Raw genomic sequence first — 144179 nt, 5'->3', positions numbered from 1 at the left:
TGGCCGTCCCCAACCCTAGGTCGAGTCTTAGACTATAAACACAGCCACCGCCGCTGCTACACAATTGGGTTTTGTTTAGAGTTTAGTTTTTCATTGAGAAACTGAATCGTTCATTGTAACTGTGGTGACAAATCCTTTTACAGTGATCCAGGGCCCCCGTTCTTGATCTCCACTGTGTCGATTAGTCCTTTGGAACCGAGTTCTTGAATCCTCTATTGATATTCGCGTCATTCATATTTGCAATTTCAGATTGCGTGTTTTACCTTCTTGCTTGTGCTCTTCGATTCGCTTGCAGGAAAAGCCTTCTTGGCGAGGTCAATCAAGTTGTGCTTGGTTGATAACCAACGGAGCAGTGGTGTAACGGTTGCAGGGTTCGAATCGCGTCTGATTTGAAGCCGGATCGCCAACGTCGAGATCTCCACAAAATCAAACTTACCGGCTACCTCTCGGAAGATCGGGCCTATACTCATCAATTGGTATCAGATATTTCAGGTTTACCGCGAGGTATAATCTCGTTTGCCTTAGATTCATATTTGTTCATTACCTAGAGTCCACAAAAAGCCCAAAAATATTTCAATTTCCGCTATCCTATCGCCCTTTGTGCCTTTGCAATTTCGTTTCAGATTCGTGTTGTTGAGTTTGTGTCCGTGGTCGAGTCTTGTTGCTGGTTTAGGATTGTGTTCGTGGTCGTAGTTCAATCGCCCGTTGCTGTGATTTTTGTTTTCCGCCGCTATCCCATCCACCGTTCCCAAATAACAAGTCGAAGCCACCACATTACTCGACTTGCTCCGCTAGCCGCCTTGTGTAACTTCTCGCCGCCGCGCAAACCCTAGATAGGTTGCCAGCCGCTCTTATTTTGCCTGCATCGCAGCCCTCCTTACATCATCAGGCGAATACCTACTGCTGTTAGTCACAGTGACGATCCCGTGATCGGTGTTAGAGTTTAGGGACGCTTTGCCCTAACTGCCGCCGCCGTGTTGTGCCTTCCGGAAAACATATCTTAAGATACCTTCGGTAAAACAGGCATAACTTTTCGCTCGTTTATCAAAAAAATTTGAATTTTTTTCAGCAGCTTCTTGACACCATTTGGAGCCGACCCAAACTCGGCTACGCCCTGTTTGGTTTCATCAGAATTGCCAAAAAAATTCGGGAAAATATAAAAAAAAATTGTCAAAGTTGTTGCACGCTTTTCAGAGAACGTGCTGAATTTCTGTAGGCCACATCCCACCTCAGTTGTAGGTGCCAATTTTTGTGGTTGCATCTTTTGTGATCCTTGTTAAGAGAAAAGTATATAAAAATAAGTTTGTTTCCTACTAGTGCCTTTTGGAAGAATTCGGGAAAAAAAATTCAGGAAAAACGGAGAAGTCTGGGCTATTTGCTTGTTCTGTGAGTCCTTTCGATCGTCCTTTGTTTTCACCTTGTTGCGCTACGTCTCGACACGTCTTAGCCAGCACCTGTGATTTGTACTTTGGATCCGGATTGAACAATCGTTACTCTGCACTCGTTAATTGCTAATCCTTGCTGTCATATTGTGTGCCTACCTATAGCTCCACATATTCTTCTATCAGCATAGGTTCATCTTGCAACTGTTACCCACGCTCAACAACAGATTGCTTCGCCACTTTGGTTTTGCTCCTGTTTGGCGTTGGTAAGAATACAGGCAAGATGGTGGTAAGCCGCTTGTGATTTTGCATTCCACTTTCACCACCATCACCACCACCACCACTTCTTTCCTTTTAGTTGATAGGGATAATACTTTGGTGTTGTCTTTTTCTATCTTCTAACCATGGCAGGAACTCCGACGGACTTCAATGAGTGCGTGTCCAAGGGCGAGCTTACAACGTTCATGACTGAACAACGCAATCTTATGACCGAGCTGACGCACAACATGAACAATCTGGTCACTCGCATTGAACAGCTTGAGCAACGCCCTCCACCTTATCATGCTGATGATGAAGATATGGATGCTTTTGGTGATGAAGATGCGTATGCTGATGGTGGTGCCCGTCGCCGCCTCAACTTCAATCGTCGTGGTATGGAAGGTAATAATCATGGTAATAATGATCCTTTTGCTAAAATTAAATTTAGTCTACCTCCTTTTGCTGGTAATGTTGATCCAGAGGCATATTTAGATTGGGAGCTTGCTGTTCAACAAAAATTTGATTCTCATAATGTTCCTACTGATCATAGAGTTAGACTTGCTACTAGTGAGTTTACTAATTTTGCTTTGTTCTGGTGGAGTGATCTTTGCAATGCCAATAATGCTGCTGCTGTGCCTTAAACTTAGAATGTTTTAAAGCAACGTATGAAATCTCGTTTTGTTCCTCCTTATTACCAACGTGATTTACGTTTGAAACTACAAACTTTAAAACAAGGTGATAAAGGAGTAGAAGCATACTATCAAGAATTGCTTATTGGTTTAGCACGTTGTGGTATAAATGAAGATGATCATGATGCTAGTGCTAGATTTTTTGGTGGTTTAAACCATGATATACAGAACATACTTGATTACAAAGAATGGCACAATTTTTCCCAATTGTATCATCTTGCTATTAAGGCAGAACGAGAAGTACAGGGACACAAACAACACCAGCCTTTCAGGTCTAACAATGGGAGGAATTTTCAGCAGCGTTCCGAGCCAGAGACGCCCAAGCTTCCTGTTGCACCACAGCCATCTACACCTCCATTTTCTTCCGGGGTAAGTAAATTGTCTAATGTGCAGTTTCCATAGCTGAAGAAAGGTGGCACTCTGGGTGCTTCTACTAGCTCCTCCTCGTCTAGCTCTAAAATCATTTGCCACCAATGCAAAGGCATGGGACATGTCATGAAGGAATGCCCCAGTCGTCGCGCTTTCATTGCTATCGAGGATGGATATGTAAGTGCTAGTGATGTTGAAGATGATTTAGCCCTTGCTGCTAACATTGATGCAGATCCCACCGAGGGCAATCAAGACAAGGAGGCCATCACCATTGACTCCGTGGCTGCTACCGCGGACTACCCTAGCCTTCTTGTGCAGCGTGTGTTGAGTACACATGTGGGACATGAAGAAGAGATGAAGATCCAACGCCACAATTTGTTCCACATGTATCTCATTGTGCAGGGTTGTCGTGTTCTCACTATCATTGATAGCGGGAGTTGCAACAACTTGGTGAGTTCAGATTTGGTTGACAAGCTTGGCTTGACCACACGACAACATTCGTATCCATATAAACTTCAATGGTTCAATAATATTGGTAAGACTAAGGTAACTAAATCAGCATGCATTAGCTTTTTCACAGGCTCTTATCATGATACTGCTGATTTTGATGTTGTCCCTATGCAAGCTTGCTCCATTTTGTTAGGTCGCCCATGGGAATTTGATAATGATGCTTTACACCATGGTAGATCTAATACATACACTATCATACATAAGGACAAGAAAATTATATTACTACCTTTGTCTCCTATGGATATTATTAAACATGCTAATGAGATAAAAAATAAACCTCCAACAGACATTGCTAAAAAATGGGATTAAGTTAAAAGGAGGTGCTTTTCTTGCTACAACTTCTGCTACTGCTGAGTTATGTGATAATCCTGATGCACCATGTTATACTGTGTTTTGTCAACCTTTTATGTCTGGTGCATTGCCTGCTGTCACTAACCTTTTGTAGGAGTTCGCTGATGATGGGATGGAGTCGAGGACGACTCCAAATCTAGAAGGAGGGGATGATGAGGACATCGCCAAGATGGAGTCGAGGACGACTCCAATTAGAGAAGGGGAGGATGATGAGGACATCGCCACGCTAGACACACCGACGCCATGGTCTTCCCCAAGTTGCAATTCGTTCCCAACTCAGCTGCCACGTCGCCCTCGGATTCAGCAGACACGTCATCACTGTTTCGGTCATAACTTTCTCATACGACATCGAAACGGGCTGTTCTTGGATGCGTTGGAAAGGGGACGACGACGCCGTCGTTTTGGATCTGGTCCCAGTTCCAGAAGGTCCGTGGATCATTCTGTGTGACCATGGCAATGTGCTGCATCACCTATTTGGGCCAACTTGGCCATGTATCGTGTCGAGCCTTAAGCCCAAGTTGTGGGCGCCCAACCCCTGGCCGTCCCCAACCCTAGGTCGAGTCTTAGACTATAAACACAGCCGCCGCCGCTGCTACACAATTGGGTTTTGTTTAGAGTTTAGTTTTCCATCGAGAAACTAAATCGTTCATTGTAACTGTGGTGACAAATCCTTTTACAGTGATCCAGGGCCCCCGTTCTTGATCTCCTCCACTGTGTCGATTAGTCCTTTGGAACCGAGTTCTTGAATCCTCTATTGATATTCGCGTCATTCATATTTGCAATTTCAGATTGCGTGTTTTACCTTCTTGCTTGTGCTCTTCGATTCGCTTGCAGGAAAAGCCTTCTTGGCGAGGTCAATCAAGTTGTGCTTGGTTGATAACCAATAGAGCAGTGGTGTAACGGTTGCAGGGTTCAAATCGCGTCTGATTTGAAGCTGGATCGCCAATGTCGAGATCTCCACAAAATCGAACTTACCGGCTACCTCTCGGAAGATCGGGCCTGTACTCATCAGACAGTGCTTCCATTCGCTCTCCACAACACTGCGATGACCGTTCACTATAGGAAACCGGGACTTTGCCCAGCGCTCAAATCTTTGCCGAGTGCCAAATATCGGGTACTCGGCAAAGGCCACCTTTGCTGAGTGCCGCACTCGGCGAAACTTGGCATTCGACAAATAGGGTTTTGCCGAGTGTCTGGCACTCGGCAAAATAAGGCACTCGGCAAATCCAAACTTTGCCCAGTGCCAGACACTCGGCAAAGTTGGGCACTCGGCAAAGAGGCGCCCGGGGATAACGGTATCCAACGCCGTCCTCTTTGCCGAGTGCCTTCTGTTTGGCACTCGGCAAAATATTGGCTTTGCCGAGTGCCTAGGACTAGCACTCGGCAAAATATTCACTTTGCCGAGTGCCAAACCTTGGCACTCGGCAAAATAATTTTTTTTTTGTTTTTTGCCACCAACTTTTTTTCTTAGATTTGTATTTGTACCATGAACAACATGTTCAAATTTGGCACAATTTCATTGCTGTATATGATATCACATGTGATGATGTCCTGGTTTGTGAACACCATACGTGATGACGTCATCCAAACGTTTTCAAATTTTTACCACCGCATATGCATGTGATATCACGACATCTCGCCAAGTTTCATGATTTTCGGGATTCGTTTGAATTTTATAGAATTAAATAACCACTCGCACGCAAGTTCACGACGTTGCCCCATGAGCACGTTGATCGAAATTTGGAGACAGTTCCTAGATTTAGCATAAAGTGACACTAACAAACAAGAATAACATTTTTGGAATGGATCAAAACTATTATTCGATGCACCTGCAGTTCAAACCTATATTTTTCGGAAAATTGCAAGAAAACGAAATAAAGTGAAGAAATATAGCAAACAGCAATGAAATTGTGCCAAATTTGAACATGTTGTTCATGGTACAAATACAAATCTAAGAAAAAAAGTTGGTGGCAAAAAACAAAAAAAAATTATTTTGCCGAGTGCCAAGGTTTGGCACTCGGCAAAGTGAATATTTTACCGAGTGCTAGCCCTAGGCACTCGGCAAAGCCAGGACAGGATTTTTTTTTTAATTTTTTATTTCACCGAGTGCCAGATCGGGGGCACTCGGCAAAATACTTTCTTTGCCGAGTGCCCCGGATCTGGCACTCGGCAAAGAGGTTTGAAATATAAAAAAAACCGGACACACGCACACACACCACGCACACACCAGACACGCACACACACACGCGCCGTAGCTGCCCCACCACCGCACCGTAGCCGCCCCGCCGCCGCGCCGTAGCCGCTGCGCCGCCGTCGGCTCCCCGTGCGCCCGCCCCGCCGGCTCCCTGGCCCGCGCGCCCGCGCCCGCCGTGCCCGCGCGCCCGCTGTTGGAAGGAGGAGGAGGTAGGAGGAAGAGGAGGAAGGAAAGGAGGAAGGAGAAGAAGGGGAGGAGGAAGAAGAAGAAAGAGAAGGGAGGAGAGAAGGAGAAGGGGAGAAGAGGAGAAGAGGAGAAGAAAGGTGCCGCCTCGGTTCGTCGACCCTCACACCGTAGCGGTCGTCCCCGTTGTCGTCGCCGGCCCTTGGTCTTCGCATTCTCGCTGGCAAGGTATGCCCTAATGTTAGTATTAGTTAGTAAGTAGTAGTGTTAGTAGTAGTAGTTAATTAGTAGTGTTAGTATTAGTTAGTAAGTCGTAGTGATAGTAGTAGTTGTAGTTGTTGTTCATAGTTTTAGTGTTAGTAGTAGTTATTGTTGTATGTATGTGGTTGTGTGCCTTCGTGCCTATGTTTGGTATACATGTGGTTGTTGGCCTTCGTGCCAATGTTTTCTGTAGGTTTTGGGAACCTCTCCGTGCAGGGGAGGTGCTGCCGAAATTTTCAATGGAGTCTAACCATTTGCCTTTTCTTTGCAGGACGAGGACCGTTGGGAGGCACTCGGTGACCCCGATCGTCTTCGTTGGCATTGCGGTTCTGCCTGCACCGCGTTGCCTCACCACCGCCCCACTAGCCTGACCTCACCGACACCCTAGGTATAACCCATCTTGCATACTTGTATCTCGTGTAACCCCAGTTAGGCGTCTCCCGTCCGAAAGAGATACAGTCGTTGGTATGCAGATCTTTGCATACCAAATTCCGTACCTGTTTCGGATTGTCCACGTTTTTTGGATAGCCCGCAGATGCGTAGATGGGTTGGTTTCCGTGGCCCGCTCCTGTTCGAGATAGAGTTTCGGCACCACCTCCTCGTTGTTCTCCTGATACACAATCTCCCTGCCAGGACGTGTACCGGGAGAACAGCGGGGAGGTGCTGCCGAAATTCTATCTTGGATAGGAGCGGACCATGGAAGCCAACCTCATCTACGCATCCTCGGGTGGGATTAGGACCTATCCTTCACCTATTAGATGTATAGTAGGAATGCCTTATGGATTTACCTGCAATTTTTATTACTCGCTTACATATGCATGTGCCAGAGGATGGATAACCATGAGTGGATGTACACGGGCCACGCAAGTATGACCCCAGAATGGATGACCAAGACCAATGCTTTCCTGGAGCATGCATTTGGTGAGGCTGCTAAAGGGTCAGCCCGGATGCCGTGTCCGTGCAGCAGATGTGGCAACAAGAAAAGAAAAATTAAGAGGCTCGTGGGGGAAGATCTTATCAAGTATGGATTCACGACAAACTATACCCGCTGGATCCACCATGGTGAAGCCGATCGTATTAGAGAGGAGGTGGTGAGATAGCGTCTCGAGGATTATGATGGAGATGGCGGGGTAGTAGACTAGATGGATGACATTCAGCAGGCACGGTTTGGTGAAGGATTGGAGGAGAAGCCAGAGGAAAGCGCAAAGACGTTCTATGATATGCTGTCTTCAGCGTAGAAGCCCTTGCACGAAAAGACAACGGTATCACAGCTGGATGCAATTGGACGCATCATGAGGTTGAAGTCGTAGTTTAGCATGAGTCGGGACAACTTCGATGGTATGTTGGTAGTTTTTGGATCCCTGCTTCCGGAGGATCACATCCTGCCAAAGAACTTGTATGAGTCACAGAAACTTCTTCGTGCACTTAAGATGCCGTATGAGTAGATCCATGCTTGTCCGAATGGATGCGTCCTTTTTAGGAAAGATCACGAGGGAGCAACGCACTGTCCAAAGTGCAAATCCTCTAGGTACCTAGAGGTCAACACTAGTGATGGCAAGAAGGAACAGCTGAGTATCCCTACGAAGGTCCTACGGTACCTTCCTTTCATACCGAGGATCCAATGACTGTACATGACAGAGGAGTCCATGAAACAGATGATATGGCACAAAAATGGCAAAAGGTACAATCCGGACAAGATGGTACACCCATCGGATGGCGATGCCTGGACCCATTTCGATGGCATACATCGTGTTAAAGCTGAGGAGGCTCGCAATGTACGTGTAGCGTTGGCAACAGATGGGTTCAACCCATATGGATTGTCCGCGGCCCCATACACTTGTTGGCCCATGTTCATGATACCCCTGAATCTCCCCCCCCCCGGTGTCATCTTTCAACCCAAGAACATATTTTTGTCGCTGATAATTCCTGGACATCCAAGGAACAATATGGGTGTGTTCATGGAGCCTGTGTTCGATGATTTGATCGATGCTTGGGAAAAGGGGGTACTGACATACGACCGAGCTACAAAGAGAAACTTCACAATGCATGTGTGGTACCACTACTCCCTGCATGACTTCCTGGCGTATGGCCTATTCTGCGGGTGGTGTGTTCACGGGAAGTTCCCATGCCCAATATGCAAGGCAGGTGTGAGGTTCACTTGGCTGAAGAGTGGTGGCAAGTTTTCTTCGTTCGACCAACATCGTCAGTTCCTCCCCCTTGACCATCCATTCAGACGAGACATCAAGAACTTCACGAAAGGTGTTGAAGTCACCGATCCTGCACCTCAGATGATGACCGCTGCCGAGATCCGTGCTGAGATAGAGGCTCTCAAAGTTGATAAAGAGAAAGATCATTTTGATGGATATGGTCAGTACCACAAGTGGACTCATAAATCAGGCTTGACTAGGCTTCCCTATTTCAACGATCTTCTTCTTCCACACAACATTGATTTAATGCACACAGAGAAGAATATCGCCGAGGCACTTTGGGGAACACTCATGGACACAGAAAAGTCAAAGGACAATGTTAAGGCAAGAGTGGACCTAGCAGCACTGTGCGATAGACCAAAGCAAGTGATGAAGACTCCCGTGCCTGGCAAGAAATGGAAAAGGACTTCGGTCGATTTTATTTTGAAGGACCAAAGGAGGGAAGTATGTTAGTGGGTTCAGTCATTAATGTTCCCTGATGGGTATGCGGCGAATCTGAGGAGGGGAGTGAACGTGTCCACTTGCCGAGTGTTAGGGATGAAGAGTCATGACTTCCACATATGGATTGAGCGGCTCCTTCCAGCGATGACCAGAGGTTTCGTCCCCGAGCATGTGTGGCACGTCCTGGCAGAGTTGAGCTATTTCTTCCGCCAGCTTTGTGCCAAGGAACTATCTCGGGCCATGATTGATGACTTAGAGAAAGTGGCACCTGTGTTGCTCTGTAAGATGGAGAAGATCTTCCCACCCGGCTTCTTCCTCTCAATGCGGCATCTGATTTTGCACCTGCCTCACGAGGCACGAATGGGGGGGCCCATGCAAGCCCATTGGTGCTATCCAATCGAGAGATGTCTAAAGGTTCTTCGGAAAAAGTGTAGAAATAAAGCTAGAATTGAGGCATCCATGGCAGAGGCATTCATTCTTGAGGAGGTGTCAAACTTCACAACATCATACTATAAGGATAGCCTTCCCAGCGTGCACAATCCAATCCCTCGTTACAACACCGACGAGAGGTCATCAAATCTCAGCCTTTTCAAAGGTCAACTTGGCAGGGCAAGCGCTTCGAGCACCAAGACCTTGCGGAATGATGAGTGGCGCACTATCATGTTGTATGTGTTGTTGAACCTTGACGAAGTGAACCCTTATGTCCAGTAAGTTCTCAATGAGCTTGTTACATACGCCGTCACTATCGTCTATCTATCCAACCCCCTTGTCTCTTGCTTTTTCAGGGAATTTCTGAATACATACTGGACAAGAAATAGGGATCCTTCCCCTCAAGAACAAGATAGTCTTCTCAAAGGTGGTGTGCCCGATTTCATTTCATGGTTCGAAAAGAAGGTACCATCCAATTTACATCGTTCCATCTGTGACATCCCACTTTGCTCCTACGAGCGAGTAATGATCTATCCACCCTCACCTTACAGGCATGCACGGATGTGGAAATGGATGAAGAGTTGAAACAGGTTGTCAAAGGCTTCCCCTATAGGGTCAAGTCATTCACCGTATATGATGTGAATGGCTATCGCTTCCACACAAGAAGCCACGAGCTCAGTCGGCCCAATCGAAAAACCATGAATACTGGAGTTCGTACGCCTGGCACTGATGACCGCGACTACTACGGCATAGTCAAAGAAATATACGAGCTCAACTTTGAGCTTCGTGGAGGTCATAAGCCAGTCGTATTCAAATGCCATTGGTTCGATCCCAATGTCACGAGAAGAGCCCCTGAGATTGGACAGGTTGAAATTCGACAAGATTCCCTCTATCAAGGAGACGATGTCTATATTGTGGCTCAATAGGCCACGCAAGTTTATTATCTTCCATGGGCGTGCCAAAAAGATCCCACTCTTGAGGGTTGGTACCTTGCGCAGTTGGTATCACCGCATGGCAAAGTGCCTGTCCCAAACGATGAGGATTACAACTTTGACCCAAACACATATACAAGGGAGTTCTATCAACCCGAGGGGCTAGATGGCATGTTTCACATAGACATGTTTTCGCTGATGGGCATGGAAGTAGACAATGACATTGATGAGGACGATGGAGATGAGGACGATGGAGAAGAGGTGCAAAATGCCAAAGACTTAGCACTGCTTGAGCGATTACGATTTGGCGTTGCCATTGATGACAACGATGGAGATGAGGCGGAAATGTTAGACAATATTGCTAGTGATGACAACACTTATGATCCGGCCGCTGCCGATCCTGAAGATTATTTCTAATTCATGTAATACTATATTATTATTATTTTCTAGTTATGTTTCGTTCATTTTGCATCTCTATATTTGTCTAATTATGCTAACTGGTTTACTCTTTGTATTTGTAGGCACTCGACAAAATGCCGGGCAGAAGGTGGACCTGGACCTGCAACTCGCTCTACGCGAGGACGACTCAGGAGGCGAAGGCGGAGGCGGAGGCAGAGGCAGAGGCGGAGGCGTCGGCGAGGAGCCGTCCGGCCCGCCGCCCCCGCGGCCGTCCGAGGAGGGCGGTGCAGTCGTCTGTCGTCCCCCCACCTGAGGAGGACCGGATGACGACCACTGACGACGAGGACCAGCAGCTGGCCCCCCAGACAGGAGGGGGTGACACTTCCTCTAGGGGGGTGGCGGGGGGTGACACTTCGAGCACCTCATCGGCACCGTACTTGCGCGGGTCCTCACAGCTCCCGACATGGCCGATCCCATTTCAGAGGAGGCCAGTGATTCATCCCAAGGGCGACAAGTAAGTATCCGCTCATTTTGCATCTCTTCTTGTTCATATGCTGAAAACCAAACTATGGACTAACAATTCTTCTTACTGACTCCTGTAGGAACTAGGAACTTGTGTCCAGGGGCGATCATCGGCAGTGCAATGGGATCCTCGGTGGCCTGATCTGCCTGCACTACCCTGGTTTGGTCACCCACGCCCAGGTTGAGTCGCCTCCCTAGACGTGGGACCACTTCAACTCCGCCGTGGACGCCGTGTACGGCACTGTATAGGAGCGGATCAGGCGTGAGTTCTGGGTGAGTCTACATCACACTACATTGCTCAATACTATGAAATCATTAGACGTTCTTGAAATAATGAAAGGACACATGATGTCTGTATGCAGGACTTCTTCACGTTGGAGGAGGGGCATGACCCCGCCTGGGTGATGAAGGTGCAGGACAGGGCATGCAGGGGCCGAGTCACGGACCTGTACTATGAGGCGAGGCTGCAGTGCCACATCAACCACTCGTGCGACGTCCTTGGTCGGTACCTGGGGAAGAGCGCGGCTAGGACCATGACACTCACCAGGGAGCAGTACCTCGCAGTAAGTTATAAAACATTGTTACTGACTCATTCCATGAAGAATAGGTAGCCTTCATTTTATATTCTAACATTTCTAATACAATACTTGATGGCATGTAGATGTGTCCTTCTTGGTGCGCCAGGCACAGAGACTGTTGGGCAGCCATCGTGGACAAGTGGGTCTCCGATGAGTGGAGGGAGAGGCACGCCCTCCGTCAGGAGTGCCGCCTACAGATGGGTGGGCCAGCGCACCACCAAGGCAACCGCCCCCTCAGTTCGTACGCCTAGGCCTGGGTACACTCTACGCACTTATTTATTTATTTGTTCTAACACTCAATTCTCATTACTTCTAATCGTCTTTGTGTTTTCCTCGCAGTCCCAGTCGCATGATGGCCAGGAATGCAACGAGTTCATGGCGTACGCCATGGCACACAAGGGCAAGGCGACATCCCCGTACACCGTCTACAACCCGGAGGACGGGCCCGAGGCATACAGCAACACGAGCGTCCACAGCAAGCTCACCGACTACGCCTCGTTGGCCCACGAGCGGCATGGGGAGGACTTCGACCCCACGACCCAGCCCCTTGATACCGACCTCGTGATGAGGCTCGGAGGAGGGAAGCAGCACGGCCAGTACTGGATGGCCTCCAACATGGTTGACTCGACCTCTGTGCCCAACCTCGTCCAGATCCGAGCACAGAGCATGAGCTCCTCCGTCCCCATTCGACCTCGGCAGGCGAGCACACTGCAGCAAATGGCGGCACTCCAGGTTAGTTCTATTTCATTCGCCGTTCATTACTTTTACACATGTACCTTGCATTTGCATTGTTTAAACGTTGGTGATTGAATATTGCAGGCCACTGTGGAGAGGATGGAGGCCAAGAGGGAGGCCGAGAGGGTCGAGAGGGAGAGGGAGAGGGCCCAGAGGGAGGCCGAGAGGGCCGAGTGGGAGGTCCTGAGGGCCTAGAGGGCGGCCGAGGTGCAGAGGATGCAGGACATGTTCTCATTCATGTTGAGCCTCGGCACCACTCTCTCGGGTGTGGTGGTGCCCCAGTCGCTGCTCGCTCTAGTTGTGCCTCCTACTCCTCTGGCTCTAGGCACTCCGGTGAGTATATATATATGGTTGATCAAGTCCTTTAGCTTGTGTAGATACTAATGAATTCAATTCTCCTTTGTGCAACAGTCGTCGGGTTCGAACCCGACTCCTTCACCTCAGCACACACACCCCGGCTGGACAGGTCCACCACCGCACGGAGGTGCCCCTTCAGGCTCCCATTGGGATCAGTGGTAGTAGGTGGTGCCCCTTCATGTTTCATTGACTTTTCTTGATCTAGGACTTGTGTTGGATGAAGACTTCTTAGATGTTGTCATGGATTTGCACATTGGATGTGCGTGTGATGGATTATGCAGGAGGATGTGCTTGTGATGGATGTTGGATGTGCTTGTGATGTATTATGGATGTATGTGATGGATTATGTATGCGTTTTGTGTGATGCTAAATGCATGTGTGATGTCTCATGTATTATATATGAGTTTTGCATGTTTGCTTTTGAAGGAAAGCAACAAACAAAAAAAATTGCAAATTTCCCAGCTTTGCCGAGTGCCAACACTCGGCAAAGAAGTCTTTGCCGAGTGCCAGGGGTGTGGCACTCGGCAAAGCTGGAAAAAAATGCTGCAAAAATAGCCACTTCCCCAGTTTTGCCGAGTGCCACAGCCTGACACTCGGCAAAGAGGTCAATTTTGCCGAGTGCCAGATGGTACCACTCGGCAAAGACTATTTTTAAAAAGATTTTTTTAAAAAAAAATTGTTTCTTTGCCGAGTGCTGAGCCCTGGCTCTCGGCAAAAATTCAAATTTTGCCGAGTGCTAGTCCCTAGGCACTCGGCAAAGACGGCGTCAAATGTTGACGGCAGTTATTTTTTTGCCGAGTGCGGGCTTGGCACTCGGCAAAGACTTTGCCGAGTGTCGATTTTTGGCACTCGGCAAAGAAATTTTTGCCGACAAAATCTTTGCCGAGAGACCGTTGCCGAGTGCGGCACTCGGCAAAGCCTTTGCCGAGTGCTTGGCTGGCTTTGCCAAGTGCCCCCAGCACTCGGCAAAGAGGGCGTCTGCAGTTGTGGTTAGCCACCCGTGGCACAACGCATGATTCCACCTCCCACAAACAACGAATTCATGGGGGTAATCGAACATGTCATGGAATCTTTCTATGACCTCCTAGCAGAGGAGCCAGAGTCACCCTCTGGCTCTGACTCCAGTAGGGGAAGCCATCACCCCTCTCGTGAATGCTTCATGATGGGTACCCTCAAGGGGCATGTCAAGAGCATCCACGAGAGGGAGGCTACCCCAACAAATGACCTCAACAACGAGGCCAAGAGGGAGACAGTGGCCTCACCATGCAGGTCAGTGTAGCAGCTGAAAGCCTGACACTGAGAGATCGAGGAAGCGTGACTCTAGCTCGAGTAGGAATACACGGAGCTCGATCAGGAGATAGAGTGTCGTGGAGACGGTGGGCGCGCACGCACCATGGCCCATGATGTGAACCAGAGGATCATCGCAGACGATGAAGCCCTCCATCGCTTCGCCCGGGCAAGCCAGAACACCACCGCCGCAGTGGCCATACTCATGGCCTTCTAGAGGCCATGACGCCCAAGGATCATCAGGCTCACCATGAGATTCTCACGTTGCTTGAGCATACGGTGACGCAGCAGGCCATGAGCTCATTGTCTCAACAACATGAGCTCGACGCCAGCCAGCGCACGCTGTCCGAGCATCCCAGCAGGGACGTGTTGGTCCACTAGGCGCCACAAAGCGATGGGCAGTGCGTCGTGGTCCTGGTGCAACAGCGTCTCAGCCACAACCATGACGCACGCAACACCCTTGACGCTCGTAGGTGTACTCACAATGACCTAGGAGAGGGAGTTAGCTACGGCTATCACCCTCACCATGGCAGACACTACGACAGTAGTGAGGACAGAAGCCCGAGCCCCGGCCTACTGGGGCCTCAAGCCTTCAGCCGACACATCCTCAACACTGCCTTCCCGCCAAGGTAGCGGCCACCAACCAACATCCCAAAGTACTCTGGGTAGATGAACCCCGGACTATGGCTCAAGGATTATCGGCTTGCCTGCTAAGCCGGTGGTGCGGATAATGACGATTTCATTATCCATAACCTTCCACTGTTCTTAGCTGACTCAACATAAACATGGTTGGAACACCAGCCATCCAATAGAATCCGGAGTTAGGCGAACCTAAAGGAGATCTTCGTGGGTAACTTCCAGGGCATATACAAGCACCCTGGGAACCCATGGGACCTAAGAAACTACCGATAGAAGGCCAGTGAGACCCTCCATGGGTACATCCGATGTTTCTCCTGGCAGTGCAATGAGCTACCTAACATCGCCGACGCCGACGTTATAGGGGCTTTCCTATCTGGGACCACCTGCGAATCTCTGGTTCATAAGCTAGGATGCAAGGGTCCATGAACCACCAAGGAACTCCTTGACAGCGCCACCAGCCACGCCTCGAGCGAAGAAGCGGTTGGAGCAATCTTCGATCGCTCTCTCGTGGCCGCCGCTGACCGTAGGGGTGGTTAGAAGCCCGTGGAGGGCACACCGAACCACTTTGAAAAACTACTCTAGGGGCCATGCCTGTCGCAGAACCGACCAATTTATAAGAGTGCAAGTACAATGGTAGCCTGCAAGCGGTCGCACTGTTATACTTGAACCCATATAAACCCGGTAGTCCGTCGAGTACCACGACGGGTCTCGATAAACGATTTACAACAACCAAGATTGTACATGATTCAACATACATGCCACATATTACATAAAGTTCACAGATACATTTCATCATCAGAGTACGAATAAAAGTTATTACAAACTGAGTTTGATAGATAAAGCGGAAGCAAATAAGTTCGAAATTAAAGTTTCCAACATAGTTTGATACAGTGCCAAGTAGGATCACGGTCCACAAAAGCAAAGATAGGGATTAATAAAGAAGCCTGCCCAAGGCTTACTCTTCATCCACGGTGGGATAGAAGCAACTCTTGCAATAACCATGATACACAGTGCCATCTGCAACAATGGGAAATAAAACCCTGAGTACGAGAAGGTACTCAGCTAGACTTACCCGTCATGAACCAGAAATAAAATGACTCCAAGGATTATTCAAGGCTGTATAAGTGGACGTAACTCGACAACATTTTGCATAAAGGCAATTGACGCATTGTATAATTACGATTCCTTTATTAAGTTAATTATAACTATCCATTTCTAGATTACCAACTATCCTGTGCCAAACATGTGGTATATCAATTTAAAAGCATACAATAGTAACCATAGCAGGTATTGTAATTCCATATTCATCCGAACCATCATGTTCCATCATACAGTTACTATGATGTTGGGACTAGCCAAGTTTCTCACTATCCGGGAGAGACAGCGATTCGAATCAATTTCAACCAGCTGGGAATTTATTCCTAACACAAACCTAGGTCTACCAGCCATGATAGCCTTAGGTCACCTTTGGTACAACTCAGGTCTACATTTCGTGGGTCAGTACCACGCCGCACAATCTAGAACACCAGATGCTAGGACGTTCAGGCCTAGCCTACCCTTGGGCTCAGTCTAATCGTTCCCCGGAAGGAGCGCACAACAGAACGGGTCCCGGCCTGAGTTGAATTACTCGGCTTCGTGGTCGGAACGAGTTATCCGGCCAGCTAAGTGAGAGGCATGCGTTCAATCTTGTCAGAAGCGCCAACAACGGTACGGTCCTTAACCGACACAGACGGGGATAGATCCACACCCAAGACCTCCATGTCTTGTTGCTTCTCTATCGTCATCCTGCCCGGTCTCGATTTTCTTTTACCCCATGGTTCTGATCCACGATAGCAAATATAGCCAACCGTGCTCTGGTATCCACCTATATCTCGTAGGTGATAGGATATCACCCGACTTCTACCAGTCTAAGCATGGCTAAGCATATATTCGATCCTGGACCTATACCGGTTAAAGGTGTAATATCTGGACAAGGAATTTATATGCATCAAGTGGTTCCATTAAACTCTTATAACCTAATGCATCAATCATAAGTACTTAAGTAATCATTTATAAAATACTAGGAGACTTAGAATGCTCTGGAGCTTGCCTTTCAGAAAAGAAGTAGAGCGGTGGTCAGGACACTCCGGAAGCTCTTCAGGATTCCGCTCCACGCCTTCGGGAGCTGCGGCTTGCGGATTCTCCTGCTGGTCCTCTTCCTCTGCTTCTTCGAAGTCCAGCAACGTTATTTCTTCCTCCGATCCTAGATGCATGAATATGGCATAAGTATTACGAATGCATATATGTTAACAAGTGCATCATGTTTATTGAGTAGGTGCATATCTCTTCTCGATTATTTAATTAACTACTTCCACAATGCATCTACTATATCACAAAACAGCAGCTACTTGTTTCACTCATAACTGGAGTTTTACTAATCCGAATGCAGTGATCCTGGACTTTCTGGAAAGCTTATCAAATTATCTACAACTTTGTTATTAACCATTTTTATAGCAAACATCATCCCTATCATGCAACTTATCAAACTACAGAATCTGTCTGGAATCCTTTTTAAATTTGCATTTTAAAGCAACGATACTTCTACTTCATGTAATCACTCAAAATTTGACAACATAAAGCCTACCAACAGTTTAAGCATACCAAATACATTCAAGACAATATAATGGTGAAGCCCAAACTATTTATTTAAATGCCTTTATTATTTTATTTAGATATCTAGGTTAAATAATAAATATATACCAGATGTACTTTATAAATTCTCAAAAAGTTATAGTGCCTTACTAATGCTACCCAAGGACTACTGTAAAAGTTTCATGCCATTTTATTCAATAAAACACTCTATACAAAAATGACAAGACAGAAAGGCTTACAATAGCAAAAATAGAAAACCCTAGTGAAAAGTGTCAAGCAATAGATTTCCTATTTTTCTTAGCATCCTTATGGTACTAGGATTACCTCCAACAAATTTCATGAATTTTGGATTCATAAATAATTTATAAAAATTCATACAAGGATTAACTATTTATAAAATAAAAATCTATAACTATAAATCTACACATGCACTGATCCTCAAATTTTTACCAGAGTTCATACATGACAAGAATAGCTTACCACAAAAATTTCATAATTTTTGGAGCACAGGAACTCTAGATATAAAATAAACAAATTTGCATGCATTCAAAAACACATTTCAAATCTCTATTTAAATCTCCAAAAATTTCTACTATAAATGTCAAGAATATATTTTTCCTAAATACTACCCTTCCTCGGGAACATAACCAAATTTATTTCCCAATTTTTGAAGCTACCAAACTGAAGATATAAAAATCACAAAAGAATTCAAAAACTAGAATCAAATGAGCTAGCTTTCAAATACGGAGTCACTGACCGGTGGGACCCTTCGGTCAGAGGACCCCACATGTCATCGAGACAAAAACAGAGCCGGCGGCGCTACTCTACTGGCGCGGCCAAAGCTCGCCAACGGCGAACTTTGCCGGCGGTGACATCATCACCAGATGTTCTACTCGACTTCGCGCACACAATGCTCTACTTGGTGGGACTTCTCATCGGTGCAAGCGACGACGGCGGCGGCCATGGCGGGGCGGAGGTACGGGATAATGGTGAGACGCCGGTGGAAGCTACGGTGGCTCAATCAAACGCTACGCCGAGCATCACAGAGCTACGGTGGACCTAGCTAGCGCTCTATCGTGGCCTAGGGTAGACAGTGGCGACGTGGCCACAATGACGGGGCTGGCGGCGGAGCTCTGGTGAGCATTTGCATGGTGCTACGGCTTACCGGGCTTGAACAATGGGCACTGGCTGGCGCAGGGAGTCGCGGGGAAGGCGGTGAGGCAGTTGCGGTGATGGAGAAGCGGCTAGGCGTGGCTTGTGCTGGCTATGGCGACGGCGGAGGCGGCACGAGCTCGGCTGTCGCTGCGGCGAGGAAGAAGGAGACGAAATGGGGAAATGAGGGCGCGGCTAAGTGTGGACGGGTGCTGGAGGGGTGAAGGCGCGCTTTGGCCTGGCTCTACCGCGTGGGGCAGGGCGCCGGCGACGCACGGCCAGCCGCAATGTCCACGCGGCACGCGGACTCTGCTTCGGTCGGCCACCGAACGGCGTCGATCAGTCGATTCAGTTATGCGATCACAGCCTGACAGCGAGTTTTTCCGGCCATTTCACCGCTAATCCATGGCTCCAAAGCATAAACCATCTAAACAAAAATCTTAGCCCTATGCACCAGCTTCAACTTTGGTTAAGGGAGTATGCTCTAATTCGCAACCAATAACGAGTAATGGCATCACCAAGATGGGTTTGTCAGGCTGTCAGTCAAACAAGGACTTAGAAATTTCATAAGTGTTGAAATGTTGATTTTGCTGATTTTTGTGAGACCAATTCAAGCATGTTAGAGGCTAAATCAGTTCATGACCCAAAAATAAAAGTTGTTCCTTATGTCAAATACTCCAACTTTGCTTTAGTGACCTCATCCATGCAAGGTCTCTAACACCTAGTTCAAACTTGGTCAAACATGTCACATTTAAATGATGATACACATCAAAGCATGGCTTAATGACCTATTTAACCCTAACCATGAATATCAAAGTTGTTCATAATGATACTCTAAACATGTTTAAGCAATTTGCAAGGTCATTCAATCATTTCATGTAGTAGTCACTCATAGAGCTAGTTAGCGTAATCACATGAAAGCTTAAGTGTTGGTTCATGAAAGGTGACCATGAACAAAGTCCTATTTGCTAACCTAGGTGTTGCTATATATTTTTGTGACTCACATCCACCAAGTACATGTGTCCACTCATGATCATATGCATAGACACATGGAGACATGAAATAACGAGAAAAGTTGCATATGTTTAAGAAACATGCGATAACAAGCAAACGTTGCAGATGTTTCAATCCAATGTTTCAATTGTAAATGCTTGTTTATGAATGCTTGATGATCATGCTCATGTTATGCAAGTCAAGTTATGCAAGGCTAACACCCGATGTGTTACAGCCCCTCCCCCTTATAAAAATCTCGTCCCGAGATTTGCAAGACCTACCATTCTTGGAAAAAGGTGGGATAAATTTCTCGTAGATAATCTTCTCTTTCCCACGTAGTATCTTGTTCACTATGATTGTTCCACACCACCTTATAGAACTTAATAATCTTACTCTGTGTTACTCTCTCCATCTCCTCTAATACTCGAATTGGCTTTTCTTCATAGGTCAAATTCGATTGAAGCTGCACGTTGGTGGGTGCAATAGCTTCTTCAGGTACTCGAAGACATTTCTTCAACTGAGAAACATGGAACACATCAAATATTACACTCATCCCTGGTGGAAGTTGTAACTTATACGCAACATTTCCTTTTCGTTCCAAAATTTTGTATGGCCCTACATATCTTGGTGAAAGCTTTTTTTTCATCCCAAATCTCTTCACACCTTTCATGGGCGATACTTTCAAGTATACATAGTCACCCACTTCAAAAGTCAGTGGTCTTCTTCTTCTATCGGCATAACTCTTCTGTCTCAATTGAGCTGCCTTCATATGTTGTTGGATGATACGTACTTGTTCTTCGGCTTCATTGATAAAGTCAATACCAAAGTATCTCCTTTCACCGGGCTTAATCCAATTCAATGGAGTTCTACACTTTCTGCCATACAAGGCTTCAAATGGAGCCATCTTGATACTCGCTTGATAACTGTTGTTATAGGAGAATTCAGCTAAAGGTAACCATTTCTCCCATGAACCCTTTGAAGATATAACACAAGCTCTAAGTAAATCTTCTAGGATTTGGTTCACTCGCTCTGTCTGTCCTAAAGTTTGCGGATGGTATGCTGAACTTCTGATTAGCTTGGTTCCCAAAGCCTGGTGTAAGTGCTCCCAGAAATGAGCTATGAACTATGGTCCTCGATCTGAGATTATAGTCCTGGGTACTCCATGCAGTCTCACGATCTGGGAAACATATATCTCAGCGTATTTCCCAACTATATACCGTGTATTCACGGGTATGAAGTGTGCTGACTTGGTGAGACGATCAACAATAACCCATATTGAATCATGACCTTGTGGCGTCATTGGAAGGCCTGTGACAAAGTCCATGCTGATTTCCTCCCATTTCCATCCTGGAATAGGCAATGGCTGAAGTAGTCTGGCAGATTTCATATGGACAGCTTTTACTCTACTGCAGTTATCACACCTAGCAACATAGGCTGCGATCTCTTTCTTCATCTTAGTCCACCAAAAACGGGTTTTCAAATCTTGATACATCTTACTACTACCTGGATGGATAGAAAATTTGGACGAGTGAGCTTTATCTAAAATTTGATTCCTTAGCTCACGGTCTTTTGGTACCACTAGTCGGTCCTCAAACCACAATACACCTCTTTCGTCCAATCTAAAATGTTTGGTTTCTTGCTCTTGCATTTTTCTCTTGATGTGACTTATTCCTACATCTGTCTGCTGTAGCTCTATGATTTTGCTCTCAAGTGAACAACTGATCATGATATTGTGTAGTACAGCAGGATGTAACAAGTTGAATCCATCTTCCAACAATGCTTCCACAGTGTTGCAATGGGACTTTCAACTAAGTGCATCGGCTACTACATTAGCTTTACCCGGATGGTAATGCACTTCTAAATTGTAGTCCTTAATCAATTCCAACCATCTTCGTTGTCTCATGTTCAGCTCTGGTTGGGTAAAGATATACTTGAGACTTTTGTGGTCAGTATATATATGACATACATTGCCCAACAAATAATGTCTCCATATCTTTAATGCATGAACAACTGCTGCAAGTTCTAAATCATGTGTAGGGTAGTTGACTTCATGTTTTCTCAATTGCCGAGAAGCATATGCAATAACTCTTCCTTCTTGCATAAGCACACATCCCAAACCTATTCCTAATGCATCACAAAATACATCAAAAGGCTTTTCAATGTCTGGTTGTGCTAGCACAGGTGCTGTAGTCAACAAAGTTCTGAGGGTGTGAAAAGCTGTTTCACATTCTGGTGTCCATTTGTACTTCTCATCTTTCTGAAGTAGTCTGGTCATAGGCTTAGCTATCTTTGAGAAATCTGGAATGAAACGACGATAATATCCTGCTAACCCTAGAAAACTCCGAACTTCATGAACCGAAGTTGGGGCTTTCCAATCCATGACCTCTTGTACTTTTGATGGGTCTACTAAGATTCCATCTCTTGATAAGATGTGACCTAAGAAAGGTACTTTGCTCAACCAAAATTCACACTTGCTAAATTTTGCATGTAGCTTATGCTCCCTCAATCTAGATAAAACAATCCTCATATGCTCTTCATGATCTAACTCATTTTCTAAATATATCAATATATCATCGATAAACACGACCACGAACTTGTCAAGTTCAGGCATGAATACCGAGTTCATTAGGTACATGAAGTAGGCTGGAGCATTTGTTAGTCCGAAAGACATAACCAAATACTCGTATAAGCCGTACCTAGTAGAGAAAGCAGTTTTAGGTATATCCTCCGGTCTGATCTTTATCTGATGGTAACCTGATCTCAAATCAATTTTGGAGAATACCTTTGCCTTCGCTAGCTGATCGAACAAGATGTCGATGCGAGGCAATGGATATTTGTTCTTGATGGTCACAGCATTGAGTGGTCTATAATCTACACACATTCTTAGTGACTTGTCCTTCTTTTTCACAAACAAGGCTGAACATCTCCACCGAGATGAGCTAGATTGGATAAGACCCTTGTCCAATAGATCTTGCAATTGAACCTTAAGTTCCGCTAACTCATTGGGTGGCATTCTATAGGGCCTTCTTGATATGGGTGCCGTACCTGGCACTAATTCAATCTTAAATTCCACCTCCCTATCAGGTGGTAGACCTGGTAATTCTTCTAGAAATACATCCGGAAACTCACAAACCACTAGGATATCACATAGTGTGGTGGTTTGGATAGCGCAAGCTAAATGTTGGAGTTCAAAATTGCGGGAGAGTGGTACTAGAAAAGCATTCCCTCCCGTGGGTTCCCTCAACATAATAGTGCGGGTGCTAGTGTCAATAAGAACACCATGATCCTTCATCCAATTCATGCCTAAGATTACACTTATCGATAACCCGGGCAATATTATCAAATCCGTGGTGTACTCCCTCCCTTGTATAGAGATGAGTACATTTTTTACTATCTTTTTGGTAGTAACAGTACCCCCTGCTGAACTTATGTTATAACCCCCTTTGCTTACTTCAATTATTTCTTGATCATGTCTAGATGCAAATGCTTGACTCATAAATGAATGAGAAGCTCCCGAATCAAATAAAACAACAGCGGGATGCTTGTTGACAAGAAACATACCAGTCGTGACAACTTCTCCAGCGGGCACTTCCTCAACAGCGGTATAATGCATGGTATCCCGAACATGCCCTTGTGTTTGCCTGCCTCTGATTGTTCTGATTTGGGTTGCCATTCTTCTTGGGGTGGGGGCATTCCTTGGCCCAATGACCCATTTGGTTGTAGTTGAAACATGGTTGATTATTCCGGGGTCCTGTGGAGCTTCCCTGAGTGCTAGTTCCTTTTGGTAAGGCAATAGTGAACGCCTTACAAAATGGTTTCTGAGGTCTGCCGTTCTGAGCTTTAGGTGGTGGAGGCCTAAACTTGGGTGTAGGTGGATGGAATTGTGGCCTAGCTGTGATAGGCGCTTTGGACTGGAAAGATTCGGAGGCACCTGCCTCATATGCCCTCTTGCGACTCTTAGCAACGGCATGCATGTTATTATGGTTTTCTTGGGTCAAGGCATCACTAATAAACTCATTGTAAGTGGCACATCTAGAATTAGCCATGGTCTTCATTAGTTTGGTACCCAGACCCCGTTTGAAGCTCTCTATCTTTTTCTCTTCAGTATCCACAAAACCTGGAGCATATCTGGATAGGTTGTTGAATGCGTGCATATATTCTGTGAGTGTCTTCATTCCTTGAGTGAGCCTCATAAATTCGGCTGCTTTCATGCGCATCAGGCCCGGGGGAATATGATGTCCCCTAAAAGCCAGCTTGAACTGTTCCCAGGTAACTCGCGCATTAGCAGGCAAAGACGATAGGAAATGTGTCCACCAGATCCCTGCTGGTCCTTGCAGCTGATGAGAAGCATACTCAGCCTTCAGATGCTCTGTGACCCTTAGCAGACGAAATTTCTGCTCAATGGTGTTGAGCCACTCGTCAGCCTGTAGTGGTTCCTCAGCCACCTTGAAGATTGGAGGCTTCGTATCCAGAAACTCCTTGAATGTACTGTGCTGATTTGGCTCGGCCCCTGGTTGATGTGGGTGGCCCCGAGCGGTGTTTTGCGCAATGAGGCGCAAAGCTTCCTCCATTGTCCTTTGGCTCCCCAAGAATTGGGTAAAGAACTCCTGAGCGGATGGCGGCAGTGGGGGTGGCAAGTCATCATGGTTGCCATCCTGGCTGCCACCAGCTCCAGTACGGGTGCGCGTCATCTGCGAAGTTGCAACAATAAGCGATTATTGGTTGATGCCACAAGATTGCAGATGAATCATAATCATGCCAAACTGAAATTACTGGAGAAAATTCTCAAACACAATAAAAACAGAGGCATAACAATTCATTCTCGCAACATGACATCACCAATTTGACCACTTATCGTGCTCATAACGCATGCAAATTTAAATCGTGATCACCAATAAAGGACTGGAATTGCATTGATGTTTAACCAAACGTGCGATAGTCGTGCGATTAACAATATTACATGATAGTCGGATTACCAATACCAAATTCGAACTACAGGTCCATTACATGAATAAAGGTGATACATTGGCCCTTCTACTAAGTACTAAGCGATCTAATCCTCATCATGATCACTATCGAGGCCAGACGTAGGATCATCTCCTTCCTCAGGCTCCACTTCTTCCTCTTCCTCGTCCTCCTCTGGATCCATCTCTGCGGCTCCAGGCGGAACATAAGGGTGGAGCTGGTTATTTAGCTGATGAACCTCTTCATGTAGGTTATCATTGTATTCTTCCGCATTGGCCAGCTGCTGCTCTAGCTCAAACTGTCGAGCTCTCAGAACATCTTCCCTAGACCAGGCTGCATTCCTCTGGTGAGTTAACTGAGCCATCTCTACGTTGAGCCTCTCAATCTCGACATCATGCTCCCTCTGAAGCTGACGTCGGTCCTCGCGGGCATGACCAAGAGCACCAGACACACGTCTGAGGCTACCTTCTACTCCATCTAACATCTTCATCACTGCGAACATGGCGCTCATGGTAGGGTTATCACTATTCTGCCCTTCTGCTGCACCAATCTCCAAAGATCTTCCTCTTGCCTGCTGCCATGAGTTAGTGGAGGGGTTGCCCCTCGGAAAGACTCCAACCAAAGCGGCTGCCAGCTCCTGAGGAAAACGATCCATGATATCCCTCAGGATCCCAAAGGCTGCCCTGCCAGCTGCTTCTTCAGCAGCCCTACCAGTTGACTCATAACACCAACCTGTCCACTCAGAATCGTCACCTCGGGGACAAACAATGGCCTCCACAGTAACCAAGAGACCTTCCCCCAACTGCTCATTCACCTAGAAGTAGCGGGGTTCCATTCCATCAGGATAGCCTACATAGCTGAGCACTCTCCATAAGAGTGTAGGCATCCCAAATTCTCCAAGAAATGTGTGACGTTGACGGGTACATGGAGCAAGCTAATGGCTAGGAGCTCTGCCTCTGGTGGACTTGTGAGCGGTCTGCTTTGTGCGTGCCATCTGCACCATTAACATGTACCACTCGGTGAGACAATGCCATAATGGATAAGAGTTACATAACTGAGTAAGAATTTTATAAGGGGAGGAACAATGTAATTATGTGAATGGTAATTATCATGATGCATGCTCGTTCCATACGTCCTCACAAACTTAGGAAAAATTTGTTTCTAACGGTAGACACGGTGGTATACATACGTTCTCTCATAAATAGCGTAACTAGTCGAGCTACACATTTTGTTGTTAGTGTACCTGCATAAGATTTCATTTCAGCCCTAAACCCATAATGAAATATGCAGAATGTAATTGTAAATACTTCCATATATGTATACCCATACATATACTTCCGTATCAAGCTACCCGATAGTAATTTAAACCCACAATTAAATACGTACCACATACACATGCAAGCATGCATACATAGCCATACCAAAGCTAACTCTCCCCGACCGCACGCTTACCTCTTGCGGTCATGTCACTTATCATCTTACCTTGGCATAGAGGCAATTGATCCATATATTACCATTCAAGTAAATGACATCCATACAATAGCACGCCGAATGGACGACGAAGTAAAAACCCCCATGTTAGTACTTAACTAGCCACCTAATAGTCCTTAATTTGGGCATAAGGAAAGTGATCATTGACACACTTTAGATTTCAAATACCTATTATATAACTATTAGTTGCTAGAGAAGGGTGTTTGTAAAACAAAACTTTTGTTTTAAATACACATGGGACAATTCACGTTGAATCTTGCTCTGATACCAGCTATCGCAGAACCGACCAATTTATAAGAGTACAACTACAATGGCAGCCCACAAGCGGTCGCACTGTTATACTTGAACCCATATAAACCCGGTAGTCCGTCGAGTACCACGACGGGTCTCGATAAACGATTTACAACAACCAAGATCGTACATGATTCAACATACATGCCACCTATTACATAAAGTTCACAGATACATTTCATCATCAGAGTACGAATAAAAGTTATTACAAACCGAGTTTGATAGATAAAGCGGAAGCAAATAAGTTCAAAATTAAAGTTTCCAACATAGTTTGATACAGTGCCAAGTAGGATCATGGTCCACAAAAGCAAAGATAGGGATTAATAAAGAAGCCTGCCCAAGGCTTACTCTTCATCCATGGCGGGATAGAAGCAACTCTTGCAATAACCATGATACACAGTGCCATCTGCAACAATAGGAAATAAAACCCTGAGTACGAGAAGGTACTCAGCTAGACTTACCCGTCATGAACCAGAAATAAAATGACTCCAAGGATTATGCAAGGCTGTATAAGTGGACGTAACTCGACAACATTTTGCATAAAGGCAATTGACTCATTGTATAATTATGATTCCTTTATTAAGTTAATTATAACTATCCATTTCTAGATTAGCAACTATCCTATGCCAAACATGTGGTATATCAATTTAAAAGCATACAATAGTAACCATAGTAGGTATTGTAATTCCATATTCATCCAAACCATCATGTTCCATCATACAGTTACTACGATGTTGGGACTAGCCAAGTTTCTCACTATCCGGGAGAGGCGGCGATTCGAATCGATTTCAACCAGCTGGGAATTTATTCCTAGCACAAACCTAGGTCTACTAGACATGATAGCCTTAGGTCACCTTTGGTACAACTCAGGTCTACATTTCATGGGTCCATACCGCGCTGCACAATCTGGAACACCAGATGCCAGGACGTTCAGGCCTAGCCTACCCTTGGGCTCAGTCTGATCGTTCCCCGGAAGGAGCGCACAACAGAACGGGTCCTGGCCTGAGTTGAATTACTCGGCTTCGCGGTCGGAACGAGTTATCTGGCCAGCTAAGTGAGAGGCATGCGTTTAATCTTGTCAAAAGCACCAACAACAGTATGGTCCTTAACCGACATAGACGGGGATAGATCCGCACCCAAGACCTCCATGTCTTGGTGCTTCTCTATCGTCATCCCGCCCGGTCTCGATTTTCTTTTACCCCATGGTTATGTTCCACGATAGCAAATATAGCCAACCGTGCTTCGGTATCTATCTATATCTCGTAGGTGACAGGACATCACCCGACTTCTACCAGTCTAAGCATGGCTAAGCATATATTCGATCCTGGACCTATACCGGTTAAAGGTGTAATATCTGGATAAGGAATTTATATGCATCAAGTGGTTCCATTCAACTCTTATAACCTAATGCATCAATCATAAGTACTTAAGTAATCATTTGTAAAATACTGGGAGACTTAGAATGCTCCGGGGCTTGCCTTTCAGAAAAGAAGTAGGGCGGTGGTCTGGACACTCCGGAAGCTCTTTAGGATTCTGCTCCACGCCTTCGGGAGCTGCGGCTTGCGGATTCTCCTGCTGGTCCCCTTCCTCTGCTTCTTCGAAGTCCAGCAACGTTATTTCTTCCTCCGATCCTAGATGCATGAATATGGCATAAGTATTACGAATGCATATATGTTAACAAGTGCATCATGTTTATTGAGTAGGTGCATATCTCTTCTCGATTATTTAATTAACTACTTCCACAATGCATCTACTATATCACAAAATAGCAGCTACTTGTTTCACTCATAACTGGAGTTTTACTAATCCGAATGCAGTGATCCTAGACTTTCTGGAAAGCTTATCAAATTATCTACAACTTTGTTATTAACCAGTTTTACAGCAAACATCATCCCTATCATGCAACTTATCAAACTACAGAATCTGTCCGGAATCCTTTTTAAATTTGCATTTTAAAGAAATGATACTTCTACTTCATGTAATCACTCAAAATTTGACAACATAAAGCCTACCAACAGTTTAAGCATACCAAATACATTCAAGACAATATAATGGTGAAGCCCAAACTATTTATTTAAATGCCTTTATTATTTTATTTAGATATCTAGGTTAAATAATAAATATATACCAGATGTACTTCATAAATTCTCAAAAATTTACAGTGCCTTACTAATGCTACCCAAGGACAACTGTAAAAGTTTCATGCCATTTTATTTAATCAAACACTCTATACAAAAATGACAAGATAGAAAGGCTTACAATAGCAAAAATAGAAAACCCTAGTGAAAAGTGTCAAGCAACAGATTTCCTATTTTTCTTAGCGTCCTTATGGTACTAGGATTACCTCCAATAAATTTCATGAATTTTGGATTCATAAATAATTTATAAAAATTCATACAAGGATTAACTATTTATGAAAGAAAAATCTATAACTATAAATCTACACATGCACTGATCCTCACATTTTTACCAGAGTTCATACATGACAAGAATAGCTTACCACAAAAATTGCATAATTTTGGAGCACAGGAACTCTAGATATAAAATAAACAAATTTGCATGCATTCAAAAACACATTTCAAATATCTATTTAAATCTCCAAAAATTTCTAATGTAAATGTCAAGAATATATTTTTCCTAAATACTACCCTTCCTCAGGAACATAACCAAATTTATTTCCCAATTTTTGAAGCTACCAAACTAAAGATATAAAAATCACAAAAGAATTCAAAAACTGGAATCAAATGAGCTAGCTTTCAAATACGGAGTCGCTGACCGGTGGGAACCTTCGGTCAGAGGACCCCACATGTCATCGAGACAAAAACAGAGCCGGCGGCGCTACTCTACTGGCGTGGCCAGAGCTCGCCGACGGCGAACTTGTCGGCGGTGACATCATCACCAGATGTTCTACTCGACTTCGCGCACACAATGCTCTACTTGGTGGGACTTCTCGTCGGTGCTAGCAACGGCGGCGGCGGCCATGGCGGGGCGGAGGTGCGGGACGACGGCGAGACGCCGGTGGAAGCTACGGTGGCTCAATCAAACGCTATGCCGAGCATCATAGAGCTACGACGGACCTAGCTAGCGCTCTATTGTGGCCTGGGGTAGACGGTGGCGACGTGGCCACGACGACGGGGCTGGCGGTGGAGCTCCGGTGAGCATTTGCACGGCGCTGCGGCTTACTGGGCTTGAACAGCAGGCACTGGCTGGCGCAGGGAGTCGTGGGGAAGGCGGTGAGGCAGTTGCGGTGATGGAGAAGTGGCTAGGCACGGCTTGTGCTGGCTATGGCGACGGCGGAGGCGGGACGAGCTCGGCTGTCGCTGCGGTGAGGAAGGAGGAGACGAAATGGGGAAATGAGGGCGCGGCTGAGTGCGAACGGGTGCTGGAGGGGTGAAGGCGCGCTCTGGCCTGGCTCTGCCGCGTGGGGTAGGGCGCCGGCGACGCACGGCCAGCCGCGACGTCCACGCGGCACGCGGACTCTGCTTCGGTCGGCCACCGAACGGCGTCGATTCAGTTATGCGATCACAGCCTGACAGCGAGTTTTTCCGGCCATTTCACCGCTAATCCATGGCTCCAAAGCATAAACCATCTAAACAAAAATCTTAGCCCTATGCACCAGCTTCAACTTTGGTTAAGGGAGTATGCTCTAATTCGCAACCAATAACGAGTAATGGCATCACCAAGATGGGTTTGTCAGGCTGTTAGTCAAACAAGGACTTAGAAATCTCATAAGTGTTGAAATGTTGATTTTGCTGATTTTTGTGAGACCAATTCAAGCATGAATTTTGGATTCATAAATAATTTATAAAAATTCATACAAGGATTAACTATTTATAAAATAAAAATCTATAACTATAAATCTACACATGCACTGATCCTCAAATTTTTACCAGAGTTCATACATGACAAGAATAGCTTACCACAAAAATTCCATAATTTTTGGAGCACAGGAACTCTAGATATAAAATAAACAAATTTGCATGCATTCAAAAACACATTTCAAATCTCTATTTAAATCTCCAAAAATTTCTACTGTAAATGTCAAGAATATATTTTTCCTAAATACTACCCTTCCTTAGGAACATAACCAAATTTATTTCCCAATTTTTGAAGCTACCAAACTAAAGATATAAAAATCACAAAAGAATTCAAAAACTGGAATCAAATGAGCTAGCTTTCAAATACGGAGTCGCTGACCGGTGGGACCCTTCGGTCAGAGGACCCCACATGTCATTGAGACGAAAACAGAGCCAGCGGCGCTACTCTACTGGTGCAGCCAAAGCTCGCCAACGGTGAACTTTGCCGGCGGTGACGTCATCACCAGATGTTCTACTCGACTTCGCGCACACAATGCTCTACTTGGTGGGACTTCTCATCGGTGCAAGCGACGGCGGCGGCGGCCATGGCGGGGCGGAGGTACGGGATGATGGTGAGACGTCGGTGGAAGCTACGGTGGCTCAATCAAATGCTACGCCGAGCATCACAAAGCTATGGTGGACCTAGCTAGCGCTCTATCATGGCTTAGGGTAGACTGTGGCGACGTGGCCACAATGACGGGGCTGGCGGCGGAGCTCTGGTGAGCATTTGCATGGTGCTACGGCTTACCGGGCTTGAACAGCGGGCACTGGCTGGCGTAGGGAGTCACGGGGAAGGCGGTGAGGCAGTTGCGGTGATGGAGAAGCGGCTAGGCGTGGCTTGTGCTGGCTATGGCAACGGCGGAGGCGGGACGAGCTCGGCTGTCGCTGCGGCGAGGAAGGAGGAGACGAAATGGGGAAATGAGGGCGCGGCTGAGTGTGGACGGGTGCTGGAGGGGTGAAGGCGCGCTCTGGCCTGGCTCTACCATGTGGGGTAGGGCGCCGGCGACGCACGGCCAGCCGCGACGTCCACGCGGCACGCGGACTCTGCTTCGGTCGGCCACCGAACGGCGTTGATCAGTCGATTCAGTTATGCGATCACAGCCTGACAGCGAGTTTTTCCGGCCATTTCACCGCTAATCCATGGCTCTAAAGCATAAACCATCTAAACAAAAATCTTAGCCCTATGCACCAGCTTCAACTTTGGTTAAGGGAGTATGCTCTAATTCGCAACCAATAACGAGTAATGGCATCACCAAGATGGGTTTGTCAGGCTGTCAGTCAAACAAGGACTTAGAAATTTCATAAGTGTTGAAATGTTGATTTTGCTGATTTTTGTGAGACCAATTCAAGCATGTTAGAGGCTAAATCAGTCAATGACCCAAAAATAAAAGTTGTTCCTTATGTCAAATACTACAACTTTGCTTTAGTGACCTCATCCATGCAAGGTCTCTAACACCTAGTTCAAACTTGGTCAAACATGTCACATTTAAATGATGATACACATCAAAGCATGGCTTAATGACCTATTTACCCCTAACCATGAATATCAAAGTTGTTCATAATGATACTCTAAACATGTTTAGGCAATTTGCAAGGTCATTTAATCATTTCATGTAGTAGTCACTCATAGAGCTAGTTAGCGTAATCACATGAAAGCTTAAGTGTTGGTTCATGAAAGGTGACCATGAACAAAGTCCTATTTGCTAACCTAGGTGTTGCTATATATTTTTGTGACTCACATCCACCAAGTACATGTGTCCACTCATGATCATATGCATAGACACATGGAGACATGAAATAATGAGAAAAGTTGCATATGTTTAAGAAACATGCGATAACAAGCAAACGTTGCAGATGTTTCAATCTAATGTTTCAATTGTAAATGCTTGTTTATGAATGCTTGATGATCATGCTCATGTTATGCAAGTCAAGTTATGCAAGGCTAACACCCGAGGTGTTACAATGCCCAAACCATGTCTTCCCTGTCAAGCATCTATACAAGGACTGTGCCCTCATAAAGCGGTTCTTGTCCGAAGGCTCCAACAAAAGGGAGCATGGGAAGGACCCCGACCCTACCTTGGACGACGCCGAGGGAAAGGACGATGGCTTTCCAACACTAGATGGCTGCCTCATGATCTTCGAAGGATCGAAGGGTTACAACTCCAAGCGTCGCCAGAAGATCACGCGCCACGAGGTCTATGTGATCGAACTAGCCACGCTTGCCTTCCTCCGGTGGTCAGAGTCCGCTATAACCTTTGATCGGACTGATCATCTAGAGAGCATCCTGCAGCCAAGGAGATACCCGCTCATGGTCAACCCAATCATCGGTACAAAGAGGCTCACCAAAGTACTGATGGATGGAGGCAGTGGCCTCAACATCATGTATGTCGAGACGCTCGACTCTATGGGCATTGACAGAGCGCGCATTCGGCCAACCGGAGTACCCTTTCATGGCATCGTGCCTAGAAAGTAGGCCATGCCGCTTGGGTAGATTGATCTGACCATCACCTTCGGGGGTCCATCCAACTATAGGATAGAGACTCTCGCTTTCGAAGTGGTGGGGTTCCACAGAACTTACCACACCATCCTGGGGCGACCATGCTATGCGAAGTTCATGGCTGTCCCTAACTACACTTACCTTAAGCTAAAAATGCCAGGCCTAGGCGGGGTCATCACCATCGGCACATCCTTTTAGCATGCCTACGAGTGCGAAGTCAAGTGCTGCGATCATGCCACAGCGATCGTAGCCTCTGGAGAGCTCACGGATATTAGAAAAGAGGTCACCGAAGAAGCACCCGACATCAAAAGGTTGACCGGGGCCTTTGAGCCAATGGAAGGCTCTAGGGAAGTCCTCATAGACCCTGGGAGCACCGAGGGAAAAATAGTGCGTATTGGTACCATGCTTTCCTCCAAATAGGAAAGCACGCTCAGCGGCTTCCTCCACGCCAACAAAGATATCTTCGCATGGAAACCCTTGGACATGCTAGGCATTCCGAGGGAAGTTACCGACCATGCCTTGAAGATCAGCCTAGGCTCCAAGCTAGTGAAACAACGCCTGCGTCACTTCAATGAGGGGAAACACAGGACCATCGACGAGAAGATCGCAAAGCTTTTGGTGGCTGGATTCATCAAGGAAGTGTACCACCCAGAGTGGTTAGCCAATCCCGTTCTTGTACGAAAGAAGAGTGGGAAATGGAGGATGTGTGTTGACTATACAGGTCTCAACAAAGCTTGCCCAAAGGATCCATTTCCTTTGCCATGCATAGACTAGATAGTTGACTCTACCTCGGGGTGTGAAATCCTCTGCTTCCTTGATGCATACTCCGGGTACCATCAAATTGTGATGAAAGAGTCTGACCAGCTCGTAACATCTTTCATCACCCCCTTTGGATCGTTCTACTACATCACAATGTCGTTCGGTCTGAAGAACTCTAGGGCTACATACCAGCGCTGTATGCTCAAGTGCTTCGAGGACCTCATCGGATGGACCGTTGAGGCCTACGTTGACGACATCATTGTTAAATCCAAATGGGTTGACCACCTCATAGCTGATCTTGAGTAGACCCTTGCAAAACTCCAAGCGAATAGCATCAAACTCAATCTCGAGAAGTGTGTTTTTGGGGTCCCGAGGGGCATGCTGCTTGGTTTCATCATCTCTGAGCGTGGCATCAAGGCCAACCCGGAGAAGATCTCAGCCATCACAAGGATGGGCCTGATTCAGAACATAAAGGGGGTACAATAGATTACGGGGTGCCTCGCTGCGCTCAGCCGCTTCATCTCATGCCTCAGCGAATGTGGTCTCCCCCTTTATCGACTTCTAAAGAAGGCCAATCACTTCAAATGGACATCCGAGGTCCAGGAAGCGCTTGACATGGTCAAACTACTTCTGACAAAGGCCCCAATCCTAGTTCCTCCTACATTGCGGCCACCATGCAAGTGGTCAGTGCCGCCCTTGTAGTGGAGCGGGAAGAACAGGGTCACGCCCTCAAAGTACAACGCCCTATGTACTTCATTAGGGAGGTCCTATCTAACTCAAAGTCCCACGACCCCCAAATCCAGAAGCTTTTATACGTCGTCCTCATCACCAAGAGGAAACTACGCCACTACTTTGAGTCACATCTAGTGAAAGTCGTGACATCATTCCCCCTCGGTGAGGTGATCCAAAACTAGGATGCCATGGGAAGAACCGCGAAATGGGCACTCGAACTAATGGGTCAGGGCATTACGTATGCCTCCTGGATGGCCATCAAGTCCCAGGTGTTGGCTGGTTTCATCGCGGAGTGGACCAAGGTCCAAACGCCACCAGCAATCGTTGATTAAGAGTACTGGATGATGTACTTTGATGGATCACTGATGAATAAGGGTACCGACGTAGGGCTAGTCTTTGTGTCGCCCCTCGGGGTATGCATGAGGTACATAGTCCATCTCCATTTCCCCTCCTCCAACAATGTGGCCAAATATGAGGTGCTCATCAATGGCCTACGCATTGCCATCGAGCTGGGCATCCAACGCCTCAACGTTCGAGGAGATTCCCAGCTGGTCATCAACTAGGTCATGAAGGAGTCAAATTGCCAGAATGTCAAGATGGTCGTGTACTGCCGAGAAGTCCGTCGGTTGGAGGACAAGTTCGATGGCTTCAAGCTCAACCACATCCTGAGGCGTCTTAATGAGGCGGTCGACGCGCTTGCAAAAGTAGCATCTGCCTGAGAGCCGGTGCTAGCGGGCACCTTTGCCAGCGATCAGCACAAGCCCTTGGTTCACTATGAGGAGTCGGAACAGGGCGATGACAGTCTGACCAATCCAGGCCTGGGGGCTAACCAACCATCGGCTCCATCCAGACCCAAAGTCATGGAGCTCGAAGAGGACCCAGCGATAGAGTTAGACCCTCTGGTCGATTGGAGGATGCTCTACCTCAACTACCTCCTCCATGATGCACTACCGACGAACAAGATGGAGGCTTGATGGCTCACACATCACGCCAAGTCCTTTGTTCTTGTGGAGGGTGAACTCTACAAGCGAAGCCACACTAGGATTCTATAGCACTGCATCCCCATCGAATAGGGGAAGCATTTGCTAAACGATATCCACGATGGGATCTGCGGTCACCATGCCACGTCTAGAACCCTGGTTGGAAACATGTTCCAATAAGGCTTCTACTAGCCCACTGCTATAGCTGACGCCGAGCAGATTGTATGCACCTATGAAGGGTGTTAATACTATGCTCGGCAGACTCACCTACCGGCCCAAGCACTCTAGATGATCTCCATCACATGGCCATTCATGGTCTGGGGGCTCGATCTAGTCGGACCTCTCAAAAAAGCACCCGGGGGCTACACCCACTTGCTTGTCACCATAGACAAATTTACCAAGTGGATAGAAGCTCGGCCGATCTCAGTGATCAAATCTAAGCAGGCCGTGCTGTTCTTCCTCAACATTGTCCATCGCTTTGGAGTCCCAAACTCCATCATCATGGACAATGGCATGCAATTCACTAGAAAGAAGTTCCTTCAATTCTATGATGAATACCACATCTGGGTCGATTGGGCCACCATAACACATCCCTAAACAAATGGGCAGGTCAAGCGTGCAAATGGCATGGTCATATAGGGCCTTAAGCCTAGAATCTTCAACCGGTTGAGCAAGTTTAGCGTATGATGGGTCACCGACCTTCCTTCAGTACTCTAGAGCATGAGGACAACCCCCAGTCGAGCCACCAGCTATACACCCTTCTTCATGATCTATGGTTTCGAGGCCATCCTCCCAACTAACCTCGACTATGGAGCACCAATGATCAGGGCGTACGACGAATAGGGAGCCAAGGCATCCCTCGAGGATGCCATGGACCAGCTAGATGAAGCACATGATGTTGCCCTCCTTCGCTCGGCCAAGTACTAGCAGGTGTTGCGATGTTACCATAGCCGACGAGTGCGGGGTCGGGCCTTCAACATTGGGGATTTGGTCCTCCACCTCATCGAGAGCAACAAGGATTGCCACAAACTCTCCCTACCATGGGAAGGACCATACGTAGTTGTGGAGGTGCTCCGTCCAAGCACCTAAAAGCTCAAGACCATCAACGGTGAAATCTTCACCAATGCCTAGAACATCGAGCAGCTACGTCGCTTTTACCCCTAATAAACACACACTTTTCCTTATCAATTTCGTTATCAAAACTCCCTGGTCCTTCATGACATCCGACCCCAGCAATAGGAAGGGGACGGGCCTCACTCGAGGGATGATATGAGTACATTCATCCTGCAAACATTCTTTGTGCCTACCCTCTTTTCTCACATTAAGGCCTAGGAGCTTGGTTTTTAGGAACAAGCTTTGAGTATAACTAGTCAGACTGCGAGAAACCTATGCCCCAGCGGCTACTGCACCTTGGCTCACCAGTGTGATCAGAGCTAGCTCCTACACTCTGAGCTTTTATGACCTTAACTATGGGAAGGGTCGGAATGCACTAAACCTCTTTTACAAACAAAGGGAGAAGAGCTAAAAGGTTGTTTGCTATAACAAAGAGCTCGTCCATTTTTCACAAATTCGACGCTTGGCTTATCTGCCTAACTAAATTCTTGTGTGGGATGTTCTCATCCTCTATTTCCGTAGGGAAATCTTTTCTTGATAGGTAACACAAGTCAATCAGACAGCTTGGCCACTGACGAGAAATGGATAAGGAATAGACCGGATGACGCTCATATCCGGGTGAGGCTTTTCGAACCTACCACTCTTACCACCGAGGTAAAACCGATGCCCAGTTCGATTGGACGGCTCAAGACCACTGTCGAAAGATAAGCATCCTCACGTACTTACTTTACATATTAATTTCATTACCGAGCCTCTGACCCCAGCAACGGTAGAGGGTCGGGTATTGCTAGGGGGCTGGCGAGGGTGTCTATTCACTAGACATTCTCTTTGCCTGGCCCCTCCTTACATTTAAAAAACTAGAGGCATGGTGTGCGGGTGCAAACTTTGAGTAAGCCCGGTCGGACCGCTAGGACCCTACGCCCTAGCGGCAATGACATTTTTGTCCACTAGCACGATCAGAGTCTTTGTCTCCGCACTCCAAACCTTAACCCCCACCTTCTCGGAAAGGATTTGACGGGGCCTACCTACGGAATCTCCATCGAGGAGAGGTTGTCAGGTCACCCAAATCAATCAAACGGCTCGGGCCGCTGCCTATAAATAGAAACAGAAGAATGGGAGGCTCATGCTGGTTATGCCAGCGGTATACCCGAACCCTGCACGAACATATCTAGTAAAGAGCTGCCAGAACTCGTCACTCGTGCCATCGAGGTAGACATTACCGACCCCCATTTTTTCTTAACTATGATCATTCATACATTCATCCATTCAATCATCCCGTACATCCAGGCATTGCACATGCGATTACCGCATCACAACGCTTCGCGTCGCGTCACGAAGTGGTAGTCATCTCATTCGATATGAACGACGATCGACCGAGGTTCGAAGGCTGGCCCGCGAAGGGCTCGAGGCCGCCTTGTGTCAAATAGAGCCTAGGGAGAAAAAACGAGATGAGCCCCAGCGGCCTTGCCTGACCCTGCTCGGAAGCGGACAGGGACAGGCCATCTCAACATTTCTTGTTTGATTCTAACCTCGAGCCAAGCCCGCAGAATCTCCATCAAGGACAGGCCAACGGGCCACCAGAGCCTATCAAATAGCTCGGGCATCTACCGGGAGGCAGGTTAAGAAGTAGTGGAATGCTACATGAGGGCTTTTCCAACCCTATTAGTGGATGACGGACCTAGATTCCACTCGAACATGCTCGTTAGTGAGCTCGCCGAGCGTGGCACTCAAGCCATCGAGGCAAGTGTCGTTAGCTCAGCCCCTTTGGTTGCAGAAACCAAGGATGGGGTGATGCATGAATCATGGTCGACCCCTACCAAACCCCATGGGGCTCGAGGGCTCAAGCCGCCCGATCCTAGATCAAAAGACCAAGGGTTGAAGGCTGGCTCACGAAGGGCCCAAGGCCGCCTCGTGTCAAACAAAGAGCCAAGGGTGAAAATGTAGATGAGCCTCAGTGGCCTGTGCCTGTCCCACTTAGAAGCGGACAAGGTCATCTCAACCTTCTCGTTCGATCCTAGCCTCTAGCCGAGCCTAAAGAATCCCCATTGAGGGGGAATTTATTGGAAGGCAGGTTAAGGAGCAACGGAATGCCACACGGGGGCTTTGTCGGCCCTGTCACAAGCGACGGAACCGGATTTCGTTTGAACATGCCAGTTAGTGAGCTCACCGAGCATGTCACTCAAGGCACCAAGGCAAGTAGCGTTAACTCAACCCCTCCAGTTGCGAAAATCGTGGATGGGGTGATAATCACAAAAACAAGCCGACCCTTCACCAAATCCCCACCACACGTGGGGGCTTGAGGAAGGATGGACTTGCAAGGAGACCTAACACACGGTCACAAAATGATAGCTAAGATCCTAGGGGGAGCGTACGTACAAATACAAGAGATGCATTCTCCTAAGTTTTGCTATCCTCCCCTCGATTTTCAGTGACATCCGACCCCAGCAACGGCAAGGGGTCGGATCTCACTCGGGGGTTGATAAAGGTATAGATACACCTTTTATGAAATAGTTGCCGTGTCATACCTCTTCCTCATGCTAAGCCTAGCGGCAAAGTTTGCGGAAACGGATAATTGATCATGTCTGGTTGGACTGCAAAAACACCTACGCCTCGGCAGCTACGATGTTTTTGCTCACCAGCGTGATCGAAGTTCTCCCCTTACACCTTGGGCCCAACGGTCTTAATGAACAGAAGGGTCAGAATATGTGAGCCTTCTCTTTTCGCATACAAAAAGGGATGGAAACAAATTCAATCAAACAAAACAAAATGACGAAATTGTTTTTATGATATATAAGGATCGGCACTTGTTCATAGGTTACAATAAAGCACCTTGGGCATGGTAGAAGATCTGCCCACCCCTGCTAGCTCTTGTGGTGTGGCAGCGGGGCCACCCCCCTCCGCTGGCACCTCAGGTGCGGCAGCGGATCCGCTCGCCCCTGCTGATTCTAAGGATGGGCCGATGATCCGGCCCGCTTGCTCTGGCATCACGGACTTACCTCCCCCTGCATGAAACAAGAAGGGTCCCTGCAAGGACGAGTGGATACCTATTAGTGTATCCTTGCTCTCCAGGTCATCCCACTCAGTGTCGGCAACTACCTCATCGTCATCGTTGTTGTCATCACTATCCGTGTCCTCCTCTCGCTACCGTGCCCGAAGCTTTTGTTGTTTCTTCCTCCTCTCATCCTCCTTCGCCTTCCTCTTCCGCTCGGCCTCAATGTGGTTGGCTGCCATCATGGATGGGTCCTTCGATAGTGGAGCCGGTAGATCTATAAGGACATGTTTCTTTGGCTAGTCCTCCTATCTCAATATCATCATCAAGAGGTAGGAAGTTCAATTAAAAAGGAGGCACGGGGAAAGAAAACTTACAAAGACGATGTACCCTAGTTCCAGAAGCATTGGGGGGTGCCCCGGCACCAGATGCACAAACTCGAGGACAGCGCCGGTGTTGTCCTGCGAAGGCTCCATCGCCTCCTTGATGCGCTGTGCTACCTCAGAGGGGGAGAGCGCTCCCTCGACGAGTGACATCCCATTAAGTGACACCCCAGGCACCATCATGTGTAGGGGAAGCACGCGCCTCATCAGTGGCACTATCCTCCTCGTATGGTAGGCGCCGATGCCCGACCCCTTTAGGCCCCTCTCCTTCAAGATTTGGAGGGCAGTGAGGTGGTCCTAGATCCTCTTCTTGTCCTTCTTTGGGGCTCCCCACTTCCCTGATGAGTCTGGGGCCTCTTAGATTAGGTGCTCGATGAACTCTGGTAGGGGGCAGCCATGTCGTTCTTGATGTAGAACCAATACAAATGTCACCCCTTGTTGGAGGTCGACAGATGCATTGCTGGGTATTCGTTGACCCAATTGTTGTGGAGTTGGATGTCGACTCATCCTATTGACATGCTCAGCTCCTGCTTCTTCTCCCACTTCTTCAGAAGGGTGACGACGAAGAAGTACCGCCATAGGTCGAAGTGAGGACCGATCCCCAAGAATCCATCACACATGGCGACAAATGCCGTGATGTGCTGGATTCCATTGGGATTGAGGTACTACAGCTCTACCTTGTAGTAGTGCAGCAATCCTCGAAGAAACTTGTGGGTGGGGGTGGTGAATCCCTGCTCGTGGAAGTGAACGAAGGACACAACGTAGCCGTCAGGCGGCGACAGCACGTCCTCATCGCTGGGCAGCCGCCACTCCTCGATGGTAGTCCATGCACAAAGAAGACCGTGGCAAATGAGGCCCTCTAGGCGTTGGAGGGTGATATCAGAGCAGCACCATGGCTCCATTGGGGGATTGGGGTGGGTGGATGCGAATTCAACAATGGTTGAGACACGGATGCAGGAGGCTTAGGCGATTGGCAGCGGAGGTTGTAGATGCAAAGGCAAGGAGGCAAAGTACAAAACCCTAGGGGTGAACCCTTTGGTTTTATAGGGGCGACGGATATGAGGAAGGCAACTGTCCACCTAGATCTCCATGCCTGCCATGATCCGCCACCATGTCACATCACGGGATATGCGCCCACAATCCCTATCCTTTCCCTCCGAAGACACGTCGGATGTTTTGCCTCCCCGGGCGGATCAGGACTCTTTACCGGCAAAAGGGATACGGGTTAAAAAGCGTTTCTCCGGTCCACCTAGGCCTAGGAGTTCAAGGGCTGGCCCATCGATGGTTTCGATGACCGTCCCAAGGCACCCTTATGACAAAGGATGGGCCCATGAGCAGCGAAAACTTTGGCGCACGAGCTTCATGGGACTCTCGGCTTGCGATCGAGTCTTAGCCAGGCTGACCCTGGCCGGATCCCCACGAATGGGATACTAGGATCCCAATTGAGCTATTCAGCTGACAAACCATCAAGTCTCACAGCCACACCCACGAAGGGTCTAACCTCGGTGAAGGAGAACTCACCATCTTCAGGGCACGCCATGGGCAACAATAGAGGGCCAGGGCTCTCAGAATCCTCTCTTTTGAAAAAAACCTCCGAAGGAATATTCTACTCCTCTGCAGGCTCAGGGGCTACACCCACCATGTGCGCTCCCACGCACCCGCTGGTAGGTCAAAAAAATCCCCCAAATGATTTTACTCAAATTGCCCGGGGGCTTAGGGGCTACTGTCGGGGACCAATACTAGGGTGCCTGAAGAGGAGGAGTTAATACCTATCAACATTGATTCGTCCTAGCATCAGGAGCACGACTGCATCTCTTGCTGGGCATCGCCTCATCTAGCCACTAAGGCCGTGGACTCCACCTTGTCTGGCCCCCGAGGGTCGGCTTGACCTTGGCTGGCTCCTGAGCGCTAGCTCCGCCTCGTCCGACCCCCGAGGGTTGGGTCTGCCTCGCCCGACATCTGAGGGCTATTTCCACCTCGCCTGACGTCAGAGGACTAGCTCGGCCTCACCCAACGTTTGAGGGCTAGCTCCGCCTCACCTGACGTCTGAGGGTTGTGAAAGGTCCTAATGGCTAGAGGGGGTGAATAGCCTAATAAAAGTTTCTACAACAACACTTAACAAAATGGTTAGACAATTATGAGGCGAAGCAAGTGTTGCGCTAGCCTACTCAAAAAGCAAGTGTAACACCTCGGGTGTTTAAAATACTAAAATTGCCATGTCATCATATGCATTGCAAAGCATTTGGCATTTGGTGAAAACTTTGAGATGCATACACTAATACAAGTTTATATTTATGTGGTATGTGTTGCATTGTATTATTTGACTCAAGTTCAAAGTTTGTTTGGATTTTTAAATTTTCGAGAAAACCCCGCTTTTCAGCATTTAAATCCTACCCTGAAAATCCATTTCAAAATCTAAGCATATTTTGGGGTTGAGTCCAAAAGCAAAAGTGTAGAGCTTGACAAGTTATACAAAGTTTATTTTTGGAGTTTTTCAAGTTGTTTAGAAAAATTTCGAGTAATTCAAAAAGGCGTAATTCGTTAAATTTCCCTATTCAAATTCAAAAGTTAATTTCAAAATCTATACCGAATTAGGAGATGGTTATAAAAGCAAAGTTGTAGAACTTTTGTTTTTGGAGATTTTTGAGTTGTTATGAAAATTTGGGAGTAATTTGTGAAATTTGACGAATGGCAATTCTGTAATTTCGATGAACAGTGTTCACCGCTTGCGCTACACCGCTGGCGAGCTTCGGTTAGCTTCCAGTCGCACGCGTGGCCGTCTAGGCGTCGCGTTGGCACGGCGAAGGCTTCCGCGTGGCTTCTTTGCGCTTCCTTGGTCGCGTTATAAGCCAGCCACCGTCGCCGTTCTTCGCTTTCTCTTCTCCTCTGTTTTCCAGTCACCGCCGTCGCAGCTCCGTTGAGCCCTCGCCGTCGAACCTACGTCTACATCGTCGTAGCATAGTGCTAGATAGCTTCGTAGTTTCCTTGCGCACCCAGCCAGCTAGCTCTGGTCGATTGATTTCGCCGTGAGTTCGCCGTTCGTCGCTTTCTTCCTCGCGGCCGGCAACCTCACCCGAGACTCTGTTTCACCGCGGCCAGCCTACTCCGGTGAGCCGTTGGCCTTGATCGGTGTACCTACGGCTTCGTCTCGATGCTGTGGTGCTTAATCCTGTGTTGCTTGCTCATTTTGATCACTGTAGTCGCTGGTTCTTCCTCACCGACGATCTTTGCTCCGCCGTGATCACCGTGATCGTCGTCACGCATCTCCATTGCTTCTCTGACCTCGCTCCTTGCTTCGACGTGTTCGGGGTGAGCCACTGGTGCTTCCTAGATCCCTTGTTTGAGCTCTACTGGTCGCACACCGCCGGCGTAGCGCTGCCGTGCCACCGCGTCCGCCATGGACGACGTCGAGCTAGTATAGGGCTGTAATCAGTGCTGATAGGGACGTCAATCGATGCGCCTAGTCTTGGTGATCATTTTGGTACGTTGGTCGTCGCCGTTGGGCTCACCGTCGACGAGTTTATGTCGGTCAGCGCCGTCGCCGTCGTGGTCAAACGCGCGAGGTTAGGGATGATAGGTGGGACCCATTGTCAGTGACTCAGCGTTCAAATGGATTTTTCTATTTTCAGATTTGAATGAATAGTGTCTATTTTTGTTATTTTTGTGTAGATTTATTTAGAGCTCAAAAAATTATGAAAATTTTTGTGTGACCTCTATGTGATGTATATTATTTAAGAAAAATATGAAATATTGTTTTTCAGCACTTTTTGAATGTGATAAAAATTGCTTAATTTATTAATAAATGGATTTCCATGATTTTTCTAGGCTTATTCAATTGTCCAAAAATTATGAAATTTGTTTTGCCACTTACTTATCATGTAATGAACATTTACAAAAATTTTGAGCTCAATTAGAATAAGTTGATTTATTTCATAATTTTGAATTAAATAATTAATTCATAAAGGCAAATAGTAACCTTTAATGATTTAGGTTTTGTTTGAAATTTTGGATTGAGTGATGACCTTGGGTCATTAGTTGATAATGATCCTTGGCAATTGATGTATGTGTTACGAAAAAGATTTAGTTGTTTGACTTGCAACTATACCGCGAAGGAAAGTTGTATTCAAATTGTTAAATTTTGCATCCATCATCGAGCATCATGTTTCGTATTCCGCATCATGTTAAACATGACATTGTTATTACGTGTAGTGAACAAAGGTGAACACGTGGTAGTTAATCAAGTTGTTGAGGAGGTTAATCCGTCTGTTGAGGTCGGATCGAATACTTGTGAAACGTCGCAGGAACCGGACTTTTCCGTCAACGAAGGCAAGCCCCGGATGCATACAACCCTATCTTGTGTTTTACAAATTAATTTTGCTTTTGCTTTCCGTTACTACATTAAGTGATTAGGAGTTAAGTAAGAGCCTAATTGGTGCATTACCAACCTTGTTATTCCATATTTACCATATTACCAGTTTTAAATTCATATATGCCTAGTTTTGCTTAGCTATGCGTAGAACGATGAAAGTCGAGTGACTACCTGCCACCTGCAAGTTTTAAATGGAACCTCGGTTACTTATGTTATCATGTGATATGGGAATGTGGAGTAATAAATCTAGACCGAGCGGACTCGGTGTGTGTGAGCCACAAGACATGGAGGTCTTGTGAGCGGGTTCTTTCCGCCTGTGTCGATTAAGGCACGTCCGTTGTTGAATTGCATGAGGTGAGAATTTGTAGTACTAACCACATACTCCAGTAAGCCTTTGCTCGGCTATTCTATTATGAGAATAGCTACTCACGCACTGGGAGTGGAGAGATGGCGAGAGTAGCGTGTACCCACGTGGCCATGGGCTGGAATGGTGGAGTACTATATTCTCGGGTGGCGCGGACCCGTTCTTGCTTTAGAGGATCTAAGAGTAGGTTGATATATGTAGGTCGGGGACCTACATATGTCGTGTGGTCTGGAATCCCCAGCTAGGTTTAATCGGTTCGAATCGTCGTTGCTCCTCGATTATGGAGACTCAACTCACTGTTCATCATCGTAGTATTAATAACTAGAACTTGAATAAGGCTTGTGAAGGTGTTGGATATGAAGTTTCATGATCTCAGCGCGGATCGTGTCAGCTTTGTATATAATTCTTATGAAGTTTTCTATATAAAGAATTTTGTTAAAAGAGCTTTTATGCAAAAGAACTTTGATCATTGTTAAAGCTATACCTTGAATCCCTGAGCCTGCATTCCTAAGTTTATCAGTTAATATTTCGGTTAAGTCTTATTGAGTACTTTTGTACTCAGGGTTCGTTGACCCTTGTTGTAGGTGAGCCTCATGAGCAGATCTGTTTTGGATCGTGCTGCATGACTATCGTTCGTTCTGATGATGAGAAGTAAATGTGTGATCCTTGGGCAGGATGTTTATGTTGTGTGTTATGTATATGTTAATTATGCCACTCCACTACTACTATGGTTTGTAATAATTATCGAACTTAGTTTGTAAGGTTCGAAACAACTAGTTTGTAAACTATGTTATCGTAAGACTTCCATTGTTTTTACTCTGGTGTTGATATTTGAATAAATGTTGTAATACTACAATGACTCTGTAATGTGATCCTGCTCGGAAATCGTGGATGATTCGGGGTTCCCAGAGGACACCCGACAGACTTCTTAAGTTACCAGGAACATATGCATAGTTGTCAAAGGTCGTTGGACAGTGATAAGTGCATGTGGGTCCTATAACTTAGGAGGTTCTGCCACAGCAAGCCACCTATCACAATTCAAGTTTAGATAGTATCTATTCACACATTAGCTATGACACTACCCTATGTTAATGTGCTCTCAAAGGCTAACTAAAGAGCCACACCAAGCAAGCAAGCAAGCTCTCACAACTAGCTACACTAAAGAGCTTGACAACTAGTTTGCGGTAATGTAAAGAGAGTGATCAAGAAGGTTATACCGCCATGTAGATGAAGCAACCAATCAATCACAAGGATGAATAACAATGAAGACCAATCACCTTGGAATCAATGATAAACACAATGATTTTTACCGAGGTTCACTTGCTTGCCAGCAAGCTAGTCCTCGTTGTGGCGATTCACTAACTTGGAGGTTCACGCCCTAATTGGCTTCACATGCCAAACCCTCAATAGGGTGCTGCACAACCAACACAAGATGAGGATCACAAAAGCCACAAGCAATCCACTAGAGTGCCTTTTGGCTCTCCGCCGGGGAAAGGTCAAGAACCCCTCACAATCACCACGATCGAAGCCGGAGACAATCACCACCCTCCGCTCAATGATCCTCGCTGTTCCAAGCCGTCTAGGTGGTGGCAACCACCAAGAGTAACAACCAAAACCCGCAGCGAAACACGAACACCAAGTGCCTTTAGATGCAAACACTCAAGCAATGCACTTGGATTCACTCCCAATCTCACAAAGATGTTGAATCTATGATGGAGATGAGTGGGAGGGCTTTGGCTAAGCTCACAAGGTTGCTATGTCAATGCAAATGGCCAAGAGTATGAGCTTCAACCAGCCATGGGGCTTAAATAGAAGCCCCCATGAAATAGAGCCATTGTATCCCTTCATTGGGCACAACACGAGGTGACCAGACGCTCCGATCCGATCGACCGGACGCTAGCCCTTAGCGTCCGGTCATGTGATTCATGCCACGTGTCCCCTGCTACAAATACTATTCATCATATTTCAACGGTCATCTGTTGACCGAATGCAGCGCACAAACTGACCGAATGCTCAGCCTCCAGCATCCGGTCGTTTCTAGTAAGGTTCTAGAAACCGGACGCGTTCGGTCATGCTTGACCGGACCCAGCCAGCGTCCAGTCACTCAGTGACTTTTCTCTATGCTGCTCGACAATAGGACCGGACCCTAGACCTCAGCGTCCGGTGAGTCCAAGACCTAACGTCTGGTTGATGATCGACGCTGGCGTCTACGCTGCCACACTTGACCGGACGCGCCGATTCCACAGGGACCAGCGTCCGGTCACCTTGTGACCAGCGAGACTAACTCCTTTTCACCTCTAACTTCTTCACCCTTGCTCAAATGTGCCAACTACCAAGTGTATCACCTTGTGCACATGTGTTAGCATATTTTCACAAACATTTTCAAGGGTGTTAGCATTCCACTAGATCCTAAATGCATATGCAATGAGTTAGAGCATCTAGTGACACTTAGAGCTTATTTTCTAGATTAAACACTAGGTTTACAAGCCCATAAACATGTCATATGCTATCACTAGATCAAGTCAAGCATAGAAGCAATAGTGATACCATATAATCATCAAATTCATACGATTTTCATGAATGAGCCTAATAAAATTGAACCACTTGGAAGGTCCTAATAAAATTAAAAATGTGACTAGATGCACTAAACATGTCCTTAGCAAGGATGTATGTCATGCCACTCAACTTTTACCTTGGATTGCTCGAAGGAGAGGCATGTCATATAAGTGGGGGTGCATCAACACATATTTGAGAAATCCAATATGTTCAACTCATTCCTTAGCTTGCAAAACCTTTTCTCATCCAATGTCTTGGTGAATATATCGGCAAGTTGATCTTTGGTGCCTACACTCTCAATGCAAATGTCCCCTTTTTGTTAGTGATCTCTTATGAAATGGTGGCGGACATCTATATGCTTTGTTCTTGCATGTTGAACCGGATTGTTTGTCAACTTGATTGCACTCTCATTTTCACATAGCAATGGCACTTTCTTGAACTTGATTCAAAAGTCACTCAAAGTGGCCTTCATCTAAAGTACTTGCGCACAACAACTACCGGAAGATATGTATTCAGCTTCGGCGGTTGATAATGCAATACTATTTTGCTTCTTAGATGACCATGAAACAAGTGATCTTCCCAACAATTGACTTGTGCCTGAGGTGCTCTTCCTTTCAACCTTGCATCCCGCATAATCCGAGTCAGAGTAACCAACTAGCTCAAACTTTGCTCCTTTAGGATACCACAAACCAACATTTGGTGTATGCTTCAAGTACCTCAATATCCTCTTTGTAGCCTTCAAATGACTTTCTCTTGGTGAGGCTTGAAATCTTGCACACATGCATACACTAAACATGACATCCAACCTTGATGTGGTCACATAGAGTAGGCTTCCAATCATAGACTGATACACTTTTTGATCCACCATGTTGCCACTTGCATCACTATCCAAGTTTCCATTTGCTCCCATTGGTGTGCTAATGACTTTGCTATCATTCATGCCAAACTTCTTGATTATGTCCTTGATATACTTGCCTTGACTTACAAATGTACCATTTTTCAATTGCTTGATTTGAAGACCAAGGAAGTAACTCAATTCTCCAATCATGGACATCTCAAACTCTTTAGCCATCATCTTTCCAAACTCATCACAAAAATCTTGATTGGTTGATCCAAATATGATGTCATCAACATAGATTTGCAATACAAATAGATCTTTTCCAATCTTTTTGATGAAAACAGTGGTGTCAACGTTGCCCATCATGAACCCTTTAGAGAGTAGGAAGTCTCTCAGTCTCTCATTCCATGCTCTAGGTGCTTGCTTCAAGCCATACAAAGCCTTCTTCAACTTGTACACATGGTTGGGCTTCTTATCATCTTCAAAACTGGGAGGTTGCTCAACATATACTACTTCGTTGATGTAGCCATTGAGAAATGCACTCTTAACATCCATTTGATAGAGCTTGATGTTGTGGGCACAAGCATAGGCTAGCAAGATTCTAATTGCTTCCAATCTAGCAACCAGGGCATATGTTTCTCCAAAGTCAAGACCTTCAACTTGTGTATAGCCTTGTGCTACTAATCTTCATTTGTTCCTTACAATTAACCCATCTTGATCTTGCTTGTTTCTAAAGACCCATTTGGTTCCAATCACATTGTGTCCCTTTGGTCTTTCCACTAATTCCCATACTTGATTTCTTGTGAAATTATTCAATTCTTCATGCATAGCATTCACCCAATCAACATCCTTCAATGCTTCATCTATCTTCTTTGGTTCAATAGATGACACAAATGAGAAATGCTCACAAAATGATGCCAATCTTGATCTTGTTTGTACACCTCTAGAAATATCACCAATGATAGTGTCCAATGGATTATCCCTTGCAACATTGGTTGGTTGGAGGATTGGAACTTGATTGCTTGCACTTGCTTGATCATTGGATTGAGATGATGTACTACCCACTTGATCTTGTTCATTATCATAAGAGCCATTTGTACTAACTTGATTTGTATCATCTTGCACATTTGAGTTAGAGAGCACTTGCACTTGATCATCTTCATCATCATTCACTTGCCTAGGCCTCAATTCACCAACATCCATGTTCTTCATGGCATTTGAAAGTTGAATGCCTCTAACATCTTTCAAGTTCTCATTCTCTACTTGTGAACCCTTGATTTCATCAAATTCAACATCATGAACTTCCTCAAGAGTACCACTATCCAAATTCCAAACTCTATATGCTTTGCTTGTAGTGGAATATCCAAGTAGGAATCCTTCATCACATTTCTTGTCAAACTTGCCCAATCTAGTGCCTTTCTTTAAGATATTGCATTTGCAACCAAAGACCCAAAAATATGCAATGTTGGGCTTTCTACCATTCAAGAGCTCATATGGTGTATTCTCTTTTAATGGGTGACAATAGAGGCGGTTGCTACAATAGCAAGCCATGTTGATAGCTTCGGCCCAAAAAGATTGACTCACATTGTAGTCACTAAGCATAGACCTTGCCATATCAATGAGTGTTCTATTTTTCCTCTCAACAAGGCCATTTGATTGTGGAGTGTACTTGGCCGAGAATTGATGTCTAATTCCAAATTCATCACACAACTCATCAATTCTAGTGTTCTTGAACTCACTACCATTGTCACTTCTAACTTTCTTGATGGTTGTTTCAAACTCATTGTGAATGCCCTTGATAAATGATTTGAATGTTGCAAACACATCACTTTTGTCCACTAGAAAGAATACCCATGTGTATCTAGTGCAGTCATCCACTATCACAAAGCCATATTTGTTACCACCAATGCTAGTGTATTGTGTTGGCCCAAACAAATCCATGTGCAATAACTCAAATGCTTTACTAGTGTTCATCATGCTTTTCTTAGGATGGGTGTTTCCAACTTGTTTGTCGGCTTGACAAGAGCTACAAAGCTTATCCTTTTCAAACACAACATCTTTCAAGCCTTTAACTAAGTCATGCTTAACCAATCTATTCAATTGTTTCATTCCAACATGACCAAGCCTTCTATGCCATAATCAACCCATGCTAGACTTAGTGAACAAGCATGTAGATAATTTAGCTTCACTAGCATTGAAATCAACCAAGTATAGATTCTCATATCTAAAGCCTTTAAAGATCAAGTTAGAGCAATCTATACTTATGATCTCTACATCATCTACCCTAAATATGCATTTGAACATGCTAGTTAGTGAGCTCACCGAGCATGTCACTCAAGCCACCAAGGCAAGTAGCGTTAACTCAACCCCTCCAGTTGCGGAAATCGTGGACGGGGTGATAATCACAAAAACAAGCCGACCCTTCACCAAATCCCCACCACGCACGGGGGCTCGAGGAAGGATGGAATTGCAAGGAGACCTAACACACGGTCACAGAATGATAGCTAAGATCCTAGGGGGGGGTACGTACGAATACAAGAGATGCATTCTCCTAAGTTTTGCTATCCTCCCCTCGATTTTCAGTGACATCCGACCCCAGCAACGGCAAGGGGTCGGATCTCACTCGGGGGTTGATAAAGGTATAGGTACACCTTTTATGAAATAGTTGCCGCATCATACCTCTTCCTCATGCTAAGCCTAGCGGCAAAGTTTGCGGAAATGGATAATTGATCATGTCTGGTTGGACTGCAAAAACACCTACGCCTCGGTGGCTACGATGTTTTTCCTCACCAGCAAGATCGAAGTTCTCCCCTTACACCTTGGGCCCAACGGTCTTAATGAACAGAAGGGTCAGAATATGTGAGCCTTCTCTTTTCGCATACAAAAAGGGATGGAAACAAATTCAATCAAACAAAACAAAATGACGAAATTGTTTTTATGATATATAAGGATCGGCACTTGTTCGTAGGTTACAATAAAGCACCTTGGGCATGGCGAAAGATCTACCTACCCCTGCTGGCTCTTGTGGTGTGGCAGCAGGGGCACCCCCCTCCGCTGGCACCTCAGGTGCGATAGCGGATCCGCTCGCCCCTGCTGATTCTGAGGATGGGCCGATGATCCGGCCTGCTTGCTCTAGCATCATGGACTCGCCTCCCCCTGTATGAAACAAGAAGGGTCCCTGCAAGGACGAGTGGATACCTGTTAGCATATCCTCGCTCTCTAGTTCATCCCACTCGATGTCGGCAACTACCTCATCGTCATCGTTGCCGTCATCACTATCCGTGTCCTCCTCTCACTGCCATGCCCGAAGCTTTTGTTGTTTCTTCCTCCTCTCATCCTCCTTCACCTTCCTCTTCCGCTCGGCCTTAATGTGGTTGGCCGCCATCACGGATGGGTCCTTCGATAGTGGAGCCGGGAGATCTATAAGGACGTGTTTCTTTGGCTGGTCCTCCTATCTCAATATCATCATCAAGAGGTAGGAAGTTCAATTAAAAAGGAGGCACGGGGAAAGAAAACTTACAAAGACGATGTACCCTAGTTCTAGAAGCATTGGGGGGTGCCCCGGCACCAGATGCACAAACTCGAGGACAGTGCCGGTGTCATCCTGCGGAGGCTCCATCGCCTCCTTGATGAGCTGTGCTACCTCAGAGGGGGAGAGCGCTCCCTCGATGAGTGACATCCCATTAAGTGACACCCCAGGCACCATCATGTGTAGGGGAAGCACGCGCCTCATTAGCGGCACCATCCTCCTCGTATGGTAGGCGCCGATGATGCCTGACCCCTTTAGGCCCCTCTCCTTCAAGATTCGAAGGGTAGTGAGGTGGTCCTAGATCCTCTTCTTGTCCTTCTTTGGGGCTCCCCACTTCCCCGATGAGTCTAGGGCCTCTTAGATTAGGTGCTCGATGAACTCTGGTAGGGGGCAGCCATGTCGTTCTTGATGTAGAACCAATACAAATGTCACCCCTTGTTGGAGGTCGTCAGACGCATTGCTGGGTATTCGCTGACCCAATTGTTGTGGAGTTGGATGCCGACTCATCCTATCGACATGCTTAGCTCCTGCTTCTTCTCCCACTTCTTCAGGAGGGTGACGACGAAGAAGTACCGCCATAGGTCGAAGTGAGGACCGATCCCCAAGAATCCGTCACACATGGCGACAAATGCCGTGATGTGCTGGATTCCATTGGGATTGAGGTACTGCAGCTCTACCTTGTAGTAGTGCAGCAATCCCCAAAGAAACTTGTTGGTGGGGTGGTGAATCCCTGCTCGTGGAAGTGAACAAAGCACACGATGTAGCCGTCAGGCGGCGACGGCACGTCCTCATCGCTAGGCAGCCACCACTCCTCGATGGTAGTCCATGCGTAAAGAAGACCATGGCAAATGAGGCCCTCTTGGCGTTGGAGGGTGATATTAGAGCGGCACCATGGCTCCATTGGGGGATTGGGGTGGGTGGATGCGAATTCAACAATGGTTGAGACACGGATGCAGGAGGCTTAGGCAATTGGTGGCGGAGGTTGTAGATGCAAAGGCAAGGAGGCAAAGTACAAAACCCTAGGGGTGAACCCTTTGGTTTTATAGGGGCGACGGATACGAGGAAGGCAACCGTCCACCTATATGTCCATGCCTGCCATGATCCGCCACCATGTCACATCACAGGATATGCGCCCACAATCCCTATCCTTTCCCTCCGAAGACACGCCGAATGTTTTGCCTCCCCGGGCGGATCAGGACTCTTTACCGACAAAAGGGATACGGGTTAAAAAGCATTTCTCCGGTCCACCTGGGCCTAGGAGTTCAAGGGCTGGCCCATCGATGGTTTCGACGACCGTCCCAAGGCACCCTTACGACAAAGGATGGGCCCACGAGCAGCCAAAACTTAGGCGCATGTGCTTCATGGGAGTCTCGGCTCGCGATCGAGTCTTAGCCAGGCTGACCCTGGCCGGATCCCCATGAATGGGATACCAGGATCCCAATTGAGCTATTCAGCTGACAAACCATCAAGTCTCACAGCCACACCCACGAAGGGTCTGACCTCGGCGAAGGAGAACTCACCATCTTCAGGGCACGCCATGGGCAATAATAGAGGGCCAGGGCTCTCAGAATCCTCTCTTTTGAAAAAAAACCTCCAAAGGAATATTCTACTCCTCTGCAGGCTCAGGGGCTACACCCACCATGTGCGCTCCCACGCACCCACTGGTAGGTCAAAAAAATCCCCCAAATGATTTTACTCGAATTGCCCGGGGGCTCAGGGGCTACTGTCGGGACCAATACTAGGGTGCCTGAAGAGGAGGAGTTAATACCTATCAACATTGATTCGTCCTAGCATCAGGAGCACGACTGCATCTCTTGCTGGGCATCGCCTCATCTAGCCACTAAGGCCGCGGGCTCCACCTCGTCTGGCCCCCGAGGGTCGGCTTGACCTTGGCTGGCTCCTAAGCGCTAGCTCCGCCTCGTCCGACCCCTGAGGGCTGGGTCTGCCTCGCCCGACATCTGAGGGCTATTTCTACCTCGCCTGATGTCAGAGGACTAGCTCGGCCTCACCCAACGTTTGAGGGCTGGATCCACCTCAAATAACGTCTGAGGCTTGTGAAAGGTCCTAATGGCTAGAGGGGGGTGAATAGCCTAATAAAAGTTTCTACAACAACACTTAACAAAATGGTTAGACAATTATGAGGCAAAGCAAGTGTTGCGCTAGCCTACTCAAAAAGCAAGCCACCTATCACAATTCAAGTTTAGATAGTATCTATTCACACATTAGCTATGACACTACCCTATGTTAATGTGCTCTCAAAGGCTAACTAAAGAGCCACACCAAGCAAGCAAGCAAGCTCTCACAACTAGCTACACTAAAGAGCTTGACAACTAGTTTGCGGTAATGTAAAGAGAGTGATCAAGAAGGTTATTCCGCCATGTAGATGAAGCAACCAATCAATCACAAGGATGAATAACAATGAAGACCAATCACCTTGGAATCAATGATAAACACAATGATTTTTACCGAGGTTCACTTGCTTGCCAGCAAGCTAGTCCTCGTTGTGGCGATTCACTAACTTGGAGGTTCACGCACTAATTGGCTTCACACGCCAAACCCTCAATAGGGTGCCGCACAACCAACACAAGATGAGGATCACAAAAGCCACAAGCAATCCACTAGAGTGCCTTTTGGCCCTCCACCGGGGAAAGGTCAAGAACCCCTCACAATCACCATGATCGAAGCCGGAGACAATCACCACCCTCCGCTCAACGATCCTTGCTGTTCCAAGCCGTCTAGGTGGTGGCAACCACCAAGAGTAACAACCAAAACCCGCAGCGAAACACGAACACCAAGTGCCTCTAGATGCAAACACTCAAGCAATGCACTTGGATTCACTCCCAATCTCACAAAGATGTTGAATCTATGATGGAGATGAGTGGGAGGGCTTTGGCTAACCTCACAAGGTTGCTATGTCAATGCAAATGGCCAAGAGTATCAGCTTCAACCAGCCATGGGGCTTAAATAGAAGCCCCTATGAAATAGAGCCATTGCATCCCTTCATTGGGCACAACACGAGGTGACCAGACGCTCCGATCCGATCGACCGGACGCTGGCCCTCAGCGTCCGGTCATGTGATTCATGCCACATGTCCCCTGCTACAAATACTATTCATCATATTTCAATGGTCATCTGTTGACCGAATGCAACGCACAAACTGACCAAATGCTCAGCCTCCAGCATCCGGTCGTTTCTAGTAAGGTTCTAGAAACCGGACGTGTTCGGTCATGCTTGACCGGACCCAGCCAGCGTCCAGTCACTCAGTGACTTTTCTCTACGCTGCTCGACAACAGGACCGGACCCTAGACCTCAGCATCTGGTGAGTCCAAGACCCAGCGTCTGGTCAATGATCGACGCTAGCGTCTACGTTGCCACACTTGACCGGACGCGCCGATTCCACAGGGACCAGCGTCCGGTCACCTTGTGACCAGCGAGACTAACTCCTTTTCACCTCTAACTTCTTCACCCTTGCTCAAATGTGCCAACTACCAAGTGTATCACCTTGTGCACATGTGTTAGCATATTTTCACAAACATTTTCAAGGGTGTTAGCATTCCACTAGATCCTAAATGCATATGCAATGAGTTAGAGCATCTAGTGGCACTTTGACAACCGCATTTCGATATGAGTTTCACCCCTCTTAATAGTACGGCTATCAATCCTAAATGTGATCACACTCTCTAAGTGTCTTGATCACCAAAACAAAATAGCTCCTATGGTTTATACCTTTGCCTTGAGCTTTTTGTTTTTCTCTTTCTTCTTTCCAAGTCCAAGCACTTGATCATCATCATGGTATCATCATCATCATGCTATGATCTTTATTTGCTTCACCACTTGGAATGTGCTACCTATCTCATGATCACTTGATACCACTTAGGGTTTCATCAATTCACCAAAATCAAACTAGAGCTTTTAATCTCCCCCTTTTTGGAAATTGATGACAACCCTTTCACAAAGATATGAATTGAAATTCAATTGAATCCATGTTGCTTGCCCAAGCATATTTATCATGTGTAAAAGAATATGGACAAGTTTCATGAACCCCAAATGGTAGCAATTGCTCCCCCTACATATGTGCTAAGAGTTTGGATTGTAGCTTGCACATATGCTTAGATAGGAAATATAGGAGACAATGTCTACCAAATGATGCTAAGGTATAAAAGATGGACCTTTGAAGCATGATACCAATCGGAGTGCACCATTATACCATCCTTAGCACCATGGTTAGCTCTATACCACTTGGAAACATACTTTGAAAAGATACCACTTGTAAAAACTTACTTGGAAATGAAAGTTATCTACTGATTTCATTTCATCATTCAATCTTACAACTATCATACACCACATAAGCATGGATATTTTAAATTTAAAACTTATGCTATGCAAGCAAACATATGAAGTGCGCATTCAAATGCACCATACAAGTTCATGAGCTTGCTCCCCCTACTTGTGTGCTCAAAATTTTAATTGATTCCTTTCCTTTGTCATATCTCTCCCTATCACTTATATCTTTGTTTCTCTTCCCCTTTATCATCAATGACCACAAAGGCTTAAATGATAGATAGGTTGAGATTATCAATGTCAATCAATGAGGTGAGGATCATTTTCCCAAATTTGGTTCAATCTAGATCATTTTCTAAAGATATTTAACTCGATTTGATCTAAGGACAAGCTTCTTCACACCTCCAAATAAGGGTTATCTTGTACCATGTTGAGTTAAACACTTAGAGCTTATTTTCTAGATTAAACACTAGGTTTACAAGCCCATAAACATGTCATATGCTATCACTAGATCAAGTCAAGCATAGAAGCAATAGTGATACCATATAATCATCAAATTCATACGATTTTCATGAATGAGCCTAATAAAATTGAACCACTTGGAAGGTCCTAATAAAATTAAAAATGTGACTAGATGCACTAAACATGTCCTTAGCAAGGATGTATGTCATGCCACTCAACTTTTACCTTGGATTGCTCGAAGGAGAGGCATGTCATATAAGTGGGGGTGCATCAACACATATTTGAGAAATCCAATATGTTCAACTCATTCCTTAGCTTGCAAAACCTTTTCTCATCCAATGTCTTGGTGAATATATCGGCAAGTTGATCTTTGGTGCCTACACTCTCAATGCAAATGTCCCCTTTTTGTTGGTGATCTCTTATGAAATGGTGGCGGACATCTATATGCTTTGTTCTTGCATATTGAACCGGATTGTTTGTCAACTTGATTGCACTCTCATTGTCACATAGCAATGGCACTTTCTTGAACTTGATTCCAAAGTCACTCAAAGTGGCCTTCATCCAAAGTACTTGTGCACAACAACAACCGGCGGATATGTATTCGGCTTCGGCGGTTGATAATGCAATAATATTTTGCTTCTTAGATGACCATGAAACAAGTGATCTTCCCAACAATTGACATGTGCCTAAGGTGCTCTTCCTTTCAACCTTGCATCCCGCATAATCCGAGTCAGAGTAACCAACTAGCTCAAACTTTGCTCCTTTAGGATACCACAAACCAACATTTGGTGTATGCTTCAAGTACCTCAATATCCTCTTTGTAGCCTTCAAATGACTTTCTCTTGGTGAGGCTTGAAATCTTGCACACATGCATACACTAAACATGACATCCAGCCTTGATGCGGTCACATAGAGTAGGCTTCCAATCATAGACCGATACAATTTTTCATCCACCATGTTGCCACTTGCATCACTATCCAAGTTTCCATTTGCTCCCATTGGTGTGCTAATGACTTTGCTATCATTCATGCCAAACTTCTTGATTATGTCCTTGATATACTTGCCTTGACTTACAAATCTACCATTTTTCAATTGCTTGATTTGAAGACCAAGGAAGTAACTCAATTCTCCAATCATGGACATCTCAAACTCATTAGCCATCATTTTTCCAAACTCATCACAAAAATCTTGATTGGTTGATCCAAATATGATGTCATCAACATAGATTTGCAATACAAATAGATCTTTTCCAATCTTTTTGATGAAAAGAGTGGTGTCAACCTTGCCCATCATGAACCCTTTAGAGAGTAGGAAGTCTCTCAATCTCTCATTCCATGCTCTAGGTGCTTGCTTCAACCCATACAAAGCCTTCTTCAACTTGTACACATGGTTGGGCTTCTTATCATCTTCAAAACCGGGACGTTGCTCAACATATACTACTTCATTGATGTAGCCATTGAGAAATGCACTCTTAACATCCATTTGATAGAGCTTGATGTTGTGGGCACAAGCATAGGCTAGCAAGATTCTAATTGCTTCCAATCTAGCAACCGGGGCATATATTTCTCCAAAGTCAAGACCTTCAACTTGTGTATAGCCTTGTGCTACCAATCTTCATTTGTTCCTTACAATTAACCCATCTTGATCTTGCTTGTTTCTAAAGACCCATTTGGTTCCAATCACATTGTGTCCCTTTGGTCTTTCCACTAATTCCCATACTTGATTTCTTGTGAAATTATTCAATTCTTCATGCATAGCATTCACCCAATAAACATCCTTCAATGCTTCATCTATCTTCTTTGGTTCAATAGATGACACAAATGAGAAATGCTCACAAAATGATGCCAATCTTGATCTTGTTTGTACACCTCTAGAAATATCACCAATGATAGTGTCCAATGGATGATCCCTTGCAACATTGGTTGGTTGGAGGATTGGAACTTGATTGCTTGCACTTGCTTGATCATTGGATTGAGATGATGTACTATCCACTTGATCTTGTTCATTATCATAAGAGTCATTTGTACTAACTTGATTTGTATCATCTTGCACATTTGAGTTAGAGAGCACTTGCACTTGATCATCTTCATCATCATTCACTTGCCTAGGCCTCAATTCACCAACATCCATGTTCTTCATGGCATTTGAAAGTTGAATGCCTCTAACATCTTTCAAGTTCTCATTCTCTACTTGTGAACCCTTGGTTTCATCAAATTCAACATCATGAACTTCCTCAAGAGTACCACTATCCAAATTACAAACTCTATATGCTTTGCTTGTAGTGGAATATCCAAGTAGGAATCCTTCATCACATTTCTTGTCAAACTTGCCCAATCTAGTGCCTTTCTTCAAGATATAGCATTTGCAACCAAAGACCCAAAAATATGCAATGTTTGGCTTTCTATCATTCAAGAGCTCATATGGTGTATTCTCTTTCAATGGGTGACAATAGAGGCGGTTGCTACAATAGCAAGCCATGTTGATAGCTTCAGCCCAAAAAGATTGACTCACATTGTAGTCACTAAGCATAGACCTTGCCATATCAATGAGTGTTCTATTTTTCCTCTCAACAAGGCCATTTGATTGTGGAGTGTACTTGGCCGAGAATTGATGTCTAATTCCAAATTCATCACACAACTCATCAATTCTAGTGTTCTTGAACTCAGTACCATTATCACTTCTAACTTTCTTGATGGTTGTTTCAAACTCATTGTGAATGCCCTTGATAAATGATTTGAATATTGCAAACACATCACTTTTGTCCACTAGAAAGAATACCCATGTGTATCTAGTGCAGTCATCCACTATCACAAAGCCATATTTGTTACCACCAATGCTAGTGTATTGTGTTGGCCCAAACAAATCCATGTGCAATAACTCAAATGCTTTACTAGTGCTCATCATGCTTTTCTTAGGATGGGTGTTTCCAACTTGTTTGCCGGCTTGACAAGAGCTACAAAGCTTATCCTTTTCAAACACAACATCTTTCAAGCCTTTAACTAAGTCATGCTTAACCAATCTATTCAATTGTTTCATTCCAACATGACCAAGCCTTCTATGCCATAATCAACCCATGCTAGACTTAGTGAACAAGCATGTAGATAATTTAACTTCACTAGCATTGAAATCAACCAAGTATAGATTCTCATATCTAAAGCCTTTAAAGATCAAGTTAGAGCAATCTACACTTATGATCTCTACATCATCTACCCTAAATATGCATTTGAATCCAAGATCACACAATTGAGCCACGGATAGCAAATTGAAGTTCAAGCTCTCTACTAGTAACACATTGGATATACTCATATCATTAGATATTGCAATCTTACCAAGCCCTTTGACCTTGCCTTTGCCATTGTCACCAAATGTGATACTATCATAACCATCATTGCCATTGGTGTTGATTGAGTTGAATATTCTTGCATCACCGGTCATGTGTTGAGTGCACCCACTATCAAGAACCCAATGCCTTCCTCCGGCTTTGTAATTAACCTACAAAAGAAGATCAATTATTTTTAGGTACCCAAACTTGCTTGGGTCCTTGAAGGTTAGTCACTAAGCTCTTTGGTGCCCAAATGGCTTTCTTCTTTGAGCCCATCCATGGTTTACCAATGAACTTAGCCTTCACACCATTTATACCCTTAGTAAGCATATAGCATGAATCAAGCTTTATGAAGGATACATTAGCTTGTGATTTCTTGTTCATGCATTTTTGCTCTACATGACCAACTTGCTTGCAACTTGTGCAAAACCAACCATTGTTCTTTACAAAACTAGTCTTGTGAGGAGCAAAGGCCGCCTTGCCTTTCTTGGGGGTATAGCCCAATCCCTCTTTGTAGAGAGAAGCTCTTTGGCTACCCAAGCACATAAGCAAGCGATCCTCACCACCATAAGCCTTAGCCAAGGTGTGAGTGAGCTTATTGACCTCCTTCTTGAGGTTCTCATTCTCAACCACTAGTGAGGCATGTGGCAGAACCTCCTAAGGAATTGGGCCCACATGCACCTATCGTTGTCTTAACAGACCTCGGATAGCGTACACGAGTTCCCAACAACTCAATAGGTCTGTCGGGTGTCCTCGGGAAACCCGAATCATCCACGATTCTCTTTTCAAACAGGATCCCAATCACAGTTCATTGCAGATTACAACAGTTTATTCAAATATATACCAGAGTAAAGATAGCGGAAGTCTTAAGATAGTATTATTACAAACCAGTTGTTTTCAAACTTACAATACCATAAGTGTCATACGACCATAGTAGCGGGATAATATTACATTAACTTTATTTATCAAACAAACTAGTGCCTTGTCCAAAGGCCATTCATCACTCCTCATCGTCATTGACTTCAAACACAGACATGCAGCAGGGACCAAAACAAGCCTGCGCATGTGACTCATCTGCAACAAGGATTAACAAACCCTGAGTACAAAGGTACTCAACAAGACTAACCCGACGTAACAAGGTGTGAGACTTTAGTGATGCAGGGATTTGGGGCAAGGTAAGGATGTAGCAAGATTCAAAAGTTCTTTGCCAAAAGCTTACTATCCTTCATTCTATTTTCAAGTTTACCACTAAGTTCTTTTAGTTCATTATCTCAACTAAATATACATTTCCCGTATTCCATTCCTTCTCATTTCATTCTTTTTCTCATATTTTAGTAATTCACCAGTACTACATTGCTTCTGTAATGAATCGAGTCTCCATATCCGCGGAGCACCGGCAATTCGAATTGATTCAAGTCCCAGCTGGGGATTCCTTATCACACGACATATGTAGAACTTAATCTTGCATATATCAACCTCGCTATCGGATCCTCCTATACTAAGCCGTCTCCACGCCACCCGAGAGCACAGCACACCTCAAATCCGGCCACATTCCAGCCACGAGGGTACACGCTACTCCCGCCATCTCTCCACTCCCAGTGCGTGGGCATTCGTCTTAGTATCGGATTAGCCGAAGTAGGCTTACCGGGGTATGTGACCAGTACTACAAAGTGTCTCGTTCAGAAGATCCACAATGAGTGGCCTTTAAGCGACATAGTCGGCAACATTACCCAACATTCAAGATAAGTTACCCGACTAGTCTCTAGTTCATTCTACCTTCTCTCTTTCTTTGGCCAGTATGCCATCTTTGATTGTATCAAAACTTTTGCTTTGAAAGCCTATCATAAGCATACTAAGCATTCTACGCCTTTGTAAATAAAAACAGCTTCAAGGATGGTAAACAAGTAACAAGGTAGGTAATGCATCAAGTAGGTAATATTTGAATTGATCAACTTAATGCAATAAATAACATAGGTGATAAACTTTTCAAAGTAACAAGGTAATGGCTTAATGCATAAACCGGGGCTTGCCTTCGTTGACGATTTCTGGTTCCGGATTAGTACCACAATTATCAAATCCCGTGACAACCGGGGATCCTTCCAGAACTTGCTCAACTAGAATCGTTTCGTTCTCGGGTTCTACACGAAATAATAACATATGCTTTAACATGATGATAATGTAAACATGATGCTTTCTCGGCACATGAAATGTAAAAACACCCGCAACCGAGTTGATTTCGCGGTACAGTTGCAAGCCAACAAAACCAACCTGTAACCCTATCATTAAGAACCACACATGTGACTGGACCTAATGGATCTTGGAACCCTACTAGTCACAAAACATGACCAAAACAAGATCCAACACTAATCAACACTTAGGGTTTCGACGAGTTAACTTATTAATGACTTTTGTTATCACATGAAATGTCATTAAGATTTACTAATTACAAATTAGATATTAGTTCAAATACTAATTAAAGTTCTAAGGATCATTATAAGTTAATGACCCAAGGTCAACACTCAAATCTAAAGTCAAACAAATCTTAATTGATCAACATTGATTAAATGAATAATTAATTAAATAAGTAAGTCTTCATTAGTCATAAAATAAACTTTGTCCAATTAAGCTCAAACTTTTATGTAAGCTTCCTCATGATAAATTAGTGTACCAAAATAGATTTCATAATTTTTGGAGTTATATAGTGACCTACAAAAATCATGGAAATTGCATTTTTCAATTAATGGACCAAATATTTGAACATTAAAAATTTATTCAAATTCCAAGTTTCAAATTTTTATATCATACTAGAACATGTACAGAAGCTACACAAAAATTTTTAGAATTTTTGAATGTGTAAATAAATTCCTACAAAATTGCCAAATCTCTGCACTATTCAAAATCAGAAAATAATCAAGGCTCACTGTTCTTCTTCCTCAGCATCACTGACAGCCTGACCCCACGCGTCAGCGACAGTGGGCAAGGCACGGCGGCGCGGCCAGCTCCGGCCAGCAAAACGCGCCGGTGGTGACTCCCCGGCGACACGAACTGCTCCTACATGATCTACACCAAGTCGCGCACCTAACCCAAGCCTCAAAATAGAAAAGGACACACCGGAAGGAACCCGACGCCGGCCATGGCGGCTCGGACCCGACGGTGATCGATGTTACTAGGGCTACGGTGCAGTAGAGTCAAAGGATGAGTGAGCAACACGCTCAGGAGCTCACAGCGATCACGGTGATGTGCTTGGTGCAGTCGGAGACGGCCTGGAGTAGCCTGGCCACGGTGAAGGCAGTCGCGGCGGAGCTCTGACCGGTCACGGGGAAGACGGGTTGCGCCGGGCGATTCCGGCCAACACCAGCGACGAGAGCAAGTCGAGGTGGAGCACAAGACCAAAGCGCTCGCGTTGACGTAGCTAGGAACGACAGACGCGGCTTGACGAGACCTACGGCGAGCGGCGGAGCTACGCGGTGGCGAAGCAGAGCAGAGGGGAAAAACGATGACGACGGCGGCGACGGTGGCTATTTATAGCAAGCTTGAGGGCGTACGGTGTCGCCAACGCACGGCGGACCTGCCACGGTGACAACGGCGTGTCACTGCGCGCGAAAGCGGTGAAAAACCGATCGGCGGTGAACACCGCGTGGCGCCGGCGGCAAGCAGTGAGGTGGAGGTGAAATTTTTGAAAAATTTACAGAACTGCCACTGCATTCATATCTCAAATTACTCAGAAATTTTCTAAAGAAGTTGAAAATCTCCAAAAATGAAAGTTGCTCAACTTTTCAAGTACTACAACTTTGGTTTAAGAAACATTTTCAAATTCTGCCTCCATTTTGAATTTCATATTTGGGGTACATTTAAAGATTTGAATCATTCCAAAATTACTCCAAATTTTGTATGTAAACTTGAAAAACTTTGAATACCAAAGTTGACCCATATAAAATAATCTCCAACTTTGCTTTTTGCCTCAACCCCAAATTCCTCATGGATTTTGAATTAGTTAAAAGGGGCAAAAAGGACTTTTATAATTTGAATGTGAATTCAAATTTGATTTGTCTTCCTTTTACTTAGATTTTGATTTTTGACCAGTAACATGGCCCAATAGGGTTATTTGAGTCATAGGACATATGACCTCACATGATCACATGAAATTTAACCCCTGTGGTCATGATCTGTATTTAGGGTTTTTGAAACACATCACATGAAATAACAACATTATGAAATAAACCTTATTTAGTGAATGCATTCAAAACTTTCTACTATATGAATGCTTTGCAATGCACATGATGACATGTCAAATTTTAGTATTAGGTCAAAACACCAGAGGTGTTACAACCCTTCCCCCTTAAAGAAATCTCGTCCCGAGATTTAAAACTTAAGGCTAAGTAATGGAAAAGGAAATGTGTCAAGCTAACACATTACAACTTTATTCAAAAGGCTAGCGAGGAGGTTTTCCATTCTGTTAATAACAAGACAAGTTACAATATAGATAGGGTATTGCAATTAGATAGAAGCGAAGAAGTCAGGAAAGTTCTCTTCTAAGTAATCTTCGGACTCCCAAGTAGCTTCATCTTCAGTGTGTTGATTCCATTGTACTTTGTAGAACTTGATCGTACGTCTCCGAGTGACTCGATCTTTCTGATCTAAGACTCTAATGGGATACTCGGCATAAGTCAAATCAGGTTCTAGTTCTACACCACCAAAGTCGATTTCCTGGTCAGGTACTTGAAGACACTTCTTTAACTGAGATACATGAAAAATATCATGCACCGCTGACATGTGATCTGGTAGCTTGACGCGATAGGCGACTGGTCCACATCGTTGTTGGATCTGAAAAGGACCTACATAACGGGGTGCCAACTTTCCCCGAATCCCAAAACGATGAACTCCTTTCATCGGTGATACCTTGAGGTAGACATAATCTCCCACTTTGAATTCTAGCGGTCGTCTCCTCTTATCAGCATAGCTTTTCTGTCTGGATTGAGCTACCTTCATATTGGCTTGTATGAGTTTAACTTTCTCTTCAGCTTCCTTGACCACATCCGGTCCAAAGAACCAACGTTCTCCAGCTTCTGACCAATTTAAAGGCGTTTGGCACCTACGGCCATACAGTGCTTCGAACGGTGCCATTTTAATGCTCTCTTGATGGCTATTGTTATATGAGAATTCTGCTAAGGGAAGGCATTCATCCCATTTAGCACCAAAGGAAAGAACACATGCTCTCAACATATCTTCAAGAATTTGATTTACTCTTTCAGTCTGTCCGTCTGTTTGCGGATGATAAGCAGAACTACGGATAAGTTTAGTTCCTAAAGACTCATGTAAACTTTTCCAAAACTTGGATATGAACAATGATCCTCTGTCAGAGACAATGGTCTTGGGTGCCCCATGCAGACTGAAAATTCTATCAAGGTAAAGCTTTGCATACTGCTCCGCTCGATATTTATCTCTGACTGGCAAGAAATGAGCTATTTTGGTTAGTCGATCAACAATAACCCATATTGAATTGTATCCTGCAGATGTCCTAGGCAAACCTACTATGAAGTCCATACAGATATCTTCCCACTTCCAAGATGGGACTGGCAAGGAATGTAATGGACCTGCAGTCTTCATATGAACCGCCTTGACTCTCTGACAAATATCGCACTTGGCTACATATTGAGCTATTTCTATTTTCATTTTGGTCCACCAATATCTCTTTCTCAGATCATGATACATTTTGTTGCTACCCGGATGAATGGAGTACCTTGTAGAATGAGCTTCATCAAGAATCTGCTTTCGCAGCTCCGGATTTTTGGGTACTACCAACCTATCCTTGAACCATACAACATCTGATTCATCAATCTTGAAACACGTTGGTCTTCCAGATCTGACTTTATTCTTAATATGGGCTATGCCCTTACTTTTCTGTTGAGCAGCAATGATCTGATCTTTGATAGTGGACTCAACTACAATATTGGATAGGGAACCTTGTTCTATGATTTGTAAATTCAGATGCTCCATCTCTTGACACAATGTTCGCTGCATCGGTTCTACAATCAGGCAATGACAATGACTCTTACGACTCAGGGCATCGGCAACTACATTAGCCTTACCCGGATGATAATGCACTTCTAAGTCATAATCTTTAATAAGTTCTAACCATCTCCTTTGCCTCATATTCAGTTCTGACTGAGTGAAGATGTATTTCAGACTCTTGTGATCCGTATAGATATGACATATATTGCCCAATAAATAATGTCGCCAAATCTTGAGTGAATGGACAACAGCAGCTAATTCAAGATCATGAGTGGGATAATGTTCTTCGTGCTTCTTGAGTTGTCTGGAAGCATATGCTATGACTCTGCCTTCTTGCATAAGAACACAGCCAATACCAATTCCGGATGCATCACAATAGATATCAAATGGTCTCTCGATATCAGGTTGTGCTAATACTGGTGCAGTTGTCAACAACTTCTTCAATGTCTGAAAGGCCTCTTCACATTCTTTCGACCATACAAACTTTGTTTGATTTTTCAACAGTCCAGTAATTGATTTCGCAATTCTAGAGAAGTCAGGGATAAACCGACGGTAATACCCTGCCAACCCCAGGAAACTACGAACTTGATGAACAGTTGTAGGTGCTTTCCAATTAAGGACTTCTTCTACCTTGCTCGGATCAACAGCTATACCTTCAGCAGATAGCACATGACCCAGAAATTGTACTTCCTCCAACCAAAATGCACATTTGCTGAATTTGGCATATAGTTGGTGATCTCTTAATCTTTGTAAAACAATACGGAGATGTTCCGCATGTTCCTCTTTGCTCTTAGAGTAGATAAGAATGTCATCAATAAACACCACGACAAACTTATCCAACTCAGGCATGAAAACTGAGTTCATCAGGTACATGAAATGAGCCGGGGCATTGGTCAGCCCAAAAGACATGACTAAATACTCATAAAGTCCATATCGGGTAGTAAACGCTGTCTTTGGCACATCTTCATGTCTGATCTTAATCTGGTGGTAGCCTGATCTTAAGTCTATCTTTGAGAATACCTTAGCTCCCGCAAGTTGATCAAAAAGTAAATCAATTCGGGGTAAGGGGTATTTGTTCTTGATGGTGACTTCATTTAATGGCCTATAGTCAACACATAACCTTAAGGTTTGGTCCTTCTTCTTCACGAATATAGCAGGGCATCCCCAAGGTGATGAACTGGGTTGAATGAAACCCTTGTCTAACAGCTCTTGTAGTTGCATTTTTAATTCTGCTAATTCTTTCGGTGGCATCCTATATGCTCTTCTGGACACTGGTGCTGTCCCTGGTTTCAGATCAATTCTGAACTCTACATCTCGGTCTGGTGGCAGACCAGGCAAGTCATCGGGAAAGACATCCGTAAACTCACATACCACTGAAATTTCCTCGGCTCCTTCAACAATAGTTGCACAAACTGTCTCCACTGTACTCTTAGGAAAAGGAAGTTGGATAAGAAGTTGGGTTTTGCTGTCAGGTGCATTTACCCTTATTGTTCTATGTAGGACATCTATGATAGCCCCGTGTTGAGTTAGCCAATTCATACCAAGGATCACATCTATATCTTGATCCTTTAATATCAACATATTGGTAGGGAACTCATAACCTCCCAAATCAATAGGTACATGCTGAACTATCCTCCCTTGTACAGATTCGTCCCCCAGGCGACTGTATATGATAGGGTTCTTTTGTTTCCCCAATAGCTATCCCATGCTTCACAACAAATGTACGGTTGATGAATGTATGGGATGCACCAGAATCAAATAAGGTAATTGCAGGATGCTTAGCAATGGGAAACATACCCATCATAACTGGTTCTCCTTCTGGAATAGATTCCACTTGCGTATAGAATACCCTTCCAGTTTTCTTCTCAGCCGGACCCTTTTGATGGTTCTGAGCATTGCCCTTGTACTGATTTTGAGCTTGATTAACAGGGACTTCGGGTGCACCAGGATTGTTCTTCCTAGGATACGGACATTCTCGGGAAAAATGCCCGGGTTTACCACAATTATAGCATGGAAAATTGTGATTCTGGGGAGTAGCATTGCGGTTTGCATTATTTGTATTGTTCTGCTGCTGTGGTGCCTTGATGTGTATAAGGTGTATTAGTTGCAGGGCGAATGAAGATTTGCTGCCTGCTTTGGCCTTGTTGTGGGCGGAATGGCGTACGGCCATGATTCTGAGGATGGTATACTATCTTCTGACGCTTGCCACTTGATGATCCGGAAGCAAATATTTTCTTCTTCTTCGCCTCTTTGTGTCGGCGGTAATTCTCTTCCGAAGCGATAGCAATGTTGATTGTTTCATGGTAAGTTGCATTACCACAGGCTGCCATCATTGTCTGAAGTTTAGTGTTCAAGCCTCTAAAAAAATGATTCTTTTTCTTCCTGTCAGTATTGACATACTCATAGCATACTGCGACAGGTGGTTGAAACGCCCAACATACTGCATCACTGGGTGCTCCCCTTGCTTAAGAGCCAAGAACTCTTCCAACTTCATGGTCATCACACCGTCTGGAATATAATGTGCCCTGAAGGCATCCTTGAACTCCCTCCAGTTGATTTGGTGACCAGCGGGCTGTACTGCTACCAAATTTGCCCCACCAGGCACCAGCAGCTCCTCGGAGTTGCTGTGCCGCAAACCTTGGTTTTTGAACCTCAGTACAGTGGATCAGCTCGAACTTTTGCTCTATTGTCCTAAGCCAATCATCAGCTTCTAAAGGTTCGTCTGCCTTAGAGAACACAGGCGGACGTGTGTCAGTAAAATCCACATAGGTTGACTCGTTGTTTCCGTTATTACGACGGCCACGATTAGGGTATGGTGCCTGCTGGTTCTGCGCCAACTCCCTTAACAGCCTGGCATTCTCTGCCGTTGCGTTGACGAGTGCAGCTATGGCATCTGCCATAGTCGAAGGCATTGGTGGAGGATTTGGGCACTCATCATCATCATGCGAGCCACTAGCACCAGTTCGGGTGATAGGACGAGGCATCTGTTAGAGAAACACATTTACTTACATTATTCTTTATTGAAAGCTTTTAAAAGGTTGCATGCTACAAAGGGTTCTTATTTATATTACATGTCTTGTATCCCACAAGACAACCCTGGTTTTCTAGGAAAGCAGTAAAGGAACTACTTCTACTCCAAGCTCTCAGTCTTCGGCATCCGTGCCCGCATCAGACGAAACCTCATCTTCATCTGAGAAGTACACTAACTCCTCAGGGTCCTCCTCCTCTTCTTCATTCTCGACTTCTCCTAGAGCTACAATCATTTCTTCATCGGTAACTTCACCATCCCCATGAGGAGGATGAAGTTGAGCATACAGCATATGGACATTCTCATGCAGAATGGCATTGTCCATCTCCAGGTCCTCTACGTAGAACTCCAACTCATTGACGCGTTCATTGGCCGCATCTTCTCGTGTCCAGGCTTCATTCCGCAGCTCCATGGTCATGGTGATACCCCTTTGCATTTCTGCCAGCTCTTCTTGGTCTTTGGCATGAGCTCGACGAAGAGTGTTGAGCTCCTTGTTAAGGTTCTCGACGTTGGCGGGGTTGCTTGAAGATCCTTCCTCTCCTGGGTTCTTGGAACTTCCTTCACCAAGCTCGTGATTTCTTGGTGCCAATTGGTGACGAGGGACTCCATGAGGTCCTGTGGACTTGCGTGCGGTTTTCTTGGTCTTTGCCATAGCCTGAAGAATTTAGGGTAGGACTATAAGAATAGCTTGAGGATAACGGAGGTTAGCAAGAATGGGATTGACATTACTTAACCAACCATTATTAAGGGGAATTATTATGTAATGTGCTCAAGCATGATGCATGAATCGATCTTACGAATCTAAGTACAAAAGATTAATATAATCATAAGTACTAGATTTTCATAATTCATAGGACAAACCTAATCATATTATCCGCCACAAACTTTTCAAATAAGTCAGGATTGAGTCTAGATCAAAGGTAAGAAGAAAGAAATTGAACTTTCAAAATATCGTGTTTACTTTCCTTGATCCAAATCATTTTGAAGATTTTCCAAAGTAACCTACAATGATCTTAGATGGGAACTGCTCTGATACCAGCTGTGGCAGAACCTCCTAAGGAATTGGGCCCACATGCACCTATCGTTGTCTTAACAGACCTCGGATAGCGTACACGAGTTCCCAACAACTCAATAGGTCTGTCGGGTGTCCTCGGGAAACCCGAATCATCCACGATTCTCTTTTCAAACAGGATCCCAATCATAGTTATTGCAGATTACAACAGTTTATTCAAATATATACCAGAGTAAAGATAGCGGAAGTCTTAAGATAGTATTATTACAAACCAGTTGTTTTCAAACTTACAATACCATAAGTGTCATACGACCATAGTAGCGGGATAATATTACATTAACTTTATTTATCAAACAAACTAGTGCCTTGTCCAAAGGCCATTCATCACTCCTCATCGTCATTGACTTCAAACACAGACATGCAGCAGGGACCAAAACAAGCCTGCGCATGTGACTCATCTGCAACAAGGATTAACAAACCCTGAGTACAAAGGTACTCAACAAGACTAACCCGACGTAACAAGGTGTGAGACTTTAGTGATGCAGGGATTTGGGGCAAGGTAAGGATGTAGCAAGATTCAAAAGTTCTTTGCCAAAAGCTTACTATCCTTCATTCTATTTTCAAGTTTACCACTAAGTTCTTTTAGTTCATTATCTCAACTAAATATACATTTCCCGTATTCCATTCCTTCTCATTTCATTCTTTTTCTCATATTTTAGTAATTCACCAGTACTACATTGCTTCTGTAATGAATCGAGTCTCCATATCCGCGGAGCACCGGCAATTCGAATTGATTCAAGTCCCAGCTGGGGATTCCTTATCACACGACATATGTAGAACTTAATCTTGCATATATCAACCTCGCTATCGGATCCTCCTATACTAAGCCATCTCCACGCCACCCGAGAGCACAGCACACCTCAAATCCGGCCACATTCCAGCCACGAGGGTACACGCTACTCCCGCCATCTCTCCACTCCCAGTGCGTGGGCATTCGTCTTAGTATCGGATTAGCCGAAGTAGGCTTACCGGGGTATGTGACCAGTACTACAAAGTGTCTCGTTCAGAAGATCCACAATGAGTGGCCTTTAAGCGACATAGTCGGCAACATTACCCAACATTCAAGATAAGTTACCCGACTAGTCTCTAGTTCATTCTACCTTCTCTCTTTCCTTGGCCAGTATGCCATCTTTGATTGTATCAAAACTTTTGCTTTGAAAGCCTATCATAAGCATACTAAGCATTCTACGCCTTTGTAAATAAAAACAGCTTCAAGGATGGTAAACAAGTAACAAGGTAGGTAATGCATCAAGTAGGTAATATTTGAATTGATCAACTTAATGCAATAAATAACATAGGTGATAAACTTTTCAAAGTAACAAGGTAATGGCTTAATGCATAAACCGGGGCTTGCCTTCGTTGACGATTTCTGGTTCCGGATTAGTACCACAATTATCAAATCCCGTGACAACCGGGGATCCTTCCAGAACTTGCTCAACTAGAATCGTTTCGTTCTCGGGTTCTACACGAAATAATAACATATGCTTTAACATGATGATAATGTAAACATGATGCTTTCTCGGCACATGAAATGTAAAAACACCCGCAACCGAGTTGATTTCGCGGTACAGTTGCAAGCCAACAAAACCAACCTGTAACCCTATCATTAAGAACCACACATGTGACTGGACCTAATGGATCTTGGAACCCTACTAGTCACAAAACATGACCAAAACAAGATCCAACACTAATCAACACTTAGGGTTTCGACGAGTTAACTTATTAATGACTTTTGTTATCACATGAAATGTCATTAAGATTTACTAATTACAAATTAGATATTAGTTCAAATACTAATTAAAGTTCTAAGGATCATTATAAGTTAATGACCCAAGGTCAACACTCAAATCTAAAGTCAAACAAATCTTAATTGATCAACATTGATTAAATGAATAATTAATTAAATAAGTAAGTCTTCATTAGTCATAAAATAAACTTTGTCCAATTAAGCTCAAACTTTTATGTAAGCTTCCTCATGATAAATTAGTGTACCAAAATAGATTTCATAATTTTTGGAGTTATATAGTGACCTACAAAAATCATGGAAATTGCATTTTTCAATTAATGGACCAAATATTTGAACATTAAAAATTTATTCAAATTCCAAGTTTCAAATTTTTATATCATACTAGAACATGTACAGAAGCTACACAAAAATTTTTAGAATTTTTGAATGTGTAAATAAATTCCTACAAAATTGCCAAATCTCTGCACTATTCAAAATCAGAAAATAATCAAGGCTCACTGTTCTTCTTCCTCAGCATCACTGACAGCCTGACCCCACGCGTCAGCGACAGTGGGCAAGGCACGGCGGCGCGGCCAGCTCCGGCCAGCAAAACGCGCCGGTGGTGACTCCCCGGCGACACGAACTGCTCCTACATGATCTACACCAAGTCGCGCACCTAACCCAAGCCTCAAAATAGAAAAGGACACACCGGAAGGAACCCGACGCCGGCCATGGCGGCTCGGACCCGACGGTGATCGATGTTACTAGGGCTACGGTGCAGTAGAGTCAAAGGATGAGTGAGCAACACGCTCAGGAGCTCACAGCGATCCCGGTGATGTGCTTGGTGCAGTCGGAGACGGCCTGGAGTAGCCTGGCCACGGTGAAGGCAGTCGCGGCGGAGCTCTGACCGGTCACGGGGAAGACGGGTTGCGCCGGGCAATTCCGGCCAACACCAGCGACGAGAGCAAGTCGAGGTGGAGCACAAGACCAAAGCGCTCGCGTTGACGTAGCTAGGAACGACAGACGCGGCTTGACGAGACCTACGGCGAGCGGCGGAGCTACATGGTGGCGAAGCAGAGCAGAGGGGAAAAACGATGACGACGGCGGCGACGGTGGCTATTTATAGCAAGCTTGAGGGCGTACGGTGTCGCCAACGCACGGCGGACCTGCCACGGTGACAACGGCGTGTCACTGCGCGCGAAAGCGGTGAAAAACCGATCGGCGGTGAACACCGCGTGGCGCCGGCGGCAAGCAGTGAGGTGGAGGTGAAATTTTTGAAAAATTTACAGAACTGCCACTGCATTCATATCTCAAATTACTCAGAAATTTTCTAAAGAAGTTGAAAATCTCCAAAAATGAAAGTTGCTCAACTTTTCAAGTACTATAACTTTGGTTTAAGAAACATTTTCAAATTCTGCCTCCATTTTGAATTTCATATTTGGGGTACATTTAAAGATTTGAATCATTCCAAAATTACTCCAAATTTTGTATGTAAACTTGAAAAACTTTGAATACCAAAGTTGACCCATATAAAATAATCTCCAACTTTGCTTTTTGCCTCAACCCCAAATTCCTCATGGATTTTGAATTAGTTAAAAGGGGCAAAAAGGACTTTTATAATTTGAATGTGAATTCAAATTTGATTTGTCTTCCTTTTACTTAGATTTTGATTTTTGACCAGTAACATGGCCCAATAGGGTTATTTGAGTCATAGGACATATGACCTCACATGATCACATGAAATTTAACCCCTGTGGTCATGATCTGTATTTAGGGTTTTTGAAACACATCACATGAAATAACAACATTATGAAATAAACCTTATTTAGTGAATGCATTCAAAACTTTCTACTATATGAATGCTTTGCAATGCACATGATGACATGTCAAATTTTAGTATTAGGTCAAAACACCAGAGGTGTTACAAGGCATCACAAGTGAGACCATCACTACTAGATGAGGTAGAAGTGAAAGTGCTACAAGAAGAGTTAGTAGGAGCAACAATGATAGGCATAGTTGGTGATTCATCAATTATGTCACAAGTTAAACCTACATTGCAAGTTTCAATATGCTTCTTTTTATTTTGCTCATCAAGCAAAGAGGAATGAGCCTTTTCAAGCTTTTTGTGAGTTTTGCTAAGCTTCTCATTGGCTTCCTCTAGCCTCTCATGAGATGCATTGAGCTCATCAAAGGCTTGCTTAAGGTCTTTTAGTTCCTTACGCAAGCTTTTGCATTCCCTTCTCTTGATGTCAAAGTGTTCTCTAGCATCTTCTAGCATGTCAAATAATTCATCTTTAGTGGGTTCATCATCATCACTATCACTATCATGGTTATTTTCATTTTTATTTTCATCATCATGTTCTTCATCGCTTTCATCATCACTAGTTTGTACCTTAGTGGCCTTAGCCATGAAGCATGATGAAGATTCAAAGAGAGAAGGCTTCTCATTGATAGCAATGCTTGCAAGAACCTTCTTCTTGGTGGTCTTGACATCATCACTATCATCATCATCACTTGAGAAAGCATTACTATCCCAAGTGACCACATATGAACCACCCTTCTTCTTCTTGAAGGCCATCTTGTCCTTCTTCTCTTTCTTTTCCTTTTTGTCCTTCTTCTTGTTCTTCTTGTTGTCATCATCATTGTCGCTATTGTATGGGCATTGAGAAACAAGATGATCTTTGCTTCCACATTTGAAGCACCTTCTTGACTCTTCTTTGTTCTTGGATGAAGACTTCTTTCTTCTAGCACGGTAGCCCTTCTTCATCATAAATTTCTTGACAAAGAGAGCCATCTTCTCAACATCATCATCATCCCAAGATTCATCTTCTTCACTTGATGTTTCTTGCTTTGCTTTGCCCTTGGATGATGTGGCCTTGAATGCCACACTCTTCTTCTTCTCATCCTTCTTCTCATCTTTCTTCTCCTTCTTTTCTTCCTTCTCATCTTCATCTCTATATGTATCATTAGTCATGATGTCTCCCAACACTTGGTTTGGTGTTATGGTGTCCAAACCACTCCTTACTAGCCAATGTGCCAAATCTTGAAGGTAAGCATCTCAAGAACTTATGGGAGAAGTCCTTGTCCTTCACCTCTTCTCCAAATGCTTTGAGATCATTGATAAGCACTTGAAGCCTCTGAAACATCTCCGGCACACTCTCATCCTCCTTCATCTTGAAGCTTGCAAACTTTTCCTAGAGAATGTAAGCCTTTGCACCCTTCACAGCTTGAGTGCCCTCAAATGATTCTTCCAACTTCTTCCAAGCCTCATGTGCCATCTCAATATTCTTGATTTGCTCAAATGTTCTCTCATCAATTGCATCATGAATAGCACTTAGAGTAATGTCATTGTTTTGGAGAAGCACTTCTTTGGCCGTGGTGGGATTCTCTGGATCACCAATCTTAATTTTGGTTTCTACCACCTTCCACACCTTTCTATTGATTGACTTGATGTGTGTGGTCATCTTTGACTTCCAATAAGGATAATTTGTGCCATCAAATTGGGGTGGCTTCTTGGTGTTGTTGATTTGAGCCATTTTTATATCGAAGGTTGTTAAGCCTCAAATCACGGTGACCTCGGCTCTGATACCACTTGAAAGGTCCTAATGGCTAGAGGGAGGTGAATAGCCTAATAAAAGTTTCTACAACAACACTTAACAAAATGGTTAGACAATTATGAGGCGAAGCAAGTGTTGCGCTAGCCTACTCAAAAAGCAAGCCACCTATCATAATTCAAGTTTAGATAGTATCTATTCACACATTAGCTATGACACTACCCTATGTTAATGTGCTCTCAAAGGCTAACTAAAGAGCCACACCAACCAAGTAAGCAAGCTCTTACAACTAGCTATACTAAAGAGCTTGACAACTAGTTTGCAGTAATGTAAAGAGAGTGATCAAGAAGGTTATACCACCATGTAGATGAAGCAACCAATCAATCACAAGGATAAATAACAATGAAGACCAATCACCTCGGAATCAATGATAAACACAATGATTTTTACCGAGGTTCACTTGCTTGCCGGCAAGCTAGTCCTCGTTGTGGCGATTCACTCACTTGGAGGTTCACGCGCTAATTGGCTTCACATGCCAAACCCTCAATAGGATGCCGCACAACCAACACAAGATGAGGATCATACAAGCCACGGGCAATCCACTAGAGTACCTTTTGGCTCTCCGCCGAGGAAAGGTCAAGAACCCCTCACAATCACCACGATCGGAGCTAGAGACAATCACCACTCTCCGCTCAACGATCTTCGCTGCTCCAAGCTGTCTAGGTGGCGGCAACCACCAAGAGTAACAAGCAAAACCTGCAGCGAAACACGAACACCAAGTGCCTCTAGATGCAAACACTCAAGCAATGCACTTGAATTCACTCCCAATCTCACAAAGATGTTGAATCTATGATGGAGATGAGTGGGAGGGCTTTGGCTAAGCTCACAAGGTTGCTATGTCAATGCAAATGGCCAAGAGTATGAGCTTCAACCGGCCATGGGGCTTAAATAGAAGCCCCTATGAAATAGAGCAGTTGTATCCCATCACTGGGCACAACGCGGGGTGACCGGACGCTCCGGTCTAATCGACCAGACGCTGGCCCTCAGCGTCCGGTCACGTGATTCATGCCACGTGTCCCCTGCTTTAAATACTGTTCATTAGATTTCAACGGTCATCTGTTGACCGGACGCTCAGCCTCCAGCGTTCGGTCGTTTTCAGTAAGGTTCCAAAAATGTTTTTCTTCGACCGGACGAGTCCGATCATGCTTGACCGGACCCAGCCAACGTTCGGTCACTCAGTGACTTTTCTCTGCGCTGCCCGACAACAGGACCTGACCCTAGACCTCAGCGTCCGGTCAATCCAAGACCCAGCGTCCGATCGATGACCAACGCTGGCGTCTACGCTTCCACACTTGACCGGACGCGCTGATTCCACAGGGACCAGCGTCCGGTCACCTTGTGACCAGCGAGACTAACTCCTTTTCACCTCTAACTTCTTCACCCTTGCTCAAATGTGCTAACCACCAAGTGTATCACCTTGTGCACATGTGTTAGCATATTTTCACAAACATTTTCAAGGGTGTTAGCATTCCACTAGATCCTAAATGCATATGCAATGAGTTAGAGCATCTAGTGGCACTTTGACAACCGCATTTCGATATGAGTTTCACCCCTCTTAATAGTACGGCTATCAATCCTAAATGTGATCACACTCTCTAAGTGTCTTGATCACCAAAACAAAATAGCTCTTATGGTTTATACCTTTGCCTTGAGCTTTTTGTTTTTCTCTTTCTTCTTTCCAAGTCCAAGCACTTGATCATGATCATGGTATCATCATCATGCTATGATCTTTATTTGCTTCACCACTTGGAATGTGCTACCTATCTCATGATCACTTGATAACAAGGTTAGCACTTAGGGTTTCATCAATTCACCAAAACCAAACTAGAGCTTTTAGGTTGGCTCCGCCTCGCCCGATGTCTGAGGGCTATTTTTGCCTCGCCCGACGTCCAGGGGCTGGCTCCGCCTCGCCCAACGTCCAGGGGCTGGCTCCGCCTTGCCCGACGTCCAAGGGCTGGCTCTGCCTCGCCCGACGTCTAAGGGCTGGCTCTGCCTCGCCCGATGTCTGGGGCCTAGCTCCGCCTCGCCCGACGTCTGGCGGCTGGCTCCGCCTCGCCCGATGTCTGCGCGTTGCTCCTTCATAACTACGCGCGCAGATAAGGTAGGGCACTCAAGTCAACCTCAATACCGAGGACCATATCCTACACGCCTGCAGGAAAGTACCATCAGGATATGACAAGACAGGCGCTTTAAGCCCTTCCAGGCATGTCAGAGCCCGAACAGTGTTGTGGGCGCCGACATTTGTCTTACAGTGTTGTGGGCGCCACCATTTGCCCTCGGGCGTGGATCCTGACGGAAGCATACGACAACCACTACGGTCCAAGAGAAAACTCGCATCATCTACAATAACGGACGAATAGTCACTGCGTCATCTGCTCCCCGTAGGATCACGGATCAGCACCATGGTCCGTCGCGCCGCCCGCCGGGGCGGGATGGGACATGGCCACTTGCTGACAAAGCCAGAACGTGGCATTATCAACGGACAGACGCCCAGCGCAGCCCTATCAGGATCAGCGGACATGCACCCAGCATAGAGCTATCCCTGTCACTGTCTACCATGTCAGCGGGACTCGCTCAGAGGAAAAGGAAGACTCGGCATCTTTGAAGGACCTCCTTAGCCTCTGGTTTTTCTTCTCTCTTCCATCTGTAATCATGCTTCCCCTTGGTCTATAAAAGGGAATGTAGGGCACCCCACTAAGGGGAGGGATCGATTGAACACACCACGCATCACATCACACATAGCTGAGCAGCGACCAAGCTCTCAACACATATTCGACCCTTCCATCAGAGACTTGGGGTCTTTCCCTTTCTCGCCCGTTTGTAACCCATACTATGAACTTTTCAGTGCAAATAACACGGGCAACAGCCACGAACTGGACGTAGGGACATTCTGCCCGAACCAATATAAATCTTGTGTCTTTTTAGCACACCATCCGGACCAGACGCGCAATAACATAAATTTACTCGTTGGTGTTTACTCGAAACACCGACAGCATGCGTCTAATAAAAAAACTTTTCTTATTCGTCTTTTTCTATATCCCCGTTCATCTCCACTATACTACCTAATATTAAAGCCTTCTACAAGACTACTACCTATTCGTCGTGTGTTGTTTCCAGAGTTGTCTGCTGCTGCCAAACCTCCATTTACCGGTCGACGATCGAGCTTCGGTGCTAAATTCGGCGCGCCAAGCAAGGCGGTGCAGAGGTGACAGTAGGATCAGCGGAGAACACAATGCAAGACACATCCAACCAATCCTTAGCGAGTTGGTAAAAAATAGATGGCTAAACCTATAATTTAGCCGACCACTAAAATAGTTCCAGTAAAAAACAAAAAACTCTAACAGCCTTTCCAGTAAGGTGAGACGGACGGCTAGCGACATGTGCAAGCTATATCTAGCATGCGAGAATTCCGGGATAGATGACTTGTTATTTTAGAAAGCCAGATACAATAGTTGTTTGACTCTCTTTTTTTCAAAATACTTAAATATAGGCTACACAATATGGATAGCTCTTCTGATGAAGTTGCTAGACTCCTCTCAAAAAAAAAAAAAAAGAGGAAGCACCTTCCTTATTGCTGCTCTCCCCGACGCGCGCCTAGCAAATCCTATTGCAAATTATAGCGCCCTCACCAATCTCCGGCCGTCTAGCGCTATCGGACTTCGGTGACCGTGCTCACCACTCCATCTGCAAAGAAACCAGTCGCTGTTGTCAATCTCCAACAATCGAACATCATAGTTTAATTGCTTCAATGGTGAACACTTATATCACCACCTGCACTTGCCCAGCTATCTTTCTCTTATTCTGAGCTATCTCTAAGCTCTCTAAAAACAGCTATCATATGCTTTTTCGTAGCAAAGTATAGACATATTTTCTATTTCTATATAATATATTGCCCTAGTAGACTATCACCGGACCACCCACGTAGCATATGTCGACAGGGGCGGCTATATACCTTTTTAGTTTCTTATAAGTAAGAGGAAACGTTATCTCAGCCGCTGCTAAAGCGAATACATTGACTCGTTAATTAATCTGCTATATACAAAGTGAGCACCAAGTTATTTTTCGTCCCTGGTTTCAAGCCTCTGACACACGTGGATAGACTCTCGTATACGTTCACCCACCCCATCCGAAGGTCCGTCTCGTCCCTCACACGTGCTAGGACCGTTACATGCATCCTGTCTTAGTCATATACCGTGGGTGGACCAAGTGCTAAAATTACTTGAAGAAACATATATAGAGGTTCCATGGTACTTCCTCCGCCCACGAACTAAAAGGATATGGCTGACTTATACAAGTCAAACTAGCTCAACTTCGATTAAGTTTATAATAAATAGCACTAAAATTTATTATGTCTGTAATGCATCTAGCTAAGTTACTAAAAAAAATATTTCATAACTAATTTAATGGTACTTATCTTGTATCATGCTTCCTCCGTTATAAAGTAAGTACGCATCTCACATTTGGAGGAGTAAATCAATCTTAGGTTTGACCTAATATTTATGATACCAAATAAGCATTATTAGATTAAACATGTTATATATCTTCATAGTAAACCTAGTTAGAGATAGAAATGTTAGTAGTACTATTTTCTATAGATCTAGCCAAGCTTAAAATTGGTTGACTCCTGTGAATGTGAAATGTAGACTTATTTTAGGATTAAAGGAGTAGGCATTAGTACTTTTTTTTATATAACTTTCATTAGGCTGCAGATAGTTTGATTCCTCAAAAAATAAAAATCGCAATGTTCTGTGAAGGAGAGAGTATTAATGTTACACACCTCCTATATCTCGGTCGCCCGAGATTCAGGCGACGCTCCGCGCCCCACACCCAACTACACCCGTGCTCGACTGGTGCCTGCATCCACGGCCAGGGTTTCGACAAGACCTCGCCGGTGTCGAGTAAGTCCAGTGCCCTCTCTCTGGCCTCCCCCCTCTTTCTTCTCTAAATCCGACGGGTATAGAAGGGGTTTTGAGGGAAGGTAGGCAGATCAGGCGGTGGAGACGGTGGCCGGGCGGCTTCGGGACCCTGGCGTCCGTGGAGGCGTCTGGGCTAGGTCGGGGCAGGGGCATCACGGCCGTTCTCGCTAGAGTTGGAGAATAAAGCGGTGGGGGAGGGCAGGGGAAAGAGCTAGGGAGGCCGCCGCGGCCGCAGTAGGGTCTCGTCGGAGCTCCGCGACCACGGCCGTGGCGGCAAAGCTCTGGCGAGACCCTATCGCGCCATGGTGGGAGTGGTGGCCAGTGGCGGGGCCAGGTTTGCAGTGGCGTGAGCAGGAGAAGCTATAGGAAGAAGAAGACACTTTCACCATTGGATTCGAAATCGATGGTCACCTTTTGTCGCCCGAACACATCACTATTTTTAGGCGCTTGAAAAATAGCAATACCCTTAATGTTATGTTGTGGGTAGATAAGTGACAAGAACGTATCATAGTGACTCTACTATATCATGCCCGTCGTTGCTGCTGCCACGCAGCGCCAAGCTAAAGTTTTTACATCGAATGTTTGGAGACTAACTAAGAGAACTAGATATGAGCTAATTATAAAACTAATGGCAGAAGCCCTAGGTTAATTTGTGAGATGAATCTATTAAGCCTAATTAATCCATCATTAGCAAATGTTTACTGGAGCACCATATTCTTGAATCATGGACTAATTAGACTTAATAGATTCGTTTCTATTTCTAACACCTTTTTAAAACTATTTCCAAATTTGATATTGTATTTTTTTCAAATCTAACACTTTTGGCCACGCCTATTGCCCTGGCGCGGCCAAACAATGCTACCGCACCATGCATGGCGGCGCGACAGAGGCGATGACGTGATAGGGCCCCGGGGCTTGGGCGGTGACATGGCAAGCGTTGCCGCGCCGCAGATCTTGGCGCGGCAGAGCCACGCCATCACGCACGGCGCGGCAGCGCCGAGTATATGTCGCGCTGCGAGCCTCCCTCCCTCTCTCTGCCTTACTTCGAACGGAGTTGGAGGACGCCTGCACCGCCCCCTCCCGCCTCTTCCAAGGGCTGCCGCCGCTCGGTGCTCCCTGCCCGCCTCCGTCCCTCCCTTCACCCAAGTGTGTCCTCGGCCTCGGTCACGGTAATGATGCTCTTATTTGTCGTTTGAATGGTGGATTCAAAGACTATGAATGGTAGCTTGGATTTGGAGGAAAAGTATATTTGAGAACTATGGGCTAGGTTTTGGAGGAAAATATTAGTTCGATTTTGGCAATGTGAAGGTTAATTAGTTAGTTAGAAGTATGTTTACCATGTTTAGTGTAAGGTTTATTTTTGTTCCTATAAGTGTTGGTTATATTATTTTAGTTGTAGTGCAAATAGTTCTCCTTTACATTACCAAGTGATTTTTTGATTGATGTTAAATTACAACTATTTTGTTAGATGCAAGACATGTATCGGGAGAAGTATTGGCGAAAACGGGGTCATCCTAGAGAATTATACCCCAATGTGTCTAGCAAAGATGGCCCTGTCCCTCCTGACCTCCCTGTCCCTAACTATGACTATGGTCGTCCGGTCGACGTGTTTCAATCGAGACATCCAGACACAACGGCTCGTTGCTTCTACACATGCAGTTGTTTTAATGTAAGTAATTCTTTCCGTATGTTTTTTCTTCATTTATGTTACTAGGTTACTAATATTTTGTTGGAATCTTGTTGTGTAGGCCCATGAGAGGTGATTTTTCTTTTAGTGGATCGACGGTCCGGACAAGTTTGACCCAAGGTACCTCCTTTTCGATGATTAGTGGAGAGGGAGACATCCACGTGAGCACTTTGAGCGGTGGGTTCCACCTCCCCCTAACCCGCCGCCAATGACGAAGGAGGAGAAGCACTTAGCCGTAGTTAGACGACTCGAGGAACCTTCTCTATGCGATTACGAAGATCGAGCTGTGATAAACACTGAGAATACATTGGAGTTTGTGTGTCTAAACAAGCATGAAGTAAGTGGACAGTGTATGTATTGAAATATTGAGCTATAGGTGTTCATGTACCAATGCCACCTCTTTTAGGTGTTTGGATTTGTGAAGTGTTATTTCAAGGAGTGGCTCTATGGTCCTAAGAATCAATGGCCGGAGCCACCAAAGGAAAAGGAAAAGAAAAAGAAGAAAGAAAGGGTAATTTTCAAAGCACCACCTATCATGTGCGAATGTGGTGTTAAATCCAACTACGGCCTAGTCCCTTCGGAGCTTGAAATAGGCTATTATTGCGGCCATATGGTTGACTATGATGAGGTTGGTTATTGTTGTGGAAAACATGAAATCATAATTTTTTTCTTTTGCTAAGACTTATGATCTAATTTTTAGTTTCAACAGAGCACTAGGAAATACAAGTGGGAATCTTATAATGGTAAAGCTAGGTTCTTGGATGAGTTGAAGGGGAGTCAAGTAATTGCACGGAAGAGGGGATATGGACCTGACTACGTCAACCTATTCGTTAAATAGCGAAAGAAGGATATGCGTGAGTTTGCTAGATAGCCGATCGGTGTCAGGCTTGATAAATGGGGGTTGGAGAGACGGAGGGCGTTAGAGGAGGAGAGGGCAAGGAAGGCTGCAATGGAGGAGGAAAGAGTACAGATGTAGGTCTTGAACGACCATGTTGCTGCATTGTGTGCAAGTGAGTCATTAGAAGCCTTGTTATTTTTGTTTCTTGCTTTTAAATGAAATATAATCACTTTGCTAACTTGTTGCATTTTATACATGAAGGGATTGGATGCAGCGGGGAGCATGCCATAGAGGTGGCCCATGCAAGGTATGTGGAAAAGAAATTACATGAGCACAGAACGTGAGCTGGTTGCAGCGTTCTATCTCCGATTATGTTGGACAATGAGGGACGAGTATGAGGATGACACTTCTAGGTTGAGCGATCTCATCGCTCTAGCAAAGGTGGGCTTACAGGTGGAGAAGGGTGAGGACAACACTGACAGACTAAGCGAGCTCATCGCTATAGCAGAGGCGGGCTTGCAAGTGGAGGAGGATGAGGACATGTTCTTCTCTGAAGCTGCAGAGGCCGTAGATGAAGCGGAGGCCGCTTACTATATGCGACAAGTAGATCAGGGCAATGCAGGTGAGCCTAGCTAGATGAATGAGATGGAGGAGAACGTGTTCTTGTCTTAGGCCACAGATGAAGTGGAGGCCGCTTACTATAGGCGATAGGCAGATAAGGGCAATGCAGGTGAGCCTAGCCACAACAACGAAGTTGTCGTAGAGAATTGGTACTCAGACGACGAGTTGCTTACTCAGTATGTTTCTAACTGAGTATTTGTGATTGCACTGTGTGGTAGTTCCATGTTTTAGATTTGTTAGTTCCATGCTTTATTAATGAACAATGTTGTTATGTACTAGAACTTTCATTATGTTGTCTTGTGTTACATTTGAACTATTGATGTATTCAAACTTTCAATGCGTAGCCTAAGTGCTTTCGAAGTGGTCAAGAAGAGTCTTTTATTTGAACTATTGATGTATTGTACACATGTATCGAACATTGTTTCCATGTACTCGGAGTACCCATGTTCGATCCAAAGCAAGTACCTTCATCCCATCCGTTTGCCACCCTCTGATCCATCCAACTATAACCCAAGTTTTTTAATAATAACGTATATGAGTACCTTAGATGTGGGTTGGAGAGGTTATATAAATTTTATTTCTATAATGGCACGAAACTTATCTAATCCAATATTGCTTGCAAGACGTGCGAGAAACTCAATTAGATCGTCACCATATAAGCCATTTCCTATGCTTAGTCTGCCTAGCTTCTGCTGCACCACCACCAGAGGCGCGGCAAGGCCTGGACGCTATTTCAAGCAGAATAAAGCCGAGCAGTGGCCTCCACGACGCGTTAATACCACCACTGATGCAGGCTGAACGCACAAGATAACAAATTGCACAAATTGAACAAAGCCGATCAAGTGCACAAAGTTAACAGATTGCTACACAAGACTTCATTCGTTTGACATAAGTTCGACACGACTAGTTGCTACATAAGACTTGAAGTAAATTAAGTTCGTGACAACATAAGTTCGACACTACATGATTCGTACAACATGAAGCAAATAAGTCGACCAAGTGCACAAGTTGGTACGAAGGTCTTGAACCACAAGTGCACAAGTTGATGGACGTCTTCCTAACATGATCCTTCATGATCTTCAGCATTTGAAGGCATTGTTGAATGTGTACCTACATTATCGTCACAACGGTTAGTAAGGAGGCAATACATCAAGTTTTGCAATTGAGGAAACTTGAAAAAAAAACATAGACTATGCTTACCTAGACCCTATGTCCTAGGAGTGTAAGGGTCCCTCAGATGCCTCTGTCTCTTCATATTTGTAGGCAATACATTAGGAGTGTACCCAACACCGGTGCGGTCATGATGGCGTGGCTAACGACCATACTGTTGTGTATGGCTCATACCATGCAGTATAAGATAGGCAAGATTAGTTACAATCTTTATCATTGCCAGTTCATATAGGCTAGGTATTTAAAAAAGTAGGTTTGATAGTACTTGTTCGTCTCCTTGGGTACCAAGTGGGGCACCACCTAGCTGAGACATGCTAATCTCATCCTACTACCATGGGTCCCACTAGTGGTGGTGTATGTGGAAGCCTGGGGCCTCATTGTCGTCCTTGTTGTCCTCGTCGTCCTCGTCTATAGGGCCCTTCCCAGCGCTATAGTGTGGTGGTGTACGCACAGCGGAAGTCACACCTGTCACCAGCTCAGAAGAGCCAGCTGGTGTCCTCAAAGAGGCCGAAGCCATGCCACCCGACTACACCGGGTACTTAGGTTCCTCCCACCGAGTGTCCATGCAGCTCAACTTCTGACCTAGCTTCTTGCATCTCTTCTTCACTTTCTACATGAACAAACATTAAAGATAATGCATTGAGACTAAAAGAACATTTTCATAATGGATAAGTTTATGTGTACCTCCATAAAGGCTTGTAGAACACCTCAGCCCTGCCCTCTAGACTCGTGAAGTGGAAACGTTATTTTGTTGGACAACCTTGACAATTGTGTGGCCTGGGTACAGAAATGCGGTTGGACTGTTTTAGTACAGTTACTAAATGCCAAATAGATAACAAATTATAGCATTCGAGTATCTTACCACGTATCTCTAAAGTGGGGCTCTCTGTGGTTGTGTCTCCTCCCTAGTGGCAATGTCATACACATCTTCAATGACATCTTCCTCTAAGTCCTCGTCAATCATGTCCTCAATGTAGGAGGGCTTGATATGTGTCCTCATAGACCTATGAAGCCACCGCAGGTACTCGTCGAAGGTGTGCTGGTTGTGTGGGGGGTCCACATTGACCGCTCGCCGCTCTCTGGTCTCCCACAGTTGGATGAACTCATAGTGCTTCACGCGCCAATCCTTATCCTTGTACATTTCCTACGGTCAAACCTGCAACAAAATGATAGTTAGTTCTACCACACACACACCTCACAATTGTAACTTTGTGGTGTCCGATGATGCACCCGTGCATTTTTTTGTTGGTGGAGTAAAGCGGTGGTGGGTAGCCTGTAATTCTTTCTAACTGCTTGCAAACCCTGATGGGCAAGTGGATCTCGACCATGTGGAAGAAAATAACAGGGACATTGCAATGATACTTGTTGGACTCTTCCCTAGTGACAGGACTCAGGTACTGCTAGAGCTCCGGAGCATCCCAAGGACACCAAGTGACCTGAACATTTCATAAGTGAGTTAGCTTGTGATATAGTGCACATCCAACAAGACACGTGTATGATATGAAAGAGAGCGTAACCTGGTGCTATGTCAGGATGTCGAGACAGTCCGTGTACTCCCTGTACTTGCGCCTCGCATTCCCTCTAACTAACTCTAATTCCTTCCAAATATACAGAGCAATAGGCAGTGTATCCTACCTGTTCCAATGCTGCATTGAACACGACAATGAATTAGCTAATCATAATTTCATGATATGTAATAGCTTCGAAGTAACTAGTGAACCGAAGTACTTATAGGCAAACCATTAAGAATGGGCCACCCAATGGGCCATCTTTTCCAACACCAAACCAAGAGTAGGTAGGAGTAACCACCAAGGCCCACAAACCCTGATGTGTGATGGTAGCCAACGCATAGCTATCGATACGTCCATGCCAGGACCACGTTGCCCTAGCTGTATGTCACTATGTTCTCCCACGACTGGCATAGTATGTCAAGGAAAATCTAGCTCATGGTGTTTCTCAACGCATCGGGAAATAGGAAAGCGCCAAGGAAGTGCCAGAGCCACACTCTAGCGAACCTGTCGATCTCAGCCTCATTAGCTTGTGGGTGCAAGTTCTCGAAGTGCTATGTGATCCACAACGACAAAACACTGGAAGTTTTCATGAAATTCACCAAAGACAATGAGACACGATGGATTTAGGAAAGCAATGCAAGTATTAAATATGGTTCAATTGCTTACTTATTTTTTTGGCATCCTCATCGTCCGGTGGAAGAAAGCCACAGAACTGAGCCACCAGCTCTCTCTAGTGATCATTGTCAGCTATACCTATCACTGGAAGTCCCCCCAACGAAAAGACAAAGATAGCCATCATGTCCTACATGGTGATGGTCATCTCGCCGTAAGCTAGGTGGAACATGTGGGTCTCAGGCCTCCACCTGTGAGGTTGCATTACAAAAATAGAACGACAATCAGTTACCTCAATTTTGCTATAAGAATGTTTACATAGAATGAAGGGACTCGCACCTGTTTATAGCTATAGTGAGAAGTGTGGGGTCAAGGGCCAAAAGATTGTAGCTGACAACGCGGACAAGCTCGATGAAGCCGGCACGCCGTATGTGCGGTGCGTAACGCTCGTCCCACTGGTGTGCCCTGTTGTGTGTGTGTGGCCTCAAAGGAGGCAAGGCCACCTCTGTGTTGGTGTTGGTCAACATGTGAGCTCAGTGCTTGTCGTCGTACTCCACCTGAAGAATGGGGTACAACGGGTGCTACGTGGGAGGGGCCATCCTGGTATAAATTGATAAACAAAGGGTTAGAAGAAACAAGATGAATAATACAATATTAAAATTAACATTAAGTAGCATTGCACAATTTAAACTACATGTTATACAACATGAACACAATATGAAAGCACATGTACATATTAAAAGTAACATTAACAAACATATTAAACAACTTCACTAGGAAAATAAGCAAGTTCTATGTATGGACCTGTTGCCCTTGTCTTCTATGCCTGCTAGCCTTGTGACTAGGTTTTTTGCAAACGGAGCAAAGATTCCTGCCACAGGTCTAAAGGGTCGAGATGGCGGACTAGAGGGGGGGGTGAATAGTCTTTTCTAAAACTTAATCGCGTCGGCTAACCGATACAAATGCGGAATTAAAACTATCGGTCTAGCCAAGACTATACCCCACTATATATGTTCACTAGCACCTTGCAAAGATAACAATTAAGCAACAAAGGTGCCGGGCTAGCTAGAGCTCTCCTAACCAATTCTAGAAGCAAGGTCACACAAACCTATGCCACTAGTACTTTAAGCAACAAGGGAGCTCCTACACATGCTAGTAAGCAAAAGCACAAAGCCAACTAAGCTCACTAGCAATGCTCAATAACAAGGCAACCAATGCCAAATTAGAGAGCGCAAATACTTAGCTACACAAACTAAGCAATGTGACTAACAAGGTTACACAAACCAAATTAGCCAGGCAAGGGAGCTACTTCTTTGCAACACAAGCAAGAAGGTAATTAGCAAGCTACATAAGCTAACTAATTATTAAGGCAACAACACAAGCTCAATGTATATAAAAGTAATTGCAAGCTTGTGTAACGGGAATGCAAACCAACAGGAAGAACAAGGTTGACATGATGATTTTTCTCCCGAGGGTCACGTGTTTGCCAACACGCTAGTCCCCGTTGTGTCGACCGCTCACTTGGTGGTTCGGCGGCTAATTGGCATCACCCGCCAAGCCCGCACATCGGGCGCCGCAAGAACCTACCCCTTGAGTGAGGGTAGCTCAATGACACGCTTTACTAGAGTTGCTCTTCGCGGCTCCCGCGGGGCGAGCACAATGCCCCTCACAAGCACTTCTCTGGAGCGCCGCACAAGTTTCTTGCGGGCTTCGACGGAGACCACCACCAAGCCATCTAGGAGGTGGCAACCTCCAAGAGTAACAAGCACCACCGGCTTACAACTCGATCACCTAGTGCCACTCGATGCAACCTCACGATGCAATCGCACTAGAATCGCTCACTCACACAATCGAATGATCACTTTCAAGTATATGTGTGATGGAGGGCTCCCAAGCACTCACAAGCATGGACACTAAGTCCCCTTAGGTGCTCTATGCCAGCCATGGCCGAAGGCCGCTTCTATTTATAGCCCCAAGGGCTAAACTAGCCGTTACCCCTTCACTGGGCAAAAATCGGGCCGACCGGACGCTCTGGTCGTGTTGACCGGACGCTGGACCTCAGCGTCCGGTCGCCCGCAGACGGCCACGTGTCCTGATTCCAACGGTCACTTGACCTGACCGGACGCAGCAGCTTCAACTGACCGGACGCTGGACCTCAGCATCTGGTCATTTCCAGTAAGCTCCCCAAGGCATATTTCTTCGACCGGACGCGTCCGGTCCACCTTGAACGGACACAGACCAGCGTCCGGTGCAATACCCTCGGTACTGTGCCGACCGACCAGCTCGACCAGACGCATGCTGCCAGCGTCCGGTGCTTTCAGACCCAGCGTCCGGTCAGTTGACCGATGCCAGCGTCTTCGCGATCAACTCGTTTTCACTTCTAACTTCTTCACCCTTGCTCTAATGAGCCAACCACAAGAATTTGCATCCGGCGCAATAGAAAATAGGCATTCCATTTTCCCGAAAGAGAGAGACCCAAACCCATCTCAACCCTGCAAACACCACCTCCTTTGTAAATGTGCCAACACCACCAAGTGTACACCACCATGTGTATGTGTATTAGCTTTTCACAATCATTTCCCAAAGGATGTTAGCCACTCAACTTGCCACGCCACTCGATCCTAGCGATGATGCAAAGTTAGATCACTCGAGTGGCACTAGATGACCGATATGCAAACAAGTTTGCCCCTCTTGATGGTACGGCCATCTATCCTAAACCCGGTCATAAACTTCTCTACACACCTATGACCAGTGAAATGAAATGCCCTAGGTTATACCTTTGCCTTGCGCATTCCATTCCATCTCCTCCAATGTCGATGCAACACATGCACCAACACGATCAACAATGATATGATCCACTTCATATCATCACATGATTATATTGGTTCATCGATCTTGACTTTACTTGCTCTTCACTGTTGCCATCGTCCATCGGCGCCAAGTCTTGCTCAAGCTTCACCGCCATGCGGTCCATCACTCCAAAGCCTTCGACTTGCCCTTCACGCTTGCAACCGGTCCATCAAGCCAAGTCTTGTCTTGATCTTCTCCACCTAGATCACATGACTCAATGTCATGTCTCATGTGCAATAAGCTCCTTCATCATCACATGTGTGAGCTTTGCAACATCTCCAAACCATTTTCACCTCCATGGCATATGTTGCTCACACACATGTACCTGTGGACTAATCACCTGTGTATCTCACATAAACACAATTAGTCCACCTAAGTTGTCACTCAATTACCAAAACCAAACAAGGACCTTTCAAGGTCTCGTTGAAGTCTCCCCCTCTGTACATGTCTTCGCCGTATCCTCTCATAGCGTCCATGTCCCCTTGAGTCGCTTCTTCTTCCTCCTACCCTTCCCTACCTTCATTAGGTCTAGATACGGCACGTAGTTATAACCATGATAAGGGGGCCACTGTGTCGGGTCAAGGTATGGCTCGAAGCTCTTCTCCCATATACTAAGGTTGTTCGAACGGAGATACAAGGGTAACATGTATGGCAGACCCTTGAAGTCATATCCACGGACCCTACAGGCAGTGATCATGTGAGAGCAAGGGGCATGCATGATCTGAGGGATGTTGCAACTGCACTCTACTTTGTCAAGATCAACTCGGTAGTTTTGTCCACCATAACGTTTGCCGCCCAAGCTTGTACCACCCTTCCCCCGTACACTAAAGACATGCCGACGAGATCTATATGGCTCGACGGTCTGCTGCTTGGCCAATTCCTCAGCCTCCTTCATGAAAGGATCATGGTACCCAAGAGGGGGGTGAATTGGGCTAATTTAAATTTCTTTCAATAATTAAGACCTACACTTAGCCTATTTCACCCCCTTGTGCCTAGAATTGTTTCTATTGTTCTACCGCACAAAAGTTTTGCACCCTAGGTTCTAATCCTACTCTAGCATGGCAATTCTAATAATGTGAAGACATGAATTGAATTGCTTAAAAGTAAATGCTCAAAGTAAAAAGAATGAGAGGAATGCGGTGATGTTTTTCCGAGGTATCAGAGAGTCACCACTCCCCACTAGTCCTCATTGGAGCACCCGCACAAGGGTGTAGCTCCCCCTTGATCCACGCAAGGATCAAGTGCTTTCTACGGGCTGATTCTTCGACACTTCGTCATGGTGAATTGCCCACAACCGTTCACACCATGACTTGGGTCATCCACAAGCTCCGTCGGATGATCACCAAGCTTCCAATCACCACCGAGCCATCTAGGTGATGGTGATCACCAAGAGTAACAAGCACAAATTCTCACTTAACCAAGACAAGCCTAATGAGAAAGGTGGATGTACATTTGCTACTCCCTATGCACTAATGAGGTCCTTAATCTTGGATTCTCAAATCTCAATCACCCCACTAGGCTCCTGCTCTCCCTTGCACTCCAAAGGTGTTTCTTAGCTGAATAAATGAGCAAGAGAGCTAAGTTGGATGAGTGAAAGAAGTATTTATACTCCCCACTTCAAAACATACCCGTTGGGGTCTAACTCGGCATTTTTGGGGTGACCGAACGCTTAGGTCAAAGTGACCGGACGCATCCGGTCATTAATTTGACCCTCTAATCACATCCAATTCGAAATCCTTCGTGAATGAAATTGACTTTTAGCGATCTTTGGGCTGTCCCTAAGCTACCTAGTACTAAGTTTGATAAGTGTGCACCACACTTAAACCATTAGACTCACATAGGTCAAGCTACTAGTCTATACCCCCTTAATAGTATGGCCAAAGGAAAAAACAAAGTCACAAACTACTCTAAGTGTTTCTCCAACGCCAAACAACACTTAGAACTAGTCCGTCCTTAACCTTGTCGTCCATCATTTAAAAACCAAAATGATTTCCATCGATAGAGGCATAAAAACCATAATTGCCCAATCAATTACCATTACCATGACCTAACTCAAATTGCCTCTACAAAACATACGTTAGTCGCGGTAATCTCATGTCGTCATTAATCATCGAAACCCAACTAGGGGCTCAGATGCTTTCACTTCAAATGATCTGCTCCTGCCTTTCCAAATCGTCCAAGCTCAGCTATATTCCTCTGCGTAAGTTCCCACCTCTTGACAAAATATTCATTGCACTTGTGAAAGGAGAACTCAACAATTCCAGACACAGGCAATGATCGAACTTCAGTGAATACATGGTTGAAAGACTCTGATGAGTTGGTGGTCATGATGCCGTACCTGAAACCGCCCTCCTCATATGCTAACGCCCACTTAGCCTTCTGTTCCATCTATGCCTCTAACCAGGCCTTGCCCGCTTCGTTTAACATCTTGTCTAGTTCTCTCTTTGTCTCCTTGAACTGGTGCTCTATACATACACAACATAGAGCCTTTACCTTGTCACAAACCTCCTTCTTCCACTGACATCACCAAAAATTAGTGGCAAAATGTCGCATGCACCATCTATGCACTAGAGGTGGGAACCCATCTATATGTTCACCTGCAGCATTAAGAATCCCTGGGTGATGACCCAAGATCAAACATATAGTGCGAGATGGGCCAAGCACATGTACACGTAGAAACCGCATGAACCATGACCAAGATTCATTGTTCTCCCCCTCTACCAAGGCAAAAGCCATGGGTACTATCTGGTCCTCCGAATCAATGCAGCAGCCATCATCAAGGTGCCCCTGTACTTTCTGGTCAGGAAAGTGCCATCAACAAGTACGACTGGGCAACGATACCAGAATACATGTTTCGTTTGTGCAAATGACCATAACACACGATGTAGGACATACCTCAACGGGTCCTCGAAATACATCTCTCCGGTGTCTATAAACCATTTCAAGCTAGGGTTGTAATAATACATTGCAGACAATATTCGGGGAACCCTGTTGTACGCTTCCTCCTAGCTACCCCAACGAATCGCTAGGGAAATTTGCTTAGCACGCCAAGCCTTTCCGTACTTCACATCATACTTAACGAATCCAGATATGCACTCTTGTAAGGAATACACTGAAATGTTGTTATTGTTATCAACAAGCCCCAATATACGATGGGCAAGGTAACGTGCAGTGAGTTGTTGATGATTTTCCTTCCCCTTATTTGATAGGCAAGTGTGGGGTTGGACCACTTTAGTTATCCTCCACTTGCCATCACTTTGTCTCTTTCATGCATTTAACCTCCACATACAACCATTTTTGCATGTCATGTGGTACCTCAACTCCTTGTCAGAATGAGTGACGTTATAGGGCCTATGGTAATAGACAGCATAGTCCTAAAGGAATAGCTTCATCTCTGACATTGTATTGAATATCATCCCGTTCTCTAGGATTACATTCTCATGGTCATACAATGATTTCCTACACATCTGTAGACCGGTGTCACAAACTACCATATCCGTCATGCTGACATCCCTATAGTTTGGAACGCCACTGAAAGGTACGTTCATCGACCTCAGTTGCATAAGCTCTGTCGCTGTGTAAGGTGGTGGTGGAACATACTGTTGTGCTTCGCTAATCCTACCCCATGAATCATAGGGAGTATCATCCTCTAGCAAATCTATGACTAGTCTATCCTGAGCCGGCATAGCATGAAGTACCTAAGTTGGTACTGGTAATGGCATAGCATGAACCAGTACTAGCATGGCATGAACCAGTGTTGGCATAGCATCTGTACCTCCTTGGTTATCATCAGAATCGTCTGAATCACTACTAACTACATCACCGATCATGTCCTTCTCCTCCTCTTCCCGTTTGAACTCGTTCACATTGAAGTCATTGCTTATACAGCCTACTAGAGTTGAATGAAACTGCTCCTGCATCAACTAACCATCTAAATCCATGTTACCCTGAGTTGCTTCTCCTTTGACCCCTAATTCTTGTTCATTGCCTCCAACACCATCATTGGACGGCCCGTCCTAGACACCCTGTATCCTATACCCATTCTCCACCACCACCTCAGCCATGGGCACATTGGAACCTTCGATCACCCTATTGTAGCGGGACCAGTGAGCACGGTCGCACAAGGGCATCAGGACATAGTGTGCCCTAGTCTTCCCACTATCAAACCTCTCCTTCAGTGTGAAATCACTGCCAAACTTTGCATTCAAACGGACACAAAGGTTGTTGAAGCTAGGAGGTTCATCAAACCATTCCAATTCTTCCTCCATATTCTCAAACATACCATCTTCTTTCCTAACACTTCCTCCGTAAAAAAATTCAGACACAACAATCCATCTACAAAAGCATTTGAGGAAACTTCATCAAGTCATCGAAATGGTCGTATCACGCACTACTAAGTACCAACTCTTGAAAACTAGTATCTATACTAACTACCATTACTATTAGAAACTAACTAAACCCTAACTACCTAACCAATCCATGAACCCAAAGTCCTAACTAACAATAGCCTAAACCCTAAACCCCTAATCCGTACTAACAAAAACCTAAACCCCAAATTAATAACCAAACCCTAAACCCAAAATTCTAACTAACAGAAACCTAAAGACTAACTACCTGACCATACTCTAAATCCTAACTGCATAACTATACCAAATCACTAACACTAATCGATTGATTCAAAAATTAATCACCAAAATGAGGGTATTGGAAGGGGGAATACCTTAGCAACAAGGGGAGAGCTCCTGGGGGTCAGCCCCGACGACGGAGACGGTCGTCGGCGTCCTCGTCGGCGGCGGCGATGGCTGAACGGCCGGCCACCGAGGGAGGCGGCACGGGCGACCAAGGGGCTGACCCTTACCCTATCAGCAGGGGAATGGGGAGAGAGGCAGGTAGGGAGGCGCGCCCGGCGGTGGAGGAGCCAAGGGAGGGGGCGACGGCGGCGGGAGGCGGCGGGCACGGGCGACGGGCGCGGGCGGGCGTCTGGCGGCGGCGTCGGGCGGGCACGGGTAAAAGGGAAAGACTGGAGGGAGAGAGGGAAGGGGAAGCCGCGTCATGGGCCTGTAACTGGGCCTGCCGCGCCGTACGGCGTGGCGCGGCAGCGTTGTTTGGCCGCGTCATGGCAATAGGCGCGACCAAAAGTGTTAGTTTAAAAAAAAAGATAAACTGTGTCATATTTGAAAATAGTTTAAAAAAGTGTTAAAAATTAAAAAAAAATCCACAAATCAGCCTTCATCTATGTAATTAGTTTTGTAATTAGTCTATATGTAATACTCCTAATTTGTATTAAAAATTCGATCCAACGGGGCTAAACTTTAGCCCACAGTAATCAAACGTGGCAGTAGTACTCAAACAGCCAGCTGGTGATATGTATCGTATCGTAGCATCAAATTAAATGGCAGGACTGCAGATCCTAGCTGGGATGATGCCGAGTAGTGTGTGCGTGAGAGCACATATATGATTTAACTTGGTGGTGCACTGCGTGATATGTACTACTGTATACACTACTCTAGCGTCTCTTGGTCATATCATGCATGTATGTAGGTCGGCAGTGGCCGCCGGCCAGCGAGGTGAGCATTTAAAATGTCCACGGCGACACGGTCACCTATATTGATTGCCCAGAGTGTACACGCACGATGTAATCGTCCATGTAGACTATATATGTCAAATTCAATCTCTTGAAGTTCTTATAGGATGCATGTGCATGTGTGCGCTCGTATGAGTGACGGTATGTGTGTATATGAGAATCTCCGAATGTTTTGTGTGTTCAAAAAAAAAAATTGCAACACGAAGATGCATCGAACAACTTTGGTTTCTCTAACAAGTGTACTTCAGCTTGCAAGTAGGAAAAATATGAAGCGTGATTTTAATTTGTATTATTTGGAATGCTTTTTTTTTTTTTTTTTGCTTAATGTATTCTTTGGAATATTTGAAAATACCGTAACTACTAGGTCACAAAAGGATGAAAGAAACTCAAACTTTCTGGCGTTGTCACGAGGATCTACTTGTTTGGACTCATTTATGCCATGCCCATGAAGATAGACATAGACTTCTTGAGTGGCCAATTTTTTTTTCTTTGCTGCCTTTTGTTTTCAAAATCTTTTCGTCCCTATTCCATTCCGTCGTGTTGTGAATATTATCGAGGGACTTCCTTGTCCATGTAATACTATTCTTTATCAAGAAAATTCAGGCTCTAAATTGGCTGTCATATAATTTTTTGTTCGAAATTATAAATTGTTTTTTAGTTTTTTTATATGTACTTAGATTAGTAAAATATATACGTATCTAAAATAGTAAAATGACTTATAGTTTAGAATTGAGGAATAGTTTTGTTCAAAAGAGGCAACGGAACGTTGGTAATTGCGGGGAAAACGGAGTTCCCTAATAAGAAATTAAAATTATATATGGAGGGTTTTGATCAGTGACTGATTGATACAGATTTGTTTTTTATAAGCAAATAGTAGCTGCACGATGCCAGCATTATATATATATATATATATATATATATATATATATATATATATATATATATATATATATATATATAGAACTACTATCCTATAGCTGGCTACAAAATAACTTATTCTGTAGCCACTTTGAGTTACGATAATTACTATGTTAATTTACGAGATTATAGTAACTCCTTACAAAGTAGTTTACTATAACGTTATGGTAAATATCCCCATATGTTATAGTAACCCAATTATCGTAAATATGTATTGACATTATGGTAAATTAGTATATAAAATTATGGTAAATGAAGATGGCTACAGAATAACTTATTTTGTAGCCGGCTACTGAATAGCCTCTCCCTATATATATATATATATATATATATATATATATATATATATATATATATATATATATATATATATATATATATATATATATATATATATAAAATGCATGTACAGATTTGTTTTCGAAAAAATAAATATACATGCCCAGTACATATGACATATGCAGACTTGCGACACGTTAGATTTCTGGCAGGAATTTGGGGGGTTAGGCCGTTAGGGCTATCGATCATTGCTCTGACATGTGAACCGTGTGTTTTTTCTGTTTTTTTATTAAACTAAAAAGGAAAAAAAACCACCAGGACTGGACCGAAGCATGTGGTTTCTGATCGAGGAGGCGTTCGGACTCGGGAATCGGTTGGCAGATGAGGCTGAGGTAAAGATGGCAACGGGGACCCGATCCCCGATTCCCCGCGGGGAATTCCCCTATTAGGGGACGGGGATGGAGTCAAATATGCCCCCACGGGGATATAAACGGGGAGAAAACGTCCCCCGTCGGATTTGGCGGGGACGGGTCTGGGGGAGCATTCCCCGTCCCCGATACCCGCATCCCCGCCCCGTTTATATACAGGCTTTGCTCTATTTCCTGATGGCCCAACCAGCCCACGAAGGCCCAATGTCTTCTGAGTATATATAACAGCAATAACCCTAGTTCTACACCTTTGTGATGATTAATATCCTGCTTCTTACTATTTAGCTATTTTTGGATTGTGATTCGTGGTGTACTCTAATATTGTGTCGATGAACTCATGTGAATGATGATGAATTAACCTGAATGGTGATGAACAAATGCGGGGACGGGGATCCCCGACGGGGATTTTTCCCCTCGCGGGGGCGGGGATGGGGGAGAAATCGTCCCCGTGAGCTTTGGCGGGGACGGGGACGGGGATTTTTTCTCCCCGCGGGGACGGGGATGGGGAGGCAACCTCCGACGGGGAATTCCCCGTTGCCATCTTCAGGCTGAGGTGAAGCCGAAGCGGAAGCTTGGCGGAGGCAGGTGCAACCGGTGGCCAACGCGAGGGCCACGCCCTGTGTTGCCGTTGTTTTTTTCTGAGCCAACCCCATCAGTCTCGGCGTCCCCCCTTATTTGAGGCTAGCTATAGGTTTGGGGCCGCGGATGATTGATGCATGGATTCCCCCTGCGTGCGTAGGTAGTTGGCTGCTCCGACTCCGATCTTCTAGACGACCCTCCTGCAGCTGCGGCTTCAAGGCCTGCGCGTCTTGAACGTTGGGTGCGAGGTTTTGCCGGCGCGCGCGCGAGGGCGCTGACCACCGCAAAACCACATGCGCCAGCTACCAACTAAACAACTGGCGTGGATGCGCCTGCCTACGCGTCCGGCTTCCCAACCGTCCACAGTCCAACCCATCAGCCCCAACACTTGACCTCCATATGTATACTGTATTGTCTCAGCAACGAGAGCTTCGTGGTATCAAAACTATCATGTCATGTGCAATGAAATGGAACATAGATACAACACTCACGCCCAACAACGCCAACGGCACAGGCACAGAGAGAGAGAAGAGACACGACGATACGGCACGGCACGGCACGGCACCGGGAGTCCGGCAGATCGGCACGCCCTTTGAATGCCCCCTCCCGCCTGCCGCTGCCTCTGACCCGGACCGGACCCGGAGTATCTCCTCCTCTCCCGACTCGGAATCCGTCTCTCTCGCCCGCCTTCTTGTCCTTGCCGGCCGCCCCGGCCTCCTCTCATCTTTCTTTTTTGCTGTTGTTGTTATATATACTCCGCGCCTCACCTTCCCCTCTTTGCAATCCGTATCATCACCTTCGCGTCGTCAATCCACCACCTGAGTTTCTCCTCCGGTTTCGCTGTCTTGCCTTCTTCTTGCCTTGGTCCAAGAAAGAAGAAGTAACAATCAGGCAAGGAAGAAGCAGACAGCATGTGTCCAGGATCCGTGGAGTCGGCGGCCGGGGCGGCGGGCAAGAGCGTGTGCGTGATGGACGCGGCGGGGCCGCTGGGCCACGCGCTCGCCGACCGCCTCCTCCGCCGCGGGTACACCGTCCACGCCGCCACGTACGCCGCCTGTGGTGACGAGCGGGAGGAGGAGGAGGCCGCGGCGCTGCTCAGCCACCTGTCGTCGTGCGGCGGCGACGTCGACGCGTACAGGCACCGGCTGAAGGTCTTCCGCGCCGACCCGTTCGACTACCACGCCATCGCCGACGCCGTGCGGGGGTGCGCCGGCGTCTTCTGCATGTTCAACACGCCCGACGACCAGGCCCAGTGCGATGTGAGTAGTACAAATCAAAACAGCAGCTTTCTTTCTTTCTTTATTAATTTGGGTTCTTCAAACGAATGAAAGCTCTTTTGTCCGATGAGCACTGTAGCATGAGGAGGGACAAGGCAGAGCAAAGAAGATGAGCCGATGCTTTCCCTCTTTCCATCAAGAGTTTAGAGTTGTCCATCTCCTCCTCCCTGGTCTAGGCTGTTTGGTTCGTTCCAGACGTGGGCTGGGACCCCGGACCTCCTCCGATCCATTAATGACACAGCTCATGTGTGGCTGTGAGTGAGCGCGCGGTGCGCCTCTTCTTCCTCCTCCAGCTCCACACAACGGAGGGTGCAGTGCAGAACTGGGCCACCAAACGGAACCGAACCAGCCGCGGGAAGGGGAAGGGAACCGAACCCTTTCCGCGTGCATTTAAAACCCTTCACATGGGGCATGGCAGCTGCATGCGCTTCGTCCTCGCCGCCCCTGCTGGCCTGCTCTGCTCTGTCTCTGGGACAAGCACGAGCAGGCAGGCAGAGCTAGCACGACTGCGCACGAGCTGGCTGTGGCTGGTTTTCTCATTGAGAGTTGCTTTTGGTTTGTGTTGCAGGAGTCGACGGTGGAGACGGAGGTGCGCGCGGCGCACAACGTGCTGGAGGCGTGCGCGCAGGCGGACGCCATGGAGCGGGTCGTCTTCACCTCCTCCGTCACCGCCACCGTCTGGAGCGGCGCCGGTGAAGGCCACGAGGAGGCCGTCGCCGACGAGAAGAGCTGGAGCGACCTCGCCTTCTGCCGGAAGTTCAAGGTACGCGCAACACACGCACGTCTCACCACTACTCGTACGAAGCTAGCGTCAGCGTAATAGGCAACTTGTTGCTGCACCTGCCTGCTGACTTGCTGTTGCACCTGCTGGCTGCTGACGCACTTGCTAATAGTACAGTTGTTCACTCCATGGATTGGCCGTCGTTTCCAGTGCCGTCCGTGCGTAGGCAACTTTCATCAGCCAACAAAACAAAAGTTACCAACTTCCATGCGGCCAATCATCAAATCAAAGCCGGCGGATGAGGCTGCGGCGCCCTGGCCTACGTCTACATTGGGTCAGCGGCTCAGCGCGGCATACATGGTCAAGCCAAGCCCTTGGGGGGTCTTGGAGGGGGAGGGGGAGGGGGAGGGGTCGTTGGGACAGGTGGTGGGAAAGACCGAAAGAGATGGGTGACGTCCTCATCCAATTGCCTGCAGCCCCGGCCGGTACCTTTCACTTTCACCATGGATGATCCATCCATCCATTAGGGATGGGTGACAAGTCCCTCCACATCCGTTCGCTGTAGCTTCCCTCCCGCACCTCTTTTGTGGGTGCCGTCGCGTGCCACTCCAGCCCTGCGGGCAGCGTGCGTGCTCGGTGATCTGGGTTCTTGGTGGCCAACTCCGTTTTGCATTTCTGCTGCTCTGCTTCCCTTAATCCCTTACCTTGATGACCACAGCACAGGGACGCCAATTCAGATTCAGGCGTGTACGAGTCACAGAGCTGTCTCTGTCTCTTGAGGCTGGCTGTACAAGTCCAAACCTGTGCTGTGCGCATCAAATGAGGAGGAGGAGTAACTGGAACGATCGGGACCCCGCTTAGATAGAGAAAGATCAGGTTTCAGACTTCATACTGCTGATGAAGCTGACTTCTCAACTGTCTCTGGCTAGGGGTTAGGACACACTAAAGAGATTTGAGTAGTAATTAATAATAAAACCAACCAATAAACATGCACATCATCATCAGACGGATACGCACCAGAGTGTTTTCCTTTAATGATTCTGCTTTGCTAATCCTGATCGCCTCATCGTGCTTGCTGGGCCTCATGGTGCCAATAATCACACTACAGCCTCCAATCAACTGCTGTCAGTGAAACATGCTGCCAAGTGCCACGCCTGACCTGACTCCGTCTCCTGTCTCTGTCTCTGCACTTCTGCAGCTGTGGCACGCCCTGGCCAAGACGCTGTCGGAGAAGACGGCGTGGGCGCTGGCCATGGACCGGGGCGTCGACATGGTGGCCATCAACGCTGGCCTGCTCACCGGCGCCCCGGGCCTCAGGCTCACCGCCGCGCACCCCTACCTCAAGGGCGCCCCGGACATGTACGACCACGGCGTCCTCGTCACCGTCGACGTCGACTTCCTGGCCGACGCGCACGTCGCCGCCTACGAGTCCCCCACCGCCTACGGCCGCTACCTCTGCTTCAACAACGCCGTCTGCCGCCCCGAGGACGCCGTCAAGCTCGCGCAGTTGCTCTCGCCGGCCGCACCACGCTCGCCACCACCACCAAGGTAATCAATGCCACTCCGTGTTTGTGCTGACAGAGACAGGCAATTACTCCTATTTTGTTCCTGTGCTTACAAGACATGTGCATGGATTTTTTTTTTGGGGGGCAGTGACGAGCTGAAGGTGATACCACAGAGGATTCAGAACAAGAAGCTCAACAAGCTCATGCTGGAGTTTGCCAGCGGGGTATATGGGGAGCTGGATTAGGAATTCCTGTTGTTTTATATTTATTTATTTATAATTAATTATTATAATTACCCCACAGATGCAATGCAATGCAACTAGGGTTGTTGCATTCTTTTGTAGTATTTGTAATTTCCCTCCTCAAAAAAGGGGAAATGTGTTTGGCTGGTCAAATGTGCATATGCTGTGCATGGCCAAACACGCCACGTGTATTGATACAGCCCTGCGCCCTGCCAAGGGGGAGAGCATTTGAGTGATCGATTGCCAAAGCCAACAAAGTATCTATCTAGGTTCGTGAGTTACAGGAAAATTTGCAGCTCAGATGTTGCCCTTGTATGTACAGAAAATACGATGAAATGCTGAGACCTCATTCTAAGGCACTGCATTCCATTAGTTACTTGAAAGCTTAAACGTTGACAGCAGAATCACATGAGTAATTGGTCTGGCAAATAAATTAACTTGTAAGTGACGAAATCAGTAAATGAACACCTACGAATTGTCTTTTTCCCCGACTAAAACTGTTCTAGACTTGCACATGATAAGTTGTACATTGACGGATATGTTCTGGAAAAAAAAAACATTCATGCTCATGCGCTGCGTAATACTTGCTTTCAAGCTTCAACAAACATGATTACGGAAGAATCGTTTCAGGTCAAATTTGTGCACCAATGGGGTGGCCCGGGGACCCCAAAAGAAACGGGTGGGCCTGGGTTCACAAACCCTCACCAACAATACCTACTACTACCACTATTGCTCAGAGATTCAGGTCATTCGTCCTTCCAGAGTACACAAGTTTGCAGCAGCAATACGGAAAGTCACTTTCATCCACTCCACACATCATCACACACGACATCATCAACGAGGCGTAGTGTAGGTCGCCGCATTTGTCTTCCTCGCCGTTGCGCGGAGCGGCTGACTCGACGTCGTCTTCAACAACACCGGCGTGTCATCATCTGTGTTTTGTTCCCCCGTGCGGTTTGGCGTTGAACAGCAGGCACGCCCATGCCAAGCATGCTGGTAGGATATCACAAGATGCGTTCATCGTATCAGATCAACAAAGGCCTCAGAGCTTTGCCGTTCATCGCCCTGTCAATGCAATGCGTTTTCCCAGACGGTCTCAACCTTTTTCCCCTTGACAAACAGCAGGGCCACTAAACTGATGAACGTGAAGCTTGTCAATCCATTTTTCTATTCAGGTGACATCACTACCAAATGATCACCATGGAGTGTTGTGAGAAAGAGGTGACTGGTGACTGGTGAGTGGTGTTAAACTCACAACAGAATTCAAGCCACAAAACCAGCACACCGTCTTGGTGAGTCTCGAAGAATCCTTTCGGCCCAAGTTTGCCCATCAACGACCACAGAAAACAACCATTCAAATCCTAGCCCTAGAAGGCAAGGCAGCACTACGAAAGAAACTGGGCCTGGACTGACCAGCCCTCACCGGGATTACCAAACCGTTTAAGATTCCAATCAGGTCCCCATAACATAGCGCGCGCACTGTCAGGCAACAGTACGAAGCATATTCAGTTAGGCATCGCTATTAAGCAGCGGCGGATCCAGGAAATATCTAAGGAGGGGCTGAACAGCACTAGTCTCAGCCCCCCTACACTATAGAACTTTGCCTAAAAATTCATGGGGACTCCACAGGAGGTTCGGGCTTGAGCGCCCCCCCCCCCCCCGGTTGGATCCGCCCCTGCTATTAAGTCACTTCCCTCGTCACCAGGAACAGACACATAATTACAGGTGGAAACAGAGAAGCACACAATTGATGAGTTTGTGGCTAGCCTAAATTTGACAGGCAAACATCTGCTGGCTAGGCACTCAGTGTGACAGAAACAACACTGGACAGCTTGAACTTCCGAGCCTTTTTGGAATGCAGCGGCTGGAAAACAATCTCTGTGTATTGCTTCACAGAAATCTCTTTCCACTCTGAAGATGAAGTCCCCTCAACTCGATAGTCACGAGGAGAATACGATATTTGAACTCGTGACCTACCTGCATTGGTGCATTTGCATTAACAGCAAACCAGACCCCAAAAAAAAACAAATACAAGCCGTGCACATCATCTACAGCATTTAGGCAGAGATGTCTTGTAATAATAAGAAACTATCATACGATTTCCACCTAGTACACAGCAATCCATCACCAAACATTATAAATGTCCTTTTGGTTTTACGGAGATGGTCATGCACACATGACATCTCCATAAGCATTCTATGGATCTAGTACTTTAACCTCTGGACTCTATCCTCCCTAGTCCCTTGCACAACAAAGCTAATAAATTATATGCAGCAAATGCATTGTTCCACTAACCTAAGTGATAGGCACACATAAGTTCTCACCATGAACAAATCACATTACAAAGTTTAGGTGAAGATTGTAACTAGCAAAAAGAACAAGAACAAAAGATTCGTAGAGCTTACCAAAACCACCAAAAAGAGTTGACTTCTGGATGATGAATCGGCTGACTTTTGACCTCTTCAGATTTTTGAGAAGTTGAATGTCCTCATGCCTGCCTTTGAACTCGATGAATTCACCAAGAACATTTTTGTCTCCTTTGAGTTCCAACCTACAAAAGGAAAGACGCAGCTATATGTATTATAAAAAAGAACCTGAGCCTCTACATTTTCGCACTGGACTGCAACATGTAAATAGCCCCAACTACCACAAGATGCCCTTAAATTAAAACAGAAAACTTTTTTGAGAGACAAAATAAAAACATCAGGCTGATACTAGACAATGCAGTTTCTCCAACCAGATACAAAGGATGCTGTTATCTTATTCTCTCATAATTGTTCAGATCATGGTCATTCTTTTTTATCCCCATAGAAAACTGCCATAATACACCAAAAGGGAAGCGAAGTGGAAAACAAATTTTAAAAGGGCAACAAGAAACGAAATGCTTCACCTGTCCCACATAGGCGATGAGCTGAGAATAAAATGTAGATTCTGGAGTACTGAATCTTGCATGTCACTTTTGCTTCCAGTAAATGCACCTTTAATCCATGCTGAGAGTCCACTCTTTGAGTCTGTCTTGAGATCCTTCCATTGATCATACAACATGACCTCTGGTTGGATGCTTATAGAATACGAAGGCCTGATGGAGAACATCTTAAATAGTTAAAACTAAAATTATAGAAAGAGCATGACAATAATAATGAGAAAAATCAAAGAAGCATCCAACAGAAGAAGAGCAAACAGAACATAAATTCATAAAGAGAACTAACCTGCAGTCGGGATTTGGCAGAACAACTCTCCCGTAGATATGCCCATCAGGCAATTTTGCTCCCCTTTGCTCCAAGTATGATTGAAGGTTAGCAGCTAGCCTGTTGACTTCTAATACCTAAAGAACATATTGCAGCAAATTAATAGACAGGAAACAGGAATACAAGAAGAATGATTGAAGATTAACATACAGGCATCAGGCGGTACATGCAAACCTAAAAACCCATAGAATGCAAGTACTTGATTTTCCACAGTTGGAATGTGACTTGGGTCTCAAAACGATTCTAGGATTTCATAGCAAAGGATTGTGGAGCATAAAATTTACTATCAAGAATATTTCCAACAAAGAATTTCCCTTTGAGAGTGTAGAAATACAAATACACAACTCCAGTACTATATGCCTCATAGTTCTACAATAAAGTAAACATCCTTTCTGCCTAAATTTTAACTGGAAAGTACAACAGTTTGGCTAGTGGTCTCATAGTTAAACACACGGTTATGTCCAAATGATACCTCAACCTCACTATTTTCATTAACAACTCATGAGTAAATAACACTCTGCAGTACCATTGAAGTTGTCGAAGAACTCAAACAGAAAAAGTAGTGGTCAAGCCACATACCGGGTTTGGAAATATCTCTTGCTTACGCTTCTTGTCAGTTGGACAAGACCAATTTCCATCCTTGTCAGCCTCAACAAAACCAGAGAAGTTCTTGATCGCTACCACCATCACCTCCCTGTTTCAGTGTTAGAAGATCAAAACCTCAATTTACAAGTTTGGACAAAACAATAGTCCAGACTCAAGTAACTTTAAGATCATATGGATGGACTGTGCAAAGAGGTTACATTGGGTATGAGCCAGTAACAATGACATCTAGACAAGTTAAAGTGAAATTGGGCAAAGCTGAAGCAATTTAAAAGACAGTAATAGTGCTGAAGAAGTATCACACATGGGGTGGTCAGAAATGCTATTTCTATGAGCAAGCACAGGGAGGCAGGCTGCAAGTGATCGCAAAGGGCCTACCCCATTTGTCTATCTAGCTCCACTAGGTGGTAGCCACCGAACGGCACGTCCAAACATTAAATCTAGAGGGTCTAGGAAGATCTTGAAGTGTTCAAGAGTGAAATTGAGCACTTGAGGAAAACAAAGGACTAATTAGATTAGGCAGGCTACAATTTTTTGGTACTGACTTCATCATTCTGCAATACATTATCTCTGAAATCTGAAGACAGTATACCCAATTGCTTCTCTAGTTGTTACCGTGTGAGTATGATGCAGTGGCACAGGTCCTGATAATAACTTCGGAAAGGGGGGAAAATTCTTGTAGCAGACGAACATGGAAATTGCGAAGTAGTAGTAGATGCCTAGATGGCAGACTGACCTCTTGGTAACGAGGACAACGTCGATATGCTGGCGCTCGCCGGCGTCGGGGTCGGGGATGCGGAGACCGACGAAGCATCGGCTGGCGTAGAGCTTCTCGAGCCTGGAAGGGGAATCGAACCAACGATTTGGTCAGTAGGGTGGGTTTCTCTCGTCTCCATGAATCGGTACAAATACTCAAAAGAGTTGGGGAAGGGGTGGAACCTGGAGGCGACGGCGAAGCATAGGTCGGAGTGGGAGGAGTCGAGGTCGGCGAGGTAGGAAGCGTCGTCGCCGCCGGCGAAGAAGACGCGTTGGATGATCTTGTAGGCCACCAGGCCGCACAGGATCTCCACCCACATCGCGGCCGCCCTCTCTTTGCCCCGCGAACTGCTGATGAACCCCAACGGCGGAGGCGAAGGCGTTGGTGGTTTCGATCTCGACCTGACTGACTCCTTCCTCTTCCTCAGACGTGGAGGGCTGGAGGCGGTTCGTGGCAGACTGGCAGCGGAGCAGACAAGAGGAGAAATGAAGCGAACGGCTGGATCTGCTCCTCACCTGGACGAAGGAAATGACGAATATCTAGCTCCTCAGGCAATTTCTGCTCAGCTTCACCTCCCTACGCAAAAAAAAAAAAACTGCTCCTGCGAGGCTAAGACCAAGTCACTGCATTAAAAATCATCTCATGCAGACCCAGAAAATCTCTGAACTCCTGCTTCACCTTTACATAGCGGCACCGTCGTCCTGTGAGACTAGACCGGTCCTTAGACCTGTGTTTTAGCGTGGGACAGACGAGAAGATTTTTTTAATCTCAGCCTGAAATTCGCTCTCACGAGGAGTTAAACCAGGACCTGAAAAGTGCCGCGGAACGCTCCGACCAAATGGACCAGAGGTCCTTTGGCTTGAACCTCTACGATTAGATTAGTCGGCCAGACGTGTTCCGAATTTAGATGGAGTGTCCGGACCTGGTATACAGTCTTAAGCGCTAAGCAAGAATTTCAGTCGCCGAGTTGTGCCTTCCCAGTGCAACATGCTTCACACGCTAGGGCCACACGTTTAGACGAAGGAAAACCGGAAAAGAATACCGAAGGAATACCGTTGAAGTTTGGAGACGATGAGCCTGCCTGGTTTATTACCAAAGTTTGCCTTGCCAATGGCCTAGTAAGTGAAAATTGTTAAAAGTTAGACGATTTTGTTGTAGATTTAATTAGCCAAATGAGAGAGAGTGACAAACTTTTGGTAGCAAACTAAATGACTACAAAAAATTGACTTGCCCACGATTTGGTAACCAAAATTCGGTCATCAATCAATCAGGCCCAATGTCCTGAAGTTATGTAAATCACATTTGAAATTGAAAAAAAAAACTAGGATTTTGTTTGAATCGCCTAGAGCTAATTGTTAGCTGATATTAGAAACTGAGTTGAATCTCTAGCCAATGGCTGTGTGAATCCCTGAAACATATCACAATAGCCATGTCTTTATTTCTCATAATTCTCACACGCATGGGGGCCATCTCCCCCTCTCTCATTTCTTTCTTTTCTTCTCTCACACATTAGAGCAAGCAAATAGTCTACCTATGTTCACGATGTCTTTCTTTGAAGAAAGAGTGAATATTTTAGAGCAAGGTGGTTTAGGAATTCAAAATCCAAATTTACAAAATAAGTGTCTTTTAAGCAAATAGCTTTTCAAACTTTACAATGAGGAGGACACTTGGCAGGAGTTAATAAGGAACGAGTACCTAAAGAACAAGACTCTAAGTCAAATTGAAAAGAAAAACGGGTTTTCTCATTTTTGGAATAGTTTGCTGGGAGTCATAGACATTTTCTTAAGTCTTGGGAAGTTTAAACTAGACAATGCAACTCAAATTAGATTTTAGGAAGATAAATGATTGACCTCCCAAGCCTTAAAAATCCAATACCCAAACTTATTTAATATAGTGCGCAAGAAACAAGCAACAATTGATATACTTAATTTCAGCCCTCTCAATGTGCCTTTTAGAAGGGCACTAGTTAGGAATAAGTTGTTGGCATGGCAAAGTCTAGCTGCGAGGTTGCTTTTATTAACTAAATGAGGGACAAGATATTTTCATTTGAAACTTAAATAATAATGGCTTGTTTTTTTGTTAAATCCATGTACGAATACCTAGTTAATAACAAGATTAAGGTTATCCAGGAAATTTGGCATATGAAAGTGTCCCTAAAGATTAAGATTTTTCTTTAGTTATTAAAGAAGGGGTTGATACTGACAAAAGACAATATTGCTAAAAGGAATTGGAATAGTAGTAAGTCTTGTTGTCTTTGTAGCAAAACTGAAACTATCCAGCACTTGTTTTTTGATTGCCATTATGTCAGTTTCCTTTGGCATGCTATGTTTGTTTTATTTGGCATTAATCCGCCAAGGAACACGAACCATCTTTTTAATAGTTGGTCAAAACTAGGAGGTTTCAAACATAATCATCTGCTATTGACTGGGACTGTGACGTTTTGCTGGGCAATATGGATAATAAGGAACGATGTGGTTTTTGATAAAGGTCACTCAAAAAAATTTGTGGGTTCTTTTAAGGGGGACACACTGGTTACGATTTGGGCTCTATTGCGGCGTTCGAATGATGGCAAGGAACGAATTCTTAACACTTGCAAGCTACTAGAATCGAGAGCCATGGAGTTCTTCGCGTCACATGGATGGTCCTTCATTTACCGTCTTAAACTTTAGTTTCTAAACCTGTAATAAGTTTTAATTATAGGTGTGCTGATGTAATAAGTTTGGACTGATGCTTCTTCTTCCTAGAAAAAGGCTAAAGCCAAAAAATTCCATTATATAAAAAAAGTCATGTGAATCCGTATCACTTGTGAAGAACAACAAAAAGAGTTGATAACACATGTGGATATCAAGTGGCGTGAAGGAGTAAGATGGAAGAATCATCAAGTGTTAGATAATGATCAATTGGCACGGATGGGCCTCATGGTGATGATAGTTAGACATCAAGATGGAATGGATGCTATGAGCAATCTATGCTTATGTACTAGCATTGAATTGGAGCTAATGTCAATTTGCACAAGGCAAAGGTATAAAACACAAGTGATGAGAGTCAAACATAGGGGTATGCTAAACCCTTGGATTAAGGGTATCACAGTCCAGTTATCCCCTCCCCGCTTGATTCTCCTAATTAGCCAGGGCTTGGATGCTACACCCATCGGGTGCGCTCGTGCACACCCTCTGGCAGACAAAGGATGGCTCGATGACCGTAGATAGCCTACTCCTAACAAAATCACCGATGTCCATGGAGCAAGCTAAGGGAGGCTAAGTCCTCATTCGGGCCGCCTTCGCCCCGAGGCCTCGGCCAAGGCATAGGGAATTCCTGACCCAAGTGAGTCCCGAGCGAGCGAGTGCCCCCACGGTTGCCCCAATCTTGGCTCGGGCCGAGCGCCCACCCCAGCAACACCAAGTGTAAGTGCATCTGGCCCTTTAGTGGGTTTTAGTAAGTTGAATGACAACACCATTAAAGGTCTAATAAGTTTGCTAAGTGTTAAACAGAAAATTGAGTTTATTGTATACACTTGTGGATTGTGGAATGAGAAGGGTATATAGGTTCAACAAGAAGGCAAACTTGATGATATTCCACCTAATGTTCAAATTAAAGCCAAAATTGTGTATTGTTGTGTTGGAAGATCATAGAAACAATATAGTTCAAGAGAAAGACTACAATACAAATAGAATTGTTGAAATGACTTCTATATTATGGGATATCATAGTATCATGAGAAAGCGAGCATATTTGGCAAATGGTAAATGAGACATGAGTTAATGATTTTGGATTCGTCTCAATAATGGCTGGCTTTGCATGAACAAGAAGAGTTTGATAGTGGATTAGCTTTGATCAAGGATTAAAGAATGAGCCAAGAATGAATAAGTGAAGAAATACCAAGCAAAGGTTAAATGGCAAAGGACACAGCTCATATTGGATATAAGTCGGTCTCTATGTTGGTCTGCTTGTATGGATAAAGATTTGAAAAATCACTTTGCATTAATATGATTAAGCTAGAAGTATGAAGATAGAGATTAAAGTGAGTGTTAGGAATGTCAAGCCAAAATGAAGAGTATATAAGGAATCGTGAATTGGTTTGACCATATTGATGTTGATCCATATATGTCTCTATGTGAGTCCAACTAAAGCTTGATTGATCTGAACTTTCATATCTAGAAGATATTCAAGCAAGGATCACAATATTGAAGAAATAGTTTTTCAATGGATGCTTAGTATGATGTGACTTGAGTATAGCTTGATAATGTGAAGATAGTAAGGAAAGGGCTTCGAAGGACTAAGCGGAGGTGAAGGGCAAGCGATGGCTCGAGGATCGAGGTACCATGGCTAAGGTGAAGAAGAGAGTACTTGCATTGAGTCAAGGAACTAATCAAGCTATGTCGAGTCATTGTCGATGCGGGACCCACAGGATACCCCGCAAGGGAGAGAGAAGATCTAGTCTAACTAGGATTCTTCCCATGTAATCTTAGTAGTAGTACTATTCAGTAATCCTACTAAGAACCCTCATTATAAACTGACTAAGACTCTGGCCTCCTGACTATATAAATGAGGGCAGAGCTCCTGGGAGGGAGAACAGAACAACAATTGTATGACACTTCATAATCAATCCAACGTAGAGGCTAACGCCGGCTGGACGTAGGGCTGTTACTCGATCAACGATCGAGGGTCTGAACCAGGATAAATCGTTTGTCTCTTGCGTTCACCATCGAGTTCTACATACGCTGAAGCCCGAACATACTGCCTCGGGGACCCCCATGGCAGGCTATCGGTGGTCAAACATCCCGAGCACTTCATGGTTGAGCTCTGAAAGTCTCGTTTTGCTCATTCAGGTCTTGTTGAGTAGGAACAAACGTCATCCGAGTGCTTTCTGGAGTGAAACCTTGTAGCGCTTCTTGGGATCTTCGAGTGGTGAGTGCTTTTTGAAGAAAAAGTACATCCATCTGGTTGTAGCCCCCGAGCCTCTTGCTATTTGGAACAAGGAGCTGGAGGATCTTGTCTTGAAGTTGCTCTGATTGTTCGTTGAAGTTTTGTCAAAAAGAACTCGAATATGGCTCGTTCCGGGTTCTTTTTGTCGTAATGTCTTGAAGTGGTCTGCGTTGAGGAAGTCTTTTGGTGATGTGTGCTTTTTCGAAGAAAAAGTGCACTCACTGAGTGTAGCCCCCGATCCTCTTGCTATTTGGAACAAAAAGTTGGAGGGTCTTGAATCTTTATGTTGTTTGAAAATTTGTGTTCTGAAGTAGTCCCCGAGACTTGGATTATGTCATCATCCGAGTAGTTTTACGGTATCTTTCCGAAGCAGCCCTTTAGTCTTGGATTAAACCATCATCCGAGTAGTTTCGCGGCATACAGCCTCTGAGCTTATGTCCGGGTTCTTTTTGGGTGGGTGCAATTTTTCGTAAAAATTGCACTCACTGAGTGTAGCCCCCGAGCCTCTTGCTTTTGCTTGCAAAAGTTGGAGGGTCTAGATTCTTGTCTTCAAAAAATTCTAGGGCTATGTATCCCGCAGCCCCAAGCTTTCTCTGAGTTCTTCTCTTTAGAAAAGAAATCGGATGAAGAGTCTTGATGTGTTGTCGTCGTTGTAGTCTTGAGTTTCTTGTATTCTTGGTCCTTTGTCTTTGGTTATGAGCCTCCGGGAGTAGTTGAAATGAAGGCCGAGCCCCCTAGCTTAGTGTTGATTAAGCCGTGATGCTGGCCGAGCCCCCGAGCGTATATCTGTGTTGTTTTGTTCAGGAAGAACTCGGATGCGAGGTCTTGGCGTATTCTTTGATAGTCTGCTGTTGTCAGATGTAGTTGTATGGTGGTTGGGTGTAAATGATGTTTGTTGACGGGTTGTACCGTGGTGGTATATCATTCCGAATATGCTTGTCCTTGGTCACTGTTCCTTCACGCCTGAGTCCTTTTTCATTGAGTTCTATCTTTTCACTGTTTCCTTTGTCAGGTCTTTACCTTTGGTGTTCCCGGTTCATGTGCACCGCTCTTTTGGTCTATAAATACCCTCCTGTGGTGCTTGTTTTTGAATCATTGAGCATTCTATTGTGTGGCCTGAAGTCTTTGTAGTCATGGATATGGTAGTTTGTGAAGTTGAGCAGCCCCCGAGCGTATCTTGTAGTTGTTGTGTATCTCGTCGTAGCTGGAGGAAGTCTTGTGATAGGGGTTAGAGGTAGACTAATCCCGCAGTGGCGTTGCATCAGGAAGTTGGTGGCGGTAGTTGGAGGAAGTCTTGTGATGTGGGCTTTGTTCCTTCATCCGGCAGTTCTTGGCCGGCGCTCTTTGTCTGCCCTGCGGCTGTCCGGTGAAGATCAACACCTGATCCTGCATCACGTCGGGCTTGGGTAGACAGATGCCTGCCAGCCTCCTTTGGTCCATGCTTTCCTGCTATGCTGCTGATTTCCATCTTGGATGCACTGTGTTCGTCCTTTGAAGAAAACAGTGTAGCCGAGGGTGGTTTGTTCTACCTGGTAGCAAATTAGAACACGTAGTCGTTCCAGAGCCTAGCTGTGTCTGGGTTCCTCTTTGCTACCTTGCTTGTTGTAGTACTGAGTTCGTCGGGTCTTGTAAGATGTGTAACCTTGTACTTCTTGATTTCATTTGTAATAAAAAAGATTCTTGCCTTCTTTGTTGCCATGCTTTCTCCTGTTGTGTTGCTTATGGAATTTCCGAGTTCTTTTTATCAAGAACTGGGTTCTTTTGTTCCTTTAGAAGTTACCCTCCCTTTCTTCTTTGAGGATGGGTTGTTCTTGCAGTTATCTAATGGCTCCGCAGAAGTGCTGGATGGATAAGTCTGAAATGTGCCCATTAGATTGTACCGTTGTGTAGATTTGTGCCCTGCGTCGTTTTAGCTGCGTCGGTAAATAGACCGTTGCGTTCTCACACGGTGTTTTAACGGGCCTGGTGGGCTGTTTCTAACGCTGTAAAATTTATTTATAGACCCTTCGTCCTCTTTTTCTTTACTGCCTTTCTTTTGCCTTCAAACCCTAGCTCTTAATCATCCACCGTCGCCATTACCGCCGCCGTCCTTAGCGCCGCCATCTAGCTTCATCTTCCCCAGTACCTTTTTGCTTCCGCTAGTTCATGGGTAAGAAGAAAACCGCGAGCAAGTCCCAGGCCATCTTCGTGGACGAGGAGTCATCCCTTTCTTTGATCGAGAACCAAGAGTTCGTGGCCATGAGGGCTGCTCAGAAGGTTTGGCCGGCTCCAACAACAAGCGAAGGTCAGCTACGCGAGCTCGTCAGCGACGGCTTGATCCAAAGCAAAGTCATCGCTGAATGGAGAGTTCCGGGCGAGCATCGGGTTCCTGCTCCGGGTCCTGGTGAGATTGTCCTCTTTGTTTCCTTTGTCCGCGCCGGACTTTGCCTTCCTGCTTCCGCCTTCCTTCATCAGTTTCTTGGTTATTTTGGGGTTAGTCTGAACCATCTAACCCCTAATGTCGTTCTCCATCTTTCCATTTTCGTTCATCTCTGTGAAGCTTTCCTTGGAATCTCTCCTTCTCTATCTCTTTTTCGCTACTTCTTTCGTCTGAAACCTCAACCCCGCTGCGAAGAAACCAGCGTTCTTGGTGGTTGTGGGATTTAGTTTCGCTAGGGTCTTAAGAGCAAGTTCTTTGACTATGACCTGGTTGATTCTGTAAAAGATTGGCGTGCCGACTGGTTTTACGCTGCCAATTTGATCCCTTCCCTTGTCGTCCACTCTGGATCTGGTCCTGTGGTGAATGACCGATGGGACAAGAAACTTGAGTCACCTGCTGAGATTCAAGTGATCCAGCCACTCCTTGATAGGATTAGCATGCTGAAACAGCAGGGTTTAATCGGTTTCGGTATTGTTTCGAGTTTTCTTCGTCGCCGAGTTTAGCCTTTGAAAGAGCGGGAGCACCTTGGCTTCGAGTATTCTGGGGCCGAGGATCCTTCACGCATGGTCCCAGCTCTTGAGCTGACCGATGAGGAGGTACTCGAGCGTCTCCAGAAGATGCTAAAAGGAGTGAGCGTTATTCCTCCTGCTGTCTCCGAGTTCTCTGCCCTATCACAAGACTTCCTCCAGCTACGACGAGATACACAACAACTACAAGATACGCCCGGGGGCTGCTCAACTTCACAAACTACCATATCCATGACTACAAAGACTTCAGGCCACACAATAGAATGCTCAATGATTCAAAAACAAGCACCACAGGAGGGTATTCATAGACCAAAAGAGCGGTGCACATGAATCGGGAGCACCAAAGGTAAAGACCTGACAAAGGAAACAGTGAAAAGATAGAACTCAATGAAAAAGGACTCAGGCGTGAAGGAACAGTGACCAAGGACAAGCATATTCGGAAGGATATACCACCACGGTACAACCCATCAACAAACAGCATTTACACCCAACCACCATACAACTACATCTGACAACAGCAGACTATCAAAGAATATGCCAAGACCTTGCATCCGAGTTCTTCCTGAACAAAACAACACGGATATATGCTCGGAGGCTCGGCCAGCATCACAGCTTAATCAACACTAAGCTAGGGGGCTCGGCCTTCATTTCAACTACTCCCGGAGGCTCAGAACCAAAGACAAAGGACCAAGAATACAAGAAACTCAAGACTACAACGATGACAACACATCAAGACTCTTCATCCGATTTCTTTTCTAAAGAGAAGAACTCGGAGAAAGCTCGGGGTTGCGGGATACATAGCCCCAGAATTTTTTGAAGACAAGAATCTGGACCCTCCAACTTTTGCAAGCAAAAGCAAGAGGCTCGGGGGCTACACTCAGTGAGTGCAATTTTTACGAAAAATTGCACCCACCCAAAAAGAACCCGGATATAAGCTCGGAGGCTGCATGCCGTGAAACTACTCGGATGATGGTTTAATCCAAGACTAAAGGGCTGCTTCGGAAAGATACCGTAAAACTACTCGGATGATGACATAATCTAAGTCTCGGGGACTACTTCAGAACACAAATTTTCAAACAACATAAAGATTCAAGACCCTCCAACTTTTTGTTCCAAATAGCAAGAGGATCGGGGGCTACACTCAGTGAGTGCACTTTTTCTTCGAAAAAGCGCACATCACCAAAAGACTTCCTCAACGCAGACCACTTCAAGACATTACGACAAAAAGAACCCGGAACGAGCCATATTCGAGTTCTTTTTGACAAAACTTCAACGAACAATCAGAGAAACTTCAAGACAAGATCCTCCAACTCCTTGTTCCAAATAGCAAGAGGCTCGGGGGCTACAACCAGATGGATGTACTTTTTCTTCAAAAAGCACTCACCACTCGAAGGTCCCAAGAAGCGCTACAAGGTTTCACTCCAGAAAGCACTCGGATGACGTTTGTTCCTACTCAACAAGACCTGAATGAGCAAAATGAGACTTTCAGAGCTCAACCATGAAGTGCTCGGGGGCTTGTCGATGCGGGACCCACAGGATACCCCGCAAGGGAGAGAGAAGATCTAGTCTAACTAGGATTCTTCTTATGTAATCTTAGTAGTAGTACTATTCAGTAATCCTACTAGGAACTCTCATTATAAACCGACTAGGACTCTAGCCTCCTGACTATATAAAGGAGGGCAGGGCTCCTGGGAGGGAGAATAGAACAACAATTGTACGACACTTCATAATCAATCCAACGTAGAGGCTAACGCCGGCTGGACGTAGGGCTGTTACTCGATCAACGATCGAGGGTCCAAACCAGGATAAATCGTTTGTCTCTTGCGTTCACCATCGAGTTCTGCATACGCTGAAGCCCGAACATACTGCCTCGGGGACCCCCGTGGCAGGCTATCGGTGGTCAAACATCGACAGTCATATTGTGTCAAGGATCAAATCATTAGTGAAAGTGACTTGAAGCAATGGACTGAACTCACATGTGTTGGAAAGATTCAAGTCACAAGATCAACATGTGTTTGCTCAAAGAGATGAGACAAAGATAATTACAAACCTTTTGAAGTAATATTGAGAAAGAGGATAATACATAAGATGGTGGAAACCCTAATTATAAAAGGATGCGGTGACCAACTCAAAGGTGTTTAAATTCTTTGATATTTTGAATTTGAGTTTAGGAAAAGTCGTACTATAAAGGGGGATACAATGCACAAGCTTTAATGTGCAACTGAGTGCTCATTTACCCACCATATATCCTTAAAGCCTTAGCCAAGATAGTAAGCTTTGTAATCCTATCTTTTGTGCTGCCTGGTAGGTGAGGCACTATCACGCTGAGGCGAGGCACTATCACAGTTCAGTTGCGGCATTGCCGCGACTTAACTGGCCGTTGAGAGAAGGGGGTATTTATACCTTCTCTTCTTCCTTACAACGGTAACCGGTTTTTAGATCAACCATTCCCTTCCCAAGTGTGACCAGAGCAGCTCTCTCTCTTCCCCACTCACCATTGGAGCCCCTCAAGCTTCTCCTTTGCTTCCCTTGCAAATCCATGAGAGTTTGAACCTCCAAACTGCATTAGAGAGCAGCCCCAACTGTTCTTCATCTCCTAGAGCACTTGGTTCGCGTTCAAATCGGTGGATTATATTTGTTACTCTTGGAGCTTCCTTCTAGCCAGCTAGCGCGTCGCCCGTGGAGCTTGCCAACTTGTGTGGCAGCTCCAGGAGGTTTGTAATCACCTCAATCAGCTAGTGAAATCACCCATCATCTCAAGAGTTTATTCTCTTGACTTGAGAACGAGGATAAGGTTGAAAGATACCAAAGCCTTTGTGGCTACCTCAACAATGTGGACATAGACAAGCCTTAGTGGTGAGCTAAACCACGGGATAAATTGGTGTCTTACTTGTGTTCTTGTGATTTGCATTGCTATACTTGTATTTGTGGTGATTCTAGGGTTTGGTCCTGATCTACTTGCTCGTGCACTTCCGCCAACATCCAGGTGGTGGAATAGGCTCTACACTACCCAGGAACATCAGTAATTTGCTCAATCTACTTTTTCTTGGGTAGTTTTTGAATTGTAGTTTGAGCTTGTCTGTAGGCGCAATAGTGCCGCACTTTTAGTGAGGCAGTGTCGTAGTGCTGCACCTTGGGAGCAGCGGTGCCGCACCTAGAATTTAACTTTCCACTGCGAGTTTGTTTTAAATAGGCCTATTCATCCCCCTCTAGGCGATATCAAGGTCCTTTCACCAAGGACAAGCCCTAGAGTCTGTCAGGCATATAGAGCCTCAGGGGGCTTTCTCTGGTGTTTACTCTCTGGTGAGGGCAGCAGAGATTTTTTGTGCTTGCGCAGAAGTTGATTTCAACTTCCATTTGTAGTGAGTTGGAGTGATCTAGTGCTTGTGCTTCATAGAGATAGCATCTAGTGGCACTAGGGGCTGGTTAAAGCAAGCTTGAGGGCTTGTTACTCTTGGAGGTTGTCACATTCTAGATGGCTTGGTGGCTTGTGGACTTCATCGTAGCACGCACATAGATTGTGTGGTGCTTTGGAGTGAGACCGCATTGTGAGGGGTGATGTGCTCGTTCCATAGAAAATCGCCAAGAGCAATTCTAGTAAAGCCGAGGTGTGAAAAGCACCAAGTGGTCCAGTCGGGTCAAGTGTTAGAGCTCACGTTAGGAGCACACCTCAAGGGGTGAGTAAGAGCTTGCGGGCTTGCCACTAGCAAGAGAACCGGTGGCAACCTTGGGGGATTTTCCTCAACGGAGATTAACTGGTTGGCAAACCACCGAACCTCAGGACAAAATCACCATATCATCTATTTGACCTTGCTCACTCAGTTTGCATCCCCTACACTAGCTTGTATTTACTTGTTCATATGCTTGTGCTAGTGTAGTTGCACTTGTGTAGCTAGTTAAGTAGCTCTCCTCTCAAGTGGTAATTGTGTTGTGTAACTAGTTGAGTAGTGCTTAGTGCTACCTAGTGTAGTACTAGTTACACCACTACTAGTACTACCTAGTATGGCTTATGCTTAGTGCTTGTCTGCTCTCTAGTATGTGTGTAGGAACCCTTAGTGTTTTATTGACTAGGTGCATAGGTTTAAGTGACCTTATGAAAGCTCTAGTTTGGTTTTGGTTAATTGATGAAACCCTAAGTGCTAATCTAGTTTATCAAAGTGATTATGAGATAGGTAGCACTACTCCAAGTGATGAAGCAATGGCGAAGATCATGACGATGGTGATGGCATGGTGATGATCAAATGCTTGAACTTGAAAAAAAGAAAGAGAAAAACAAAAGGCTCAAGGCAAAGGTATAAATAGTAGAAGCCATTTTGTTTCAGTGATCAAGACACTAGCGAGTATGATCACATTTAGGTTAGATAGCCGTACTATTAAGAGGGGTGAAACTCATATTGAAATGCGGTTATCAAAGTGCCACTAGATGCTCTAACTCATTGCATATGCATTTAGGATCTAGTAGAGTGCTAACACCCTTAAAAATGTTTATGAAAATATGCCAACATATGTGCACAAGGTGATACACTTGGTGGTTGGCACATTTGAGCAAGGGTTAGAAACTTCACCGGCGCCCTAGACAGAAAAGACAGGGGTTCATATAGTGACCGGACGCTGGGTTCAGAGTTCGGTCAGTAGCAGCAGTGAGCACGTGTCTCGGTCTTATGACCAGACGCTAGCGTGAAGAGTGACCGGATGCTGGCAGGGTGCGTCCGGTCAGTGTTGACGTATGCTGATGTGAGGCGTACAGAGGAAACGTTGAGTGACCGGACGCGTCCGGTCGTGAAATTTTGCGTTTGGAACCTTACTGGAAACGACCGGACGCTGGGGTCCTGTGTCCGGTCACTTTCTAACTGACACATCCGGTCATCACTTGACCATTAAGATCGGGCGATCGGTGTTTGAAGCTGATGACATGTGGCAAGCATCGGGCGATCGGACGCTGGGGTCCTGCGTCCGGTCGAACTGATCAGAGCATCCGGTCACCCCGAGTTATGCCCAGTGAAGGGGTACAACGACTATATTTCGTGGGGGCTTCTATTTAAGCCCCTTGGCCGGCTCAAGCTCACTCTCTTAGACATTTGCATTGACATAGCAACCTTGTAAGCTTAGCCAAAGCCCTCCCACTCATCTCTATCATTGTTTTATCATTATTGTGAGATTAGGAGAGAATCCAAGTGCATTGCTTGAGCAATTGCATCTAGAGGCACTTGGTGTTCATGTTTTGCTACGGGATTCACTTGTTGCTCTTGGTGGTTGCCACCACCTAGACGGCTTGGAGCAGCGAGGATCGTTGAGCGGAGGTTGGTGATTGTCTCCGGCTTCGATCGTTGTGATTGTGAGGGGTCTTGTGCCTTCCCCGGTGGAGAGCCGAAAGGTAACTCTAGTGGATTGCTCGTGTCATTGAGTTATCTCACTTGTGGGTAGGTTCTTACGGTGTCCAATTATGTGGACGAGGTTCGTGCAACACCTCTTAGCCACCGAACCACCAAGTGTTGGTCGACACAACGGGGACTAGCGTGCCAGCAAGCACGTGAATCTCGGGAGAAAAATTGGTTGTCTCTTGTCCTTTTGGTATTCTCCCGGTGATTGATTTAGTATTCATCTTGTGATTGGTTCACTCCTCTACACGGCGATATAATCACCCTACTCACTCATTTATATTCTTGTAAACTAGTTATGGCAAGCTCTTTAGTGTATTTAGAATTGAGAGCTTGCTTTGTTATTTTAAGTTCATCTAGTGGAGCTCTTTAGAGTAGCAAGATTGAGAGCTCTTAGTGAGTAGTAACATTGCAAGTTGTGTGCCTAGTAATCATTGCAACTAGAATTATTGAATAGGTGGCTTGCAACCCTTATAGAGCTAGAGCAAGTTTGTATTTCGCTATTTGTCATACTAATCAAATTGCTCTAGTTGATTTGTAGATTTTTAAATAGGCTATTCACCTCCCTCTAGCCATATTAGGACCTTTCACCTTGCTAACTAGAATTTTATAGGAGAGCTCCCACTAACTAGGCACCTTAGTATATACCTTGCATAGGATCTTTTTTAATGTGCTAGTGATAATATATAGATGGGTATAGTCATGGCTAGACGATTAGTTTACTTCCGTTGTTTTGATTGGCTAACCAACACCAATAAGTTTTAGAAATGACAATTTCCCCATCTAGTTGGCCGACCCTACGTCGAGTCACTCGTCAAGCAAAGAGAAATTGAGTGATGATGAAATACCGTGACAGATCACGACAGGAGTGAAGGAAATCGGGCAGAAAGATATGTGTTGGAGCTTGATTTAATCTAGATTGTTAGGTCTTCATAAAATCCAACGATGGATATTTTTTAAGCTCAGTTAACCATTAGGTCTTCATAAAATCTGACGGTGAATTTTTTTGATTAATTTCTAGACCCTCTAGACGAACATGAAGCTCTTTTAACAATGTTGTATTATTATAATACATAGATTTGGAGCGAATTACATACACATGATTGAGAAAACATTGAAACTGAGAAGAAGAAAGAAATCAAGCAGACGCCGACTTCGACCTAAAGGCCCATCTAATCTAAAAGTGATAAACTCTGGCCTTGCCCTACTTCATCAGGCCGGTCCATTTCAAGTGAGCCTGGGGTGATGATGCCAGCCAAGCGAATTGTTTTTGTTACAGGCTAAGCATCCGGATGGACTGAGCCGCGGAATGGGCTCAATACTTGATGGATCGATTTTTTTTCTTTTTATTATCTTCAATTCGTTTCTGTAAAAATAATTGTCCCAATAAAATATTTACAGACTTGTACTTCAATCCGCAATTGTTGTGGTGGCATCTAATTTTCGCCAAGCCAATTGTGAAATAAAACCAGTAGTTCTCAATTATTTAAATTTGGCCAAGCCGATTTATGTATTTATAAGATCCGAGCATCCTATCGATCATTTGAATATCATGACGATCTTAAACGAAAAGTTGTACCAGTAGGTCTCGTGGAGCTCAAAATGTTTCAAAGAAAATTCATTTCCGTATAAAATATAAAAAAAGTTATTATTTTTTAATATGCGAAAAAGAAATTCTAGGTAGATTGACCATGGCAAAAATTATATATAGATATGTCAAATTGGCCAGTGGCATATTGCTCTCTCGTGAAACAAGCAAGTCTCGTAGGACACTGCCGCCGATGTCCTCTGTTGTCCAAGGTCCTTCTCCTTCCTCTCCCACTTTGACAATGGTGAAAAAAGTTGGGGACCCGTCTCTTTTGTAACTGTTTTTAGATCTAATTTACTTAAAGTTTAACAAAATTAAATTCATCAGCACAATCATACGATTTTCGACCGGGGTATTGTTAACTACGGTGACTTCGATGCCACAATGAGTTCGCCATCATAGGTGTCGATTTTGTTGGCAAGAGTCCAATTTATGACCATTATCTGCAAGGGGAGGATGCTCCTGGGCACTCCCCACGAGAAAAATAACTCTGGTTCATCGATTTTATCGTCGATGGTTGTGGAGAGAAAATCAGACATACACAACGAATTAAGGGATTGGAGATGACGAATCTGGAGCCTATGTCTACGGCATGTCTAACATTTCGAGGTTGATTGTTGGATTCGGCATAAGGACTACGATTTGGCTTTGGTGTTCAACATGGCTCTGTTTGTATCAAGGAAATCCACTAGGGAAGAAGACAATATAAGAATCTAGATAGAATATTATATATCTTTATTTTAGTTTTTTAATGTGTAATTTGGGATCTACTATGCTGAGTTTTGATACAGTTCTCTCTTCACTTCGCAAAAAAAAAAGGTATATCAAATTGGCAATGGGAGTATAATTCTACATTTTTTGGACAACTGAGTTTGCAAAGCTCAATTTAAAAAGAGAAAAGAAATTCTGACGATCAAATTATGGAGTTTCATAGATTGCTCGAGGGCCATGAAACATATCCCTCACTTGTCATTCTCACTTTAAGTTTGGAGTCAAACCACTCATATCGTGGCATAATTGTCCAAGCATGCGTGTGTCATGCATGCGAGCATTTGGCTCGCTTTTCATCTTTCTTAAACTCACAACATTGTGAACATAATTCGAGTCAATCTCCTGTAGATTTTCTATATGAGGTGAACATTTTATTGCACTAGCAATTATTATAGTTTTTTGAAAATTTATTTGATTTAAAGTTCGGCCAGTCTGTTCCATTGTGATGCATGTAGTTGACTAGAAAATATTTTATAAAAATATTAACAAAAACTTGGAAATCCTTAACGCCCGGTCCGGCGTTCCGTTCCGTTCCGTTCGATGTGTCGGCTGGCTCGTTAGCATCAAATCATCGTCACGGAAATATATGTAGCGTGGTAGTAGTACTGAGGTAGCAGTACAGTACAACCGGAGTTGACTTGACTACGGCACTGACTACGTGGGCCCAGGTTCAAGCGGCCTGCGGGCACCACACGTCAGGGTCGTAAACGATTGCACTCGAATTGCTAAGGAGTGTGAGAAATGAGTTGGGTAGCGTCCGCTCCGTGGAGATTTGTTGGTTGGAGCAGCGTTTTCGGCTGCCTTTTGGGAAAGAGAAGCGAGGCGGAGGGCCCCACGCACGCAGCCGTCCAACGCACGCAACGCAAAGCTCCATCCATCCCATGGCGCGACGCCGCGAGCCATGCAGAAACGCCGCGCGGGCACTGGAGTGCCCTGGGCCGGGGTCGTCGTCTTTCTCGCGCCGTTGTTAATGTGCTTGCTAGTATTTTTTATTAGCTAATCCTGGATTATTGGAGCCTGAAAAATGGAGATAAAATGTTGCTAGCCCTACAACTACAATGATGAATGATGGACGGTCCGATCCATCGGCGGCAGCAAAGCAAAGCTGCGGTTGTGGGACGTACGCGTGCAAGCAAATATCCGCACCACAGTGACACAGCAACCAATACTAGTATACTACGTACTGTACGCTGCAATGCAATAGTAGTACAGCACGTCCCTCTTAAATTTGCAGATACCAGGCTCACTGCGTGCGTGTTTCGATGCAGTCCAGTCCCTGTATTTCGGATGCCAATTAAACATAAGCTAATTATAAAACTAATTACATAAATCGAGGATAATTTAGGAGACGAATTTATAAGACTAATTAATTCATCATTAGCACATGTTTATTATAGCACCACATTAGCAAATTATGAACTAATTAGGCTTAATAGATTTGTCTCGCAGATTAGTTTCTAAATATGCAATTAATTTTGTAATTAGTCTATGTTGAATACTCTAAATTAGTGTTTAAACATCCGACGTGACAGGACTAAAGTTACACCCCCTGTTGCTTCGTCGGGTGAGCTACAACTTTTCCTCGAGTATACGTACGAGGCAGTACCGTATATGGTGTAGTAGTATATCTTAGCTTTGAAAACCATGCACGGTGATGCGTGGCGCGTCGCTGCCGATACCAATTGACATCCGTACCTCTGCGGTTACATGCATTGCTGGCACTGTGACCGTGATACTCCCTCCGTTAGCTTCTCACCGAGTCAAATCAGTTTCAATCTGACCAAGTATACATAGATAAAATGATAGTACTATTTATGGTACTACATGAATATTATCAATTTCATCATTTAATATATTTCACCAATAGTTTATATATTTCAATATTTGGTGTTATGGATATATATTTTTTCTACAAATTTAACTAGAATTAATTGGACGGATAGTATATACTACCGTAGATTAGGGATTGGAGGTGCAGGGCACGATGCAACCCGCGTCGAGTGTGCACAGGCTTGTATCGTGCTAGCATTAGCAAATAACTTTAGCTTAATTTTTATCGGAGCCAGAATTATAGCAGATAGGATAATAATAATAATAATAAATGGCTGGTGATTGGGTGCAGTATGCAGAACAGAACTGCCGATACGGTAGGCGAGATAATTTGCAAGCATGTGCAAGCCACGGTGGCGTCCATAATTTGCAACGCGGCAATGCAATCAGTACAGGTGCTGGTGGCGTACCACCAGTCTCACCTCCCAGCCCCAAGAGGACACACAGTTCTAGTAGCAGCAGCAGCAACTAGTACTGGTTCCTCCTCCTGATTTACTGATTAGCAGGAGTAATTGCTAACACGCACAAGCAAAGGATATGCCAATCCACTAGAGAGCCACAGTGTACCCCAGCCCGCAACGACCTCTCCTGCCGTGCAGGCGCGCGGGAACGGGGTTGGAATTGTGGCCGGAGGAGGAGTTTCGTAGCCGTCGGCGACGACGGCCGGACGTTTCCTCCGCATCTGATCTGCCTGCCCGCGCTGCTCGTCTGGTCTGGCCTGGCCTGGCCCCCCTTTCGGCCAAAGCCTTTGCCTTTGCAGCCTTTTGCGCCCTCCTTGTCCGCCTCCTACTACTCCTCCCCTCTCCGCCTCCCACCGGCCCACCCCCACTCTCTTCTTCTCCACACGGCCGGGCACTCCCCCTTGCCCCGGCCTCACACCACCGCATGTCCACAATGCTGCCGTCCTCCAGATCGAGGTGACTTACTTTCGCTCCCGGACTCCTGCGTCTCTCTCTCTCTCTCTCTTCTCTTTTAGTTGCTCGCGCTCTTGTTCCGCCTGTCGGTTTTCTCTTCTTTTCTTCCTTCAATGGCAGATCTAGTATCCAGTAATCCAGTTAGAGCCGCCGCTTCATTTGGTGAATTTTTTTTCCTTGGCTCTCTTCTTCTCGGATTTCCCTGCGCCGCTAGTTGCTTCTCCTTGTCAGTCTCGTGTGATTTCCGCCACACGCGAATGTGGCTTTCTTCAGATGCCGTTTCATCTCTGTAAATCCTCAAATTCGGATCGTAACGCCCACTTCATCTCGCAGCTGCATGTTTATACTGCTTCGATTTCATTTTGATCGATTCCAACAAGAAAAAAAAAAATCTGAGCCTGCCGGCTTTCAACCCTGTGACTTCGTGCCACTCCATTAGTTCGCGCTCCATTCGGCAACAGAGAAAGAAAAAAAAATAGATTTTTGAGTTTTAATTAACGATGGATGTCGCCATTGACAGATCTGGGCTGAACGAGTCCCCCATTAGCAGGGGCAGGCCGAGCACGCCGTCCTCCAACCACCACCGCCCGTCCACGCCGTCCTCCAACCACCGCCCGTCCACGCCGTCCTCCAACCACCGCCCCTCCACCCCGGGCGGCACCAGGAGGAGCAGCGTCGGCACGCCGTCCACGCCGCGCTCCCGCACCAACGGCGCGGGGGGGCCCTTCAAGTCCGAGCCCAACTCGCCGCCGTCGGCCGCCGCGCAGAAGCCCCGCCTCTCGTTCGACCGCTCACCGAGATCCGGGGACACCAAGCCCGTCGTCGAGCGCCGGGTGCCCAAGATCGGCACCACTCCAGAAGTAAGTCTACTGCGCTGCCCTCTGGTTTTCTTCTTCTCTCACTGATGAAGAAACAGGTGCTGGTGCATTGCTAACATCCTGTCGGTTCGGTTCTTGATGCACGCCTATGCCTGATCACTTGTGATTTTGTCGCTGGGATTGCAGAAGCAGCTCCGGAGGGAGGCCGAACTGCAGGCGCGGCTTGAGTCCGCCCAGGAAGACCTGAAGAAGGCCAAGGACCAACTGGCATTCATCCTCGGAGAGAGGGACCGTCTTGTCGGGGAGCTCAACGAGGCCAAGAGAGTCACTGATGAGACTCACGAGAGGCTCCAGGATGCCCTCATGGCCAAGCGGTGGGCCGAGGAGGCCACCGAGATCGAGAAGTTCCGGGCGGATGAGCTCGAGCAGGCAGGCATCGACGAGGCGCAGAGGCGGGAGGAGGAGTGGCAGAGGGAGATTGAGTGCGTGCGTGGCCAGCACGCCGCCGACTTGGAGACGTTGGTCAACACTACGGAGGAGCTGGAGAGGCTCAGGCGTGATCTTTCCATGGCGAACGAGGCCAAGAAGGCTGCTCTTGGCCACGCAGATGATGCAATGAAGATCGCTGAGGTCAATGCGGAGAAGGTGGAGATCCTCTCGAATGAAGTTGTTCGCTTGAAAGGCTTGCTTGATTTGAGTGCTGCCAGCGAAGAGAGTAAAAGCCGTGAAGCTGAGCTTCTTGTTAAAAATCTGGAGTCTGAGGTTTCATCTCTGAAAGGCAAACTTGAGGAGGCAAAAGTCCTTGAGGAGAGGTTGGCCGAAGCAGAAAAAATGATTGAGGAGCTTAAATCAGAGATAGCTGATGTGCAGAAGGTCGAGGCAGACATCCGTCAGCAGTTAGAAGAATGGAAGGAGAAGTCAGGATCACTTGAGATGAAATTGGAGGAAGTTACTTTGTCCGAGAAGTTCAAAAGTGACTCACTTGCCTCCACGACTGAAGAGCTGGACAAGACCCAGTTGATACTGCAAGATAGAGAATCGGAAATTGAAGTTCTTAAAGGAAAGACAACTGCCTTGGAAATTGAGGTGGCTAGGCTTTTAGCAGATGTAAATGATTCAAATGAGCATCTGGATGCATCGCAGCAAGAGGTGTTTGGGCTGCAGACTACAATAGATGTTCTGAGGAACAAGCTTGATGCTGCAGAACTAGCTGCCTCAGAGGCTTTGGACAATGAGAGGACTGCTATCACAAAGATTGAAGGCCTGACTGAGGAGAAAACCAAGCTCATTAGTGAGCTGGATGATGCTAGAGACAGTGAGGAGAGAGAGAAAAGGGCAATTGAGGATCTTACTGCTGCATTGGATAAGGCATTTTGCAAGGCACAGGAAGCACATGATAGGTTTCAGAAGAAAGAAGATGATTATGAACATGCTCTTGCACAGATAGGTGATCTGAAGATGTCCCTGAAGAGTATGGAAGAGAGTTATGAGGTAATGCTTGATGAGGCAAGACATGACATAACTTACCTAAGGGAAACTGTGGAGAAGCTGGAGGCTGAGGTGAGCAAGTACAGAGAAGAATGTGAATCTAAGGAGCTTGACCTTATCACGGCTAGCAAACAGTCTGAACAAGAAATTGCTGCTCTTAAAGAAGAAGCCGAGCATGTATGTGCATCACTGCGAGGTGCAGAGCAGGAGCTTGAAGCAGTCAATGAAGAGAAAGAGAGGCTTCAGGAGAAACTGGCGTGCACAGAATCAGCAGTTGCTGAAGCCAAGGATGCAGTGCAGGAGGCAAAGGCCGAGAAGGAGAGGCTTCAAGAGAAACTTGCACACACGGGATCAGAGGTTGCTGAGGCCAACATTGCTGCACAGGAGTCTAAGATTGAGATCGAGAGGCTTCAAGAGAAACTGACATACACGGAGTCGGCGGTTGCTGAAGCCAACAAGGCTGTGCAGGAGGCAAAGGCTGAGAGTTCGCAACTGAAGGAGCGATTACTTGACAAAGAGAATGCATTGCAGAGCATAACCCAGGAGAATGATGAATTCAGGATGCGAGAAGCTGATGCCATGAGGAAAATAGACGAGCTGTCTGCTCTTCTTGCTGAAGCCATGACAAAGAAGCATCCTGAGGAGGAAGAGAAGCTGGTGGTTGTTGATGAGGCCCACAATTCTGTGCGTGAAGAAGTTATCCGTTCTGTTGCAGAAAATGAAGATATGGAAGAAACTGATGATAAAAAACCAAGGCTTGAAGTTGACGCAGCCGATATGAACTCCAACGGAGAATCGAAGCATGAAGAGAAAGATGACAGCAAGGTGGAACAAGAGGAACTGAAAACTGAGCTCAGCTTACAAGAGAGCAACAAAGTTAGCTTCGAGAAGGAAGCACAGACCGAAAACAAAAGACAAGAAACTGAATCGTCCAATGATGAATTAGACTCGAAGAAGGACAGCAGCACCGAGAGTGCAAACGGGACGACCGTACCAGAGGATATGGTGACTAAAGTGGCAATGTCTCCTACGAAACCACAGCAGCAGAAAAAGAACAAGCCTCTGCTGAAGAAGTTTGGGAGCTTACTGAAAAAGAAAAACAGCAAGTAGCCGGACAGTGGCTGTACTATTAGTGTTGTTCTGTTGTTCTTTTTTTTTTTTGTCTCTGTTTGACGAGGTGTTGTGCTTCCTATGCGTTTACTGCCAATGCCTGTATTTGTGGTGATTGGAGAAGTTTGTGGGTGTGTGATTTTTTTTCTTCCTTTTAACTTGGGACCTAGATGGTGTTGGCTGCTACCTACACGATTATGGCAGATCCCATGTGTGTAAATGGAGTTCCTCCTAATCAGAATGGCTATTCGTTTCTGAAACTTTTCAGCTCCTTGATTGATTGTGAGGTAATGTGATGTAAGGCGCCAGTGACCTAACCTGGATACGATGTTATTACTTATTTAACTAGAGGTCTTTGAGCAGAGAATGTTATCTGGCATGCCGCATGCAGTTGATATCATAGTGTTTCACACTTGCAATGAAATGAGTTGGCTTGTGATTGTCTTTGTGTGGCTGTAGCCTCCTAATCTGTTCTGGTTGCTTAAGAAGACGGCATCGATCAGATCAGGTGCACAAAAAGGTGCAGCAGGTGTGACTGGATTGGAATCATTAGGCAGAGCATGCACGGGAGGTTGGCCATCGCTTCTTACCACACTGACAGCAGAGGAAGTATCATATCATTTCAGCCAACACAGGTTTGGTTTTTGTTTAATCCACTCCAGGCTTTTTTTATATCTTGTTCTTGTCGGATGCATTATCCCCTTGTGCGTGTCCTGACGCACGCCACCGCTGTGTAGCTCGTCGGTTCCAACCACGAGCTGTTCCGAGCGCAAATGACATGTGAATTCCTGTGTGTTGCTGGTTGGAGTTCTGGCCGCCGACGTCGAATCATGGGCGCTGGCTTGGCACCGCTGCGTTTTTTTTGTTGATCGTGCGCCTTTTCGTGTTGTGTCCCGCCCGTCGTCGTAAGTATATTCTTCATGGCATGCCGTAGTACTGCACCGCCTTGCTACAGGGCGTGTGGTGATGGTGTGGCCACTGTTACTGTAAGCACCTACCACTGCTGACTCTCCTCACTCTTGGGTTGGGTTTCGGTGCAGCAGCATTCATGCTGTTGTCCGGAACTCCGGATGGATGTTTAGGAAATTCACCTACTATTGACCTGCTGAAAGATCAGACAGACAGGCATGGCAGGTCCAGCAGGTATACAGTGGCAGAGGTTCCTTCTACGGGCCTCGTTTAGCTGGCGAATTTTTTTGGAAAATGATACTGTAGCATTTTCGTTTTTATTTAATAATTAGTGTCCAATCATAGTCTAATTAGGCTTAAAAAATTCGTCTCGTGAATTTCGTCTAAACTGTGTAATTAGTTTTATTTTTTATTTATATTTAATGCTTCATGCATGCATCCAAAGATTCGATGTGACGGGAAATCTTGAAAAATTTTGCAAAATTTTGAGAACTAAACAGGCACTACGGCTGTGTTTAGGTGAGTGAAATTTGGGAATTTAGCTACTGTAGCACTTTCGTTTTTATTTGGCAATTAGTATTCAATTATGGACTAATTAGGCTCAAAACGTTCGTCTCGTGATTTCCAACAAAACTGTGTAATTAATTTTTTTTCGTCTACATTTAATGCTCCATGCACGTATCGTAAAATTCGATAGAATAGCTACTATAACATTTTTTGAAAAAACTTTTTAAACTAAACCAGGCCTACCTTTACCGAGGCAAGTTCCTGAGGCCTTAGCGCAGCTACAGCCTGCAGCTCTAACTAATCCTGGAGAGACTAGCTATAGTAACGTAGTCTTGTCGACGTCAGTCGCAGGTGCCACATTGGCATCAAGTGGCATCCTGGAGAGACTAGCTAGCTAGCAAAAGAAAAAGAAAAAAAAACAAAGATAAATTGCGCTGGGCCATGCAAGCTGCTACGACTAGGATAGCAGAGCACCCCTGACGAGACGAGGGTCCTGCTTGTTTGAGCTTGTCGGTTAGAATTAATTTTATTTTTTTAAGCTATAAAATAATATTTTTTTCTCACAATAAATTAGCTTTATAAATTAATCGCAGCAGCAGTATCTCCTGCTAAACAGGGCCGAGATGAGGCGAGACGACTCATCAACTGCGTTTTTGGAGCCTTCCTCTGCTGCTGCTTCCTCTGCGTCACTGCGTGCGGTGGAGTTGGGGAGGAAGCGACCGTGCTGCTGACAGCAACGCAGCAGCCGAAATCGATGCCCTTCCAACCCTATGATCCTCGCCTCAGCATACAAATTAATCAAGCATTTCTTAAACTGAACCTAGCTTCATCCACAATTTCATATTGTGCTTCATGAATCTGGTAGCTTTGGCCGTGACGCGAATACCCAAGGTAGTATATGCCATTAGGTAAGGGAGGGTAAGGTTAGGTTCGTTTGGTAGCATGCACTTATCACCCGCTATCATGCATTAGGTATCTTTTTTCCTTTGTGTGCATTGCATCCCTTTCCCTTTGGAGGGCATCCGTCGTGCATGTTTCGTCCTTTTTTATCATTTCCTTTGCTTTTGTCGTTGTCTTTTTGTTGATCTGAATCCAGGTCGGGTGACGCACGGTTGAGCATCGTGTTCAGTTGTACAATACTACAGCAATAGGGTGGACTAGGCAGAGCCAGGTGACGTCATAGGTTATGTTAATTTGGTTTTCGATGAAGTGGGACAAGATGGTTCTGTCCTGTGGTGGATCTAGAAATGCACAAGGAGGGCTAAATAATATAGAAGTCTAGAAATCTCGCTAGCCGTAGGCTAACATGTATAATAGATATAACAAAGAACATCGAAGTGCTGAAGCAATATGTAGAATATTATGGATAAAAAAAATACTAAATGAACAACATCAACAAAAAGATCATATATGTCTTCACAATTTCACATCATTTTGACGGCCATCATCAATTCTACATAACATTTTAAAAATGACATAGTTCTTAAAAAACAAGATAACATTAGTTCTGATAGGTTCTTAAAAAACAAGACAACAAGATACGCCCAGTGGAGAATAGACCTCTTATTCTGTATGCTCGGTGGTTTACAAGGATGAGGCCGCCTCGTCCCATTTGGGCTATTCTCCATGCAACGAGGGTACCCGTGTACCAATATACTTGAAGGGATCATGCGCCTAAGACGGGGAAGGGGTGAATAAATTCTACTCTAAACTATTTCCACTTATCAAAACATATGTAACAAAGTAATCTATCTAGATATGCAACTAAAGTTTTGGTAACTGTGTTCTATCTCTACCGTGGAAGAGTTATGCAACATATGTTCCAAATCTATCAACTAGCCTAGCAAGCTAGACTAGAATAGTAAAACACACAACCTAAGTAAACAATATAAACATGGAAACATAATTGAGATAGAGATGTAAACTCCCATCGACGACTCCAGTATTTTTACCGAGGCATCGAGAATCTTACACTTCCCTTAGTCCTCTCATTGGAGCCCCTCGCAAGGATACCCTTGCAGGAGCTAAGCTCTCAATCGGGTAACTCCGTGGATAGCCATCAGCCCTTCTCCACGCACAAGTGGGTCACTGAGATGGCCTCTCCCGGACCGCTCACCGCCGTCTTTACTATTGAGTTTTCAGCCAAACTACAGCGGGCCTCGTTCCCTCCAATACATGGTCGCGGCCACACCCACAAACATGGTTGGTGTGGTCTCGCAAGATTACAAGCCCCTCCAATTACAACAATGGTGCGCACAAGCACCAATGGTAAGATGTATGCAAAACTCACTAAATACTAGGCCTAAATCTAGATTAAGCGCATTAGTGGTGGTCTAACTAACCTAAGCACTTCGCAGAGCACTAGAGTGGAGCTTCAACTCCCTTGGTATGTTTCTCAACTCTTACACACCTCAAATGACTAGCAAAGAGGGGTATACATAGTCTCCAATGCAAAACTAGCCATTGGCAGCAGAATTCAGCTGATGCGCACTCACTGGAGATGTCCAGCGGTGGCACCGGATAATTTCGGTGCGTCCTCGACCAGCCATTGGGCAAACTAGCCGTTGTCGACCATTGGAGCCTTGAACTCCTGTGCTTCATTTGGTGGCCTCATCTCCACGTTGCGTAAGTCGTCCAAGTCTACTTTGCATCAATTTGAACTTTTCTTGTATACTAGCAATATTGTTAGTCCAAATGGTCATGTTGTTCATCAAATATCAAAATCAACTTAATAGCCCATGTCAGGTGTCATTTTCCTTAAAGTCTCCCTCTTTTTGATAATTGATGACAACACGACCATAGGTAGCAAATGTAAAATTTCAAACTACATACTATCTACTTTCTTGGATCCAATACAAGAGCAAGATTATATGGTGCTAATGAAATATGCAATGACCACATGTATATTACTTACCTTGCTCTTACCATATGTAATATGTCCCCTTATGTGGCATTATGGACTTAAGTCTCCCTCTAACTCCATAATCCACTTTCTCCCTTTATAGGACCAACTCCCCTAAATCAAATTCTCCCCCCATTAAATTTTTTGAAAGTGATTTTGGTAGGGAAAAAAGATATAGTGGTTAAAAGATTGAGTACCCCTTCAAACACTAGAGTGTTATATACGTATAATGCAATTGCGGTTTATCCTTCGAAACTTGAGTTCTGTGCGTCCTATATGAACATAGAAGAAAATTTTAGCTAGTCGATACTACTACACATCAAGGGGTAGCTGCTTCGTAAACAAAACAAAAGTGCATGCACACACAGATGTAAAACAAAACGCCTAGCTGAAAAGGACAAGACACAAGAGCCATGTGAAATCTTTACGTACTGCACTCTCTACTACTAAAGCAGGAGTATGTATCTATGATTATGATGTAGCGCATGTGCTTGCTTAACTAACCAATCTAGGTATAGGGACCTACTTACAGGTTGAAGGAGGCCGGGGATCGATCAGCTCAAAGTACGCACGTGTATGCGCGGAGTGGTTAGCGTGAAGGATGCTAATGAATCATAATTATTCTTACCTTGTGGGCGAACTGAATATATTGTCCTCATTATGCATGCCATGCAGGAGGAATAGGAATAGGAATAGGAACAGGAATGTCTCTAGCTCTCAAGACGAGCTAGGTCTGATCATAGGATGAGGTGAGACGTGAAAATTTGCTCCAGCTGTGCAAGTATGGCATTTTTACTGCTAGATCTATGGTGTAAATTGGCTCTGTGCATTCGCAGAGGCTGGAATTTTTCCTTTATAAAAAAAAAGATCTATGGTGTAAATATTTTCTCCAGCTCATAGCCAGATGTAAATAGATATGCATGTGGGTAGTCTTCGTTCTTTTTATTCAATTATTTTGACTGACCCACACAGCGCCGCGCTTCATCCGCTGCTACCAAAGACCTACCTCGTGATCTCGGCCCCTGCACGGGCCTATTTGCTGTACACAAATCATGTATGCCATTGCCGTGTGGATGAGCAACCAAAACCAGGTTTTCCAATCATTCGTTTCCATTTCACTAAATCATAAGGTAGGTGGCCGGATCTTGTTTCACCAGCTTAGCCACTCTCAACCACAAGCCTACAAGCATGTACGATCACGAGTTCACTGAAAAAGGAACAGAGAATATAAGTGTAACTAGATTTTGTTTTGTTTTATTTTTGGGACAGGAAAATGTAACTAGAACGAAAGCAAGGTGAGCATAGTGCCTGTTGTCTTTTTGGCAGAGCATTCCTTTTGTTTGCTACTTCTGGTTAATGTTTGTTAGTTTGCCCTGGTGTCTGTTTTTGCTGTCTCTATGATCTAGCGTTCGTGTCTGTCTGCCTGTGTGTCGGCAGGTTGGTCGCTGATAGGAGTTTGTAAGCTCAGCTAGTGAGCTAGCTTTGTTTCTTGGTCTTTTTTTCTGATACAATCTCGAATGCTGTATTTCCGTTGAACTTGCAATGGGAATGGGGAGATGCCTCGTGTTGAAAAAAGAAAAAAGAACGAAAGCAAGGTGCCAACTGCCACGAAGCAAGACCCATGGGCCTAAGGATTTCCTTTCCTTTTCCTTCCCTTTCCTTTTTGATTGACTCAGTAAAGGGCCTGCCCCCAATCGCTAGTAATGGGCCTAAAGCGGCAGCTGTTCCTTCTCGACTGCAGAAGGTCCGTTTGAGCGCTCGATTCAATTCTCATTCCTTGCACACCGCCGGGTAATAGAGTCAATTCCCCCGGCCCGTGTCACTGCAAAAGTCTAATTTTATCTCCACATACTATTGTTATAGTCTCATTTTTCTCTAACTCTAAAACAGGACATCTTACCTCCTAAACTCTTAAAACCGCTCAAATTATCTCTCTGACATGTTTGAAGTGGTTTTGAAGATGATTTTATCTTTTTAGTTAAAAAGTTGTATAAATACTTGACAAGGTTTTTAAACCATAGAAGATGTCTCTAACTCTCTAATTTTTTTTTGACAAAAATCATAGACATATTGGGATATGAAGAATACAAGTAAAATATTTAGAGGTCATGAAAATATATCTAGAAGTTTAAAAAATAGATGTAGCTCTACGAAAATGAGAATTTTTTTTAGAACAATCTAGAAAATTTCAAAAACATTCTCATCAATGTCTAAACATGTTTTTAAAAACTTTGCTCTGGAAAAATATGAAATTTAACCATCATGAATGCAACATACATTAATGTCGAATGCATTAATTATGGTTAAGTCTTATGTTTTTTACTGTGAAAAGTTTTCAAACATATTTAGACATCATTTAGAATGTTTTGTAATTTTTTCTAGATTTTCCTAGATATTTTCCATTTCCCTAAGTTAAATCTATTTTCGAAAGCTTTTAAAGATATTTTTAAGAGCTCTACATATTTTTTTTGGATTTGTCATATCCCACCTATCTCTAGAACTGTTTTGGAATTTTTATAAGTTTAGAGATATTTTTATGGTTTAATAGCCTTATCAAGTATTTACTATATTTTTAAACTAAAAAGATACAAAAACCACCTTCAAAACCAGTTCAAAATAGGACAGGGAGGTAATTTGAACGGTTTTGAAAGTTCAAGGGGTTAAGATGTTGTTTTGGAGTTCAAGGAGAAAAACTAGGTAAAAATGAACCTTTCCAAAAAAAATCATATTAATTTTTATAACTTCATTCTTGCACATGATTTTTTTAAATCAAACACTATGAGAATTGAGTAGAAATCATTAGCGTCGATATCAAAATCATCAGTGTCGATATCATCTCCTTCGAGATATTCAACTCTTTTCTTTCGCATGATTGCATCCCTTGCACGGAGGGCACATAAAGGGAGTTGCTATATTTTAGGTAGGCAACAATCTTATGCAATCAACTAATACAATTTAAAGCAAGAGAGAATTCATAGGTTTTTTATATAGCCAAACAATGATAAAATTCTATTTTGTCTAAATAACAACAAAAAAATCAAACACCTCACATAAAAGAGAAGTGCATCAGAAAACATAAATGGGCAACAGAGGAAGGAAAAGTCGAATGTTCTGCTCAAGAATTACCTACTTGTCGGTGCAGAAAGTGACCAACACGTAAATATTTATAGTTTTGTTGTACGTTGTGATCAGAGGTGGCCAAGCACTCAATGACACAGGGTTTATACTGGTTCAGGCAACATGCCCTACGTCCAGGTTGAGTCGGTCGGTGACTTTATTCTTGAGCCCAGGTGCTCGAAGTTTGCTATGGGGTTACAAACAGAAGGGAGAAAGATGGGAGTACAAGAGGCCTGGTCAGACTCTGGTCTGATGGACCGAGAGCGACAGAAGCTCCGCTATGTGCTATGTGTTCGAGCGTGTGCTTGGTATAACTTTAGAGTGTCTAAAGTTACAGAGGGTGAATCAATGTAAGTGAACTGATCGATCTTTTTGTTGGGAGAGAGTGCATCCCCTTTTATAGATGACGGGGATGGCCTTACAAGTGAGAGAGAGAGAGAGAGTACGTATGCTACTAAGTCTTGCTGCCCATGCCGATGGGTACAAAATGATGGTAGGCGCCTACAATACTGTTTGATGTTAGATGCACGTGGGAGGTTACATCGTCTTCTTCTGGTATGGCAGACGTCGGTGCCTGCCATACTGTTGATGCCGAGAGGCATGCAGGGGGTTTTACCATGTTCACATGATACAGTAGATGCCGACGCCCACAACACTGTTTATGCCTAGAGGCATGTGGGGAGAGCCTTACGTGTTTGTCTGGTATGGGAGTTGATGGCGCCCACAACACTGTGGGGAAAATGTCGGTGCCTACAACACTGCTTGGGTTCTGTCATGCCAGGGAGGTCACAGGGTACTGTCCTATAGGTGTATAGGGTACATTCCTTGGTATTGTGGTTGACTTGGGAGCCTTGCTTTAATTTTTCCGTCTGTTCCCTGGTCCTTACCGAGCTGGCGTCCCCGGTAGGTTGGTCCCAGTCGGCTCTTGATTGCGCCAGTGAAAGCTCTAGTTTGGTTTTGGTGAATTGATGAAACCCTAAGTGCTAACCTAGTTTATCAAGTGATCATGAGATAGGTAGCACATTCCAAGTGGTGAAGCAAATGAAGATCATGACATGATGATGGTGACGCCATGGTGATGATCAAGTGCTTGAACTTGAAAAGAAGAAAGAGAAACACAAAAGGCTCAAGGCAAAGGTATAAATGATAGGAGCTATTTTGTTTTGGTGATCAAGACATTTAGAGAGTGTAATCACATTTAGGTTTGATAGCTGTACTATTAAGAGGGGTGAAATTCGTATCAAAATGCAGTTATCAAAGTGCCACTAGATGCTCTAACTCATTGCATATGCATTTAGGATCTAGTGGAGTGCTAACACCTTTGAAAATATTTGTGAAAATATGCTAACACATGTGCACAAGGTGACACACTTGGTGGTTGGCACATTTGAGCAAGGGTTAGGAACTTCATCGGTGGAGTATCTGTCCGTAGAGTGCGGACAGTCCGATGGTGCCACCGACACCCTAGATAGAAAAGACAGAGGTCACTGTAAGTGACCGAACGCTGGTCTTAGTTGGACCAGCATGTTCGGTCAGTGGCAGCAGAGGGTGCGTAGTGTCGGTCTCTGATCGAACGCTGGGTCACTCAGTGACCGGACGCTGACAGGGTGCATCTGGTCCTGCTGACGTGGCAGTGGACAGAGGAGTCGCCGAGTGATCGAACGCTGGGTGTGTTCGGTCGAACATGACCGGACACGTCCGGTCATAAAAAGTCGTCTCTAGATGCTTACTAGAAATGACCAAATGCTGGGGTTCAGCGTCCGGTCGCTTTGAGCTGCTGTGTCCGGTCGTCACTTGACCGTTGAGATCGGGCGATCAACATTTGAAGAGAGGGGACATGTGGCACGCATCGTGTGACCGAACGCTGAGGTCTAGCGTCTGGTCAATATGACTAGAGCGTCCGGTCACCCCGTGTTGTGCCCAGTGAAGGGGTACAACAGCTCTATTTCGTGGGGGCTTCTATTTAAGCCCCATAGTCGGCTCAAGCTCACTCTCTTGGCCATTTACATTGACATAGCAACCTTGTGAGCTTAGCCATAGCCGTCCCACTCATCTCCATTATTGATTTATCATCTTTGTGAGATTGGGAGAGAATCCAAGTGCATTGCTTGAGTGTTTGCATCTAGAGGCACTTGGTGTTCGTGTTTCGCTGCGGGATTCGCTTGTTACTCTTGGTGGTTGCCGCCACCTAGATGGCTTGGAGCAGCGAGGATCATCGAGCGGAGGGTGGTGATTGTCTTCGGCTCCGATAGTGGTGATTATGAGGGGTTCTTGATCTTTCCCCGGCAGAATACCAAAAGGTACTCTAGTGAATTGCTGGTGGTTTATGTGATTCTCATCTTGTGTTGGTTGTGCGGCACCCTATTGAGGGTTTGGCGTGTGATGTCAATTAGCGTGTGAAGCTCACTCAAGTGAGTGAATCGCCACAACGAGGAGTAGCTTGCCGACAAGCAAGTGAACCTCGGTAAAAAATCATTGTGTTCATCATTTGATTCTGAGGTGATTGGTCTTCATTGGTATTCATTCTTGTGATTGTTTGGCTCCTTCCTCGACACGATGGTATAACCTTCTTGCTCACTCTCTTTACTTTACCGCAAACTAGTTGTCAAGCTCTTTAGTGTAGCTAGTTGTGAGAGCTTGTTAGTTTGGTTAGTGTGGCTCTTTAGTTAGTCTTTGAGAGCATACTAACTTAGTGTAGTATCATAGCTATTGTGTGGATAGAAACTATATAAACTAGAATTGTGGTAGGTGGCTTGTTTTTTAGTAGGCTAGCGCAGCACTTGCTTTGCCTCATAATTGTCTAACCGGTTTGTTAAGTGTTGTTGTAGAAATTTTTAATAGGCTATTCACCCCCTCTAGCCATTAAGGCCTTTCAAGTGGTATCAGAGCCAAGGTCACCGTGATTTGAGGCTTAACAACCTTCGGTGTAAAAATGGCTCAAATCAACAACACCAAGAAGCCACCCCAATTTGATAGCACAAATTATCCGTATTGGAAATCAAAGATGACCACACATATCAAGTCAATCAATAGAAAGGTGTGGAAGATGGTAGAAACCAAAATTGAGATTGGTGATCCAGAAAATCCCATAATGGCCGAAGAAGTGCTTCTCCAAAACAATGATATTGCTCTAAGTGCCATTCATGATGCAATTGATGAGAGAACATTTGAGCAAATCAAGAATATTGAGATGGCTCATGAGGCTTGGAAGAAGTTGGAAGAATCATTTGAGGGCACTCAAGCCGTGAAGAGTGCAAAGGCATATATTCTCAAAGAGAAGTTTGCAAGCTTCAAGATGAAAGAGGATGAGAGTGTGCCGGTGATGTTTCATAGGCTTCAAGTGCTTGTCAATGATCTCAAAGCACTTGGAGAAGAGATGAAGGACAAGGACTTCTTCCATAAGTTCTTGAGATGTTTGCCTTCAAAATTTAGCACATTGGTCACTATTCTAGTGAGGAGCGGTTTGGACACCATGACACCAAACCAAGTGTTGGGAGATATAATGACCGATGATACATATAGAGATGATGATAAGGAAGAAAAGAAGGAGAAGAAAGATAAGAAGAAGGATGAGAAGAAGAAGAGCATGGCATTCAAGGCCACATCATCCAAGGGCAAGGCAAAGCAAGATACATCAAGTGAAGATGATGGCTCATGGGATGATGATGATGGGAAGATGGCTCTCTTTGTCAAGAAATTTGGCAAGTTCATGATGAAGAAAGGGTATCGTGCTAAAAGAAAGAAATCTTCATCCAAGAACAAGGAAGAGTCAAGAAGGTGCTTCAAATATGGAAGCAAAGATCATCTTGTTGCTCAATGCCCATACAATAGCGATAATGAGGATGACAACAAGAAGAACAAGAAGAAGGACAAGAAGGAAAAGAAAGAGAAGAAGGACAAGATGACCTTCAAGAAGAAGAAGGGTGGTTCATATGTGGTCACTTGGGATAGTGATGCTTCCTCAAGTGATGATGATGATAGTGATGATGACAAGACCACCAAGAAGAAGGCACTTGCAAGCATTGCTATCAATGAGAAGCCTTCTCTCTTCAACACTCCATCATGCTTCATGACTAAGGCCACTAAGGTACAAAATTGTGATGATGGAAGTGATGAGGAACATGATAATGAAAATGATAGTGATAGTGATGATGATTAACCTACTAAAGATGAATTATTTGACATGCTAGAAGATGCCAAAGAACACTTTGACATTAAGAGAAGGGAATGCAAGAGCTTGAATAAGGAGGTAAAAGCCCTTAAGCAAGCCCTTGATGAGCTCAAAGCAACTCATGAGAGGCTAGAGGAAGCCCATGAGAAGCTTGGCAAAGCTCACAAGATGCTTGAAAAAGCTCATTCATCTTTGCTTGATGAGCAAAATAAAAAGAAGCATGTTGAAACTTGCAATATAGGCTTAACTTACAATATAATTGATGAATCATTATCTATGCCTATCATTATTGCTCCCACTAACCCTTCTTGTAGTACTTCTACTTCCACCTCATCTAGTAGTGATGGTTTCACTTATGACATCTCACTAATGGTTGAGAATGAGAACCTCAAGAAGGAGGTCAATAAGCTCACTCTCACCTTAGCTAAAGCCTATGGTGGTGAGAACCGCTTGCTTATGTGCTTGGGTAGCCAAAGAGCTTCTCTCTACAAAGAGGGATTGGGCTATACCCCCAAGAAAGGCAAGACAGCCTTTGCTCCTCACAAGACTAGTTTTGTGAAGAACAATGGTCAGTTTTGCACTAGTTACAAGCAAGTTGGTCATAAAGAGCATGAGTGCAAGAACAAGAGCAAAAATGCTAATATATCCTCAATTAAGATTAATTCTTTCTATATGCTTATTAAGGGTACAAATGGTGTGAAGGCTAAGTTCATTGGTAAACCATGGATGGGCTCAAAGAAGAAAGCCATTTGGGTACCAAAGAGCTTAGTAACTAACCTTCAAAGACCCAAGCAAGTTTGGGTACCTAAAAAGAATTGATCTTCTTTTATAGGTCAATTATAAAGCCGGAGGAAGGCATTGGGTTCTTGATAGTGGGTGCACTCAACACATGACCGGTGATGCAAGAATGTTCAACTCAATCAACACCAATGGCAATAATGGTTATGATAGTATCACATTTGGTGATAATGGCAAAGGCAAGGTCAAAGGGCTTGGTAAGATTACAATATCCAATGATATGAGCATATCCAATGTGTTGCTAGTAGAGAGCTTGAACTTCAATTTGCTATCTATGGCTCAATTGTGTGATCTTGGATTCAAATGCATATTTGGGGTAGATGATGTAGAGATCATAAGTGTAGATGGCTCTAATTTGATCTTCAAAGGATTTAGATATGAGAATCTATACTTGGTTGATTTCAATGCTAGTGAAGCTAAATTATCTACATGCTTGTTCACTAAGTCTAGCATGGGTTGGTTATGGCATAGAAGGCTTGATCATGTTGGAATGAAACAATTGAATAGATTGGTTAAGTATGACTTAGTTAAAGGCTTGAAAGATGTTGTGTTTGAAAAGGATAAGCTTTGTAGCTCTTGTCAAGCCTGAAAACAAGTTGGAAACACCCATCCTAAGAAAAGCGTGATGAGCACTAGTAAAGCATTTGAGTTATTGCACATGAATTTGTTTGGGCCAACACAATACATTAGCATTGGTGGTAACAAATATGGCTTTGTGATAGTAGATTACACTAGATACACATGGATATTCTTTCTAGTGGACAAGAGTGATGTGTTTGCAACATTCAAATTATTTGTCAAGAGCATTCACAATGAGTTTGAAACAACCATCAAGAGAGTTAGAAGTGACAATGGTAGTGAGTTCAAGAACACTAGAATTGATGAGTTGTGTGATGAATTTGGAATTAGACAATAATTCTTGGCCAAGTACACTCCACAATCAAATGGCCTTGTTGAGAGGAAAAATAGAACACTCATTGATATGGCAAGGTCTATGCTTAGTGAGTACAATGTGAGTCAATCTTTTTGGGCCAAAGCTATCAACATGGCTTGCTATTGTAGCAATTGCCTCTATTGTCACCCATTGAAAAAGAAGACACCATATGAGCTCTTGAATGGTAGAAAGCCCAACATTGCATATTTTTAGGTCTTTGGTTGTAAGTGTTATATCTTGAAGAAAGACACTAGATTGGGCAAGTTTAAAAAGAAATGTGATGAAGGATTCCTACTTGGTTATTCAACCACTAGCAAAGCATATAGAGTTTGGAATTTGGATAGTGGTACTCTTGAGGAAGTTCATGATGTTGAATTTGATGAAACCAAGGGTTCACAAGAAGAGAATGAGAACTTGAAAAATGTTAGAGGCATTCATCTTTCAAATGCCATGAAGAACATGGATGTTAGTGAATGGAGGCCTATGCAAGTGAATGATGATGAAGATGATCAAGTGCAATTGCTCTCCAACTCAATTGTGCAAGATGTACAAATCAAGTTAGTACAAGTGGCTCTCATGATAATGAACAAGATCAAGTGGCTAGTACATCATCTCAACCCAATGATCAAGCAAGTGCAAGCAATCAAGTTCCAATCCTTCAACCAACCAATATTGCAAGGGATCATCCATTGGACACTATAATTGGTGATATTTCTAGAGGTGTACAAACAAGATCTAGATTGGCTTCATTTTGTGAGCATTTCTCATTTGTGTCATCCATTGAACCAAAGAAGATAGATGAAGCATTGAAGGATGTTGATTGGGTGAATGCTATGCATGAAGAATTGCATAACTTCACAAGAAATCAAGTATGGGAATTAGTAGAGAGACCAAAGGGACACAATGTGATTAGAACCAAATGGGTCTTTAGAAACAAACAAGATCAAGATGGGATAGTAGTAAGGAACAAAGCAAGATTAGTAGCACAAGACTATACACAAGTTGAAGGTCTTGACTTTGGAGAAACATATGCCCCGATTGCTAGATTGGAAGCAATTAGAATCTTGCTAGCCTATGCTTGTGCCCACAACATCAAGCTCTATCAAATGGATGTCAAGAGTGCATTTCTCAATGGTTACATCAATGAAGAAGTATATGTTGAGCAACCTCCCAGTTTTGAAGATGACAAGAAGCCCGACCATGTGTACAAGTTGAAGAAGGCATTGTATGGCTTGAAGCAAGCACCTAGAGCATGGTATGAGAGATTGAGGGACTTCCTACTCTCTAAAGGGTTCATGATGGGCAAGGTTGACACCACTCTTTTCATCAAGAAGATTGGAAAAGATTTATTTGTGTTGCAAGTCTATGTTGATGACATCATATTTGGATCAACAAATCAAGACTTTTGTGATGAGTTTGAAAAGATGATGGCTAATGAGTTTGAGATGTCCATGATTGGAGAGTTAAGTTACTTCCTTGGTCTTCAAATTAAGCAATTGAAGAATGGTACATTTGTGAGTCAAGGCAAGTATATCAAGGACATGATCAAGAAGTTTGGCATGAGTGATAGCAAGGCCATTAGCACACCAATGGGAACCAATGGTAACTTGGATAGTGATGCAAGTGGAAATATGGTGTATCAAAAATTGTATCGGTCTATGATTGGAAGCCTACTCTATGTGACTGCATCAAGGCTAGATGTCATGTTTAGTGTATGCATGTGTGCAAGATTTCAAGCCTCACCAAGAGAAAGTCATTTGATGGCTACTAAGAGAATATTGAGGTACTTGAAGCATACACAAAATATTGGTTTGTGGTATTCGAAAGGAGCAAAGTTTGAGCTAGTTGGTTACTCTGACTCGGATTATGCGGGATGCAAGGTTGAAAGGAAGAGCACCTCGGGCACATGTCAATTGTTGGGAATGTCACTTGTTTCATGGGCATCAAAGAAGCAAAATAGTGTTGCATTATCAACCGCCGAAGCTGAATACATATCCGCCGATAGTTGTTGTGCACAAGTACTTTGGATGAAGACCACTTTGAGTGATTTTGGAATCAAGTTCAAGAAAGTGCCATTGCTATGTGACAATGAGAGTGCAATCAAGTTGACCAACAATCCGGTTCAACATGCAAGAACAAAGCACATTGATGTCCACCACCATTTCATAAGAGATCACCAACAAAAATAGGACATTTGCCTTGAGAGTGTAGGCATCGAAGATCAACTTGCTGATATATTCACCAAGCCATTGGATGAGAAAAGGTTTTGCAAGCTAAGGAATGAGTTGAACATATTGGATTTCTCAAATATGTGTTGATGCACCCCCCCACTCATATGACATGCGTCTCCTTCGAGCAATCCAAGGTAAAAGTTGATTGGCATGGCATACATCCTTGCTAAGGACATGTTTAGTGCATCTAGACACCTTTCACATTTAATAGGCTCATTCATGAAAATCAAATGAATTTGATAATTATATGGTACCACTATTGCTTCTATGCTTATTTTGATCTAGTGGTAGTATATGACATGTTCATGGGCTTGTAAACCTAGTGTTTAGTCTAGAAAATGAGCTATAAGTGTTTAACTCTACATGGTACAAGATAACCCATATTTGGAGGTATGAAGAAGCTTGTCCTTGGATCAAACCGAGTTAAATGTCTTTGGCAAGTATTCTAGATTGAACCAAATTTGGGAAAATGATCCTCACCCCATTGATTGACATTGATAATCTCAACCTATCTACTTTTTGAACCTTTGTGGTCATTGATGACAAAGGGGAAAACAAAGATATTAATGTACTAAGATGGTGAAAAGACAACAAAGGGGGAAAGAAATAAAGATATAAGTCATAGGGGGAGAACTTGACATAAAGGGAGAGATATGGCAAGAGATATGACAAAGGAAAGAGATCAATTAAATTTTTTGAGCACACAAGTAGGGGGAGCAAACTCATGAACTTGTATGGTACATTTGAATGTGCATTTCATATGTTTGCTTGCATGACATAAGTTTTAAATTTCAATATCCATGCTTATGTGGTGTATGCTAGTTGTAGGTTTGAATGACGAAATGGAAATCTAGCATGCATAAGTCTATCTAGTGATTTCATTTCCAAGTGTTTCCAAGTGGTATCGAGCTAACCATGGTGCTAAGGATGGTATAATGGTGCACTCCGATTGATATCACGCTTCAAAGGTCCATCTTTTATACCTTAGCATCATTTGGTAGACATTGTCTCCTATATTTTCTATCTAAGCATATGTACAAGTTACAATCCAAACTCTTAGCACATATGTAGGGGGAGCAATTGCTACCATTTGGGTTCATGAAACTTGTCCATATCCTTTTACAAATGGTAAAAATGCTTGGGCAAGCAACATGGATTCAATTGAATTTCAATTCATATCTTTGTGAAAGGGTTGTCATCAATTACCAAAAAGGGGGAGATTGAAAGCTCTAGTTTGGTTTTGGTGAATTGATGAAACCCTAAGTGCTAACCTAGTTTATCAAGTGATCATGAGATAGGTAGCACATTCTAAGTGGTGAAGCAAATGAAGATCATGACATGATGACGGTGACGCCATGGTGATGATCAAGTGCTTGAACTTGAAAAGAAGAAAGAGAAAAACAAAAGGCTCAAGGCAAAGGTATAAATGATAGGAGCTATTTTGTTTTGGTGATCAAGACACTTAGAGAATGTGATCACATTTAAGTTTGATAGCCGTACTATTAAGAGGGGTGAAACTCGTATCAAAATGCGGTTATCAAAGTGCCACTAGATGCTCTAACTCATTGCATATGCATTTAGGATCTAGCGGAGTGCTAACACCCTTGGAAAATGTTTGTGAAAATATGCTAACACATATGCACAAGGTGACACACTTGGTGGTTGGCACATTTGAGCAAGGGTTAGGAACTTCACCAGTGGAGTGTTCGCCTATAGAGTGCGGATAGTCCGACGGTGCCACTGGCACCCTAGACAGAAAAGATGGAG

The 144179-nt window shown here is 44.9% G+C and overlaps 3 protein-coding genes across 3 annotated transcripts; 2 read left to right on the top strand and 1 right to left on the bottom strand.

The window, feature by feature from the left end:
* The first annotated feature begins 97159 nt into the window (after positions 1-97159).
* On the top strand, positions 97160-100735 carry LOC136527387 (cinnamoyl-CoA reductase-like SNL6). Its single transcript, XM_066520099.1, has 4 exons — positions 97160-97981; positions 98568-98762; positions 99919-100268; positions 100374-100735. Exons 1-4 carry the CDS (start codon positions 97634-97636, stop codon positions 100468-100470), a joined length of 990 nt encoding a protein of 329 aa, XP_066376196.1. The 5' UTR covers positions 97160-97633; the 3' UTR covers positions 100471-100735.
* A 328-nt stretch (positions 100736-101063) lies between these two features.
* LOC136527394 (uncharacterized) lies at positions 101064-105592 on the bottom strand. Its single transcript, XM_066520113.1, has 7 exons — positions 105258-105592; positions 105055-105156; positions 104295-104409; positions 103677-103792; positions 103358-103546; positions 102873-103018; positions 101064-102444 (listed from the first exon to the last, which is right to left on the bottom strand). The coding sequence occupies exons 1-7, from the start codon at positions 105392-105394 to the stop codon at positions 102263-102265; spliced, it is 987 nt and encodes a 328-aa protein (XP_066376210.1). The 5' UTR covers positions 105395-105592; the 3' UTR covers positions 101064-102262.
* A 17438-nt stretch (positions 105593-123030) lies between these two features.
* LOC136527378 (WEB family protein At3g02930, chloroplastic-like) lies at positions 123031-127160 on the top strand. Its single transcript, XM_066520089.1, has 3 exons — positions 123031-123430; positions 123948-124287; positions 124432-127160. Exons 1-3 carry the CDS (start codon positions 123399-123401, stop codon positions 126841-126843), a joined length of 2784 nt encoding a protein of 927 aa, XP_066376186.1. The 5' UTR covers positions 123031-123398; the 3' UTR covers positions 126844-127160.
* Positions 127161-144179: the final 17019 nt, after the last annotated feature.

Source organism: Miscanthus floridulus, chromosome 2 (assembly GCF_019320115.1).
Source record: "Miscanthus floridulus cultivar M001 chromosome 2, ASM1932011v1, whole genome shotgun sequence".
NCBI classification, from domain to species: Eukaryota; Viridiplantae; Streptophyta; class Magnoliopsida; order Poales; family Poaceae; genus Miscanthus; species Miscanthus floridulus.
The sequence above is the reverse complement of the archived record's forward strand: the minus strand, read 5'-3'. Positions and strand labels throughout refer to the sequence as shown.

Bases quoted from the DNA above. Each gene is read 5' to 3' on its own strand.
- LOC136527378 (XM_066520089.1), top strand. From the start codon at position 123,399: ATGTCCACAATGCTGCCGTCCTCCAGATCGAG. The intron at 123,431-123,947 runs GTGACTTACTTT...CGCCATTGACAG, and splicing joins CTGCCGTCCTCCAGATCGAG to ATCTGGGCTGAACGAGTCCC. The intron at 124,288-124,431 runs GTAAGTCTACTG...CTGGGATTGCAG, and splicing joins AGATCGGCACCACTCCAGAA to AAGCAGCTCCGGAGGGAGGC.
- LOC136527394 (XM_066520113.1), bottom strand. From the start codon at position 105,394: ATGTGGGTGGAGATCCTGTGCGGCCTGGTGGCCTACAAGATCATCCAA. The intron at 105,157-105,257 runs GTTCCACCCCTT...TTCCCCTTCCAG, and splicing joins TGCTTCGCCGTCGCCTCCAG to GCTCGAGAAGCTCTACGCCA. The intron at 103,547-103,676 runs GTTAGTTCTCTT...GTTCTCCATCAG, and splicing joins CTGCCAAATCCCGACTGCAG to GCCTTCGTATTCTATAAGCA.
- LOC136527387 (XM_066520099.1), top strand. From the start codon at position 97,634: ATGTGTCCAGGATCCGTGGAGTCGGCGGCCGGGGCGGCGGGCAAGAGC. The intron at 97,982-98,567 runs GTGAGTAGTACA...TTTGTGTTGCAG, and splicing joins ACGACCAGGCCCAGTGCGAT to GAGTCGACGGTGGAGACGGA. The intron at 100,269-100,373 runs GTAATCAATGCC...TTTGGGGGGCAG, and splicing joins CGCTCGCCACCACCACCAAG to TGACGAGCTGAAGGTGATAC.